The 116,677-nt window shown below is 36.2% G+C and overlaps 5 protein-coding genes across 8 annotated transcripts; 3 read left to right on the forward strand and 2 right to left on the reverse strand.

Annotated features, from left to right (window-relative positions):
- The first annotated feature begins 2,552 nt into the window (after positions 1 to 2,552).
- On the forward strand, positions 2,553 to 16,375 carry LOC136813060 (histone-lysine N-methyltransferase PRDM9-like). Of its 2 annotated transcripts, XM_067069578.1 has the most exons (9): positions 2,553 to 2,730; positions 9,616 to 9,789; positions 10,517 to 10,647; positions 11,435 to 11,556; positions 11,878 to 11,964; positions 12,277 to 12,476; positions 13,170 to 13,331; positions 13,943 to 14,039; positions 14,426 to 16,375. In XM_067069578.1, the coding sequence occupies exons 1-9, from the start codon at positions 2,623 to 2,625 to the stop codon at positions 15,850 to 15,852; spliced, it is 2,508 nt and encodes an 835-aa protein (XP_066925679.1). In that variant the 5' UTR covers positions 2,553 to 2,622; the 3' UTR covers positions 15,853 to 16,375. The 2 variants fall into 2 exon arrangements, with proteins under 2 accessions (XP_066925679.1, XP_066925680.1); XM_067069579.1 differs by lacking the exon at positions 9,616 to 9,789 and having other exon boundaries at positions 14,426 to 16,047.
- Positions 16,376 to 32,800: 16,425 nt separating this feature from the next.
- On the reverse strand, positions 32,801 to 35,195 carry LOC136813061 (endonuclease domain-containing 1 protein-like). Its single transcript, XM_067069580.1, has 2 exons — positions 35,137 to 35,195; positions 32,801 to 34,076 (listed from the first exon to the last, which is right to left on the reverse strand). Exon 2 carries the CDS (start codon positions 34,062 to 34,064, stop codon positions 33,072 to 33,074), a length of 993 nt encoding a protein of 330 aa, XP_066925681.1. The 5' UTR covers positions 34,065 to 34,076; positions 35,137 to 35,195; the 3' UTR covers positions 32,801 to 33,071.
- Positions 35,196 to 38,465: 3,270 nt separating this feature from the next.
- On the forward strand, positions 38,466 to 68,303 carry LOC136813062 (uncharacterized). 3 transcript variants are annotated; one of them, XM_067069583.1, is made up of 14 exons: positions 38,466 to 38,611; positions 39,263 to 39,514; positions 42,185 to 42,227; positions 43,268 to 43,309; positions 60,956 to 61,037; positions 61,652 to 61,755; positions 61,969 to 62,064; positions 62,620 to 62,697; positions 63,002 to 63,053; positions 64,333 to 64,810; positions 65,044 to 65,179; positions 65,707 to 65,799; positions 66,189 to 66,300; positions 66,422 to 68,303. In XM_067069583.1, exons 1-10 carry the CDS (start codon positions 38,514 to 38,516, stop codon positions 64,470 to 64,472), a joined length of 987 nt encoding a protein of 328 aa, XP_066925684.1. In that variant the 5' UTR covers positions 38,466 to 38,513; the 3' UTR covers positions 64,473 to 64,810; positions 65,044 to 65,179; positions 65,707 to 65,799; positions 66,189 to 66,300; positions 66,422 to 68,303. The 3 variants fall into 3 exon arrangements, with proteins under 3 accessions (XP_066925684.1, XP_066925682.1, XP_066925685.1); XM_067069581.1 differs by lacking the exons at positions 38,466 to 38,611; positions 39,263 to 39,514; positions 42,185 to 42,227; positions 43,268 to 43,309 and adding an exon at positions 48,671 to 49,521; XM_067069584.1 differs by lacking the exons at positions 38,466 to 38,611; positions 39,263 to 39,514; positions 42,185 to 42,227; positions 43,268 to 43,309 and adding an exon at positions 60,015 to 60,497.
- A 1,330-nt stretch (positions 68,304 to 69,633) lies between these two features.
- Positions 69,634 to 80,648, reverse strand: LOC136813063 (endophilin-A3-like). The gene is made up of 11 exons (XM_067069585.1): positions 80,575 to 80,648; positions 79,951 to 80,019; positions 79,572 to 79,644; positions 79,195 to 79,338; positions 78,652 to 78,713; positions 78,321 to 78,392; positions 78,055 to 78,121; positions 73,935 to 74,026; positions 73,147 to 73,250; positions 72,368 to 72,603; positions 69,634 to 71,130 (listed from the first exon to the last, which is right to left on the reverse strand). Exons 1-11 carry the CDS (start codon positions 80,617 to 80,619, stop codon positions 70,988 to 70,990), a joined length of 1,107 nt encoding a protein of 368 aa, XP_066925686.1. The 5' UTR covers positions 80,620 to 80,648; the 3' UTR covers positions 69,634 to 70,987.
- A 13,428-nt stretch (positions 80,649 to 94,076) lies between these two features.
- On the forward strand, positions 94,077 to 112,038 carry LOC136813064 (NCK-interacting protein with SH3 domain-like). The gene is made up of 13 exons (XM_067069586.1): positions 94,077 to 94,324; positions 94,815 to 94,924; positions 95,079 to 95,317; positions 95,931 to 96,017; positions 97,390 to 97,470; positions 98,505 to 98,778; positions 99,458 to 99,584; positions 105,439 to 105,653; positions 105,883 to 106,141; positions 106,913 to 107,036; positions 108,074 to 108,166; positions 108,516 to 108,688; positions 111,521 to 112,038. Exons 1-13 carry the CDS (start codon positions 94,157 to 94,159, stop codon positions 111,704 to 111,706), a joined length of 2,136 nt encoding a protein of 711 aa, XP_066925687.1. The 5' UTR covers positions 94,077 to 94,156; the 3' UTR covers positions 111,707 to 112,038.
- Positions 112,039 to 116,677: the final 4,639 nt, after the last annotated feature.

Raw genomic sequence — 116,677 nt, forward strand, 5'->3', positions numbered from 1 at the left:
AGCTTTACAGTGCAGAGAAAATTCAATCAACTTTGAGTAAACTTTGGCGAAAAATCTACCCTTACTGTGCGTTTTCTAGAAGTTTTTTGACCATTTATAGACAAATATGGTCTGATGTTCCAAATTTTAACAGTGCACTTTTTCTCATCTTTGTTCATTTATTTCGACCATTACAGTGCACTTGGGAAGCTTGGAAAAGGGACCCTTAAGGGCCGCACGTACGGTAGGTTGTTTAACTTGAGTGCCTCCCCCCCCCCCCCGGGACAAAATTTTCATTGTATTGAGCCAATTGAATAAGTTAACAAAGAGTTAATAAATTTTGGAAAGGAAGTTGTTTCATTGTTTTATTTCTTCATTTTTATCAAAAATGGTTCTTTAGTCTATTTACGTATAATATGTCACGTGCCAAAAATTTCAATGGATTTAGAAAAACCTGTTTAACATGTATTTTTGTTTTCGTTTATTTAGCTTATCAACATTTGTACGGAAGTTCTTTGGAGATAGAGAGCTCTCCAACAAAGTTTGCAAATCGAAATTTTCTTTGGTTGCACGTTGCACATGGGCATGTCCTTAGTGTGGATTTCATAAAATCTTTCTTTTGTGTGTATGTGCTGTGGATTTTGTCTGTCGTATTTTAGATTTTTATTTTAAATGTGGCTTGGTTACATTTGGGCAAGTTTTTTTTCTAGTTTAGTTTTGTGGGCCTAAGATAATTGTTTTGTTTTCTTGGTCATAAGCCAGAGATGATTAGCTACCACTCTTCTCTTATTAAAACAATGAGGCTGAAAATGCTAAAAATTAAGAACAATTTTAGATTCCATTAGCCTGGAATGGCTTCATGGTTGAATTTCTAACCAATTAAGGGTCAAAATAGTATAGACCAGGGGTTTTTAAAGCTTAAAACACCTCAATTTTGTCATAAATATATATGAAGAAATAAGAATCTCTGTCCAACTATATTCATTTCTAATCTTCAACCTTTCCTTGGTAAGAAAAAGTTAAGCCTAAGATTCGCATCACATTTTAAATCTTGCACATTCTTTATTTTCTCACGTGGTATATTTCCGAAATGTGGCCCAAAATTCCGAAATCTACGGGTCCAAATAACAAAATTTCTTGAACCTTTGAGGGAGCCAATTGTTGATTTATGGTTTTTGTACCCCTGTGAGAGACTTTCGAGGGTGTAAAAAGGGGCACTTTATGGTCCAACACCCATTTTGCCCAAATAAAAATGGTATGGTAGAACCACACCCAATTTTACTCCCTCCAGCTACAGATAATGTTAAATTGAGTTTTTTTTTGGTTTGTATTAGCTCAACAAAGCATTAAACATGTTCTGTATCTTTGGTGAAGTTGATCTATCGTCACTTTGAAAAAAGTCTGGAATCTAAAGGGGGGCGTACGGGGCTCGCAAAATTTTTTCTAGCGATTTAACCTTCTTCATTTTGCTTTGGTTAAAACTGCCGTTTTGTGGGGGTCCTAAAAAGGGGTAGGATACAATCGCCCTGTCCCCTATAGCATTACTACATTTTGAGGATATTTTAGTTGCAGCTTAGCAAGTACATTGCAATTCACCAGCAACTCTTAATGTTTTTCAATTAATCTCGTCCATTTTTAATTGTCCTTCCGACTGCCGGTAATTTTTGTTGGCGTTGGGAACCTGTTTTTCTTTTTTTGAAAAATTGCACATTGAAAGTACATTAGAGTCTCCATAACTCAACCATACAGGGGGGGACACAAATTTGTTCAAGTTAAGGAAATTTCGAGTTATAAAGCAAGGTTTACGAGGCATTGTTAACTGAAGGGACCAGAAAACTTATTCGAGTTAGACATTCAAATTATAGAGGTTCGAGTTAAAGAGATTCCGCTGTTTATACATTTTGAGATGGTACTCATTGAAGAACTGAACTATGACCTTTTTTGCTTCACAGTCGAAAGCTGAACTCACAGTGGGATGAAATTTCGGTAGTAGGAAGTAGACGATGCTATCGTCCGTCAGAGGGATAGTAAACGCGAGAAAAAAATATATATGCGCAGAGTTTACAGCCATCACGGTGGTTTACGGGAAAAAATAGTGGCGGTAGAGTTTGGAACAAGCAAACACCTCCGCCATAGACTGGCACGCCAGTCGGGCTAGAACGGTATCACGCGTTAAAGGTGAGAGAAAGAAGAAATTTTGTCGGTGGCAAGGGCAGCCTCTCACCAAGTTTTTCTCGTTTACCTACGCAGCTCCTATTCTAGCAAACGACCGCCGCCTTTATGTTCCCACCCTCTGACATGATTAATCAACAGACTAGTTTGCTAGTCTACCTCCGCCAGTGCTTTGAAATAAGGTAGAAGATTTCCAACACTATACTAATGTCCTCCAGTATGTCGAAGATTCTTAGAATGGAGGAGATAATATTTTAGTGTAGTTTTGCAATTTTTCTCACTGGGGAGAGGGAGGCGTTCCTTTTAACCTACCGGATTGTCGTGCAGGGACGTCTAAATAACCGAAAATTAATGAATCGCAATTTTTATGACGTTGTCGTTTTTTATTTTTCCCTAGGTAAAAAATAATATGACAAAAATATTTATAACATAAAAACACGATACATATCAATTATTTCCTTACGAAACAAAATGGATGCTCGAGAAATAGTTCTTCCTCCAAACACCCAATCAAGTGCAGCTGGTAACGCCCATCGTCCATGGCCCGCCAAACACCACCCTGGACCACATGAAGGACAGGTATGCTAATGGTTTTACCCCTGTATCGTTAGAAATAAGTAATTCCAGTATCATTTATGCAATATGAGGTATGTTCACTTTACGCTGATAGGGGTCCCACTTTCTCTGACTCCAGAAGAATGTTTTGGGGCTCTGAATTTTTTACTACACTTTTTTTATGGGAACAATTTTATAAAAATAATTTAAGAATGCTGAGCTCAGAATTACTCAATTTCAAGTAGTTTAGGGGTCAATTTTGTAAAAATTGTTAAAACGGGGTTTTTCGACCCAATGAACTACCTTCATGAGGTTGTAACCTTCGATAAAGGGACTTTAAGGGGAAATAACTATATAGCTGGAATCAGCAGGGTCATCTCTGTGCAAAATCCAACCTTGATAGACCTATTTCCATCAGTAGATGATTACGTGTCATGCGCAGAGTAATGGAGATTTGCTCGATGATTAGCTAAAAACATGCATAGACGGTCAAAGACATGCTGATTTAAAGTAAACTCAGTTTTCAGCAACTAAAGGCCAACGAGATCGAGACACATTTTATTCTGGCGTTATATGGACTTTGAAACAATGTGCCAGCCTAGTCTTGGCTAATCTCAGATTAGCGAAAGAGCAGATTCGATTACGCCGCCCTTGCACGTATTCCCTCTAAAGGCCATATCGCAGAGCATAGAGTAGAGTGTGGTATGGGTGAATTAGTGATATGTTATGAGGTTAAAGTTCCGCTAAATTTGAAACGATCGGAAACTTTACACTTTTGTTTTTATGAAATCAGCATTACTAGGAATCTATACATTGAACCTTTTTGTTTGACCTTTTTGTCTTTACCATCGCATATATGAAAATCTCTATACGCTTCGTTTCATAAGAACAATTTTATAAAAACACGAAACTGAAAATCAGCAAAAGCCTAAGAACAAATTAAGAACAATCCTGAGCCTCAGACTTCAGAAATTACTAAGAAAGTACTGGTTTTAACATATTTAAACCGATTATGGGCCAGAAGATTAGATTCGTGATAAAACTTCAAGAATAAAAGTATCACCGATGACACATTCATAGCATTTGCGCCAAGCTAGATTCTCTAAACGACTAAGTTTGGTTAACGACTAACAGACTGGTTCTTATAAAAAAGCGTGTATTTCATGATGATTTCGAGGTAGCTTTTTTCGCTGCATTATTATCTACTTATGGTGTAAATTCTGTCCCATATTTACTTTACAATTCGTACGTTTTTGAAATGGTCGCTTAGATGCACTGACGAAGATAATCATTATTTATTATCTTCACTCTATAGTTTTCTGTCACGACGTCTCAATAGGCTTTGTTTTTAATTTAACTATATCGGGAGAAAGACTCAACAGTGTTCAACGAAGGTATTCAGTTTTGCTTGGGGATCGAACCCCCGGGGGGTACTAGGTTTACTGGATGACGGGGGGGGGTGCCGCCTGGCTTTCGACTCTTGAACCCTTAGTGGAACTTAAAAGAAAGGAAAAGTTGAAAATTTTGTGAATTTCAGGGTTCCTTATTGGAACTAATTTGTCCAAATTTAGATGTTTTTAGGGGCAAAAAATTTAAAATAGTTTTCCTACCATTATTGGGACTGAGATTTAATTTTCTGCTTTTTCCATCCCTTACACCGGGACTGCCAGGCTCCAAAAAGGCACTCTTAAGGGCGGTACATATACCTTTACTTGCCTAAGTACCCCTCCTCCTAGGTTCGAACCGATTGGTAGTACTTAGCTAATTTATACCAGAGTATATGTAGCATAGTACCGAAATGAATTTTGAAATTTCCATTTCCAGATATCGGGTCTGCTCATAGACAATCACTTAGCCACAAAGAGGTACGGTGGTGTTCTACCCATTAAGTTTAAAGCCTGAAGGGCTAGAGTGCAATCTCTAATCCTTCCCAGGTAAGAAAAAGTGAAACCACTTATTTCCCATCCGGAACGCGCCTAGAACACGCCGCTACCATGACGACGAATTGTATCTAGCGGTTCCTTTGTTTTTGGGGATTGCATTTTTTGAAATCTAGCGATAGATTTTACTTTCAATCCGGCGTTTGTGGTAAAAACCACGCGTTGGGCGTGGCTTTACTTCTCATTCAGGATTCTTGCCCTTCGGGCTTGGAAGTCAATGGTTCTACACCCTCAGCTTCTTTATTACCTTTATCTTTTTCATTATCATTAGCGAATTTTTCGCAAAATTTAAAAAGCTATATTAATTCGCTGAAGTTACCATTCTCGAAGGAAAATATTGCTTAATGACCTTACCTTAGTCGTATCTTCTCTCTCCGAAAAGCAACATGTACCTTATCGGGGAAAGTTTTCGTCGGGGAAAATATTCGTCACTTGTTGGTAGTGGTAAACGCATTAAGGCTGGGGAAAATTTTCGTCGGTGAAAAATATTCGTCACTTGGCCAAAATTTCGTCACTTTTCCCCGACGAAGTTTTCCCCGATAAGGTACTCAATTTCGTTTAAAAGGAAAACTTAATCTATATTTTCAATTCCGCTAATTGAGTAGTCGCTATTTAAAATCACATTCTTAGATTGAATCAGGCTCTACGTCCGTTACTGCTGTACATTCTAAAATGATAATTAATTAATCATTGATGATGCTCGGCTTGCAATGACGTGCTTGTCACTTTTCCAGGAAACATTGCTAGACGTTCTTTCAAAAACAAAATAATGCTCTTTTGCAACTTTCTAATTCCGTTTCTTAATATAAATCCGTGTGATTAATCATCAATCAATTAATTATGTCGTTAAATTTTAATTACACATCTAAATGTCTCTTAGTCTGAATCGCAGACTTCTACAAAACCCCAGGTAGTATAAGGAGCACGAACAGTAGCGGCCTGGCTTAATGTTTTTGGTGGTGCAAACTAACAAATTGGCGCCCCTGGTATTTTTGTCCTTATTTGCACCCTCTACCATTAAGTGAAAATATTAAACTGTAAGAGCAGTGACTGGTTGAAAGTAACGCGCGGAATCTCCGAGTTAACAAACTTTTATTTATACGAAGGTGGTGGTAATGATAACTTGATATCTATTTCCTTGTTATTTCCTAATTTTCCTTTACTCTCCATTAAAAATCAATGGCTGAAAGAGGCCCCAAAAATTCGAAAGTTGGGAGGAATAAGAATTCTTTGTAATTTAGGCGCGGCAGGCAAAAAAATTTGGTGCAAGAAAGGTCAAACAGCTTAAAAGACATTCTAAAAAGGAGAAAGTTAGTCCGCATAAGACCACAAAAACCACAGCGAGCAGTTTCGATCAATCAATGCTGATAGTAGTTTTGAAAAAATTCGTAAAATAAAAAAAAATTTACATTGCACTTATAGAAGGCGTGTCAAAGAGCGCCAAATCGCCCAACCAAACATCAAAAAAAATTTTGGCGCCCCCTTGAAAAGCTTTTTTGGCGCCCCTCTCAGGTCTTTCTGGGTGGTGCACTGCACACCCTGCACCCCCTGCCAGGCCGCCACTGAGCACGAATCCGTTAGTGGATGCAAGCAGCCCAAATCTCTCTCTGGGTGACTCATCTTCGCCCAACGGATTAAAATTTCGAAAAAGTTTCGAATTAGAGAGTCTTTAGTGCTATTTCGAAACTGGAATATAGAATCTCTATAGCTCGAACACGCATGGGGAACACATTGTTCGAGTTTTAAGGAAATTCGAGTTATGAAGTAAGGTTTATCATGAACTTAAACCATTATAATCTAAAGGAACGAGAAAAATCGTTCGAGTTAGTTCAACGTTCATCTAACGTTATATGGGCGTTGTGAACGTTAGATGAACGTTGAAAAAACGTTATGTGCCAGCTGGGAGGATCATTTTAAGAACCTGCGTATCTGCAGTTTAAAAAAAATGTTTAATTTATTTCTCTAGCCCGCAGAACTAAAATGATGAGAACATTCTCAATTATTATTGATGTTCTTATAAAAGAACATATTGATGTTCTTATAAAAGAAATTGTGCAACGCCCATCATTATAAACATAAGTTTGGGGAAATTCCCAATCGATTAAGAAACCATTTCAATAAAACAATGGATCATTTATGATACTACCTATTTTCTTAATTGCAAAAGTATTTTACGATGCTATAATTACAAATGCGGTTTTTCAATTTCTTGCTCTTTCTATGAGAACATGTCATTAAAAAGTGATTCATTATTAATGACTTTCCAGAAACCGAGAGGAAGTTTATTAATAAGCATGCAGAAGGAGTGTTTTTCTTCCGTTTTGTTTTCCAATTATGGAAGTTGCCTGCTCTCCACCTTGTTATATGAATGCACGCCAAAGCAAATAATGAAGCAATTATTCTTTTTCGTTTCTTGCGGCTTTCTATTCTTTGCATGGTCGATTGATTCAGATAATAAGCCCTGGAATTACTCCAATTAATGATGCTCGTTTACTCTTAGAATTGTTTTGATTTGATGCGTTGCCAATGCATTCATTGCTTAATTGCTTTCGGCTAAAGATTGCCGACAATGTCTAAAATTAGATATGTCTGCGCGCTGTGGCTTGTGCAGATGTATGTATTCGTATCTAAGAGGTTTAAAAACTACGCGCTTTTATAAAAATGGTGTAAATCCATTTCATCATAGATATTCTTAACTTTTTTGGGAAAATCATCCTAAAATATTCTTACAGCATTCTAAGGTTGCTTAGGTTAGGATTCTAATTCAGACTAGATTTAACATTTAGTACATACGTCTCAAGCATAAAATGGCATTTTTGTGAAAGGGGGTACTTGGGGGTATGTAATTGAAAATGCTCTAAAAATGGCATTCTTAGCTTGAGCAGCGAAATTCCCAACCATCAGTATTTTGGATAAATTTTCATACCTTCATTTGCTTAAATTTCATAAATTTCAGCCATTCTAATGTTCTAAATTTTTAACAAAAAAGGGTATTTTAGAGGGGGTTGGTCCCGGGGGGTACTACCCTTGCTGACCTCCGTGGGTGTGCCGCTGAGGTCCGAAAAATGTACCCTACTTGGGACTCACTTTTGCAAAAAAAAAAGTGACCCTGAATAGGACTGAATTTCAAAAACCTTCTCGAATTTTTCCTCTTTTTTCCAAATTTTTCGTCAAAAAGGTACCATACGAGGGGCGTTTTTGCAACCCTACGTGGGACTCATTGAGGTGAAAAAAGGTCCCCTGGCCAGCGGCATATCCCCGTACCTACTTTTGCTCAAGTACCGGAAAGTCGGTAGACTCCGTCTAAGCTGAACCAAATAATGGTAAAGTCAAAAATAGAATATTGCAGCGAAATTTGATATCGTTAAAGTATCATGGGAGTAAAGTCATTTGAAACCCTTGTTGTGGATAAATCGCACACATAGCAAAGAAACCTGATCCTCATTTGTTTATCCCACTTCAAATTTCATCCATTTAAGAGACTGTTAAATAGCTATATGACGTTACAAAATATATCAGTTTTCAATATTTTCCTTCGCTATATATATATACGTTTCTTTTTTTATAAGAACAAACTATATAAGAACATAAGGCTTCGATGGCCAAAATATTAATAACACGTTAAGAACATTTTAAGGCTTTGTTTGTGGACTCAAAAACACTCGTTTTCTTAGGAAATGGGTAAAAATGGTCACAAAATGGTGAAAAATTTTAAGAGTATTTTTAGGCTTAAAACTAAAAAAGTTAAGAACATCCCAAGAGGCTTCAAAAATTTTGGTCCTATAAGAAAAGGTGTACTGTGTGTTTTTTTTTCTCATACGCCCCCTCCTAATCATTTACAAATTATGATGACTCATCATCATTTTATTCGTTGTTTATTTCAACAGGTTGATCAAGTTTCAAAACCAAGTTCCCACTTATCGCTCTTCATCACTGAGAGCCTTTTCTGAATGCTTCATAAGAAATGTAATCAGATTTTACAAGGTTTACGAGGTGGCGGGTACGTTAAAGCCAAAATTGACCCTGTGACAGACTGATTTCGAAAATGAACGCTGCAGATCTCTGTACTACACGTTTTTTTTATAAGAACATCCAAAATTTTTGAAGCCTTGGGATGTTCTAAACTTTTGAGATTTAAGCCTTAAAAATGTTCTTAACATGTTCTTATTTTCAAAATTTTGTGGGTATTTTGTCTGTTTTCTTAAGAAATCGGGTGTTTTGGAGTCTGTGAAGCCTTAAAATGTTCTTAACTTGCTCTTAACATTTTGGCCATCGTAGCCTTATGTTCTTATATAGTTTGTTCTTATAAAAAACGTGTATGCTTTTATCTTTCCTTTTTCGTTTGTTTACACATTTTCATCATCATTCAGCATGTTTTCGAATACACATTTTTTATTATTGAATTGTGTAAATTCATTTCATCGTGGACATTCTCAATTTTTTTTGGGAAAATCGTTCCGAAATATTCTTACAGCATTCTTAGGTTAGGATCCTAATTCAGACTACAGTAAATTCTCTAATTAACGGACACTCTAAAAGGCGGACACCTCTGATTAGCGGACAATTTCATTTTCCCCGGCCGTTTCCAAGTCAAATACTCAAAAGTTTCTAAAAGGCGGACACTTCTAATTAGTGGACACTAAACCCTTTCCCCGATGGTGTCCGCTAATTAGAGGTTGGATTCCACTGTAGATTTAACATTTAATGCAAGCGTCTCAAGCATAAATGGCATTTTTATGAAAGGAGTGAATCTTACTTGGGGGTAATTGACAGTTTAAAAATAGGTTATTATACTCTAAAAATATCATTCTTCGCTTGAGTAGCAAAATTCCATGACGGTGATATTCTTAGCATATTCTTAATTTTTTGGCCATTTTCATCATGGACATTCCTATAAAAGTGTATTCTTATAAAAAAAGCGTGTACCTTTATCAGGAATTTTCATAAATCTTTCTATTTTTCTATTCAGATTCCTATTCCGCCAGGATCGCTTCCCGCCACTAGCAAGCCGCCAATGCCTAATCCACCCGCTGGTGCTGTACCTACCCATACCGCCCATTGGAATAGTGGTGGACATCCTTCCAGAGAGGGTGCTTCATCGACATCTGATCGAGCGGCTGATATCATGCTTTTGAAACAAGAAGTATGTTACACGTTATTTTTATTTTAAGAACAACACACAATCATGGTCGTAATATTTGAGAAAAAAGGGAAATCCACCGGGAAGTTTTGAAACCACAATCGATTTGTAAGTGCTCTAAAGTAGGTTGGAAGGGTAGAGTTTTAACTCTGAGTTTTAACATGAGACTTAAGATCTGAGGATCCAAAAGTTCAATAATGGTCCAATAAGGCTCATAATATAGCCTGCAGGCCTATAAACCCGAGCCAAATTGAAATATCCGATTAAATCTGAGAGATGGTCCGAAATCGCCTTTCTCGCCCGAACTCCAAATTTCAAAAAACGCGGAAATAAGCTGAATTCTCAATAGATTTCGACCATGATTGTAAATAAGAACATAAGGCTTCGGTGGTCAAAATATTAAGAACAAGCTAAGAACATTTTAAAGTTTTGGGGACTATAAAACTCAAACTCAAAAAAATGAAAATAAGAGCATGTTAAGAACATTTTAGGCTTCGAACTCAAAAAGTTAAGGACATCCGAAGGCTTCAAAAATTGTGGATGTTCTTATAGCAAAAAAAAACTTGTAGTGCCTGCTTTTATTATCGCCTCGCATTATTCAACCTTTCTTTTTGTTTTTGACCAAAATGGAAATTAAATGACATCAAAATTTTTGAACTAGTATGGTTTGGCGGGGTGATAGTGTCTTTTTTAATTTATAACTCACTATAATAATTCCATTCTTTTATAGGCGTCACCTCGTTTTCAACCCTACCGCCATCATCACGCTACACCTCCAGGCGGCCCGCCCACATCAACAACGGGTGGTCACAATGTACGTCCTAAAAAGTTCCCTAAATTTACAGCGAAAGATATTGAACGGTAAGAACAAGAGTTAACTCTTAAAATTTCTGTTCTTAGTTTATTACTACCTGGAACTAATTTTCGCAGGAATTAATTCTAGCGTTTTTTGGCAAAACCGCGAAATACATTTTTTCCGATTTTATAGAAAAATTTGAAAAATCCCTAGGAAAATGAAAGAAATTTGTCCAAAAAAGGGCAAAAACGCGAAAATTAAAACCCGCGAAATTCAATTTTTCCAATTTCATTTTTCGACCGCGAATTTATAACATGCATTAAGCAAACGTATTTTCCCACATTCCCCTAAGAAGTACTTTCGGGCATATTATGCAGTTTGACCGATTTAATCATCTCTTTTTCACCATTCCTACCAAAAATCTACAAATTTGGGACTTTTCGGCGAGATACTTAAACTGTCTGTGTTTTCATCACCTTTAAAACTGACAATCAACTTCCTGCAAATAGCTGAGAAACTTAACACATTCAGTTTCCAGCCTTTTTCAGAAATCAAAGATGTGACCTCTTGGAATTTCATTCAATGTATGACTTTCAGAGGCTCCTATGGCCTTAAATTTACTTCAAATACCTTCAAACTGTACACCGATTGTCGCAGAATTTCACGTAGATTCCAATGAAAAAAAACAAAAAAGACCCCTGAAGGATGCTTGCTTTTTTTTCAATTTGGAAAAATACATAACAATTACGAATAAATAATATAAACAAAACGAACGGAAAGAAATGTATAGCCCCCCTACAAGGCACTAAATGATATCGCCATGAGTAAAATTTCTCTTTTTTAATGACACAGGTATTTGTATGGTCGCCAAGAGATGAAAATTGTCAACATTGAAGAGACGAAAGAAAAGCAAACTGCTTGTGGTCCAAAAGAAAACGGAGTAAAATCTGAAGACAAAAATAAACCTGCAAAATGTAAGAAAGTTTTACTACAAAAATACATGTTTATAAGCATACAAGCTCAGTTTTGGGTACCTAAACAATGGCTCTATTGTTTGAGAACAATAGAATACTAAGCATAATACGATCCTGATAGGGATAGGGACAGACACTCGCTTATATAAAAAAAACTTTACAGATTTGCAATGAAAAATGATGACGTTGTTATTTTTTCTAATGTTTAATGTGTCATTTTATCGGTCAAAATTTCACAAATAATTTTAATAATTTTTAATTTCTCAATAGGATAGAATTCAAAACACTTATCTTCATTTTCTGCATTTTTCTTTTACAAAGGGTGTGATTTATGTCAAGAAATTCGTTTTGGAGAATGCCCTGAACATGGTCCTTTGACTGCTCAAAGAGATTCTATCAATCTTCAAGGTAATATTTCATTCTGTGTAGGATTTTTTTCACAAGGGAAACAAATAAGATCTTTTTCCAACGTTTGTGCGAGCTCGTACGACTTGTGCGATATTTCTTATTTATATTTATCTGTCAACAGAACAGACCCGTTGTCTACGGAAATTTTCAAAATTAATTTCCTTACTACGCTACGTTGTACGTGAAATACACTCTGGTACATCCATAACTCGAACAATTTTCCCATGCGTGGTCGAGTTATGGAGACTCCACTTAGTAATTATTTCAGTAAAATTAATATTCTCAACATTCACAAACCATCACGCTTTTCAGGACCGAAATCGTACGCCATCTCGACATTTCCCGACGAAGTTGGTCTTTGCGTCTCCACAATCCCAATGTCAGGTTATGGTGTCTTTGCTAGGCTATTTATCCCGCTCGGCACATGGATCGGACCATACGAAGGAAAGAAAATCTCTGTAGATGATGGCATGAAGATGGTCGGAAAAGGAGAAGGAAATTTCTTGTGGGAGGTAATATATACTGGTTATACTAGTTTAAAATTTTTATATACTAATACTTTTGTTTTCTACAAGACAGATTTTACATATCTTCACTATATTTTATTTGACTGACTTATTGACTGAAAAGCTCTATAGTTCTTGTTGAAGTTAGGTTGATAAATTGCACCTTAACTTCCATTTAATCAGAATGCTTAGATATCCTGTGTTTTCTACGGAGGGTCGGTTAATTCTAGATTTGTCTAGATCATGACTGACTGAGAACGATTGCTAACACTCTTAACCTGCTCTTTCCGTCATCGACCTTGCGGGTCAGAACCGAAAGTCTTTCAACAATTTCTGTCACTCTCCCGTCCTCAGAAGTGTATCGAGGGTTTTAGGTATCAGACCATTGTTCCTTGCTATCTCATCATTGTTCGTGTTGTCAAAGTGATGCATACGCACTGAACCTATCCAATAGGACAGAATCAAGACAATTTTTTGAGTAAAAAGTCCCGAGTTTCTTAGGCCTTGCGTTTTAAGAAATGCCGTGGCTCCTTAGAGTAAACATTCTTTAGCACCGTTTTAAAGCGTGGTTTTGAATGTTTTGGCTGAACAACCAGGTCAGATCGTCATATGCGCATATCCCTTTAGAGCAGAATGTGGTGTGCGCAAAAATTAAAAATTTGTCAGAAATATATATTATAACTCCTTTTCTACTTTTAGATTCACGAGAACGGCCGCTTATCCGCATTTTTGGACGCGAGTGACGAAAAGACCTCATCGTGGATGCGATTTATACAATGTGCTCGACACAAAGGAGAACAAAATCTTTTCGTCTTTCAATATTATGGAAGCATTTATTATCGAGCTTTCAAAGACATCACGGTATGGGTTTACTTCGTTAAGTGCTCACTTTCTGAGACTTTTATTTGTATGTGAAGAAATTCAAAGTATTTCTGCCCAACTATATTCACTCAGAAGATTTGTCTGGCAGAGCAGCATATGCACTTCGTCCTTATAAGAACTCGTCAGCACTGCATACTGCACCCTTGCTAGGCAGATCGAATTATGTACCATCTCGCACCATAAAGTAATTGTGGCACAGACTAAAAGTCACACACATAGTCACACAGTTGACTCTTTAATTCGAACCTCTATAACATGAATTTTCTTTCATTCGAATGAAACATTAGCCCACTCAGACCACCTAGAAAGTTGTGTAAAATGATGTCTATAATTCGAATCTTTATCCAATTTGCTTTTAAATAAGAGTGATATCCTTTGCTTATTCTCCAATCTTAATTTACAGGCTTTTTTATATTGAATTGACACGTGTGTGGAGCAAGATTGGTCAGAGAGAGGGAAAAAAATATATTTTGTTTATATCAGCACAATATAACAATAGGCAGACAATGTCCTGATATGAAATATGTGCCTGCTATAAAACGGGAACACTTATGTGAAAATATAGCCTTTAATCTCTTTTTTTATATTAGGTTGGTGAGGAGCTCTTGGCTTGGTATGACGATAAATACCCTCAATATTGTGGTATCCCTTACGAAATGTCGGACTTTGCATCTTACCTTACAGAGAGTAAGTCTCGTGGCTTTAAATTCATATTAAGATTGTTCTTAATTTTGTTCTTAGGTCGTGGTCAAATGGTTCCGTCCCCGTCCCCGTCGCCCTCCTCCTCCCTGGATTTCTACAAACATAGGCCCAGTTGTTTGGGGGAGCTGAAATTTAGCAATTTGATAGGGTTCCCAACCAATTCATTGGGCTTGCTTAGCTGATCTGAAAGAGACTCTTGGGGCCTGTTTCCTAGTATTTTTCAAAATAAATACTGCAGAAATTTTTATTTCCAGATTTTAGGAATGATAAGAGACGTGACGATTTGTTGAATTTAGTAAAATGATCTCGCTAGCCATTGTTTTTCTGCTAAATTACGGATTTAATTGTCTTTTATGTATATCTTTTTATAGCTGGACAAATACCGCCAGGAGACGGTCCACCAAAGGGTGGAAACCCTGCTGAGTTTGACCGTCACCATCCTCCATTGAGTGAAGAAGGATACCCGCCACACAACCCACATCACTACCACCACCCTAGAAGTGGAGGTTCCCATCTAATTCAAGGGCCTGGTAGCAAACCAAAGACAGGCGGTGATAAGCATCGGAGTGAAGTCAGTAAGCATCCACCTAAGCATGGTCCTAAAGAATACCCACACGCTCTCGCGCAGCCACCCACCTTAAGTCAAGCACCGCATGGAACTGATTCCCGTTTTATAACATCTGCAAGTGGAAAAGCGCCACCAAAGCAACACCCACATATGTCGCTGGCCCGTTTTTCACCGCGCCCCGGAAGTGCCTCATTTCGACGTACGGAGCATGCACACAATTCAATGCTACGCTCTATGAGTGAAGATGATCTACGCCACAAACCGCCCAAACATCACGAGGGCGCCCGCCCTCACGGCGCCCGTCATCGGCCTCATTTCGATCGAGAACACCACGAGCACCACCCGCCTGAGCATATGATCCCACACGGCGCCCCACCTCATTTTATGGTTCACCAAGGTGGTCCGCATGGTACGCCACAACCTCATACCTCACCTGTCACCAACTACTCGCCTCTCCGTCCTGTCATGTCCATCACACCGCTCGATCGATCAAAAGGTTCGCGCGATGATCTGAACAAACTCCAAGGGGCAGGTGGTCACCCTGAAAAGGGGTTTTATGAGAAACATTCATCAGAGTATATTTTAGAACATGAACGTATGTTACACCTACACGATCAAGCACTTCACGGCGAACGTGGCCCCAAAAACGGGCGTATGCCGCCCTATGGAGGGCAGGATTCAGGTCCCGAGATGCGTCACATTGGTCGAAAATTTACTCATAAACAATCTTTTGATAGTCCAATGGTTGGCGAGGGCGTTGAAAAGCACCTTCATTATCCGCCCAATACATGTACACGGTGTCAAATTACCATCCCTGATCCGAGGGAATTTCATGAACACATGATGAGTCATCGCGAGAGAGATGGTAACCCATCTATGAGCGAGCGACCGCCATTTTGGTGTGGTTTATGTGCTCGATCTTTTTCAAGTGCCACAAGTCTTAAAAATCACATGAAAATGCATGATAAAGGTCAACCTCCTCCGGGTTCACCTGTAACTGTAGCTAAGAATATGCCAACTGGTGTCCCTCTCCCACCCGGTGGGAGCACGCTATCATCTGGTGGCATGCCACCTCCCCAAGGTGGGGAGCTACTACCTCCAGTCCATGCTACAAAAGATCTAAATGCTACAAAACCGACAGACTGTATGAAGTGTGGAAAGACCTTTACGAAATCGTCAGACTTTGCTAAACATTTAGCAACACCAGGAGAATGCGTCCCTCATACTTGACAAAGGCCCTATTTACATTTAGATTTTTGAAATATGACCCATTCATACTGCTATTTCTATAGGTTTTTGATGTTTAGATATATTTTTTATTCATAGTTATTGAGTTAGTTTCTTTTGATAAAGTTCTTGACTATTTTCTGATAATTATTTTTGTACTATATTATTATGTTTTAGGCGTGACTAAATGATTTATTGTTCTCTACAGGCCCGGTCGACCCTGTTTCTTTCAAAACTGATATCTACTGTTACTGATTCTAAACGTCACAATTTTTTAGATCTTGACCTTCCGAACCCTAGATTTTAAGAAATTTATTTTTAGTATACCGACCGACTGACTGACCGACCTTCTTCTTCCCGACACATGCATTGTCAACACACGCATTACATTTTACCACAATTTCTTTACTTTTTTTTTATTTCATATTTTACTTTAGTTTTTTTAGATTTATTATTTTCCTTTGACTTTAACCGTTGTTGTTAATAAGCGATGGTAATCATGGTGGTATCCATGACGTAATGTTTCATACGAAAGCATTCTAATTAGATGTCTGCGGTCGTAGCATGAAGGTAGAGCATCGAGCTACGGTGCACAAGGTTGTGGGTTCGAACTCCTGCTGGGCCATACCAAAGATTCCCGAAATGGTACTTGATGCCTATCTGCTTGATGTTCAGCAACTAAAGTTAAAGAGACGGATCAAGGGTGAGTGGAGAAATCCAGGGAGAAGGATTAACACCCTTCCCTACCTTTGGGTAGATAGCTAGAGAAAAGGTAGCTTTCAGGTCGTCCTCGACTGGGGTCCCAAACTTACTTAAGTTAAAAGGTCTAATGGTGCACCACGATTGTATTGGCCATTAATCATTTGTTCATTATTTACTTATGCCAAAAGTTTGCTTAACATTCAAATCAATCTGACTGGTCAAATCTTTAAATTGTTATGCAATAGAAAAGCCAAGTTGACCAATCAGTGCTCAGAAGTATGATGTCAATGTTGAGCAAACTTTTAGAAAGATTAGCCGTATGTACGGTATAAAGTTAGAGCCCGTTTCAATCTTATCTGATATTCTAATGGCGGCCGCTCACGCTAAAGCTCTGAAGGAGCGGGCCAATTTCCGAGCCAATTTCTAAGCTAATTTTCCCGACCTTCAAAGATTTAGCGTGTTGGATGAAAATTTCTACATCTGGGTGCTCGATAAGTCTCAATCGCTCTTACGGGTGGTCTCGTATAAAACATTACGCAATGATGATTATCATGCATTACATATGAGATACGATACGGTGGCTTGCGTGAAAACGTCGTGTTTATGCATCATAATTTTTGTATTTTTCTACATTTATATATATTTTTGGACACTTTCTCATTATATGAAAACGGATTTATTTTTTGTAAATATTGGTAAGAGACAAAAGGGTTTCTTTTATTTTGTTGACTATACTATACTGTTACTTTAAGTTATGTTTTTGATTTTTCGGGCTATTTCCAGTTTGAATCGCAGAATCGCATTTACGGCTAATTTCAAAATTCATTGTCGTAGAGGGTCTGTTGTCATTGTCTTTTCTCTTTTTTTTTACGCAGTAACGTCTATTTTTTTTATGTTCGGAGTCTAGGTTTTTGGGTTCTAAACATTCCATTTTTTGGCGTAACCTAACTTTAAACTTTCGAAGCTAATGCAGAAGCGAAAAAAACGAATCTGCGTCAATACACTTGAAAGGTTTTAGCGAGCACCTCCCCAAAAACCTGGATATTTTGTAGAAAAAACGCGGGTGACGTCCAGTATAGGCTAGAAAGGTTTCCGATTTTCGAAAATTATCAAACCAAGAAATAGAATGAAAAATCCTGTTTTTGGAAAACTGCTTGCTAAGAATCGGATAAACATGTACAAAGTTTCTACTTTTACCTGGAAGTAGAGGGCTATAGAAGAACAAATTCGATTACCCCAAATACACGTTGTTTTTTTTTTATAAGGAACACGTTTATAAGGAACTCGAGGCTGAAATTTGTCCAAAAAATAAGGAATTGTTTAGGAACTGCTCAGGCTGAGAATAAGAAAACAAGTTTTAAAGAACAGTAAGAGATGGTTATCCAAACTTAGCAGCTATGTAAATAAGGAACTTTGAGGCTGAAATTCTCTGTAAAAATAAGCAACTCCAGGCTCAGAGCAAAGTTAAGGTTCCTTATCAAAAAATAAATGTGTATTCCCCACATTTCATACTTTAACCCTTTATGCGAGGAGTTCACCAAAAACTGGATTTCTTTATCTCTTTATTTCTTTTCTTTTAAGAAACCTTTTCCGAAATCTTAAAGTTGATTTCTTTTTTAACGATCCTTTCTTTAATTTATAGTTCCAAGCCCAGTCTATATGGGATTTTCAAGGAAGTTCTCGTTGATAACACTACTGACTAACCGACCGACCGACCGTCTGCGACTGCGACTGCCATTGTCACTGATTGAAATCTTTACGTAATATAACGCATAGTTTGGTCAAACTCCTCTTCTCGGAAAAGACATGCAAAGTACGAGTACGACCATTGAGTTTGGAGCCCCGAAGAGGCTAGAGAGGAATCTTTAACTTTTCTCAAGCAAGAAAAAGTGAAGCCTTGAGATTTCCCACACATTTAGAAATTTAGTCTGAAAACCGTCACGCGTTTAAGATGGGAAATAAGTGGCTTCATTTCCCATCCATGAGTTTCAAATCTAGCCCCTTCGGGGCTTTGAAATCAATGAGTACAACAGGGCAAGATTTATAGGAAAGAAAATCTGCCCTTGGGTTTCGTTCAGGATGGTAACCATCGATTTATAAAGCCCGAAGGGCTAGATGTCGTGCTTTAAGCCATTGCAGGCAAAAATAAGTGAATATCGGAAAAAAGATTGTTGCTATTGTTTTCGAAAACCTGCAAATCTTCTGATTGGTCAAGCGCTAAAATTCTTTTACAATGTCACGTGACCTAGGTAGGCACACTTTTCAGCAAAAGCGCACCATCTAGCCATTTGGGCAATTTATAAATCTAATGATGATGATAACGAATCAAGGTCAAGTATCAATGAAAATTAATGAAATAAAGCTTTTTCGCTTTGTATTTTTCGCAGGAAAAAAGTAATAAAGAAAGAAATAAAATGATGAAAGTTTAAAAAAAACGAAAAGAACGCAAGAAGTCTTGTAAGTTGGCTGTTCGAGTTTGGATGAAAAAGAAATTTTAAGAAATGATTGCTCATCAAAAGTCAACTATAATAACGGCAAGAAAATGTAAGATGACATTGACAAATTTCTTCGGTGAGTTAATAAATTGTTATTTTAACTTTTTAAAATGTTTTTTTTTTTTGAGAATATACCAAAGGCGTAGGTTTGTCGGACCCGGGACACTGTTTGGAAATTTCCTCAAAAACCACAAGTGAATATCTAGGCAAAATGGAAATAGTTACAGTTTCAAGACGCTATATTTGTAAACGTGTTCATTCACTCAGCCTGTAATACAATGCAAACGGCCTTACGACGGCCCTAGACTGGTTCCATCCTCTAACAAATTCGTGCTTCTTATAGTGTTTCCGTCGCATGAGAAAATATTAGCGAGTTTATGTATTTGCTCTTGTGACTGAAGTAATTTGAAATAACCCGCACTTCTGATCCCCAAAATCGAGGACGATAAAAGTGCTGATTTACCGTCGTCCTCAGCTGGTCAGGATCTAGAACAAATTAGAACCTTACCGTCTATGTCACAGAAAATCACACATACATAAACTCAGTATTGGACGGTGTAAACGAAAATGCCTTCACTACTTGCATGACCCGATCAAACATTCCCCGAAGTAGCACGTTCACATGCTTTGATCGATTAGGAGCCGTCGAACCAATGCTGGTGGAATGAGCGAGCGCGAGGAATGATTCTGTAAAGATTCGTTTTAACCCGCTTTATATATTTGTGAAAATGTAAGAATCACTCAAAGGCTGGGCTGAGAGGAATGCTATTGATTTCAATTCCCTATTGATTTTTTCTTAGTTATTCCTGGACACTAGTCAGGGTGAACATTTTTCACGAAAATGGTTGAAAGATGTTAGAAAAAAATAAAACATTTCACTCGGAAAAAGACTTACGACGGGTTAAAATCGCTAGCGAAAATCAAAACGCTGCAGAGAAAGGCATTCTAAAGCTCTGAATACACATTTGGTTATCATTATAAAGATATTTCACAATAACTTCCCGATTTTTGTAGTTACTAATGCCATTACATGAGTAGGAATTCTCTATTTGTGGTTTTAGCTGTTCTCTCGACACCTTATACTGCTCTCGTCTGGTGGTAAAAATATCTGTCTGGAGTAGGGTGGCACTTTCTCTGAGGTGGTCCTCCCTATATCTTAGATTAAAAGATTGGAAAAATTTGTGGTGGGTTATATGCTATATGTACAGAATTGATTTATACAAGGAAGGGAGTAGTCGTTTGAATAGGGAAACCCTGGTTAGAGACGATGTTATCGTCCGTTACAGTAATAGTAAAGGCGGGAAAATATGGCGGTATGGCGTTATGGCGGGAGAGTTTCGAAGACTGGCAAACTCTACCGACTGTAGTAAACTCTTTTCGGCAAAAAGCCTGTTTGCGAATTTTCTTCGGCTTTGGGCTTATTTCTTAGATAGTGATTTGTTTTAGACTATAACATAGTCTAAATTTTGGTTTGATGTTTTTGTGGCTAAGCTCTTTAGCATTTTGAACAAATCGGCAATTGATACACATTTAACATTTTTTTTGCCGATCCATTGTTACAGCGCCTACTGTATTATCTGATATTCCGATGGTGTATTGGCGGCCGCCCACGCTAAAGCTCTGAAGGAGCGGGCCAATATCACCATCGGAGACCTATAGTAGTCATCGTTTGATGTACCGCATCACAGTCGTGTCTAGCTGTCTACACTTTTTGCTTGACCATCGGTTGCACCCGACTGAATTTAGCATGAAAATCTCTGCTGCCTGAGAAACCTTACAAAAAATGAAAAATGGTAACCCAAAGGTTCCAGATGTTAAAATTTTCCCGACCTTCAGAGCTTTAGCGTGTCGGAAGAAAATTTCTACATCGAGTACCAGATAACCTACTGTAGTGCCCGGGGGTACTAGGGTTGCGAGATGATGGGGTGTACCGCCCGACTTTTGACCCTCGCACCCTTAGTGGGACTAAAAAAGAGGAAGAATTGGTATATTTTATGAATTTTGCGACCCTCATTGGGACTAATTTGACCAAATTTCGATATTTTTAGGGAGTGAGATTTAATTTTCTGATTTTTCCAACCCTTAGTGGGACATTGGAGGTCCAGAAAAGGTATCCTTAAGGGCGGCACATACCCGTACCCTCCTTTTGCCTAAGTAAGGCCGGCTGTAGTGGATTATAGTAACGTGTCCAGCATTCTTCGCGTGAGGTTTTTGGACCTACCCCGGTGGGGTGGAGGTCCTATAAATTAACTTGCGTTCGTTCGTTCGTTCGTTCGTTCGTTCGTTTCGTTCGTCGTTCGTTCGTTTCGTTCGTTCGTTTCGTTCGTTCGTTCGTTCGTTCGTTCGTTCGTTCGTTCGTTTCGTTCGTTCGTTCGTTCGTTCGTTCGTTCGTTCGTTCGTTCGTTCGTTCGTTCGTTCGTTCGTTCGTTCGTTCGTTCGTTCGTTCGTTCGTTCGTTCGTTCGTTCGTTCGTTCGTTCGTTCGTTCGTTCGTTCGTTCGTTCGTTCGTTCGTTCGTTCGTTCGTTCGTTCGTTCGTTCGTTCGTTCGTTCGTTCGTTCGTTCGTTCGTTCGTTCGTTCGTTCGTTCGTTCGTTCGTTCGTTCGTTCGTTCGTTCGTTCGTTCGTTCGTTCGTTCGTTCGTTCGTTCGTTCGTTCGTTCGTTCGTTCGTTCGTTCGTTCGTTCGTTCGTTCGTTCGTTCGTTCGTTCGTTCGTTCGTTCGTTCGTTCGTTCGTTCGTTCGTTCGTTCGTTCGTTCGTTCGTTCGTTCGTTTTTTCATCAGGATCTTTTTATTTTTGGTCCAAAAATGGTGGTGGCCAAAATGTGACGGACCCCGATTTTCGAAAAAAAAATTTCTTTGGCAAATTGGGCCAAAAAACGGCTAAAAAATGGGTTTTTTGGACTTTGTGAAAAATTGGATCATCAATTTTTTCTGATTTTTTGCATGAAAGTAGGGTACCATCATAGGTAAAAGATGACTCAAGCAGACTTTTGCAAAAAAAATTGTTGGCTCAAAAAGCGCATGTTTATCTATAAGAATCACTATTAATAAGCATACATCAATGTTCTTAGTCAAATTACTCAATTTTTCTATGAGATAGATGTTTTTTTTGCTCATTAGGGCTTACTTTTGATAAATATTAGTGTTTAGAAATGAAATTTTGGCTGCTTGGCGTTTCTTCATAGAAAAACTGGCCAAATTCGATATTTTTTATAAGCACATTATCAATTACTTAGGTATTGCCTTTTTTCGAGATTGGCTCTTTCATTCTTTATGAATTTTTGCACAAAGATACATAACTATAAGCCCTCGAATGTGACGGAGCCCGATTTTCGAAAAAAATGTTTTTGGGCAAATTTGGGCCAAAAAACAGCTAAAAAACGGGTTTTTTGGACTTTGTGAAATATTTTGGGTCATTGTTTTTTTCTGATTTTTTGCATGAAAGTAGGTAAAAGATGTCTCAAGCAGATTTTTGTAAAAAACGAATTTTTCAGCTCAAAAAACGCATCTTTATCTATAAGAATCACTATTAATATCAAGCATACATCAATGTTCTTAGCCAAATAACTTAATTTTTTTGATGAGATAGATGTTTTTTTTTGCTCACGAAGTCTTGAATATGAAAGAATATGAAAGAGCATGAAATTTTGTTTTCTAAACGTTTTTTTTATAAGAAACAAACGACTAGTATTAATAGATTGTCACTGTTTATAATAATAATAATAATGCTATATAAGTTCGCAGGCCACCGTGCGAGCACATGGGCCTCTATGAACCGTTCTTTGTTCGGTTTACAATTTTCTTAAGATAGAGTTTTTTTCTAGGGCTCCCCCTGACTTTGAATTTATAGCTTGCATCCTTTAGTGACGTGTTCATTTCTTGGGCTTTCATACACCACTCTTTGATTGTCTTCCTTTCTTTTTGCGTAAGATCTTCTGTCACACGGAAGGGCAATTTTTCTCCTTTAGTGATTGCTCTTAACACTGTATTTTTGTCTTCTTCGTTTGCAAATCGAACTTTTATTGGTCGATAGCGTTTTTCATCTTCCTTTTCCTTCGAAAATTTTCCGATTCTATTAGTTTCTTCAATCTTTATATTTATAGGCTAGTGAAAATACGAAATCTGATTGGTTGAAACTCACTAGCCTGTTAAATTTTCGTTCGTCGTCGTGATTTTACCGATTTACTTAACCTCACTAGTATCTTAAACAAAATAGAAGCTCTAAGGCAAATAATGGAACTCTATATTTCCAATATTTTGTCCGGTTACGTCGTTGAAAATGGAGTTGACGTTCTATGACGTTTATATTAAAGGCTTTGTTTTTAAATAAGAGTAATACCGTTTGCTTACTCATCAATTTTGATTTGCAAGCTTTTTCACATTGGTTTGACACCGATGTGAGGCAAGATTGTTCAGAAAAAGGAAAACAAAAACATTTTTTTTGCTTCTATCAGCATAATATAACAAAAGGCACACTACTGTACTGATATGAAATATGTGTCTGATATGAAACGAGAACACTTATGCAAAAATAAAACCTTTAACCCTTTGAGTGCCAGGGTCCTTTTTTCTAAGTTTTTTTTTTAAAATTGCTAGTTCAAACTTTAAGGGCTTATATCTTCTGATCTAGAATGAATTAGAAGCTCGTATATAGCTCGTTGGATAGCTTAGAGTCTCCTCTTTCTTTTGGGCGCCTTCGGCGCCGCCCGATTTAGGAAGGGCGTGGTGGGCGGCGGCCAAGGGGGGGGGGGGGGTAGGTTAGGGAATTAAAGCAGTCAGGCCCGCTGCGCGGACCTGACTGAACTGATGGAAAGGTGCCCAGTGGAAAAACTTCAAATCGATTCACTAGAAGACAGAATAAAGTAAAAAACAGGGCCAAATTTGGAGGTTCTTGGATCACTCGTTGACCAAAAATAGTCAAAAAAACGGTCAGAATCTCAAAAAAGTGAATTTTTGTCAATTTTTTGCATTTTTTTTGACTTTTTGCTTAAAATCTCGCTGGAAAGACTCACTTTTGAATTTTTTTTTGCTTGACCATAAAGGACAATCTAATTCCTACGAGTTCGACCAAAAATAACGATTTCTAAATCAAAAACTGGGCATTACAGAGGGCTTCGCCCTCCTATATAGCCCATGTCGTATATATACGACATCGGCACTTAAAGGGTTAAACAAAGTGAAAAAAAAAATTTGAAAATGTGATTTTTTGGTGTTTTTCAGCATTTTTGAGTGATTTTAGGCCAAAAATTGAGAAATTTAAGAAAAAAAATAATTTTTGCAATTTTTCTTTAACCCTTTGAGTGCCAGGGTCCTTTTTTCTAAGTTTTTTTTTTTAAAATTGCTAGTTCAAACTTTAAGGGCTTATATCTTCTGATCTAGAATGAATTAGAAGCTCGTATATAGCTCGTTGGATAGCTTAGAGTCTCCTCTTTCTTTTGGGCGCCTTCGGCGCCGCCCGATTTAGGAAGGGCGTGGTGGGCGGCGGCCAAGGGGGGGGGTAGGTTAGGGAATTAAAGCAGTCAGGCCCGCTGCGCGGACCTGACTGAACTGATGGAAAGGTGCCCAGTGGAAAAACTTCAAATCGATTCACTAGAAGACAGAATAAAGTAAAACAGGGCCAAATTTGGAGGTTCTTGGATCACTCGTTGACCAAAAATAGTCAAAAAACGGTCAGAATCTCAAAAAAGTGAATTTTTGTCAATTTTTTGCATTTTTTTTGACTTTTTGCTTAAAATCTCGCTGGAAAGACTCACTTTTGAATTTTTTTTTGCTTGACCATAAAGGACAATCTAATTCCTACGAGTTCGACCAAAAATAACGATTTCTAAATCAAACTGGGCATTACAGGAGGGCTTCGCCCTCCTATATAGCCCATGTCGTATATATACGACATCGGCACTTAAAGGGTTAACGTAAAGAGCCTAGCGCAGGCGTAATTCGGCGACCGTTTTGTCATATCAATGTTTTAAATATCTGAATAATTTAAAGCAAAATATTGATATATGAAATTCTGTTACTAAAGAAAATCAAAATCAGATTGAAAAGAATTATATAGAAAGAGAAGAAAAATCAAAAATTAAAAATAAATTATTGATGGCTTTAGGTTCAATAGCTGTTCGAAAAGCTGAAAGTTTGTTTCTAGAACTGAGTTACCTATCATACTAAATATTAGCTGTATAAGTTCACCTACCTGAGCTGCATGCAACAGTGTTGCAATTTTTCCTTCCCAGCTGGCACACAACGTTGTTTCAACGTCCATCTAATGTTCCCAACGTCCATATAACGTTAGATGGATGTTGAAACAACGTTGGCACACAACTGGGTTCTATAGATGAAAATTCGTCCAGTTCACTTTTTACTGAAATTTGCGTAACAATTGTAAGCCTTGGAATAACGAAATTTTTTAAACTCTTTTCTAAAATTTTAAACTTTCCACCAAGTTTTACGTAAGGTGGTTGCAGCGGAGGCTCAAGATTGGATTCGAAAAATCTTTCCGCAAATGTATCGTCTCGGTTTGCCGTCGTAACTGCAATCATGTTCCAAATCGTTTCAATCCTTCCCCAAAAGGGTATATCAATAAACTCCAATTAAGTGGTGTTGAGGGAGACTGGTGAGGGGGAGGAAGATCTTCCAAAAGTGGTATTAGCCCCCCCCTCAGAGGGTATCGGATTCCACAATTTCCCGCCATTTGTTTCCCCGATTTCCGTCAAACCGTCCGAAAAAGAACCGGAAAAGAACCAAAATTTTGCAACCGGAAATTTCTTTGAAATTCAAATTCCGTTCTAAAAAGGGCCATCCCGCTTCTCCGCCAACCGTGACCCCCCCCTCTATAAAGAAAATCGTTGGATATTTTCCCTCTTTCTGACCGAAAACTGCGAAAAACCAAACAAAAATTTCATAGGTTTTAGTTTTATCGGTATACTTGGTTTAAAGATTTTTTTTTTCGGATTCATATACTAAGAAAAAGAAAAAGAAAAGTTTTTTGTTCCTCATGAATACTTATAAATACTTTATTCGCTATTTATGTTTCATCCCTTTTAATAATATGTCTATCCCTCTGTGTCTTCATCGGTTAGTAGGGTTCACTCTCTTGAAATAACTGTATTGAGAATCTAACATTGTGAAAAAATGATAGTGTTTTAATAGGAAAGAAAACTGGTTGTTACTTTACTTGTGGTTTTTGTGGATATTTGAACGAAATGTAAAGATCACGTAATAAGAATTTGTTGATTATGATTGACCGGTGAATTTCTACATCCTTGTTTCACAGCCCCGTTGGAACCTCTTCCACAGTGGGGAGTGTAATTGGAATGCAAATTTTTCTATTGAATTTTAAATGATGAAATCAAGGTCAATTTCCCAGTGGGGCTGAAAATGTAGGTTATTTGGGGGTTATTTCTCCAACCGTCGACGAAATGTTTGCCAAATTTTCCAGTGGGCTGTGACACGGGGGTAAATTCCTGGAATATTCAAGTATTGAGACTGCGTAGCATTCTTAGTTGTAGTAAAACAATCAGTGTAAAGGATCGCTGTAAGTATGTTTTTTAGACTGATGATCATCAAATGGTTTGAGATTTTAGGCAACAGAAATTCATGGCGGTCCTGAGTAAAGACCTTTTGGTCTCAACTCTTTTCAAATTCGAGATTCGACAATTTGAAATCTCTGAAAATGGATTCTTACTATGCTTGTCTTGTTGAAGGAAAAACTTTGAACATTTATTTCTTGACTTGAAAAAAAGCAGAGAAAAAAGTTTTAGAGGTACAGGAACGTCATTGTCTCCGCTGCTGATTATATTTAGATAGACTTTATTACTCAGGGAATTTGCCCTGGAAAAAATTTCTTGCTGGGCCAGATAAATTTGATAAAAAAAGTGAATTAAAAATTTAATTTTATTCATTGTTTGACGTTTCGGTGTCTTCTTTGCACCATGATCACAAGTTAGTAAAAAAAATTCAAAACGAATTTCAATTTACAACATTCAAAAAAAAATGACAAAATTAAAAAATTACTACCAGGTAATTACAAGTTGTTAAATTTCACAAAGGAACCCATACATCCTAAAAGAGCTCAAGGGGGAATGAAGAGACATGTTCATTCAAGTCCGGTTTGAGGTCCCTTGAGTTCCCTTATGATCATTCCATCAAAAAGGTGAACGACCGAATCCTGATTTCTACCTTCAGTGGTAACCCAAAAACGGTTATTATCAGCTGCTATTCACCTCACAATCATGCTTCGATTGAGGAAGTTGAAACTTTTTACGAGCAATTGAGCAATGTGATATCAACCGTACCTCCTCACAGCAACCTCATCATTGGCGGAGATTTCAATGCACGGATAACTGGCAAATTCTCCTATCATCAAGTTGCCAACCGAAATGGTGAATTGATGGAAGAATTCCTACAACAACACAACCTTCTAGCAGGCAACACACTGTTCCAGAAACCGGAGCGAAAACTATGGACGTGGAGACATCCAGCCGGTCACTTGGCCCAAATCGACTTCATCTTATACCGAAAACGTTGGAGAAACAGCTTCCGTGACTGTCAAGCTCATACATCATCCGTGACTATTGGTGGTGATCACAATATCGTTTCAGCTAAAATTAGACTGAGTCTTCGTGCCCCTAAATCTGCACCATCGAAAAGTCTTTTTTGGAAAGCACTGAGATACGATAACGAACTTGTGGTCGCAGTAGATAATTCCATCTCTTCAAAGTTCAACGATTTACCTATCGCCCAAAAATCTTATTCATCATTCGTCTCTATTTGTAACGATGTTGGAAAAGAGAAATTACCTACTCACCAAAAAAAAGCAATTCCCCTACCGTTGATCACAAAGACATGGTATCAGCACGCACAAACACCCTTCGAGCTTCAGTGCAGTATGTACAACACCATCAGAATATACAACGCCAGACGTATGTTCGACTAGAAGACGAAAAAATTAATCAAACTCTTACTGAAGTTGAAAAAGGGAACCAAAACAGCTCCCGTGAAGCTTGGAATTTGATAAAAGAACTGTCTGGGAAAAAGAGATCAATTACATTTATTCAAGGAGAAGATCGCCTTAAAGTATGGAAAGATCACTTTCAAAACCTCCTCTCTGTGAATAGAAACAATGATTCGGATGATTTTACAGCAGTCAAGCAGTTCGAAATCAACCCAGATATTAAAACTGGTGAATTTTCTGAGGACGAGATTACGACAGCTCTTAAAGAAATGAAATCTGATAAAGCTCCAGGTCTAGATGGATTGACCTTAGATGTCTGGAAGCTACCTAACTCGCAGAAATATCTCAGGCAATTCTGCATTAAAACCTTCAACGGAGTACGCCCAGATGAATGGGGAATATCCGGAATCGTCCCAGTTCCCAAAAAGGGCGATCTTACTCAATGCACAAACTATCGTGGTATAAGCTTGAGCCAAATTGCATCAAAGGTCTACAACCGACTCATTCTTAACAGAATTCGTCCAACAATCGACACCTTGCTGAGACCAAACCAAAACGGCTTCCGCCCTGGTAGATCAACTTCCTCACATCTTCTAGCACTGAGAAGAATAACGGAAGTGTTGCAAAATCACAAAAAAGGAGCCATCATCACCTTCATTGATTTTAAAAAGGCATTTGATTCCATCGATAGGAAAAAGATGCTAAAAATCTTGGCTTCGTATATGTAATTCCACCCGAGATAGTATCTGCAATCAAAGTTATGTATGAAAACACGTCAGCCCTCGTCATAACACCAGAAGGTAACACTGATATCTTCGAGATAGATGCAGGAGTCCTGCAAGGTGATCCCCTGGCTCCCTTCCTCTTTATTGTTTGTCTTGACTACGCACTCCGAACAACTATAGGTCCAACCGATGGCTTAACATTGAAGAGAAGGAGAAGCCGCAGAACCCCTCCTGAACTTCTACCAGAACTCGCTTTTGCCGACGATATTGCCCTCATGGAGGATACCATTAACAAAGCTGAGGCATTTCTCCACAAAGTCGAGATCGCCAACCAGACTATCGGTCTTTTTCTGAATGCTGGGAAGACTGGGAAGACAAAGGTTATGCACATCAACCCATCATCAAACAACACCATTCATTCATTGAACGGAGACGTCATAGAAAAGGTTGATGATTTCGTCTACCTTGGTGGTTACACAAACACCACACGCGAAATCAACACGCGTATTGCCAAAGCTTGGGGAGCCCTTAACTCACTTACAAGGGTTTGGTGCTCGTGTATCAAGTCTTTGACAAAGATACGTCTGTTCAAATCTACGGTTGAGTCAATATTGCTATACGGATGTGAATCTTGGGCCATGACAAAAGCCCTGATCAAGAAAATTGATGGGACATACACCCGAATGTTGAGAAGAGTAAAAAACGTCTCCTGGAGAGCACACCTGACCAATGAACAACTTTATGGTCAAATTCCCAAGTTATCAAATATCATCAAAAGAAGGTGTCTAGCACTTGCTGGTCACGTCTTTCGACATAATGAACCCTCGGGTTCACTGTTATTCTGGACGCCTGAAGAATCTAGAAGAAGAGGATGCCCAAACATTACTCTAAAGGACGTCATCCAATCTGACACTGGACTCAATCCAAACGAGTTAAAAACAGTCATGGCAGACAGGCACATCTTGAAAACAAATTTCGTCATGTCACCGAATTGAAGAATCGGATGCACCTATGTATGTATGTATGATCAGCGTTTCTTTTATATAAAGCTCTTCATCGATCCGATAATTACTATTATGTAAAACTTTCATATTATCTATGGAAAAATCATGATTTTCAGTCATTATGTGAGTTGTAACTTCCTTCTTTGGAACAGTCATGACAACGGTCTCATCTTGTACAGAGTTCATCTTCTTAACAAAACTATCTGCTAACGACTTCAAAAGTTTTTCAGGAAACTTGTTCTTTAAAAGGTTCCCTTTTATCACATCCCAATCTTTCTTGAAAAGTTCTTCATTAGAGCAGATTTTCCAGGCTCTATTAAGAAGATTCCTGACTAAATTGAGTTTGTACTTTCTAGGGGTGAAACTGTGCCAATTAGTGTAAAGGCCAGTGTGGGTAGGTTTGTAATATGTGCTTGTGGCAAATTTCCCTCCTAGCCAGGGTCGGATACAGGAGGTAGGCTATCTTATTCATGAAGAGTAATTAGTTTCCATATAAGGTAATACAATAATAAAGTGCACTCTCCTCCATTGGTTATAGCCTCCCTCTGTATCCGAGCCTGCTAGCTTCATGATTTTTACATCTAGAAAGGGAAAACTCTCATCAGTCGGTGACTCTTCCTCTTTCGTGAATATAATGTTCGTGTGTTTCTTGTTTGCACATTTGTTTAATTTCAAAGATAAAATACCTTTAAGGTTTCGAGTTTGGATTGTGTATGGAATGCACTGCACAAACTGCAATTCTTTCTACGTGGGTAAGACCAAAAGACACGTTGCCACCAGATACAAAGAACATTGTAACCCCGAGAAACCCTCCGCGGTTACAACTCACATAATGACTGAAAATCATGATTTTTCCATAGATAATATGAAAGTTTTACATAATAGTAATTATCGGATCGATGAAGAGCTTTATATAAAAGAAACGCTGATCATAAGGGACCTCAAATCCTCAAACCGGACTTGAATGAGCATGTCTCTTCATTCCCCCTTGAGCTCTTTTAGGATGTATGGGTTCCTTTGTGAAATTTAACAACTTGTAATTACCTGGTAGTAATTTTTTAATTTTGTCATTTTTTTTGAATTTGCCCTGGATTTTCCATTTGAGATTTTTTCATCTTTTGGAAATTTGTCGCTTGTCATTAAGCATTGCTTAATAATTTGTAATATTTGAGATTATAAAAGGTATTAAAGGAATTTAGAGGTAAGAATTAGTTCTTTCGAATGTGCTGACAGAGCATGACAAAAATTTTCCAAGAATGATTGATACCTTTGTATTTTTGTATTCGTTCTGTTTGGTATTATGATAGCTGTGTCATAAATTTAATACTGTAATGGGGCTTAGTAGTTTTGTATTTCAATAAGGTGACATCATAAATATCATTTGATTCCAAGTGGAGTAAAATAAAGTTTTGGAACGTTTTATTTGTTTCAATTATTTCTTGGATTTGTTTTTTGGTTTGTCACTTTGGTCTTTCTATCCTTTAAGTTTAAAGGTTTTGTCTTTTGATAAGGCTGATATCGTTTGCTTACTCATCAATTTTAATCTACAAGCTTTTTCACATTGGATTGACAAGAATGTGGAGCAAAATTGGTCAGAAAGAGGAAAAGAAAAACATTCTTTTGCTTATATCAGCATAATACAACAATAGACAGACATTGTCCCGACATGAAATATGTGCCTGGTATGAAACGGGAACACTTGTGTAAAAGTAAAACCTTTTTAAGGAGTTAAGTTTTAAATCAATTCTTCACCCCCATTTGATATTTTAAGTCCGATATTTTAATGATTCAGACTTACATAACATAAGTTTCGATTGCATATGATGAAAATTCAATGTTTAAAGGGGAAAAGTGACAAATTTTAATTCAAAATAAGGAATGAATACACCTTGGAAACATTTAGAGGTTGCCATAGTTAATAGCCTTCAGAATGAAGAATTTCTGTTTTTTATTGGAAATGTTGAAAAGTTAAGAGAAGAATACAGTGGACATCTCTAATTAGCGAACACCATCGGGAAGTAGGGTTAGTGTCCACTAATTAGAAGTGTCCGCCTTTAGAAACTTTTCAATTGAATAAGGTATTATTAAGGGGTTAAGTATGTAAAATTTCGGTCCGAAGTGCTTTTCTAAAAACACTAGGACAGGAAGGAACAAGAGAATGATTATTCAAATGCAACAACAATTTAGTTTTTATGAATCATAGTGGTCTTGAGTTGCTTGAGGCCCCGGCAATTTATCATTTTTATGACGTAAGCAAATTCACCGACTGTTTAAAGGGAGCGCTCCAAACTTCTATAAGCAATTTTTTCAATGAATCTTTGAAGTATTTAAGAAATTGTTAATTTAGATAAATCAATCCTCTCTAATTTTTAAAAGTCTTTGACCAGTGTGACCGCTTATTAGAGTGGAAAAAGTAGGGTTTTGGCCATTTCATGCAAACAACCTCGCCCACTAATTGGAGGGTCTGCTAATTGAGTGTCCGCCTTTTAGAAACTTTTTTATGAGGATTTGACTAGGGAATGGCCGGGGAAAATAGAATTTTCCTCTAATCAGAGGTTTCCGTTTCTATAGCGTAGGCAAAAATAGGTGTCGGCTATGAGTCGGGTTTTTGCCTTCCACAAGTCTCTCTAAGGGCTTCAAAAGTAACAAAAAATAAAAAAAGACCTTCATGGATTTTTCGAAAATTCACTCTGTTAGGGTACTGTTAGGGTCATATTTTCGCCGTTTTTTATCTTTCTAGTTTTTCGGCAAAAATTTGGTCTTTCTAAGGGTCGGTTTCAGAGATCCAGCACGCACATACCCAAATTACCAAAATTATTCAACCCTAATATCCCCCTTTGTGCTCTGGTTTCACCCTTGCTTTCTGGTTAGCGCTAAAAATGAGTCTTCATCAATTTCCAAACACCTATTTTATTCTGCATTCAAAAATGAACTAAAATTACAAATGTTGTCTGATTTCTAAATAATAAAGGAGAATTTTTAGTGTAGAAAATGAAAACAAACTTTGAACATTCCTTGTCTCTGTGACCAGGTAGAGTCCACTATTTAAAAAACTATTATATTCTGTTTTGTTTTCATTCTCACCTGAAAAATCAAATTGACTCATGCATAGTCCACTCAAAATTTTCTAATCTATCAAAAGGGGGATTGGATTCGAATCAAAGAAGAAAAAATGACGTCAAATTTCTGGAGTCATTTTATTGAGAGTTGCTCACAAATAACATTGAACATTTTGAATCCCCAGTAAAACCCCAGATCCAATCTTAAACCGGCGTCCGAAATATCCTTGCACCGCTAAAGTTGGCAGGTCTATTCAAAGGAAAAAAATTCAAAAATTTATAGTAATGTTCAATATCGTCCACGAAATTTTCTGTTCCCGTTCAATTTCCTATTCATTGTGTTAACATAGATGAGACCATCCTCTGCGCCACACCCATCCTCGAAAAACCAGACATCCTGAGCCCCATTCTTCTTGTTCCCAGGCCATTCCTTATTCAACAAATCTTGCAATTCAAACAAATCAACGGCTCGAGTACCCTGTAGACGTGTATCCCGTACATTATACCCGTAAAACCCAAACGAGAACTTCTTTTGACGTACAGGATCAGTACAGCATACGGCCGTAAAACTCATCTTCGGGATTGTAACGTTACGACCGATTACATCTGACGGGTGATCTGACGGTATTGCGCCGGTAATGAAATAAGCTTCCGCATTCACGTATTTTTTAACGTAAGGTAACGTGCGTTGCTCCTGGTTACCGAAACAATATTTTGCCATAATTTCTTTTACAGCAGATTCAGCTTTATTCCATGAACCGCTGTTAAATTTATCATACTGGGGTACTATGTTAGTGAGAGAAAAAGTGGCAATTCTTTCCCGACCATCGTGGTAAGCGTTTGGGTTCAAATGTCCTCTTGTGAGGAAATTAATTTTCCCATAGGCTTTGTAATCTTGATCCGAAGCCTGCGTTTTGAACTCATATAGCCTGTTAACAGATCTCGAAGTCACCATATCATCGCCTAGTGTTTTGTTCTCCAGCTGTGGTTCGACCATCCATTTCGGTCGCTTCTGGGACGCGCCGATCTCTAATGTATAAGCTGAGTAAACAGGTATTTTAAGTTTCGTGTCATACAATGTAGCGTAAAATAACTTACGTGTGTTTATGCTTTCTTTTGTTTGGCAAATTCGACGGTAGCTAGGTTTTTGTATAAACTTAGGTTCGATTCCCCGATAAAAATGATCGGTGCAGTAAGGTTCTGATTCGAAACTTTGGACGACTTTGGAGAACACGATTTCATCTTTGATGATCATTGAAATCAAAATCATTGATATCAACATCTTGATTCCAATCTGTAAAAATGAAATCAGAAATTCAATAAAAAAAGCTTAATAGGCCTTTTCATGAATTATTTTGAATACAACGACTGCCTCGTTTTGAAACCATTACCAAGGTGATTCAATTCCTTGAGTCATCAAGTGTTACTTTTATAAAATAAGTAGACTTCTGGGAATCAGTTACCATAGCAATATATTGAAAACGAGGTGAGCGTTGCTCGTTACATAATTTATGAATTTACAAAAAGGAAACTTCGAAATTCTCCGAAAAGAATCTGATACTCCGCGCGTATTCACTCTCAAGGCCATGACTCCGTAAGAGAATCTGCCCAGGATTGTTTTTTAATCTTTTCCTTACATATTTGGGATAAATATTAAATGAGCTTTTAAGGCAAAAGAAACGGACCAAAATCAAACGTCAATCATATACATAAACAAAATACACATAAAACAAATTGCTTATTTTTTGGCTGAACAACCAAGTATCAGATCGCCACGTTTGCCACATCCCTTTTAAATGAATGATTTGTTATGAGATTAGACGATCCTATCGTCTACACAAGATCACACAAGATCACTAAAAAAGGGAATAGTTTAGGAGATGCGTGATAAATTCGGGTGGAGTAAGCAGTGGTGGAGATGTTTACAGTGTTGTTCCAAACTCTACCGCCACTTTTTCCCCGTAAACCGCCCTGACGCCCTAACTCTCTCCTGTGTCCTCTAAGCGGACGATAGCATCATCTCTTATGAGATTAGTTTAACCCGAGAGAACTCTTTAAATGTTGAAAAGAGGAAGTATTAACAGTCTAAATATTCGAGTAATGATAAAACATGTTTATTTGTCAGGTTTCCTAGCTAAAGACCAAAATTTAATTTATCCCCAAGGTCACATAATTTTGTTTGAACGTGCAAAACGACAACGCCCTGGGTGTTGAAGTTTACACGTTTTCACTTTTTAGATTTTAATAATTTTATAAGTAAGAACCAACTAATTCTTGTTGAGGCTTAGATATTCTTTTTTCACAATATCTTGAAAAACCTTAAAAGATAAAAAACCTTTACACCCTTTACATACCTTGAGAATGCAGAAAGAATGCCAAAGAAATGAAAACGAGTACGACTTTTGCTTCTGATCACAAAACTTTTGCTTATGTCACACTAGCATAAGGGGATGGCCTTATTAAGACGTTTTCAACAAATTTTGGATGACCTCAGCATATTATTTTGTGGGTTTCTATTGGTTAATCATCTAATTGACCACCTTATAATCATAATAATTGGTTGAACCCGTCACATATTTATGACGTAATCTTTCATACATAGCACCCTCCTCGATCTGATTAAATAAGCGAAAATCTACTTTTCCTGAACAGAGCCGTTCATTTGAGGCAGGTGCACAGATTTAAAACCTTTAGTATTCCCACTGCTCACCAAAATTAGTTTTTTCCTAAATTAGTTCTCATAAGTTTTTCTATACTGGAGCTTCCATTGTTGCTTGTAAAATTATCTTATTTAGATTTAGAATATCTTTCAACGCCCATCCCAGTCCTTAAAATAATAGATAAATACGGTGGGGTTACCTAGGCAACAGGAGGGTACAGGTATGTGCCGCCCTTATTGGTACCTTATCTTTTTAGATTTATTTTAGTCCATTTTGCTAAGAAATCCGGTGTTTTAGAGTCTGCATAGCCTTATGTTCTCAATTTGTTCTTAAAATTTTGACTATCGAACTTAATGCTCCTATATATAGTTTGTTCTTATATGTAGAATTTGTGTAGGCGAGATGGCTTGACAAAAAGTCAGGTACTAGGTTACCATTTTATCCAAGCCTTGGCTTACTTGACTTAAGTTCTCTTTATCCAAGTTTGAAGAAATTAAAACCTCTTTGGAATTGTTATATAACATAAAAATTTCAGAAAAGTTTTACTGCCCATTTTCGTGCCACTTCTTTTACATGACTTGCTGGTTTAGATATTCTAAATTTTCAATTTCATTTCAATTCTTGATCTTTTTCAAAAAGTCAAAAGTTTTAGCGTTGTATGAAAGCGATAAACGGGTCAAGGTACCATTTTTCACCTCTATGAGTCTCAAGTAGGGTCGCCAAAACACCAAAATGGAAAATTTAGTCCCTCATAGAGTATTTTTTTGGGGGAATTTGGGATTTAAATTAGGATTCAATTACCAGAACTACTCCATTACGTCCTATCTTCTCTCCATTTTTTGTAAGATTTGCAATTATCTGGGCCCAGTGTCCCGGCCTAGTGTATTCTAATTCTAAAATCTTATAAAAAAGTTATAAAATTTTAACTAAAAGGTATTACTCAAGATTTCATTTCACAATTGTTATTATTTTGAATATAATCAATAATGCATTGCAATCGCAATGACAAAAAAATGCATTACGAAATAAATTAAAAATGCAGTCATGAAAAATTTATGAATAACTTTACACATCATCTTCGCAACCCCTCTTCTGCTATTTTCCAAATTTTAACGTTGGAACTAAATTTATACGGAAGGGAATGCTTCCACATAGCAATGGTGAAATATTGTATGTAGAGATAGTAGTTTGAGTAAAGAAAACGAATTTTAAATTAATTTCATACTCGTCAAGTTTCGTGTCATCCAGCATGGCAATAGACGATATCGCGTTTAGATAAATGCAATGCATTCTGGTTTCTCGGGGACTCTCAAAGGAATTATAATGTCGATTATATAATGATCTGGAATAGATTATAATTCCCTTGAGGGTCCCCGAGAAACCAGAATGCATTGCATTTATCTAAACGCGATATCGTCTATTATCAGTAATTTACTGTAAATGTCTCTATAAAAATAGAGTAGAGGATAGAAGCCTAATGCTCTTTTATTGTTTGCTCTTATGAAAAAACGTGTATCAGCTAAAAGGAGTTTTTCAAGAGAGATACACTAAGACGTCAATGTTGGAGAATGATTTACACTTTGAGCAATCTAATGCTTTGTTTTCATTTTAACTTTCAACATATTTAAGAACAATAATAGAAAAAAGAATTGTCTGAAAAGTTCTCCCAAAAGTTGGTTTTGGATAATTGCCTATTTTGAAAAAAAGTTTTCTTGTCCCAAACTTGTTATAGACGAAAATGGCTTACATTGTTATAGTTTTATTCATATCACAGAAAGTAAGTCTAGATAAGGAGAGGGTTGCGGGAAGCTTTGTAAGCTACCTTACTTGAAATACCGGCTAAAATCGCCTGTGAATGGGGTAGGGGGGGGGTCGATTTGGATTGGATTTAATATTCAGCGGTGCTTGCCCTGGTTTTAGCAATGCCGACATAATGAGTCTTCTTTTTTGCGATGAAAGAGTTTGTATTTTTCTTGGTCATCATGAATCCTGGCTGGTTGAATACTAATGGTAAATCAGCGAATTTGCCCTTTCTTCGAATTGGCGGACTAAATGTTTGAATATCTATCTTTTTGATATCCTCATTCGATCAAGATATAGACAAATGAAGTTTTAACATTCTACGCTTCTGAAAAAAAAACAGTAATTCGGGGAATATTGGCGAGTTTATGTATTTGCACTTTTGAGGACGTTAAAGTGACTGAAAAGCGATTTGGAATAACCCGCAATTCTGACCCGCAAAATCGGGAACGCTAAAAGTGCTGGGTTTACTGTCATCCTCAGTGATATAAAACAAACTAGAAGCTTACCATCTCCGAGCCTGAACCTTTCATGTCAAAAAAGTCCCGAAAACACTGAAAACACTTTTACCTGAAACACCTTTTCTGAACCTTTCATGGTTTTCTGGGTGTTTTTGGCAAAAACATTTTACCAGAAACACCTTACCTCTCGAGGTGGTGTGTTTCCAGCATTTCCTGTGTTCCTGGTATTTCCATAAATCAACTCTCAATTTTCTCCACTAAACTCAGGCAAAAATGCCATTTCCCAGAAACACCACCATTTTGTGAACCATTCAGTCTTTTTCCTGGTGTTCCTGGTGTTTTTCAAGACGATTTTGAAGCTCTTGCAGTGTCCTGACTGAACCAATCAGATAAAAATCGGGTTAAAAATCGGGCTAGAAAATTGGAAAAAAAAACGGGGAAATGGGACTTTTCGATACCGTTTCAGCCAGTCGGGACTTGTTTTATAGCAGTCGCTTTCGACAGGACATTTGGTGTTTATGGTGTTTTTAAAAATTGAACCTTTCATGCTGGAAAGTGTTTTCTGCAAACCAGGTAAGCAAGGTGTTTTTAAAAACATGAATGGTTCAGGCTCTCCGCCACAGAAAAAAATAGATACATAAACTTTTTTCCCAGTGCTTTTGATTTCTTTGAAATGACGTCAATATTTGTATCGCGAAAACGTTGCATTGCTCTAAATTCCAAACATGAACAAAACTGAAAAGTTTTTCATGTGAGATAAGGAATGGCGTTCTAAAGAGTAAAATATGTACGGAAACTTTGAGGAACGCCATGGATTCAAATGAAAGTAAAAATATCGATGACGACGTAGAGAATCAAAGCACGGAAAGAATTGAATTTGAAACTTTAGGACCATTAGCATCGTCGAGGTAAATGATCGATTTTCCATGAGGTACTGTAGCAAGATCATTTTAGTAGCGAGTTTGCGTTTTTTCAGTGGCGGAAGCGGTTAGTTTTTTCACTTGTTTAGATCTTGACCGACTCTTGATGACTCACTGAGGAGTCATTTCTCAAAAAGAAAGATTCACAAACTTAGAAAAGTTTTATTCCTTTCCGATTTTCCTACATTTGGAAGAGATAATTATCCGATATTCCGATTGCGAATTGACGGCTGCCAACGCTTAAGCACTATAAAGTTTTCCTGACACATCGATGGCAAATTGACGACCACACCTTTAAAAGAGCGGGTCAATTTCCCATGGGAGAGAAATGATAGTCGGTCTTCGATGTGGCCGCATCTCCAGTCGGATTTAACTCTCCTTGTTTGTAGAACCTAAAAAATATTTTGGATGGACCCGCCATACACAATAGCAGCAAGGGCTGAGGCTAACTTTTTGAGTTTTAAGCCTAAAAATATTCTTAACATGTTCTTATTTTTGCCATTTTGTTTTAAAGTCCGCAAAGCTTTAGAGTGATCTTCACTTGTTCTTAACATTTTGGCCATGGCTTTATGTTCTTTATGTAGTTTGTTCTTACAAAAAAGCGTTTATTCTAGATAATTTTTTTATTTGAATTTTCAGCAAAAAACGAAAACAAAAAAACGGAAAAACCCGCAAACACTCTTTGGCTTTATGGAATTCTACATCACATAAACAAGCAGTCAGAAATCGAAGTCTTTCTCTTGATTCTAAAAGGTTACAAGAAGCATGGACCGAGATTAATGGACGATTACGTAATAATCTAGAAACAGATCTGACAATGTCAGTCAATCCCTACAATAAAAAACGGCCCGGAATAACACAAGTTAGTCATCGAACATCACTACTGGCAGGGTAAGTCTTTTTTAGTAGAATTATATCATTAGAGTTGGCTCTCCCTGAAAAAAATTGAATATGGGGATGGAGGATATAATAGTTTTTTGGAAATTTACCCCGTGGACATTGTGAATTTTGACCCCCGGACAACGGATCTCACCCACCCCGGACAAACATCAGTTGTCCCCCCCGGACATTCAAAATCATCCCTAATCAGCAAACTTGCCCCTAAAACAAGGCAAATTTTGCAGATTTTTCACTACCTCCGGACAAAAAATCTAATATATCTAGTCAACGCAAACCATGGTCGCGTCTCCTTAATTTTTCGCCGATCAACTTTCCATACCAAGGCGAGGCCGTGAAAAGAATGACAATGTGAAAACCCTAAATATTGATTCCTACACGATCTTACGTAAAAAATTCTACTGTTTTGCTGGTGGGAAAGTAAAAAAAAATCACAAATACCTTGGCTTGGAAAATAGTTAGCCAAAGTATTTGAAATGTTTTGCACCAAGGACTATAGACTAATTATAGACGGAATCTACAAGCTAATTATCTCACCATCTGATCATAGTGAATTTTTAATGCCCTTCATCCCTGCAATCTCTTACCCAGAGCCGCTTGCACCATTGTTTTGATAGAACTGCATGTGCTATTATGATCATAAAACAGCGAACTAAGGGACTGGGTTCGAGTTTTTCATCCTGCCGCTTATCATTTTAAGAAACCAAAAAATATAGAGAGAAATATAGAGATTTGACCTTTAAAAGAAAGGTTGTCCCCTATCTTTAAATATAATAGTTTTGACAGGTACACGTTTTTATAAGAACATTTGTGAACATTTAAGAGGGCTTAAGAAAGATTTTTGAAGTCTTCGGATGTTCTTAATTTTTTTGAGTTTTAAGCCTAAAAATGTTTTTATTTTCACTATTTTGGAAGTTTTTTTTTCCATACTCTCCTAAAACAATCGGGTCCACAAGCCTTAAAATGTTCTTAACTTGTTTTTGATATTTTGGCCTCGTATTCCTATAAAACTTTTCTTATAAAAAACGTGTAGTTTAATAGAAGAAATTCCCTGTAATAATCTGTAAGACAAATCTTCTAAACTGAAGAGAAATAATGTTGTGCCGATGACGTGAGAAAACTGGCTTAAAATTTTGAATTTTCGTCTGTTGAATAATGTTATGTGAGAGAATTATGACTTCTTGACAGCTTTTGCAAAATATATATGGTATGTAAAAGCTATAGACATATCAACCCTTAAAGCGTGTGATGAGACTGGAAGAAATTATATTAATATGTCTGAAATCGTTGTATTGATGGACATTTGATTTCAATCATCCCTGGTAAACTCTACCTAGTCTTTTCACGCTTTAAGGAATTGATAATGAATTGGTTGCAATGTTTTTTTATTCCAGAGAAGGTTTTTACATTGTATTGGGCTTTTCCAGAAATACTCTGTACCCTTTTTTATTGAGGAGGTGTGACGTCCAGGGTGGTGTGGAAAATAAAAAAACCAGAGGGGTCAGTAGAATGAGGTGAAAAATCCAGGTTGGTCAGTAAGATGAGGTTAAAAATCGCAGGGTTGTCATTAAACCAGGTCAAAAATCCAAGTTGTCCAAAAATTGAGCAATAAAAGTCCAAGGGGGTCCTTAAAAATTGAAAAAGAAAATTGAAAAAAAAATCAGGGTTTTTATCTTTTCCAGCAAAAAGACCTCCTCAGGTTTAAAGATTTGTCGGTCCAAACGTCCAAACAAGGTCCATTTAACGACCGTAACATCGTAATAACGTTAGATGAACGTTAGATCAACGTTACGTGCCAGTTGAAGATAGTTTCGGTCAAATGCTTATAGAGGTCATTCATATTTTGTTAAGTTACACGATTTCTACCATTATGGAAGTAAACGTCTGAATCTGTAGAGGCGATCCTTCACGCAAATCGCAAACGTTTGCTTCTATAATGGTGAAAAATGCGTAACTAAACAAAATATGATACACCTCTATAGCGATTTTAAACACGAAACGAATTTTCATTCTATTATAGGGGGAGCTTCTTTTTATCGTCTTTCCCTCGGACTTGGAACCCTCTTAGTATCACCAGGGATGGTATTACACGCTCATCAATAGATCTTTTAAACGAATTTAACCAAAAACTTTCTATAACTTCATGTCCAAGACAAATACTATAAGGAAAAAATGTTATACCTTTTTTGGAGATGTTAGTAAACGATACCTAGGTATTCGAAGATTGTTATTTATTGATAAAGTTGCGTAAACCTTTTTTGATATTTTGCGGTAGTATTGCTGATAACAGGATAACGTATTTTCAACCGTGATGTGTGTTGTAGTTATGTTCTTGATAAAATGAGCTTTAAATGGTTAAGAGATGCATTGTTTTGCCAAAAGGGGGACTGGTTTTGAAGAACACGTTTTTTTTTATAAACGTGTATGTTACAGATCCATCGACGATAGCCACTTTTAAAATAATTATTCTTCTCTAGTAAAAAACAATACAAAAAAATCTTATAAATTACAACATCCATCCCCTCCTGCTTGAATGTCAACAATAGCTATTTTGGAAAGTTGTTCAGATAGCAGTATGCTTGGAATAGATCTCATCTATTCGTCTCTACAACAACATCAGCTTTCGGACAGGAGTAATTTATCGGACACCTCATTTCTTTTCAGCGGAAAACAAAGGAAAACAAGAAACGGAATTAAAGAACAGTTTGTAAGTTTTTATTTCATTTGATTTTGGTCAAATTTTGGACTAATTTTCGGACTAGTTTTAACAGCCTTTATTCCGTGCTAGTATCCTTCTAGGCTCTGATATGTTTCGATGTATGGGAGATCTTTATATTTTATTAAATTTGAACTAAAATTTGAATGGCTAAGGGCCCGGGGCCCGGGGGAAGGATACTTAAGCAAGTGAAAGGTATGGGTATGTGTCTCTTTGGAACCTGGTCCCTGTAAGGTTTGGAAGAATCAGAAAATTAAACCCCAGTCCCATTAAGAGTCGGAAGATTAGGGAAAATTCCATACTTTTGCCCCTAAAACATCGAAATTTGTTCTAATTAGTCCCAATAAGGGCCGTAAAATTCACAAAATTCCTCTATTTTAGTCCCGCTAAGGGTCCAAGGGTCAAAAGCCGATCCTGTAAATCTAGGGGTTAATACAATCATTAACTTTCCAAACCTCTGTAAGAAAATTGAAAAATTGAAACAGGAAATTGTCAGACGGGAATTTTGTACACGATTAGCATCCCCTATATCAAAATATATCAGAGGGGATATGCGCAGCCTAACGTTGTTTCCGTATTCTATGGAAATCTCGTCTTGTGGATAAAATCTGACTTATTGAATGTTATACGTAGCCAAGAACCCGAGTAGGGGGTACTATAGGGTTGGAGAATGTCTGGACATGTACAGACCGGCCGCAAACCTACCGTTAAAGGTTTTCTAGAAATTTCCTAACCTTAGAGCCTTAGAGTGTTTGCTTTGTAACCCTAGTCATTCTTCATTCATTGGCCAGCTTTTATGTATTCGAGATAAATCGAAAAAGATGGTATAAAACAAAGTTTATAATTTGCTCGACAACGGTTTTCGCAGGTAGGCAATAGAACAGGTCGTCTGTTTAGGTGAGCAAAGGCAGAGCCGTACATCAACTATTGACTTTGTTTTGCGTCGACTTCACTTACCGTCGCCCTCGATATCCTCCGATACAAAAACTCGCTATTCTATCAAAATTATTCTTTTTATTTCTACTTTACAGACCATACTATCATCATCACAGAACAAGAAAAAGTTTCTAAAGGTAAAATCTCTTTCTTTGTTTATGTTTTCTTAGTTAGCGTATGGTCTTTGCTGGTCGTTGTTAACATGCGTTCGTTTTTAAGCATTAAAACTGAATACAGTTTGAGTCTCTTTTAACTCGAACCTCTATAACTCCAATGTCTCCTTAACTCGAACAAGTTTTATGGTCCCTTCTGTTAACAATGTCTCATGAACCTTACTCTACAACTCGAAATTTCCTAACTCGAACAAATTTGTGTTCCCCGTGCTAGTTCGAGTTATCATACACCTATCAACCCTTAAAGCGTGAGGAAGCTAAGTTCGAGTTAACCCGGAAGGAATGACGTCATAATGTCTTGACATGCATTGACATCCAAATTACAGGCAAAGAATTTTGACGTCATCTCCTTGAAAATTTATTACCACACCCCTCAAAGGCCGATCGGAGCGATTGATAGTTGTAATTATACGTCACTTATGATATATGTAATGTATTACCTACTCTGTACCAGAGTGTATCTCACGTTTGTCGCTTCGCCTCTACGGCAATGAATTTTGAAATTAGCTGTAGATACTGAGTCTTTGTACAGACAATTTATTACCAAACCCCTCAAAAATCGACTGCATCGTTGAGTGTTATTGTCATTACATCATATATTCAAAATATGGCTGGTCAATACCTCACTAGCAACATTCGCGGCTGTTAGTATTTAGCTGTTATTCAGCTCTGTGATGTAACATCAGGAGAAATTGTAATGCTACATTGAATAAAAGATTTTCACCGCTAAAAAAACGCAACTTGACGAATAGTGAAAAAACATTTTTTTATTTTTACATTTCTTACCCAATGGATCCAGTAAAAAAGATATTAAAAATGGTTTCATGCATCTGCTCAAGTAATAAATGGTGCCAAAACCTCTAACTTGAATTCCCTTGGCTCGGACCCATCCTTTGCTAAACTTTCTTATGTGGTGCATTGTTGAGGAACTAAAGGTTTTGAAGATGGGAATTATTGCAGTTCGCTGAGAAAACATTGCTTAAATCCTAAATTTATTATTCATGAAATAAACACCTTTTCGACCGTAGCCGTAAATTGCCAATTTTACCACCCTGAAATCTTTATTTCGCACCTATAGACAATAGAAACAGGTGTAAAAAAGGATTGGATCGAGTTTAGGGGGATAATTAAATAATAAACTTTTCTGTCTATTCACTCATTGGATTTTTCTATTTCTCGATATCTTTTCAGTATTTGGATAACTCCTATTTTAGCTTAAAGTATTCATTATAGTTTATTCAGTTTATGGGCTGAGCTTTGACATTATCTGAAGCCTTGATTAGCGGGTCTCAGCGAAGAATGTCAAAACAATTTTGACACAAATGAATACTGCTTATGATACACTAGGATATATCAATATTTTAAACGATAATTTGAATATTACATTTTGCTTCGAGGTCAGACAACCGAAATTGAACCTTTTCCAATCTCTCTGTAAAACTTCTTTGCGTCCATTTTGAAAACTTTGTTCTGTCTAAAAAATTTGTTTCGTTTGTCAAATCGGCGAAGTCTTTGTCAGACAATACGACAATTCAGTAAGCAACCTTTTCAAAGTTTCAAGTATGTATGAAAAGATTTTGGAGCTCGATAGATGGGTTTTTGTAATTTCCCAGCTGGCACACAACGTTGTTTCAACGTTTATTTAACGTTCATAACGTCCATATAACGTTAGATGAACGTTGAAACAACGTTGTGTGCCAGCTGGGTTGGAAGAATAGGGGAAGGGAAATTCTACAGACCTTCTGCAGCCGGTGAGACCTTCGCCCCACTGGAAAATTTGGTCAAAATTTTGTCCCGGTGTGGAAAAACACCCTACAATTTCAGCCCCACTGGGATATTAACTTTCATTTCATTCTCAATTAAAATCAAATATAAAAGATTTGCACTCCAAAAGTGTCCAAAACTTTCATCCCGGCCGCCCGCTGAGAAAAAAAAATTCCACTGGGGCTGTGAGACAGGGGTTGTGAATGAAAATAGATATTCCGATGAGATTGCTTCCTTGGATGTTTCTGGATTCTAATTAGCCTTGTTGCCCTTAGTTTTGTTTTCAAGAACTGGTGAAAATCTGATGTTTGTATTAAAAACACGGGTCGCGCGAAACATCCATTTGAACATTTATAAAAGAAGCTTAAAGTAAAGAAAAAAGAAACGAAAGTGGAAACAGCTTGGTCGGTAAAAATATGGTGTGATTTTTCTATTTTATAAAATATTCTCCAATAGCAACAGACTTTTTATTTAATTTCATTATCTCGAATATTAATATTCGCTTTCTATTGTTTATTTGTCATAAATTATAAAGATTATGTAATAATTTACATAATTTATGTTTTTGTTTGAAGATGGTCTGATATTTTGTTTCGGTGGTTCGATTCTTAAAACATTCGTGTAAAACCCCCGTCTTTTGTAAGTATTTAACAGAACTTCTAGCCGAAGCTATGTTGCATTTCAGGGGGTAGAATAGCCAATTTAAATTCCAATAGCCTGATTATCTTACATTGATCGAATTCCTTGAAAACGGAATAATTTATGCGAAAAATGAGCAATAAACTAATTCCATCAGTGTACTTATGTTCTTTTCTTTTCTTCATGTTGTGAAAAGAAAAGATTTTAAAGAAATTTTTCAAAATCTTTCTACTGATATTTTTAAAGTTGAGAATTTTTGGAAGCATTATAATTCTGTATGTTTTAAAAACACAGCGTTAAACAGCAGCTAGATAAGTACTTTTAGCTTATTATATGGTGTGGTTGGAGGGTTTTTAGATAACGTTTTTGAACGTTTATAATTTTATGATGTGAGATACTTGAGATATTCTATCTTTGACATTTTATACTTTTTTGAAAATCAAAAAAGTGTTTAGTTAGTAGGTGAAGTTGTTCATGGTATGATTGATACGATACATATTTTCTGGTTCAAAAAATGACATGATCTTTTTCATAGATCGATGTCGTTTTTAATGACCCTGCACCGCGTGTATGCTGTGACCTTCCGGTGTATGGAGATTAGAAGCATACACGCTTTTTTTATAAGAACGTCGAAAATTCGAAGCCTTTGGATTTTCATAACTTTGTGGGCTTAGCCCTAAAAATGTTCTTAAAATGTTCTTATTTTCACCCATTTTGTGAGTATTTTTTCCCATTTTACTATGAGTTTTGTGTGAGCGCGAAACCTTAAAATGTTCTTAACTAGCTTCTTAAAACTTTGGTCATCGAAGCCTTTATATTCTTATAGCTTGTTCTTATAAAAGAAAAATGTTTAGTCAGTTGCGGATCTAGTTGCTTGAAAATATTATGACGGAGGAGATAATTTTTTTATCCATATTTTCTTAAAATTGTTCTAAACTATTAACCTTGAAGCATTGTATCTTAATATGCTTTGTTCTTATAAAAAAGGCCATGATCTCTTTCGTGAATTTTCGACGATTTTCGATCCTATCGGATTCACTGCTTGTGTTCTAAATTTTTGATCTTGAAGCATTGTGTTCTTATATACGAAAGAAGCCGGCGAGGCGACCTTTTTTCCGATGTGTTCTGAGAGTATGTTTCAGCTAGAAATTTTGATCTCATCAGATCTTCGAAAATTAATCAGCTAGAAATGATGATGTGTTCTAACGAGACAGGAGTGTATCAAGGTCATCTAACGTGTTCTTGTTGTCTAGGTAACCCTAGAAAGCTTTAGAACACATCTTTTAAGGAGACAGGGGTATGATCAAGAGAAAATTGATGTAATCTTCTGTAGTAACCCTAGAAATTTTCAGAACACATCTTTCGTGGAGAAAAATAAATATCTTATAAGTTTATTTTGGCAAACTGTTTTTCTAGATTTTACAACACATCAAACCATAAAGTAGTGATATGTTTAGGGAGACAAATAGTGTGATAAAGGTTTCCTAGAAATCAGAACACATCATTTGCATTTGTATGAAAAATTGAAAGGTCATAACATTTGGTCTCCTAAAAGATAAGAACACATACACGTTTTTTCTTTTATTAGAACCCAGTTTATAAGAACATTGAGGCTGAAATTCGTCGAAAAATTAAGAACATCGTAAGAACATGCCCAGCCTCAGATTGGAAAAAAATGACAAGAAACTACAAATTTTTCCTCTTTTCAAGCAGATTTTAAACAAACTTAGGAATGGATTTTCTAAATCGAGAGTCAAATATTGTCCAAATTTTACCAATTTTAAGTGCTCTTTATTTTGCATGATATTGTCGATTTAGAGTAGTCTGAAAATTTAAGAACGCATCTAAGAACATTTCAGGCTGAAAATTGCTAAAAAAATAAGCACATCCAGGCTCAGCCAAATTGTAGGTGTTCTAATAAAAAAAAAAACGTGTATTTCTAAAAAATCTCTCCGCCTGCTGTTTCTTTATATACTTTGTTCTTATAAAAAAGGGCAATCAACAATCTCCTTCCTGAATTTTTGACCCTCTTGGCTACAGCGCTTAGTACGGACATATTGAAAAAAAAACTCTATGATGATAAATTTGTCGTTAATGTCTTTTTCGCTATTATTCGTCATAATCAAAAGTGGGGCGATCTTGATTTATAATGAGCATGTAACATCTAAACCATGTTACATCATGGTGGGTGGTGTTTGATGTTATGCTTTCATTCTAACAGGGAAGTAGTGTTGAGATAAGCTATCGTGCTATTGATTTAGTATTTTTCATTTGATTGATTTGGTATCTGAAGAAATGTTTAAGAGTTATAGTTGGCACTCTCTAATTGGATTTTCAAGGAGAATTTGATTTTGTATGAAAAAATGAAAGGTTTGATTTTTTGATTTTCATCGAATTTACGATAACTTATCGAATAATAGAGCGTCGTTTATTTATGAGAGTTTCTTGTCGACGGTAGCTTTCAATATCGTCGAATAATGGAGCGTATCGATTAGTACTGTAGAACACCGAGTTAGAGAGCGTCATCTGTATATGAAGAAATGTTTTAAGAGCTGTGTTGGTTTTGTTGATTGTTTTACCTGGTAACCAGTAAGCCAAATTTCGAGTGGTTTTTTGTGTAGAAAATGCCGTGAAATTTAAAATTTGCGAAACTCAACAAAGACGACTTTACTAAGTCTACTTTATACCTTTATGAATCGGTGAGCGTTTTAGCCAAAAATTTTTCTTTCGCTTGAAACTTGAGTTAAAGGCTAGCATACATTAGTCTACAATTGGGAGTGACCCAGTTGGCAAACAACATTATATCAACGTTATAGAGACGTTAGGGATGTCAAATGGACGTCAAAATCACGTGATGATTCACTATATTTAGAGACTGATGAAAGGAATGAGTTTTTTTAATTTTCATTTCCACAATAATTTTAATCTTCATTTTTTAAAAATAGTTGACTGATAAAATAATTGAGAAAAGATCTAACTCGGTCACCTAACTGGTTTGTGTATTTGTATTTGGTGCCATACAAATGAGGCCGAAAGACATTGTACCCAGTGCCAGGGGAATGGACTTGGATTTGCACGGATTGCAACAACTACGAAGGAAATCAGACAGTGACTTGTGGTGTAAATATTGCGGACGCTGTAGTGACAACCTCAATATTCAAAATGGTAGCTTCTCATCGAAGAAAGAAAAAGTTTTCAAAATTCGTAAACATAGCTCACTGGATGGATCTAAGGACTCGCATCATGGTTCAGTGGATAGTTTTCTCGGCACGCTCACAGAAACGCCATGCAAGGGCGTTGACACCCTCACGAAAAGTTTAGATTCGAGTAAAGACTCAATAAAGAAAAGTAAAAATCCTTTTAAAAGGACTTCATTGGGAAGCTTGAACAGTTCGGACCGAAGTTCTAAAAAGAAAACTACAAAAAGTCATAAAAGAGCTTTTTCCGATACAGTGGCAGAACGAAATCATGCCGATTTTACAAATAATCTCTATACCAATGATCAGATTATGAAAACTAAAGATAATATTTTGACAGCAGGAGTTAAAACTCGACCTAACTCGGCATGCAATTGCAGAAATGGTGTTATACTTATCGATCAAGAGTCGCAGCAAGAAGGCTTATCGAATGTGAAATTGTCGGACGAAAAGTTAGCTCAAGAACTATCACACGAACAAAAACATAAAATGCAATTGAAGAAGACATTGAGCTTGGACGGGAATTTAATGTTATTGAAGCGAGGCATGAAGCTACTATGGAAACTCCCAAAAGCGGTAAGTTTGTGCTTTATACTTCCAGTTACTTCACGCTCAAAAATGTTGGAGTTTTTTGGTGTATTTTACAATGGAGTTTTAAACAGCCCTGTCTCACAGTGTTCCAAGCTCCAAACTCCAGTGGGATGATTTTGGAGTACAATTTTTAGGGTGTTTTTCCCGCCGGGGACGAAATTTTGGCCTGTGTCTGTGACGCAGGGGTTCTTAACATTTTATCAAGCTGAAAGATCTCAGATTGAAAGTTTTGGTAAAAGGTGTGTGGAAATGTATACTATCGATACAATGCAATGCTTATCTAGGTATTAAAAACATTTGCGGTCTATACTTAACTATGTAGAAAAATATATAAATAGCGATAAATTTCTAGGCTTATCGAACGAGAATACCATTATGTAATAACTAGTATGATGTAATCTCTGCGCCTAAACATTATATGTGACGTAACAACTTTGCCGCCATTATTGGTGGCAAAAAATTTGGCCCGCTAACTGGACTTCTGTATTAATCTTTTGTTATTTTTTCCGGGGTTTCTTGCTTGGAAAAAATTGAAGAACGTAAATATTTTGCCACCAATAATGGTGGCCAAATGTTTTGATTCAGGTTGTCAATCAACGAAAAGATTACATTATGAATATCAAGAATATATGGATCAATTTGAGTGTTCTGCTTAGCATCGGCACCTTTCAATGATGTCTTTTTCATCCACTTCACCAACAGTGGGACATTGTCATCGATGTTTTAAGCTTACATAATTATAACCAACGTTTTAGCTAGATTTATGAAACCCGGTTATACTTCTTTTGATAAGCTTCTTAAAAAAGTAAAAAATTAATTTCTTAAATATGCGGGTCGTCACAAATTGATAAGCGTTTTAAATTTTACAGTAGTGAGTCATTTGTCAGCTGGATAAAAAATTTCAACAGGAAAGCCAAAACTCAGGTTATAACGAGGTCATAATGTTCTCAGGTCACATCTTATATATACTTGGCTGGCGGTGGCGTGATACGCCTTGTTTGAGTGGCGGATACAGACAGATTGCTACAGTGGTAGTAGCAAATAGTACCATCCAGACTAATGAAATATCTTTTGTTTTATTATAGTGAGCTCTTTATTAGAAAGATATCAGAGAAAATAGAATCGAAAGAAGCCACAATGTAGTAAAATTGTCATTTCTTTTGAGAAGGAAAGAGGTTCTTTAAGCTTTGGTTTACACAGCCATGTCTGTTCTAATTTAGAATCAAAGTAGGCAGAAGGTTGGCTGTCTAACGTCAATGCATTGCCCTCTTTTAGCGTCAATGCAATGTCTTCTTTTAATCTTTTCCAGGCAAAGATTTTAATTGCCAACTTTCTTTCCCACCTTTTTACCTACTTTAACAATTAGAAAAGGCAGGGTAAAAAGTCGGCCTTCCAAATTAGAGCTTAGTTTTAGAATCCCTAGCTATCGGTTACGCATTTAACGTTTAACGTAAAGCGGGTCACAGTTACACAGTCAATAAAGTCGGACTTACAGCGTTACATAACAATTCTTATTAGTAAAAAATTTGAGCCCTCAACCAATTAAAACCGTTATCTAAGAACAACGTTAAGATTGTCTAATCCACAACGAAAGAAAAAATTTGTGGAATTGTCTTTATATAATTGATTGATCCATACGGCTCTATCTTACACGCACTTCGGTAGATATCTAACTAGTATACATTTACCTTGCCAAATTCTCCCAATAAAAAACGATACTGTTAAAACAGAATTTTGTGCCTATTACACCCTTGTTTCACAGCCCCGGTGGACCTTTTTCCACATAGCGGGGATTTAAGAATGACTATCGAAATCCCAATGGGGATTGTTTTGTTGATTCTATTGTTTCAAGCTAAAAAAATCCAGCGAGTGGGGATGGATGGCTGTGGAGTGCAATTGAATTTCAAAATGGTAATGAAATCAAAGTCGATTGGGACTGAGAGTAAAAGGTTAATTTTCCAGTTGGGTGGGGTGCCAACGGGTCTGTGACACAGGGTTGTATTTTTAGATGTGCTCTGTACTTTGGTCTTATAATGACATTTTTCTTGTTAACAAGCATATGTTTCGGTGTATTATAAGAACAAGATCATAGTTAGATCTCGTCGTGTTTCTTATGAAAAAATTGGATTTCATCTTTGATAATTCTGATTTGATTAAAAGTTTTTAAATTGCTTGTATTGCTTGCTTTTATTAATGCAATGATGAGGAGTATGTATTTGTTGTTAAAACTATTTGTCTGGAAGCTTTGATATGATTGTATACCACAGTTTGCAGTCATAGTGTTTTGATTAATACTACGAACAAGAAAAACCGCATCTTAAGTAGTAGTAATAGAGTTTTGAAGTGCGTGTACAGAAAAAAGTTAGTAAAGTATTTTCGTGGAAATATAAAGATAGCTGTCGGTTGGTGTCTCACTTTCTTTATGAATTTTGTTTTTGTTTTTTTTTCTTCGAAGAATTATCTAACCAGATCTAAAGCTAGTTCCGGGGGGGGGGGTGGTGGGGTACTAGGGTTGCGAGCTGATGGGTATGTGCCGCCCTACTTTCGACCCTCGGACCCTTAATGGGACTCAAAAGGAGAAATAATTCGAGAATTTAGCGATTTTTACGACCCTTATTGGAACTACTTTGACCAAATTTTGATCTTTTAAAAAATTAAAACTTTTCCTATTTTTCTGACCCTTTAGTGGGGCTGAAATTCAATTTTCTGCTTTTTCTAACCCTCACGGAGGCTTTAAGGTCCCGAAAAAGGCTTCCACATACCTGAGCTAGTTTTGGACATTTCTTTGGTTCTCAAGGAGGGGGAGGGCAATATATTAATATCATTGATAAAGTCTTGAACGCGTATAAAAGACCTTGGTTTTAGTTAAATTTTATAAATCTTATACTAAATATAATAATAAACGTTTGACGGATATCCGAGTGCTGTTTCCTGCTAATCGCCGTCACTTTTTGACAAATTTCAAAGCTACACCACCACAGAGTCAATTTTATTTTGAAAATATTATTTTAAAAACACGCATGCTTGTGCTCTCTTCATTTTTCAGTGATGGCATTTTTAAACGGTTTACTGTAATCTGATTGTTAAAAGAAATTTAAGATTTTAAGTTGAAATAATTTTATGAGATTTTTGCGACTTTTTTTTCTATTAGAACGTTAGAATTTACTCTGCTACTATTTATATATTATAAACGTTATTATAGAAATGTCACCATCAATTCCTTTGCAGAGCAAATTCTTTCAGCGTCGGAACGTACAGGTCCTCCTAAAGCGACTGCGCAGCAGTTTTTTTCTTTGAATTCTACTTTTTAAAACATAACTTTTTTATAGATTATGTGTGTTTTTCGCATTAATGTACTAAAAACTGTTAATACATCGTTTGATAAAAAAATGTTTTCTGATTTCTTGATATATTTATCGAACGATATTTTGATAAAAATCATTTCTATGGTTTGAGATGTTATATTGTGGAATGAGATGATGTTACAAGTATTTCTTTTACTATTACCTATTTTAACAATATTGCCTTGCTTAGAGTGTAGTTCAGTTTTGATGTCTGTGGCTAAATCACTATTTAATTAATTGATGCTCTTTTGAATGAAGTGATGTACAGGGTGTCCCTAATAAAAGTATCGAGTTTGAACATGCGATTGAGTAGAAAGTTTTAAGTGTGTATTCACAAAATTGTATTTTAAGCTCTCCCTCTTTTTTCTTTGTCATTACGTAACAATATGTGATGGAGAACGTTCTTATATTTTAGCGATAACACACACAAACTTTTTTACTCAATCGCATGTTCAAACTCGATACTTTTATTAGGGACACCCTGTAGAGTTTAATGAGGACAGACATTTATCATCTATCATTTATAAGAATACGGAAGTTTCAGTATTTCGTACGTCGTTCCACACACGGTCTTAGAGTTTTCGTTTTCCTGTACGCGATCCCCCAGCAACACAATAGGACAAAAAGACTTGTTCGAGTCACTGCTGATTTGACATTTATAACGATAATGTGCACAATTATCCGTTATTTACTTAGTTTCTTTATAGATTCTTATAAATGAATCATGTTGCTTTTGGTAAGAGCTTTACTGAGAAAAGTTAATTGACAAATTCCTTATCGTACGATATTTGCATGCTCCCACACACTACAGTATATGTCTTCGTTGAAGTTATAGATTATAGTTTGGATACAAAGGACAATTTGATGAACCTTCAGTGAAACAGGGGTGTAAATTATTTTGTTTTAATTTGCTGGGTTTTTCTCTTGATACTTGGCTCGTACACGACGGTTATTAAATGAACGTAAAATGAACGTTGGAACAACCTTGTCCGTCAGCAGCTAGGCAAGGTTTTATTTTGGGTGTTTGTACGATCTTAGGGAAATCTGGGGAGACAGGGATGTAAATTTCTTCAAACACTCACTGGTGTAAAACATAACCGTCGGTAACCGTCCATTTTATAACGTTTAATGAACCTTTAGACAACGTATTGTTCTGGAATTGAAAATGATCATTGTGGGTGGATGAGATGGAATTGACAGAGCAAGGGTGGGAAGGGAGACTCGCCCCATACCCCTCCTCTTCACAACAAATGTTGAAAAAACAACTTCACAGTGAAGAATGTTAAATTTTTAATGTTCTGTCAAAAGCTTATTCCTTTTTTCTCTTCATTCTATATTTTGGTTGTCTAAATATTATGATTTTTTTTCCATTTTCGATTTTTTCCAATCTTCAAATTTTCATTTTGTATTTTTTGACAGTAATTTTTTTTGTACGGGGGTAAGAAGAAGTAGATGATGTTTCTTGGATAACAGTACTGTATATTGTATAATGAAGATTAGGTCTTCTTTCTATATAATGACTTTTTATGATAATGATCTCTTAAATTTCTTCGAAAAAGGGGTCGTCGATAAAAACAGGCGAGGGAGAAAACATTGAAGTCATTTTACAAGATGGTGTTTGTGTAATGTTTGTGATTTCTTAAATGAATATCTTGATCGAAAAAATTCTAGATATTTTATTACTCAATACGACAATAAATATTTAGTCTCAACCTTCAAAATCTATGAAAATTGTCTCTTCGGTATTTACATTTTTTTCTGAGAGAGATGTCGGAACTAAATCTGCTGCTTTGCAAACTGTTGTTTGAATTAGAGACGTAAAAAATTGTTGGTCGTTCCTCATTTTTTGCTAAGTTTCCAATTTCTTGTTCAATCAATTTTTGTCGATCATATTCTTGTTTAGTTTTAGAATTTTTTGAAATTCAAAGAATCTTTGCTTTATGAGATACCTCGGTATTGCAGTCCTGGTTGGACCTACTTAGTCAATTGAAATATGGGCCGAAACATCGTCCGTTTGAGCTATACACAATTTTTCAGTTTTAAGCCTAAAAATTTTATTTTCATCAATTTGTGAGTATTTTTGTTCAGTTTCCTAAGAAAAGTGACTATTTTGAGTCTGAAAAGTCTTAAATGCTCCTAACTTATTCTTATAATATTTGGGCAATCAAAGCCTCATGTTCTTATAATAGTTTGTGCTTATAAAAGAAAATTTTACTTGAGAATCTTTGAAAATACAAATCATCTCGTAAATCTTATAATGGTTTCAAAGCTAAATAATTTTTTTTGTGGAAAGTGTAACAGCAGAGAGTTTCCCGTGGAAACTGAAAAAAGGAAGAAGCTCACACAGTCTTTTTTTGTTGAAAATCTTCTTTTTTTGGATTTTTGAAATCAAAAATAAAAATTATTTGGAAATAATTATTCTATTTTTAGGGATAGTTCTTCATTTTTATGGAAAAATATTCTTTATTTTTTGAGAATTCCGTTAATGTTGTTCGTGTTTCTCTTGGTAGGAACTGCTGTGAGGTCTCTCTTTTCCCTTTGTCAACTCTCTCCACTTTTTATCATAAGAAATGAGGGAATGCCTGTTCTGACCCTCATGGGACCGTAAAACAACGTTCATGTAAGGCAGCTTTATGTTGCTATCATCTCTATTACCAGGGCGAAAAGTGTACAGGGGTCGACTAAAATACAAACGCATTTTCTTTGGATCACTGTCAAAGACTATAACAAAAATTGCTAAAATCCATATTTTGTGACCGAATAGCATGTTTGAAACCGAAATACTGTCACTTTTTTTCAAACACCCTACGTACCTCCCATCATCACTAAGGGAACCTAGGGAAAATTTAAATCTAGATTATAAAGATCCGCTACCTATCTTTCTTGCTTACGTAAAGGCGAGGGCGGTAGACCCTACGCCCGACTGTGTTAAATTCAGAACCCGTAATCTAAGACCATGTTCACACGATACGGTTCCGTTTTGCTCCGGTATAATTTTTGTTACGGATCAAGCGTGTTCATATCGGTTTCGGAACGTTTCGGAGTAAGAAAGCCGAGCAGTTCCGTTAGGATGAAAATAGTGGGGCGAAACCGTTTCGATCTGTTTTGCTTTGTAACGTCTTCTTTTTTGACGTTTCGAATTTTGACGTTCACACTTGTTTCGGAATCGTTTCGGAATGGAACGGAACGGATCTGTAACGTTTGAACATAGTTTAAAACTGCTTTGTACCAAACCTCTCCTTTTTAAGAGATTTAGGCCATGCTCTTATAAAAAATAATCGATGAAACACAATTTTTGGACCACCGTGTTTGGATAATAAAGGGTTACTGGAAACCTACTGTGACTCAAGAAGCAAACACAATCAAATTTTCATGAACCCAAACATTTTCTATATTTTCCCTTTTTTTAAATGTTTTTAGGGAACCTTCTAAGTTCGGGAATATAGCCGTAACCATACTTTCAAGTTGACGTTAAAGAATTGTTGTTTTTTTGGGTCTTTTTTTGGCGTATTACTTTTTTCAAGAATTTATGATTTGGCTTTTTCGAGTGACTGAAAATCAAGCTCTGCGAATTCAGTTGTAATCTTTTAGGGGTCGGAAATAGAAAGGATTTTGTAGTCCGTTTTCCTTTTCCTCATTTTAAGTCAAACTTTCTAATTCGTCTCAAACGAGAACTTGTTTTCATATTTTTCAACATTTTCATTTCTGTAATTCGATTAAAGATTTTAACACTAAAGTTATTTTTTATAAGTCTTCAAAAAGTTATCACTTTTATCGTGCTTTTCCAAATTTTTTTCGTAATTTCCTCTTTAATTTTTTTTCCTTTTTCCCCTCTTTTCCTCTTTTTCTCTAACTTTAAGATATTTTACTTTTCTACTAGTACAGTTAACATATATTACAACAATCTTGAATTTTTTTGTTGGGTTCAAAGAGGGTGCATAACTTTATATGTACGGTCACTCAGTCGTGGGACTCTCTGATTAGTGTAATTGTACACGCTTTTTTTTATAAGAATGGTGTAAATCCATTTCATCATGGATATCCTTAACTATTTTGGGAAAATCATCCTAAAATATTCTTACAGCGTGCTTAGGTTAGGGTTTTAATTCAGACTAGATTTAACATTTAGTACATACGTCTCAAGCATAAAATGGCATTTTTGTAAAAGGAGTGATACTTACTTGGGGTAAATGATAATTTATAATTGAAAATGCTCTAAAAATGGCATTATTAGCCTGAGTAGAAAAATTCCATGATGGTGATATTCTTAGCATTATTCTTTTAATTTTTTGGCCATTCTCATCGTGGACATTCTTATAAAGTGTATTCTTATAAAAAAAAGCATGTAGTCGAGTCTCTATAACTTGAGCACAGACGAGGAACACAAATTTGTTCGAGATGAGGATTTTTCGAGTTATGGAGTAAGGTTTATAAAGCTTTGTTAACTGAAGGGACAAGAAAACTTGTTCCAGTTTAGAAGATATTCGAGTTGTAGAGGTTCGAGGTTTGTGTACATCAAAGGTAACCTAAACCCTTGCGGGGATTTGACCGGGCAGTATTTTCCAACGTGCCGCTGGAGTTTGAAAAGTGGACCCTGTCAGATATTAAATAATTGATAAAAATTTAGTTCCCTGTCAAAGCGAAAATTTTTCTAATTTCCACCCTGACCAAAAATGACCAAAAGTCGACCCTGTCGAATACATAAACCCTGTTAGATATCTTCAGAGCCTAAAACAGGGACCCGGGGGGGGAGTACTTAGGCAAAAATGGATGATGGGTATGTGGGGACGGTAAGGGTCGGTTTTTCACCTTTCAAAGTCTCTCTAAGGGTCGGAAAAATTATTTTATTATGAAAAAATTGTAATAAAGCCTCTCTAAGGGTATGACTTTTTTCAAAAATCGAAAAAAAAATTCAAAAAGTCTCTCTAAAGGTCACCTTTTCAGCAAAAATCAGTCTCTCTAAGGGTCGGTTTTCGGAGGTCACGTCCGCACATACCCCTCATTCGCCAACCCTAGTACCCCCCCCCCCCCCCCGGGACAGGGACCCTGACCAGCAGCACGTCCCTGTACCCAATTTTGTCTAAGTGACCCCCCGGGGATTTGACCCATATCTGATTTCAGAATATAGTGTCAGAGAGATTACTATCGATTTTTTTCAAAGATTTCTTCATCTCGAATATCTATTTCATAATTGTTGAAAGCTTTGCCGCCATGTTCTGAACGAAAGTTTCAAAATATTCATTTATTTTTTTTCTAGATTAAAGGGATAAAGATTGAAATCAAGGGATTTTTTCGATCATTCGCTGATAAAAACTGTTATGAAATTTATATTTTTCTGTTTTAATTTGGGACAAATAATGAATTTTTATGAATTTTCGCCTGAGATTTTTCAATTTTCAATTTAATAAATTAAAATCCAAAAGGGCTTATGATTGAAAATAAAACCAAACGAGACATTCATGCGACATTCAAGGCTAAAAATTTTCAAAAATATTAAAGAAATGTATTTGAAAATATTGGAAAGTCTTAAAAATCTTTGCATTATAAGCTCCGCAATTCTGCCGAAGAGAAAATCTTCGACGTCAAAATGTCTTAGATAACGATCGCTCTCTAGATTACAAAAACTTTCAAAAGATCGAAACTGATATCTTCTGGTATCAAACTCGTGCGTGAAAAAAACTTTACAATATTGTAGATTTTGTAGATAACCTTAAAGTCTTATTTTTATGTTTTTTTTTGTGAACTGGACATTCTGCAATACTAAAATTGTTCCGTTCTTAGATCTTGGGACTAGCAATCATTTTCGTATGCATATAGACTTTAATTTGAGCTTGACAAATCTCCTTTTTCAATTCTAAAACTTATCTAATTCGAATAATTGGTTCCTTGAATCTTGGGTAAATAAAAGGTTCGAATTTGCGATTTTGTTTTATCGTAAAAACATAGTATAGAACTGTCAAAATGACAAGCCAAGGATTAATTAATTGAAATTGGACTCCTTTTTCGTCAAGTTATCAAAAATTTTAAGTAAATTCTGTTTTATATAAGAAACATGAAAGCTCCTAGAAAGACGTTGAAAGCAAGTGTTTAGCTGGACAGACCTTAGGTGATTAGCAATGAACTTCGCGCTTGCAGGTGCTTAAAATATCCTCGTTCCTCTAAAAGTTTAGAATTCAGAGACGTTCTTATAAGAAAAGTATCTAAACGTGAAGAAAGGAATTATAAAAAAATATGTGGATCCGTTTCGTGTTCATGAGGTGATCCTACTCTACTCATAGACTTAGATGTCTGTTAAGTGATGATCATAGTGGATTTCCAATGGAATAATAGTGGTGTGATCTTATTTCACGTCTAAACGAGTATATTCCTTTGCAAAGTTTTAATTGAGTTTAGAAAAAGGGTGTTGAAACTAAAATCGAAATTTGAATTTTGGTTCGGGCCTTTCATTACCATGTCGCTATCCGGTGGTGTTGTATTTCCGTTTTTAAAGAAGTAGCGTTTTGTCAATTTTTAAAAGTTCATTTCGGAAGAAACGGCGCCTTCTGGTCCGAAGTGTACGATACAAACATTCTGGGCCTTCATTCCGCTTTGGTTTCTCGTTTTTTTATGTATACAATTGACTCTCGCTAGTTCGAGCTCGAACGGGAAATCTTATTTTGTTCGAATTACAGAGAGATTCGAATTATAGAATTGACGGGGACTGACAATTGCTTCGAATTATAGATAGATTCGAATGATGCAAGTTCGAATAAGCGAAAGTCTACTTTATCTCTATTACGGAAGATCAGTTTATATTCTTGATATGGGCAAGTCATTTTTGCCAATGGAAGTACCCAGAATGGCCAGAATTCTACCACCGTCAGTTATTAAAAATAGAAACACGGTGTTCAAAATCCGACTGTTTGTTCGGGTGCTTCCGCTAGACAAAATAACGTCATCTTGACTTAAGCATAACAATGGCGGATATTATACGGGGTGTTCAAAATTTATCATTCATTCTTTTCGCTCACCACACTCCTTAAGGAAATTAAGACTCCCCGTCATAAATTTTGTTTGAACCGCCCTCGAATCCGCCACTGTCGGTGGTACTAGCTTTGTACGGTAGGTTATGTTGGGAAGTTTCTTGTCAATGGCGTATTAAAATAAGAAACACTGTGTCATGATTTCACTTTTTATGATTTGATTTTCATTTACAGATGACTAAAGGTAGAAAAAATCGAAAAAAATAGAAAGCCAAAAATACTCTTAACCTTATTTTAAGAGCAATAGGTTAAGAGAAAGAACGGGCGGAGAAGTAGATTAGAAACCTCCACTCAGCTCTTCAAATAAATGAGATACAGCAAGGGTTCAGTTGGGACGTCAGTTACTAACGCCTATAGGAGGGGCGTATCTCTTGACGAGAAAAATATGCCGCCCATCACGCCCAGTACTGTAGAACGCCTGTTAACAACGGACTTGCAAGACTTAGAAATTCGTTCCTACCGTTATAATAACAACAACAATAATAATGGGCGTGTCAAACTACGCCATTCTCAATCTTTGACGCTAGAGCGGCACCGATATGTCAGCCGTAAACGGTTGTTACGTCGTATGTCGCAATCGTTTATGCCAAGCTGTGTAAGTTGTATTTGGGTATTCATGATATTTATTACGCAATGGTTTCATTGTTGAATCTAAGCTAGAGAAAAATTGTTTAAAATTTGCCACTCCTGGAAAAACCGAAATATTCCCGAAGGAACCATTACGTAATGAATATCATGAATACTAATTTGGGCTTGATTGATAGGTTTCTGATCAATTTGTTTTCATAAACTATTCCAAGCTCCGTAACTGTAACTGTTTTTTTTATCTCAGGGGAATCTTATTTGCTCGAATTACAGAGATTCGAATGAAAGAAAGTATTTCAAGAGAGTTTCTACTTGACGAGACTGGAAACAAGTTCAAATTATAGAACATTCGAATAACTGAAGTTCGAATAAGCGAGAACTTACTGACATAATGTATATTCAATAAAATAACCCTGCATCATCACCTTCTCTTATCTCTAATTATCCCAATTTTTCCGATTTTTTTAGGTGCTCGTACCGAATCGGAATCCAATAGAAGATCTTTATAAATTGTTTCCTCAACTTCCACCCGGCGAGAAACCCTTAAATGGTGAGTGTTTCATCTCAATGTACCCGCAAGTCATGAAGTAGTACTCCTTTTTTTGGAATATTACTACAGTTTTCGGAGTTTGTTGACCTTCAGGGGTAATTCACTTGAAAAAAGGTGTACGATACTTTTTGACTTTTTGAGTTTTCATTTGACTTTTCATTTGACTTTTTTTTGACTTTTTACAAACTTTCATTTCGACTTTATCCTGACAAAAATGTCCACCGTCATTGGCGCCCAAAATTTTCCACCCTTTCCAAAAACGCCCATCGTCCATAAGTTTTGCTCCACCCATCCGCCAATTCAAGAAACTTTTGACTTTTTTTTTGACTTTATTTTTGACTTTTTTTTGTGGTGTACGATAATTTTTCGAGCGATTTACCCCTCGGTTGACCTTCTGCCCAATCCCTAAGTTTGTTCGAGATACCAAAACCCGTATGTGTTTGATGAAAACTTGACGAAAATAAGACTTTTCAATTACCATAGTAATATCTTGAAAACGAGGTAAGCCTTGCTCGTGACGTAATTTTTAAGTAAAGGTCTATCGACGGTATTTTAATTCTCATCATACGGAAAAGTTTATTAATATATAAAAATTCTAAAATCTCTTGTTTCAGATTTTTCGTGCGCTTTATACAAAGATATTCTACTGCAAGGGAAAATGATCATATGTTCATCGTGTATATGTTTTCATTCCAACATCTTTGGTTATGAGACGAGGGTAAGAAATCCCTTCATCTGATTGGCTAACGACGATTGTTTGTAGAAAGGCCGATTGTTAAGAAATCCCTTCATCTGATTGGCTAACGACGATTGTTTGTAGAAAGGCCATTCCATTCATTCAAGAATTTCGTTATTGGTGAATATCATAAATATAACGTCTAAACAGACCTTAAGTGCTTCTATTCTACTCTTTCATTTTCTTCATTTACAGGTTATCATCCATTTCAAGAACGTGGTGGCCATCAAACGTGAACGAACTGCTTTTGTTGTACCCAATGCTATATCCGTACGGACTGTCAAAAAACGAGTAAGTGTTTTTTTTTCACGGTAAAACACGATTTGAACCAATCTCGTCATTGTGTACCGCAGGCTTTATTTACGTCAAAGCTGGATGCCAAAGAATATCCTACTTTTGACAGCTGATGCGAGTCCCTTTCTCAGGTCCTATTCAGCATACATAGTCGATAATACACAGGGGGCGTTGTTCTTTATCAATGGTGAGTTGTGTATCCCTTGTTTTCTACATCCTGACTAACTGGGGACGACGTTTATTGAGTGCTTTCATGGTGTTCATTTTGTGGGTCAAAACTGCGGGTTTGTTTTAAATCGTCTCAATTGCTCTTCCGTCCGCTATAGCACTATTGGAATTAACATAGGATCAATCAAGAAGCAACCATCTTAACTTAATGCTTAGATGTATATATTAGACAGGGGCACGCTTTTCGTTTAGAAAGTACCAAAGGATAAAGAAGCTACCCCTAACAAGGTACAAAAAAACAGACTCCAACTATTGGTGTCCGCTAAAACAAAAATCTTATAAAATTTATACTGCTGTTATTGTTTTTTTTTCATTTTATTTCAGTATCTCTTCTGTTCTTTCTTATCACGCGAAACTTCCTTCAAATTGTTGTCGAGAATCTGGAAGCAAGCAGTACATATGGTAAGGAAAAGACTCTATTACTGATAATGAGAACATGGGAGGCGTACGAGACTTCGGTAATTGTGGAAATCCATCGTTTAACTTTAGACTTTTGGTAATCTTGCAAAATCTATAAGATTCAAAACTTTGGAAAAATGGCTCGAAAACTATAGGAAAAATAAAACACATTTACAAGTATTTCGGAAAACCAGAACCTTCGTAAGCCCCGCTTCCCCCTACTTTAATTCCCAACCGAATTTTAAAACTTAGTGGCAGGGGCTTACTCATTTTACTTAATTTTATTTTTTTTATTTTTATATTCTAGGAGCCTGATGAAAATGACAACAGCCCTACAGATCCAATCAAGATAAGACCTGGTAAGTTCATTTTTAAAACACATCCTCGTTTAATTTTAAAAGCTTTGAGTCCTCCTTACTTTGAGCATTCAATATTACAATACAACTTTTTGACCGTAGCTGCCAATTGCCGTATGGGCATTTTTTTACCACCCTAAAACCGTCCCAGTCTTTCTTTTGTACCTAAAATCAATAGAAGTAAAAGTGTAAAAAAGGATTGGATCGAGTTTAAGGTGGTAAATTAAATAATAAAGTGGCACACGCCTGACCGCGCGACTACGGCCGAAAAGGTTTATTATTCTTTCCTTTAAAGAAAGCTTTAATAAAGAGCCTCTCTATAGATTATGCTATAGTCTAAGACGAATCACTATCTAAGAAAAAAGCCCAAAGGCGAAGAAAATTCATAAGCGGCTTTTTTTGCCGAAAAGAGTAGAGTAGAGTTTGTCAGTCCAACGATGTAAAAATAATAGATAACCAACTTGCCTTGATTCTCAAAAAACATCCGTGTTACGGTTGTAAAAATATTAATGACATTTTGCATCGTAAAAAGTGCAATTAGATAAAAACTTGCTTCATTTGCAACCTTCTATTGGACAGAATCGATCACGTGATGTATATTTTTCCAAAATTTGGATTAGCAAAAGTGTATTTTCTTATAGGCAGCCTCACAGAAGGAATTTTTTAATTATATATTATTGTTCTATAAACATTCATCTGTTTATTTTGTATCAGGCAACCTTCATGCACTTTTCATTCGTGAGATATCGTACTTCAAATCACACATATATTTTTCAGATAACAGCATTTTATGAGCGTTTATTTATCCAGATGAAGATTAAGTGGTATCAGGCCGATCCGTAGTCAATTTGTCTAAAGATTGGTACCTTTATCTTTTGAAAACAATTCCAAAATTTGCAGTAAATAACAATTCAAATTTTCTATCAATTCAGTGGATGTCAAAAAGTGTGTCAAAATCTAGCTAAAAGCATAACACGCACTGCACACAGAGCTTTTTAAAGGAGTGCTCATTTCAATAGGAAAACAATGGTTGTTCTCTTGGGAGAAGTGCCTTCTAGAGGAAGTTGGTTATCTATTATTTTTACATCGTTGGTCAGTCTTTCTTCGAAAATCTCCAACCCATTTATTTTCCGTCTGCTTCCATAGCAGCTGTAAATTCTGCGTGTACTATATTTTCCCGCCTTTACTATCACTGTAACGGACGATAACATCGTCTTAGCATCTCTATTGTAGATTAAGAGTTAATCAAATTTATTATCATTCAAAATTTTATTTTTTTCAGGTGGTGCGAAAGAGGCATCTGACGATCTTCTGAATTTTAGTTCTTCTTCTTCTTTTGGCTCATCTTTCCCACGCCCAACCGCCCTTCCTGACCGCGCATTCATCACCGCCCTCTTTAGGTGGATTGGGTGTTTCCAATAATGATGGCATGTTCTGTTCTCCTCGATCCGATCTAGAAGATTGTGTTTTCACTGTTGCTGACATGGGTGGTGATTCCGATTGCTCAACAGAATCTTGTGACTCGATTCTAGATCGTATCAACGAGAGTACCTTAAACAATACAACGAACTGCAGCCATATAAGGCGTGTTAAATCAACTAGTAATTTATCTGAGGTAGCCGCACTTGGTCATAAATTTTGTTTTAAAAATTTGGAGCGAATTCGAAATGATTATAACAGTAAGCGTCATCGTTACCATGAGCAACATAATGGACCCATAATGGCGTCAAAAACGAAAAACAACGAAACTTGTAAAAATCGTAAGTAAAATATTTTTCAAGTTGATCAAATTTTGTCTAGATTTTAAATATCTGGTTCAATTAGAATTTTATGAATGGTATCCTAATTAATATATTTAGAAGTTTTTAAAATAGGTCGAAATTCGATATCAAACAATTATACTTGGATTTAAAATATATTTTCGAAAATATTTTCGAAATTGTATGTCTTATTTGTTGCGTAAACTTCAATCAAAATAATTCCCTTGTTTCAGCTAAAGAAATCCTTTGCACGATATCAAGCAAGTTTAAAGAATATGGGAACATCTTATCAACTAGACTGTGGCATCTAACTTCTTTTGTAAATAGCCTGCGCACACATCATCCGTTTCTACTTCTTATTTCTATATTGTAAGTTCTTTACCGGCTTTTTATGATTAATCTTTGTTTTCTTTGTCCACGATTACGTCCAAGATTATTAGCGAGTTTATGTATGGGTATCCTTCTGAGACGGAGACGGTTAGTTTCTAATTTATCTAAATCCTGACTGACTAAGGACGACGGCAAATCAGCACTTTTACTAGCCAATTATAGGATTAGACCAATCAGATTCCTTTCAATTTTTTATATATAAAGGATTAGATTTCTTGATATCATTCTGTCTGAATTCACGTTTTTTTTTAAAAGCAAACTATATAAAACTTAGGCTTCGATGACCAGAATATTAAGAAAAAGTTAAGAACATTTAAGGATTTTCTAGACTCTAAAACACCCAATGTCTTAGGAAATTGCAAAGATACTCAAAAAATGGTAAAATTAAGAATATCTTAAGAAAATTTTTAAGTTTAAAACTCAGAAAGTTAAGAGTATCTAAAGGCTTCAAAAATTTTAGATGTTGTAGTGTAGTTTTTTCATATATTCTTTCTCTTTTTTTACAGAGTTCTTTTGTTATCCATTTTTACCTTCAATTTGTTGCTTCGAATCAACTTCATATCGGATTCGATCCAAGTCAAAAATGAAAATCAAAAAGTGTAAGTTCAGTATTTTTAATGTGTCAAAATGATCACAGAACCCTTCTAAACAAGATTTATCTCTCATCTAACAAGGTTCTCTCATTGGTTTAGTCATAGTCCAAAGCAGCCGGCGAGGCGATCTTTTCAAGGGTATAATAGCATGCTCTTGTTGGCTAGTAACCCTTGAAAGCTTCAAAACACATTTTTCGTAGGGGAAAAGATCTATATAAAAAGTCATTTGTCTTTCCGAAATATAACGAAAACTTTTTCGAAACGAAGAGAGATGTTGTCGTCTGCTTCCTCTTTATTAAAGATTTGAAGAAAAAAAATTACCCAAAGACACTGTAATAATTCTCCTTCTTACTTCTACAATGTTATAAAGAGGTCTATTTTCATTTTGCTTTTAGAACGGACAATTTACGACTGAAGAATTTGTTCGAATTCAAAGAAGGAATCCATTCTGCAAATGTGGAAAGAATGAGATCGATATTATCTGTCAACCTGGAAACAGTTAGTGAGGTGAGTTCAACTTTGAATTTTAAAGTCTACCTTAAGGGAAGAAATTTTGGCGAGAAGAAAACTTATCAAACCTTGCAGTCTCCTGGTATAAAAATGATCTTTTTTTTTTGTTAACCCTCAGGTTCAAAAGACGTTACGAGAGTTACGCGATAAACTTAAATCCAACGATGATTGAGTTCGTAATAACACACTAGATTATTACATGGATTTGGAACTGGTTGCCTTTTTTTACATTTTTTTGTTCTTTTTTTTCTATTTTGCTCATATTGTTTTGGGAAAGAAGTTTTAGCGGTTCCAGCCAATTCATGAATGTTCATGACGTAATTTTTTATACGGAAACACACGAAAAACACCGGGCGTTTGCCGCCAGTTTCTTAAATTCAAAACTAGTGGCAAACGTTCGGTGTTTTTCGTGTGTTTCCATATAAAAGATTACGTCACGAATATCAAGAGTTGAACGACCGTCTTTGAGGTCGATTATAATGCTGAAGTTTTTAAAAAGTATTCTTTATTTGAGCTTTGAAAGGCACCATAAAATCTCTTTCCCTAATCGTAAATCTGAATGGTCTTTCAAACCTTCAATGGAATTGATAGAATACAGGTTGGCTGGTCCAACCTGGTACATTTAAAATTAGTTTTTCCAAGAACTGTGAGATCTCCGGATAGCTGGTCTATTTGAATTGTAATTGAATATTACTTTAGGCGTAGAAACATTCTCTAGCAGAAACTTTCGCGATTTTCGCGAATTTTGGCCCTTTTCGCGAAAGTAAATGTCTCTAAAAATTCTAGGAAGGGCCATTCGCGAACGTTTATGTTCGCGAAAAATTCTTGACAAAATAGAAAATCTATAAAACTTCAAACTTTGAATAAAATGTAACTTTTATGGCACTTTTTAGCCTGCTAAAAGACTAACAAGTCAAAGGACAAATGTTTCAAGCCAACCCAAGAAGTATTTGTGTCTCTAAGCCATTTTTTCATGTGAAAATTCTCAATTTTACGTCTTGATTCGCGAAAGTTCATGCTCGCGAAAAATATTTTTCCGTTAAATTTTTTTCATTAAATTCAAAGTGAATTTCGCGATTTTTCGTCCTCGCGAAAGTTTCTGCTCGCGAAAGTTTCTGCTCGCGAAAGTTTGTACGCCTAAAGTAAGTCAAATCTGTCTGAGTCAAGGATTTACTGAAATATCTATAAAATGTTAAGTTTTAAAAATATCTTAGAGTATTCTCTACATATACCAACATTGCTTAGAAGGACTATGTATGTATATTCTAAAAGAATGTTAGTTGCACTTTATAATTTTGCTGGACAAAAAAAAATACAAAATTTTATTTGAATTTTGTTTTCTTGTGAGATGTGAGATGAAATTAAAGTATTATATTGAGAAATTAAAGATTTACAAATTTTTTAGATAATTCTATTATATAATGTTGTTATTTACAATATTTACAATTTTTTGGAATATAATTTATAAGTTTAGTATGATCTATCATAATTCTGTTTAGTTCGATATCAATAAAATTTATCAACCCGCCTTTGAAGCCTGGGTTCGAGTTGCTCAGCTGGAGTTTTTTCAAGATATTCCACTGATTGGTCATTTGAAGTGATAGAGATGACGCGTTCTTTAGAAAAAGTAACAAAATTGTTTTATTACTGGTTAACGACCAACCAAATCAAATAGAGCTTATAAAAAACTCCAGCTTGTCCCGAATTTTTAGGAGAGTTGAATCAATTTTCTCTGGGCAATAAATCAGTAATTATGTAACTTCTTTTTCTTCTTGTATTTAATTGTTGAATCCCAGAGAAAACATAATATTGATCATCTTTTGACCGTTTTCATACGAATTTGGTCTATTTGATAAATTCCTCAAATATCCTCTGTACATAGGTGTTTAATAATGTTTATAGAAATTAGTTCGTGTTTTCTTTCTGTTTTTTTTTCCTCATTTTTATGGATAATGTATATTATTATTTTTTATGGAGAATAGATTTCTTCGAAAACCTTACCACAACAGAAAAGATAAAAAAATCTAACGGAAAAATGAGTCGAGTTTACGCAGTCAACTCCCCCTCTGATTCGAAACCTTTGTTATCCGAATGTTTATTCTCACACCCCTGTCTCACAGCCCCGGTGAAACGTTTTTCTTCAGTGGGTGCAAAAATCCTATTGAAATCCCAAATGGGATAGAAATTATATTGTTCCAGAGTTAAAAAATCCAGTAGGAATGATTTTGGAGTGCAACTTTTGCAATTTTTAAACATGGAATTTCGAATGGGGACGAAATTAAGGGGTGTGGGCGAACATTTCCAGGGGGTAGTCCTAGAAGTATTTACAGGGGGTCTAAGGATTAAACTTTTTCGAGTGGCAGAAAGGTTATTCTAAAAATTCTAGTGGGTAAATGACTAATTTTAATTCGTCCACCGTCACTTTAAGGTATAGAGCAAATTTTTCAAGGGTTTCTAGCAAGTTTTGCCATTTTCCATGGAGTATCCACATATCTTGAAGAATCTTCTTTTGGCTTAAAAAGGTTCGTCCACCCCTGCCCCTGTATGGAAATTAAATGAAACAACCCAATTGAGATTTTCTTTAATGTCAGAAATTTTCGCGTTCTGAGAATTTCGTAAGTCAGATTGTTCGCAAAATTCCCAAGAAAAAAAGACTTTCTTTAATCTTCCCTAATCAGCCGAAAACATTAAGAGGGATTAAATTTGGCGAATCAAGGGCGTGTCAACAAAAAAAAGACGCTTTCTTTTTTTTTGAAAAATATTTTCTTCAAAGAAACAGATAAACAACGTAAGCAAAACAAAAAAGACAATGCAATCACGAGCAACAATAAAAGAAAACAACAACAAAATATTACAAACTATTTCATAATCATCATAATGTCAGACGTTCAAACATCCGAAAATCAATGATCTTTACGGAGTTATCTTGAAATTATATCAAGTCATACTAAATAAACCTTTTCATAAATTACGTCACGAACATCACTTGCCTCGTTTTGAAACTATTGCCATGGTGATCAACTCCCAGCGAATTTTATTAAAACTACTTTCTATTCATGAAATAATCATGTAATATCTCGAGGGACATAATCACTATGATAATTGTTTAAATACGAGGCAAGTGATGTTTGTGACGTACCTTATCGAGGAAAACTTCGTCGGGGAAAAGTGACGAAATTTTGGCCAAGTGACGAAAATTTTCCCCGATAAGGTAATTTATGAAATGAATTATCCAACCATTTCCTCGTCGAAAACACCGAAAACAGTACGGACTGTCGAGTTTTCACAACTCAAAATACCAAGAGGGATGAAGACTAACTGACAAGATGATTTCCTAATAACAATGATTTTTAAATTTCTAAATTGATGACAAACGAAAAAAAAAGCAAGAATAAACAACTTATCAAATCTATATAAAATTATTATATACTTTTCCACTTGCAAACTTCCCCTAAAGCAAAAATGACAAATTTCCCAAATTAAAGTTATCTATCTGCAGAATTTAATGTGGCGGTTGAAATTATTTGGGGTTGCACTGTATTTGTGGTACGGAACGTTTCAGACCATGTTTATACGTCACTGTTCCGTTTCGCTACGGTATGATTTTCGTTACAGATTGAGTTTGTTCATATTGGTTTCGGAACGTTTCGGTGCAAGAACGGAAAAGTTCCGTTTTGATGCAAGAAAACGGAGCAGTTCCGCTCCGATGAAAAAAATGGAGCGAAACTGTTTCGATCTGTTTTGCTTTGTAACGTCTTCTTTTTTGACGTTTCGAATTTTAACGTTCACACTTGTTTCGAAGCCGTTTCGTTTCGGAACAGCACGGAACCGTAACGTCTGAACATGGTCTCCAGTTCGGAAAAATAGTACCTTCTTGAGACCTTGTTTTAGGACTTGCACATCCCAAACTAAAAAATGGCGAGCTGGGAGATCTTTCCAAAGCGTAACGAGTAATCAGAAATAAAAAGAATACACAAATGAAGCTGACGTTCAAAAAAAATATAATATATAATATGTACCAATTTCCTTTACTATTGAGCTGACAAAGTCTTGGTCAACATGAATCAAATTCTACCTTAAAAATGCTATTATAATAATTCGAATCGACAAAAATATGATTTCGATATTGACTCCACCTTCCTAACATCTAAACAATTATTTAGTACAAAGACCCAAAGAAGGCTAAGGCTCTAAAATAAAAACTATTCATTTCTCGAGAAAATTTGAAAAGAAAAATTCAAAAAAAAAATTCTCTTATCACTTTTTAAACGCTTAAAGATTGCCAATAAATACACGAATAAACTTCTAATGGAATGCCGTTTATTCCCTTTTCTCCTAATCAAAAAATATTAAATTTAAATTTTCAAATTATCCAACTAATTAGCAATTAACAAAAAAAATACCTAAATACATCACAGATCTAAAAAAAAACAGCGTAAAATGTAAATACTTGACGTATCTAAATTTTTGGCAGGATGTAGATTACCGAGTTTATACCTGAGTTTGTCTTCATCCTGACTGACTGAGGACGACGGTAAATCAGCACTTTTGCGGGTCAGAACTACGGGTTTTTCAGAATCCCTTCGGTTACTCCGCCGTCCTCACAACTACAAATACATAAACTCGCTATTATCTACACTTTTTTCAGATCAGTGACATAAAAGCATACAAACCTCCCTCTCTCTTACAACGGTACCACGATTTCGACGTAATTTTCCGGGAAGTAACCAGAATGCCCATTAAATCTACCTTCAAGCCAATTCTCATCAATTCGTCCAGTTAATTCGATCATATCACCTTCGTTGAAAGGCAATTCACCCTCATTTTCTATTTAAAAGAAAATATAATACTTTAAGATTCTTTAAGTGTATCTAAAGTGACCTGTTCTACTGACCCAGAGAGGTTCTTGCAGCGGAAGGTCTTCATTTTTCAATCTTATTCTCAGTCCAATTTTCAAATTTAAGATCAAGCGACAGTTAGTCTAACAAAAATGTATAACATGCTATATTTTTGTTGGATAAAATAGGCAGAATTCATACTTTGTACATAGTACTTTAGGCGTACAAACTTTCAGAAGCAGAAAAATTACGCGATTTTCGCGAATTTCAGCCCCTTAAGGGCTCTGACCATAGTCCAAAAATTGATTTTGGTATTTGCACATAAAAGTTATATTTCAGGTTCCTTAACACTTTTAACAAAGAATTGTCTTTATAAATTACTTTTTAATCGAATCCCTTAAGAGTAATTAAGAATTTAATTGCAAAAATGACGTTATGAACTTTAAAAAGATGTTAATAATATGTCGCATCACCCTTTTTTACAAAAAGTGCTTAGTTTTAATGGGTAATTAACTTTTTTGTTACAAAATTTCTTTACACTGTCCGCAAAGAATTGAACTATTTTAAATTTTGCGGAAATTTTTCTGAAAAGATGTGTCAAAAGTTATGACTGTTTTTTTAAGCAAAATCCAGATGAAAAATTGATGAAAAACCACTATTTTGAAGATTTCGAGGCAAAGAAGCATTTACAAAGGTTTTCCGCAAAAATTCTTATTGTTCGGTAAAAGATACACCATCTACAACGAAAAATCTTTCAAAATGTTTTTTCTTCGCCTTAACTAAGCTCTTCAAAGTTGAAATACTCTTCCTCGTAAAAGTCTTCATTTTCTTCTTCATCGATTTTTTTCAATGCAATTTTTGAATTTTCAGGTTCAGGAATAGTTTTTCTAACAGAAAATGTATAACATGCCATAGTTTTGTTGGTTACATCAGTCAGAAAACACATTTTAAACACGGCAATTATGAAAATTTCACTATGGTCAGAGCCCTTAAGCCATTCTCATACCTTGATTCGCGAAGGTTTATCCTCTCAAAAAAGACTTTTTCGTGAAACTCGAAAAGAAAATGCGATTCTCAACCTCACGAAAGTTTGTACGCCTAAAGTGTGTGAAAAATTTCACTACGGTCAAACCCCTTAAAAGTGTCATTGGAGGTTTTGAAAATCTTGAATTGTTAAATTTTGAATGGAAAAAAGTCGAAGTAAAATAAACGAACGATCCACTCACCTGGCTCGAAATCATAAATTGCACGAGCACTGGGAACTTTGGAGGGTGGAGGTGGAACCGCCAATACGGGCGGGGCTACATCACGGGCGGGCGCAACAGGTGCCGAAATAGAGGCGGATGCCGCACTACCGTCAGCCTCAAGTACTTCAAACTCAGTACTTCCTGTACTGAACTTGGAGACAGGGCGGGAAATAAAGCTACGTTCAGCGCGTGGTCGGCTGGCTGCTTCATTCAACCTAAAGAAGAGAATAAAATTATTTTAGCATTTGTTGAATTTGTTTTAATTTTCTGGTGAACCAGTTAGATGCAAAATCGTTGAGTTTGAAGCCCCGAAGTGGCAAGAGGGGACACTCTTGAATGAGAAATGAAGCCACTTATTCCCTATTCAAAACCACTGACCTTTATATACCCTGGACCAAGTTTCCCAATCCTGGTAAAGCAAAATCTTTGATCAGAGTTTTTTTGAAAAGTGGTACCCTAATGGTGGCACTACTCGTGATCGGAGTTTTTTGAAAAGTGGTACCCTAATGGCGGCACTACTCGATAGTGGTGTAAATGCATCGAGAGCGCTAGGCCTACTTTTCCTCAAATTCTTTTGATGATATAACGGCGTTAGACATTAATTTTTAACACTGCCATGGCTTCTTCTCGGGTACCAATTCCAAAAAAACTCCAATCTTAAAATAAAATCTATCGTCCACTTTTTCTTGCTTTATAAAGGTTCAAGATTCCTGTCTAGCTTTTAAACTCAATGTGCAAAATGCCATGATTTTACTTACTTTTCACCGAGTTCAGCACAGACTCGTTCCATGACTTCAGCACATTGTTTGTGGTACTCAGCAACAGCCTCCGTGAATGAATGTAATTGACCCACGTGCTCAACCTGGTGAAAAATATATTTGAATGGAAATGTACATTATTACACTTTTAGTAGGGGGCCAAGCCTTGGGTTCCGTGACATCTTTTCTACGACCTAGCCATTTTTAGTCTATTCAAAGGAACAGTATATTACAAGATATTTTTGAGAGGGAGGATACGGATTAGGCCCGGGAAAACTTTTTATGACCAAAATAGTGACGCCATAGGCAAAACTGCAAGGGAAATAAGGGCTAGAGAAATAGCTGATTTTCAAAACTCAAAATAAACGAAAATGATTGATACCATCTGAAAGACCATGAAATTCTGAGCAGAAAAAAGTATTACAACAACTCTCTGACTAAAAGACACAAAGAAATACAGCCGCCTGAAGTTCAAAAACATACCGACTTCAGTACGATCAAAAGACAAGATCTGACGTCAAATAGCAGTAGAGCTGACAGTTAGTTGGTCTTAAAGCGGCTGTATTTCTTTTTAGCCGTTTTTTGGCCCAAATTTGCCCAAAATTTTTTTTTTCGAAAATCGGGCCCCGTCACATTCGAGGGTTTTTAGTTACACATCTTTGGGCAAAAAATCAGAAAAAACTAATGAGCCAATCACGAGGAAAGCTAATAGTAATAATGAACGAACGAACGTTAATTTATAGGACCTCCACCCCACCGGGGTAGGTCCAAAAACATCAAATACATACATCACTCTCCATAAAGTTCATCATGCTGTTATAACTTAGGTTCTTCGATTCATCGAATTTCTCTTCAGCCATTTGCAATTCTTCCTCTGGTACTGTTCATAAAAAGGAGAGAAAAGAAGTGTAAGTTCCCAAGCTTTTTGTTTAAGGTTTGGTTGGAAATTGAAAAAAATAGTTATACAAATTTGGAGCCTAGACTGAAATCTCGTCAATAGGTTTTGAGTAAAACCCCAAACAATTATGGAATTTGGATAAGATGAATTATAATGCATAATAAGAAAATCGCTAGTGACGAATAAAAATGGGAACTTCGATTAATAAACAAACTGTCAAGGGCTACATTCACTACACAATGTCAGGCAATATATTGAGAAAATGTTACTTAGTGTCGGCAATATATTGAAAAGATGTTACTTAGTGTCGGAAATATATTGAAAAGATGTTACTTAGTGTCGGCAATATATTGAAAAGATGTCGAAAAGATTTCCACGGTATAATGCCAGCTCAACTTGCAATATTCCAACAATATAAGGGAATTTTACAGAAAGAAATTCCTTTTTATAACGAAACCTGTTGTTCACTTTTTACATTATGGTCCGCAAAACATATTGTCGAATATTGTTCACCAATATATTGTGTAGTATAAGTAGCCCCTTGCTCAAAACTATCATATTATTCAAGATTTATAAACACCACTGCAATAGCTTATATATAAATCTTGGTAAAAATTGCAGTGTTGCATAAGGGAAATTAGTAAGGTTCAGTAAATTAAAGATCATTAAAATGTTTTAGAAATGCATATGTCATATTAGACGAGTGAATAAAATTTCAGTATATGTAAAATATGAAAAAGTGTTTATGTTATGTATCAGCAAAAATAAGAAATTTAAAATATTAGGTGTATGTATTAATGAATGAAAGAATAAATGAATGGTAAATGAAAGTGTGCTTATGTGTTAGGTTAGAAAAAATATTAGGTGTATAAGGTATGAATGAATGAATAAATTTATGTGTGCCATCAGCAAAAAAAAGAAATATTAGGTGAATGTATTAATGAAAGAATGAATGAAATTTAGTAAATGAAAGTGTACTTATGTGTTAAGTTAGAAAAAATATTAGATGTATAAGGTATGAATGAATAAATGAATTTATGTGTGCCATCAGCAAAAAAAAGAAATATTAGGTGTATGTATTAATGAAAGAATGAATGAAATTTAGTAAATGAAAGTGTACTTATGTGTTAGGTTAGAAAAAATATTAGGTGTATAAGGTATGAATGAATGAATGAATTTATGTGTGCCATCAGCAAAAAAAAGAAATATTAGGTGTATGTATTAATAAAAGAATGAATGAAATTTAGTAAATGAAAGTGTACTTATGTGTTAGCTTAGAAAAAATATTAGGTGTATAAGGTATGAATGAATGAATGAATTTATGTGTGCCATCAGCAAAAAAAAAGAAATATTAGGTGTATGTATTAATGAAAGAATGAATGAAATTTAGTAAATGAAAGTATACTTATGTGTTAGGTTAGAAAAAATATTAGGTGTATAAGGTATGAATGAATGAATAAATTTATGTGTGCCATCAGCAAAAAAAAGAAATATTAGGTGAATGTATTAATGAAAGAATGAATGAAATTTAGTAAATGAAAGTGTACTTATGTGTTAAGTTAGAAAAAATATTAGGTGTATAAGGTATGAATGAATAAATGAATTTATGTGTGCCATCAGCAAAAAAAAAGAAATATTAGGTGTATGTATTAATGAAAGAATGAATGAAATTTAGTAAATGAAAGTGTACTTATGTGTTATGTTAGAAAAAATATTAGGTGTATAAGGTATGAATGAATGAATGAATTTATGTGTGCCATCAGCAAAAAAAAAGAAATATTTAGGTGTATGTATTATGAAAGAATGAATGACTGAAATTTAGTAAATGAAAGTGTACTTATGTGTTTATGTTAGAAAAAATATTAGGTGTATAAGGTATGAATGCAATGAATGAATTTATGTGTGCCATCAGCAAAAAAAAAAAAAAATATTAGGTGTATGTATTAATGAAAGAATGAATGAAATTTAGTAAATGAAAGTATACTTATGTGTTAGGTTAGAAAAAATATTAGGTGTATAAGGTATGAATGAATGAATAAATTTATGTGTGCCATCAGCAAAAAAAAGAAATATTAGGTGAATGTATTAATGAAAGAATGAATGAAATTTAGTAAATGAAAGTGTACTTATGTGTTAGGTTAGAAAAAATATTAGGTGTATAAGGTATGAATGAATAAATGAATTTATGTGTGCCATCAGCAAAAAAAAGAAATATTAGGTGTATGTATTAATGAAAGAATGAATGAAATTTAGTAAATGAAAGTATACTTATGTGTTAGGTTAGAAAAAATATTAGGTGTATAAGGTATGAATGAATGAATAAATTTATGTGTGCCATCAGCAAAAAAAAGAAATATTAGGTGAATGTATTAATGAAAGAATGAATGAAATTTAGTAAATGAAAGTGTACTTATGTGTTAGGTTAGAAAAAATATTAGGTGTATAAGGTATGAATGAATAAATGAATTTATGTGTGGCATCAGCAAAAAAAAGAAATATTAGGTGTATGTATTAATGAAAGAATGAATGAAATTTAGTAAATGAAAGTGTACTTATGTGTTAGGTTAGAAAAAATATTAGGTGTATAAGGTATGAATGAATGAATGAATTTATGTGTGCCATCAGCAAAAAAAAGAAATATTAGGTGTATGTATTAATGAAAGAATGAATGAAATTTAGTAAATGAAAGTATACTTATGTGTTAGGTTAGAAAAAATATTAGGTGTATAAGGTATGAATGAATGAATAAATTTATGTGTGCCATCAGCAAAAAAAAGAAATATTAGGTGTGTGTATTAATGAAAGAATAAATGAAATTTAGTAAATGAAAGTATACTTATGTGTTAGGTTAGAAAAAATATTAGGTGTATAAGGTATGAATGAATGAATGAATTTATGTGTGCCATCAGCAAAAAAAAAGAAATATTAGGTGTATGTATTAATGAAAGAATGAATGAAATTTAGTAAATGAAAGTATACTTATGTGTTAGGTTAGAAAAAAACATTAGGTGTATAAGGTATGAATGAATGAATGAATGAAATTTAGTAAATGAGAGGGTGCTTATGTGTGAGGCTAGAAAAATATTAGGTGCATAAGGTATAAATGAATGAATCAGTTAATAATGTCTAGCCAGCATCTGAAAAAAAGTGAGGGTCTCACTTTAAGAGAATGAATTTGAAGGGTGAGGCTGTTATTTTCTTTAGAATCTATACGATTTGAAATATAAAAAAGAATAATTTCAAGATTCTTGCACAAAACTTCACCTAGAAGACATGTAAAATGCAATTAGTCAAAATGTTATACCAAGACATGAGTAATTTTTTGAATTCAAATCTTATGAATTAATTGCATGAAATTTTGTGGAGGTAAAAATGTAGTAGTTTCTCTGGTACTTACAATCAAGATTCTTAGTAGTTGAATTTTAGTTGTAAATTCGAAAAGTTAGTTCTTTTAAATCAATTTTAGTTAATTTTTGGTTTTATTTTTGGTTAAAAATACAATTATATATATTTTTTTAGTTTTAGTTTAGTTTTTTTAGTAAAATTGAATAAAATATCTACCTCCTCCTACACGATTGGAAAGTAAATTTTGTATTGTAATTCATCAGGATGAAGGATTGAAAAGAAGAAAAAAGGAGAAGAAAATGCATTGAGTTCAAAAATCAAATTATTTGAGTTCAATATTTTAGAAAGCAGTATGAACACTACAGGAACTGTGCTTCGTAATGTATATTTAAATGTCGAATTGTTTAGCCCTATTAAGAAAAAGCTAATTGAATTGGTAGTTTTTTAAAACTGTGTTTGTTGCAAAATAAAACATATGAATGAAATAGTTTCTCTGTGCTTTGAACTTTGGATACAAATAATGTCTTCACTTTCCCATCCTTTATCCGAAGTGTATAGTGAAAACGTTCAGCTTTAGTGTACAGTACCGTAGCTACATCAAAGTCAATTTATGAAAAAAAGGATAAAAGTATAATTTAGGGCAAAAAATTGATTTAGATACTGACCTTTTGCACCTTTTCCTTTCTTGTAGTCAAAATCTAACCGCCTACTTTCCAACTTTTTACGGTGATGCTGAAAGAACAGAAGATTGAAAATGATATTTCTATCATTCGTCATTATTCTGATGATGTCAAGAATATCCCTAATAGTGGAGATTATCAGTAATTTTGGCCTTTGAATATTGTTTTTAAATGTTACGAATAAAACAAAAAAGCTTAAAGATTTGGATTAAAAAATATTTAGAAAAGAAGTTATAAAATTGATAGAATACTTGAATTTCTTTCAAATCTTTTTGTTGAATTTGAAACAGCGGATCCAAAAAGTTTTGTTTGACGCTATATTCCTAAAAGAAAGAAAAGATGATGGTTAGCTTAATTCATCCTGGTATCTACCTGAACAAAAACTGGTTTCCTTGGTTTAATGTTATTTCAAGCCTGTTGAGAATAACCCAGCATTACATTCAATTAGTTCTTATATTTGGAAAAATATTTAAAAGCACTGATACCTTGGTAAAATGATATTAGTCATTGAAATCAAACATTTAATTCCCATTTAAAATCTTAATAATTTTACAAGACAGAAAGACCAATTCAATTTCTTACCATGGTATCTTTGAACTCAGAAATTTGATTGAAAGCTTCACCCAAGTCTGTGAGAGCCGAACCTAGAAGTTTTGTAATTTAAATAAGTAACACTAACATGTAAGATAAAAACATAAAATAGCTGTTTCAAAATTACTAAAATCCAAACCTACTCCAATATAGTTGAACAATAATCTTAAAAATATGCTTGAAGAATCCGAGTTTGCTAACTCGAAAAAAGGTTTTGTGACAAAAGAGAGAAAGTTAGCTAACTCAAAAAACTTTATAATTTATACTCAAAAATCCTTTTTTGAAAATGAAAAGTCGAGATTGAGTCGAATGATGTCATAATTTGCACTTTTATGACGTCATCATTTAGCTAACTCGAAGTTTCTAACTCGAAGATTTGTAACTCAAAGATTCCGGGCCTCAGGAAAATGAAAGAAATTGGCTGATTTGCAAAATTTTGTCCATGCTAAAAATTAAGATACTCAATTCGTGGTACACCACGGTAATAAGGTACTCAATTTCCTAAAGTTATAACAAAAACAAAACATAACATACAGTATGGCGAGCCGTCATCCAAAGAAGCACCTGCCCTTGTGAATACATCCCCTAAGTTGAATTCAGGCTGTGGGTACCTAACATTCCGTTGTTGTCCTTTTGCCTTCTGAATGGCGCCTTGCATAGCTAGTCTGGTTCTTGCATCTAGAAATGTTTAGAAGAGTTTACTTAACTCAACCATTTATTTTTTTTCAGGTTTTCCTGATAAATGCCTCATATTCAATTCCAAGGTCCAGCTTGGCCATATTCTAGGTTTTAGTGAACTGAGAACTGAGTGAAATGAGAATGCTGGCATATTGGAGTATCAATATCAAATAATTTTAAAATCTTTTATTGGAAGGGTAGAGGTTTTCTACTGTTGGTCCAGGCTTTCTTACTTGGATTAGGTTGCAAATATTCCTTGACTTTTGCCTGGAAATCTCCAATCCCTTGTGTCACAATATCAACTTTCTAAAAAAGAAAGAATGGTTACAATGAGAAGGAATGGCCATGATTGTACTTAAGAATGATAAAAAATTTCTTAGTCTGAATTTCATATTAATTTAAAAATGTTACTTCTAATTTTTTGATTGAAATGACATCTGAGCAAGAAACCTTTCTTTTCAAAAAGCTGTAAAACATATTATCAAAAAGATCATTGTAAAAAATACGAGTGGCTTATAGAGGCTCTTGTGTCTTCACGGTGGCCTGTAACCCTGCAAACCTTATATTATTATTTTTTATATTATATTATAATAGTAAATTTTCAATCAATACCCTTTCCAATTCCACATATTCTTCGTCTAGTTGAGATCCTTTGTTGCCTGCAACCTTTTCACTCAAAAACTATAAAAAATTGGAAAAAGTTCTTCAAGCTGTGGATTTGAAAAATTGTACAACCTGGTTATGATAATTTTTTACTTCTAACCTCACAAAGATATTTTGTTGAGATAAAATTACAATTTGATAAAATAAAACTTAATAACTCAAACTAATTTTTCAATTTCACAAAAAGTCAATTATTATAGGCAAAATTACAAATTGCTCAAATAATAGGGGTGGCTTGATATTTCCATAAGTATAATTGAAATGATGGACTTGGTCATAGTGGGCAACACCCACTAAGGTATGCCATAGCTGGCCATAGAACAGAAAATTTTCGTCTAATAGAATTTTTATCATATTTTATTTTAAATTTGTTTTTATTATTTAAGATTTTTGTAAAATTTCTAGCTTCCATTATAATCAGGATATCATTTTTTGTTGAGCTATGCCGATGAAGTCAGGAAAGATGACAAAAATTTCTACAGTTAGGAAGTTGCTTCATTTTTTAGTTCTGCAAATTTGCTGGTTACATTTTACATTTTCTATGGTATGCTATTATAATTGAAAAATACCCACCTGACTGGTTTTGTTAAATTGTTTCTTGAATCCATAAAAAGACATTTTGGTTTTGGTTTTTATTTTTCTGTATACTAAAATAGATTGAATTAACACAAATTAAAAGTTAAGTTCTTTATCCAGGCTAAATTAAAATCTTTCAATATCAACTTCAACAGTAATAAAATGTAGAAAACCGTAAAACTGAACAGAACCATCAGTACCTAAGTCTAGCCTATTTTTGTATCAAGCCCTCCTTAAAAATGGCACCCCCTTCTTTTAGCTCAACCGGTGTTTGTAAAGTCCGGTGCGTCAACAAGGAATTAATTTAACTCTATGTTTAGAATTTTCTACCCAGCCATGCTGTTAAAACACGCATCCTGTTACTAAGACCTTTGATTGAAATCGAATGCAAAACCAAAATATTATAGCACAATCTGCCTTGCGCTTAATATCGATAAAGTGAAAGGAAGCCTAGACTGAATCACTCTTTAAAGATGACATGGTCATGATTTCCTTTGTCAAATTGACAAAACTTATTGTAGTCCAGCCTCAATTGGAAAAAAATATCCCATTGGAAAAAAATATCTCATCTATCCAATACCGTCAACTGTTTTAACTTGGGACTATCTGACAAAACATGGGACTGCGATTCTGCCACCATTTCACCAAACTACCAAAGTCATTTGATTTGAGTTATCAATGAATGGCGTTTTAAAAAATACATGATTTCTCTTTCGCACTGAGTAGGCTTTAAGGCAAGTTAGTTAGTTAGTCCAGTTTTAGATGCAAGTTACCCGACTTCACGGTAACTCATATCGTGCATTCTAATTGGTCGGAGAAAACGAAAGTGGCTTTTGCACGTGAATTGCACTTGTAATTGGGCCATTCCAGAATTTGGGTGAATTGCACCAAATCCGTATCATGGGTTTGTAAACAAGACAAACTGTCTTCAAATTGCCATAGAAGTAGATGTGTTAGGTATTAGAACTTGAGTTGTTTTGTATATGGTACTGTGGCAGAAGGTATCAGTCAGGACTAAAGTCATTTTTGATACTTTATTTCGTCTTTGAAATATTAGCAAAAATCTGTGACAGACGGGACGTCCAGTCCGACACGCATAATATGCCTGTCTTCTATCCCCTTAATTTTATATTACTGTAGACTTTCTAGATTCTTGTCAATTTTATGAAAGAGTGTCATTCTATAATGGAAGTATATGATTTGAAAACTTTAAGCTATTTTCTTGAACCAAACTTGAGTTATAACTGAAAATGTGTGACGAACAGAACACTATTTTTTTGTTTTCAAAGGTAAGTTCAACACAAGATGCTTATTTGTTCAAGAACTGTATGTTCTGTCTGAGGATGCATTTTTGTATTTTGAGTATTCTCCTATCAAGATGTGACCAAATAGTGCAGAAAACTGTACTGTAAAAATTTTGATTGAGTTTTTCCTCTAAGAAGCTTTGAACACCAAATTTTGCTCTGAAAACAAAAAAATTGTGTCCTGTCCGTCACACATTTTCAGTTATAACTCAAGTTTATTACTATTAATATTATTACAGAGATCAACAAGTTAGGCTCACAGTGGGCCTCTATCTGATCTTATTCAAACTCTTCTTGTGTTGTATTTCAAGCCATAGGTTTTCCATGCATCGTAAAGCTTTTCTTTGAATGACTTGATGGAATCTGCTGAAACAACATCACTTGGTAGCTTGTTCCAAATTGGTACACACCTGTAGTAAAAGGATTTGGTTTGTGGTCCGTTGAAGCCGCCATTCGCAAAGTTTGTCTATTCAGTTTGTCCGGTAATGTTGCTTTATCATAAAAGTGGAGATTTTGTAGACCTTGACCATATCACAGAACTGTCTTCAAAATTCCAGTGTTGGTAGATCAAGCATTTTAAGTCTTTCCCTATACGAAAGGTTGCGACACGTTTGGACAAGTCTTGTTGCGCGTCTTTGCACCCCCTCAAGCAAATTGACGTGTTTGCGTTGTGTTGGTGACCAAACTGACTGTGCATACTCGAGATGAGGTCGGACAAAGGTTGAGTATAGCGTACGGGGGATCTCTGGAGTTAAGCTGATGAAACCTCGCTTGATGACCCCAAGCATAGAGTTAGCCTTGTTGACTTGCTTGACTATATGTTGTTCAAATGATAGTTCAGCATCAATCAGTATACCATAGAGTGCAGAGGGGTTGAAGCCCCCCCTGAAGGTTCAGCCCCCTTGAGATTTAGCCCGGCTAGGTATTAAAAACAAAACACATAGTTTTTGCCATCCAAGCTGCCAGGCAACTGCAACTCCGCAGCTAGCCATTCCAGGGTCAAATTGAAACTATTTTGGTGGCAATCAAACCTAATTCATCTTGTAGAGCTTCAAAAAAGAAAAAAAATGAGGGGTCATACACCTCCTAATGATAAGCAGTTCCAGAGATATTGAGATTTTGGTTCCGCTAAAATAGCATCTTTTTAGACATTTGAGGTTGACAATCTAGCCCAGAAATGGCATATAAAATGGCACCGAAATATACACTTTATGATTGTTTTCCAATTTCAAAATCCAATAAAAAAAATCCAGATATCTTCATTTTGACTGCAGACTTTTATCAAATTCTTTTTGTAATGGCTTGTTAATAACACTTCAAGGAAGAAATGAAAAGACACTTTTTTGAAAAAGAAGACATTGCATTGCAAAAAACAATAAAAAGTTATAAAGCGGAAGTTAAAATTGCTGAACCTACCTATCTTTGTAATCAAAGCGCTGCGGAGGAAAAATTCCTCATGGCATATAAATAACTGTTTTAGGCTAAAAAAGGGTCAAAATTTTCAGTGGTACCAGTCTCTAATTCTAGTCCTCATTTTCAGGCTGAAAATGCTTGCCAAAGTACGAAAAGTAAAAAATAATGACTTCAATGAAAGAATTGATTTCAGAGAGTAGCACCATTGGATTTCTCAGGTATTTTATACTGATAAATATGGAAAGTTTCACTGTCTGAACATTTTTTCCTCCGCAGCTGTTTGAAATCAAAGATGAGTGGTGAATTTTTTTGTGTCCCGCAGATCTAATTTTTCTAAAAATGGCCTTAGTTGGAACAAATTTTTAGACAAAAGTGTAGAATATTACACCTGCATATTATATATGGTTGGAAAGCTAAAAGAAAGCTCTAACAGTTACATCAAAATGCCTCGAAAATGTCAATATGAAAATTGCATAATCAGAGAACGTATGTCTCGCTCGTTATAAAAAGGCCGAGACAAACTTTCAATAATTGGATTCTAACATCGAGTTAAGTCTCTTTTGTTAAGTCACCAGGGGGTAAGGCGGCAATCACAAATATCTTCATTTCGCGTCCTCGTTGGGTCGAAAAAGTGAGTCGGTCGGTCGGTCGTAAAAATTTTTGGGTTTTCTTAAAATTGGACCCAGTGAATTTCTTCTTCTCGTCCGACCTTAATCATCCATTTTCGGAGTGTATTCTTGAAGGAAACTGCCAGCCAGCAGCCAAAACGACCGCGCGTTACAGGTGGTTTCAAATTATGACCTTTGAACGCTGTAATGATAAACAAAGTCAAAATGCCGCGAATGCGCTAGAAATCGCTTGCAAAAAATTGGCAATGTAATAAAATTTTTGAACGAAGGAATCGTCATCGACAGAAAAAGTCCGACAAATTTACCGACTCACCGACTCAATTACTCAATTCTACTCAATTTTCGAGAGTCGGTGTCGGGCGACGCGAAACGAAGATATTTGTGATTGCCGCCTAAATAAAACAGACCTTGATACATTTATCGTTCGTTTCAACTTGACGATTCGTTTAAAACTCAGCCTCCTAAATATTTGGGGTAGGTAAAATATGTGTAGCTACAAAGAAATTCATACTTTTCCAACCCGGCGAATCTTTAAAAAAGAAGCGAACAATAAAATATAATTACCCTTTTAAAATAAACCTCTTCGGTGGCGAGTGTAGTCTACTCTGACGTAATTGTAAAATTTATGTGATGGGAGTTTGACATAGTATAAATGTAATGTTGTTTGGGGAATTATGAAGTTCTCTGGAATTTCGATTGCATTTATTCAGGGTTGATTTTTTATGACTTCTAATTGCTAATGGTACTTTTTCTAGCGAGTTTGATTATCACACTTATGTCATTTTTTTTTTTCGCATCCTTTTCGTGATTACTTTTATTTATATTTTTAAAGACAGGCTAAGACAGGCTGACAGGTAAGAAGGCATATTGATGTAACTGTCTAAATTACTCAAAAATAATTAATTTTATAGCTCAACTACACAAAGAACAATTGCTTGTCAAAGTTGGACCTAAAATTTAAGATTTTCATGTAGAGCGTCAAATAAAAAAAAAGCAAACCCGGAATGGCTAGCGGAGCGGATAGAGGAATGCCATCGCTATATATTTAGCCTGTTAGCTATATCTATTTGAAAAAAAGTGGCATCTTAGCTACTTTGTGTAAATGTAACATAACTTACCAATACCATGTACAATCAATACAATCATGCTACTATCTACGGAGCGTCATCAAATTCACATATAAAACGTTCATCATCTTATGTCTCAAAATGTCAAAAGTCCAGAACATGAAAATTCGTGATTGTTTTGAAATCGCTACACCTTCGAGTACCATCTTTTATTACTCTTTGATGACGTCATAACAAAACGAGGCTAATTATTAACATCCGCCCAACTCTGGGCGGTTACCGAAATGATTGTGAATTTTGTCCTCCGAATAATAAACCCTAAACGACTGGTAATTAAGACTTGAAATCGAAAGTGAACTTTTTCAAGTCCTCCAGAAAAAAAGACGTGGCCAGGGTGGCCAGCCAGGTAGACTAGTAAACCACGTCGTTGTATTTCGCTGCAGATTAAACTTGCAATGGGATCTATTTCTATATATGTTCACTGAATACAATCTTTCCAATCCACTCTCCCGCGGCAATTTCTATTTTTTATAAGAACTTTTTATTATAAGCACTATTCCCGCGTTGCTGTGTCCAAGGAAAGACAGACGCTTGCTAGTCTACCAGCCAGGTGGCTGCGCTGCAGCCTGAAAGCAAAGCAAGTGTAGCAGCAGTCACGACACTGGCATTATACTGGAAGTCACTGGAAATTATCAAAGGAACAGTTATTCAATGTTATTAATCTTTCTATTTTTATTGAATTTTTTACTAAGATAATCTATCTAATTTAATTAGTCAGAAAGTGACAGAAAGTGAAAGTCTGCCGTAAACTATCTTTGCTTTCTGATTTGAATGATGGCACTGCGATCTCTACTTTTTCCCCCATCAGAATTAGTAAAGGCAAAAAGTAGTTGAGCTCCAGCTCCTGGACTAAATTTAATGGGCAGTTCCAGGAAAAAAACCATTATCCCCCGTGTGGTGTACACAACCTGTACCTAATTAATTATCATTACCCTTTGTTTCTTTTCTTCTTCTTTATTGTCTTTTTTTCTTCAATTTTTTGACCTACCTCCGGGTACCCCGGTGGAGGTCCTATGAATTAACCGTTGTCTGTTCGTTCGTCCGTCCGTCCGTTCGTCTGTTACCAGCTTTTTTCGAGATTGGCTCATTAGTTTTTTCTGATTTTTGGCACAAAGATACAAAATGGCAATGCCCAAAATGTGACGGATCCCGATTTTCGAAAAAATATATATTTGGGCAAATTTGGGCCAAAAACTGCCTAAAAATAGGGTTTTTGGACTTNGCAAACATAGTAAGTATAAGCAGACTGTGCCTTTAATTGGCTGTAAAAAAAATATGCGTCGGTAGAAATTTCTTCAACTTTCAACAATGATAGAACACACACCTATTTAAAAAAAATTAACTAGCGCATCTGTTGCTCGTGTTTAAAACGTTAACAATTTTGTAATAAAAAATTATGTTTGGTATAAGAACGACCCACGGCATGGCCCGAACATGTTCGGGCCTCTTGATAAATACTTTTTAAGATGGCCCGCGCGGGCCCGCGCAGTTTTGGACCATGTTCGGGCCAGATTTTCGAAAACATGCTACGATCGCGCACATGTAATTTCAGGACCCAATATGGGTCCATTTGTTTCTTACCTCAAAACTTCCATTTTTGCCATCTTTTCCCCAAATGCCACCATCGTGTGAAACAAATGGAAACCGTGTTAAAAATGTAAAAGTCTACCATTTTGCGAACTCTTAGTTACGTCAATAATGGCCGCATAAATTATGTCGGAAATATAAACAAACTAACAAGAAAACGAAAGTGAAACGCATCGTAATTATGCATTCGATTACTGCCGCCATTTACAATAACATTCTTCCACTTTTGACCCAGAATGCAGAAACAAATGCGAATTTCTTTTTGCTTGGAAAAGCTTGGCAAACTTCCACTTTTGACACAAAGAACACAAATGATCAATGTAAATTAAGGTGGTAAAAATGTAAGTATTCTTTAACACTTTTGAACACATCTTCATGAAACAATTAATGGGAAAAAGGTGGCATAAGTGGCATAAGTGGCATAAATGGTGCTGAAACAAATGGACCCTATTTTCAATTCCTTATTTTAGCAAACAAATTTAAAAATCTTTATTCAAATATATACCGTAAGTTGGTCTAATGTCGACATCCGTCTTCTAATTTCGACACCCTTCTTTAGAGATAGGAACAATAGAAACTGAGGAAGGTCAGAATCGCTGATTGACTTTGATTAGCGCGATGAGAGGAAAAATCTTTAGTCTATCAGTGATTTCGACCCTCTTATTTCCTATCTATAAAGAAGGATGTTGAAATTAGAAGACGGATGGCGACATTAAGACTAACTTACGGTATTGTTCAAATATAAAAGTTAATCATCTATTTTCCAATTAAGTTAGGAAAATTATTAAAAAGAATGATTTGAATCTTACATAATATGGTCTTCTTTTTATTCTTTATCCCGTTCCCTTTTCTTGTGGTCTTCTCCTATTCGAAGCAGAATTTTTCTGGATCTTTTTTTGTACTGTTATACAACGTTGTGAATCAAACTGGTATTTGGAACTTTGAATTTGTCTAATGAAAATATTTAACAATGGATGATGATAAACCAGAGGAAAGGTAAATAAAATTGAATTCTACTATTCCTATGATGTTCCTTTAAAGACATGGCCCAAACATGGTCCGAACAAAATGTTCGGGCCGATTCAATAATACTTTTTTGTGGCCCGAGCATGGTCCGAACAGGCCCGAACATGTGGGTCGTGTATAAGAAGCAATTAATGCTTTTGGTTCAATTGGTTCAGTGTATCAAATCTCTCAGTTTAGTTGACACTTTGGTATCTTCATTGTGTCACAGCGATAGGTTTGTTTTTGGACCTACCTCCGGGTGCCCCGGTGGAGGTCCTATGAATTAACCTCTGTCTGTTCGTCCGTCCGTCCGTCCGTCCGTCCGTTCGTCTGTTACCAGCTTTTCTCGAGACTGGCTCATTAGTTTTTTCTGATTTTTTGCAAAAAGATGCAAAATGGCAATGGCCAAAATGTGCCGGAGCCCGATTTTCAAAAAAAAATCATTTCCGGCCGAAAATGCCGGAAATATGCCGGAAAAACCGGTTTTTTGGCATTTTCTCAAGATTTCATCATTAGTTTTTTCTGATTTTTTGCACAAAGATGCGTATTATAGCAATGCCCAAAACTTGGTAGAATCCGATTTTTGAGAAAAAATCTTTTCCGGTCGAAAATGCCGGAAATATGCCGGAAATCGCCGTTTTTGCAGATTTTCATCGGACTTTTTCCTTATATTTCGTTGTTTTTTCACACAAAAAGATTATCAATAGCAATGTCCACATTCAAGCATGATTCAATTGTCAATAAAACTGATTTTTGAAGCCGGAACTTTCTATTTATTTTTTCCCTACAACCCTTCCCTCTCCCCCTACCATCAATCAATGATGAATTTCTTGTATTATGCATTTTCGCTAAACGCTATCATTTCTGACTGATTTTTTTTCATTTTTCTCCTTGCATTGCTATCTAACTTTCATCATCAGGTAGGTCCATTTAGCATCTAGCTTGTTATTTTAGTTTGTCCATATCGGATTTAGGCAGGGCTGTCGGATTTAGAACCACTCACGGTATGTTTGTACATTGACAAGTAAATCCCTGACTGAGAGAAGTTTATATCGAAATCTGCAACAAAAACAAAAGTGGTCTCTTCTGGTCTCTTCTACTAATGCTTCCCAGCGCTCCTTCTCAGCTGCTTATCAAATTTCCACCAGTGAGTGACCCATTTCAAACGACCCTTCTTTTTTGGCACCCGTGGCATCTCAGTGCCTTGTTTACCTTTGATTACCTTTGATGTGTTTCAGCAAATTCTCTGCTCACTCAACCCGTGGGGTCCGGTGTTTGACCATTTCAACAATTGAATTTGAGTCAGCCATCCTGTAAGGGAGATAGGCAGGGAGCAGTGGCTGGTCGGGAACATCTTGCAGAAATTGATCAAGTTGTTTTTTGAAGGAATTTTTGGAACATTTGGTCATGTCACGTATAGTCTTGGACCGGTGTCTGAAAGGCAGCTCTTCCAAATGTTCTTGTTCGTTGTATTCACTGGTTTGAGGTGGCATTTTCTTCCCAGGCGTTGGTTTGTATATGAATAAATACCGCCTTCCCCTTCACCATAGTTAAAATTTGGCACCAGTTGTTCGATTATACACCATGTATATATAATTTGGTATCTTTCGCGTCTTCTCTCGAGACTGTACATGTTGAGGTGTTTGAGCTTCTCCCAATAATTCAAATTGGGTGGAAGTTGGATCCCTTTTATAAAGGATTTTTGCAGATACTCCAGTTCTTGCATCAGGGATCGCTTTGTAGGAGACCATAGCTGGGAGCAGTATTCCAGATGTTGAAGTACCAATGTCTTCCAAAGAGTGATCATTACTGATTTATCTCTGGACTTGAAGGTTCTGTATATCCAGGCACTTATACCCTTGACTCTGTCAGTGATCGTTTGAATGTGCATTTCATATGACAGGTTGTTTGATAGCAGGATACCCAGGTCTTTCACAGCACTTTTTATTTCGATTGGCTGCTGTACATCTGATTTGTAGACTGAGTGTATTTTCAGTTGTTCATTTTTTCCGTATGCAATGTGTTCAAACTTTTTTCCATTGAGCTCCATATTGTTGATGGATGTCCAGTCATAGACAACGTCTAGATCATCTTGAAGGAGACTCACATCTGCAGCGCAAGATATTGCCTTCATAAGTCTTGTGTCGTCAGCAAAAGATGAGAGGATGGAATGTTTAATCTTTTCGTTTATGTCACTAATCATTACCAGAAACAAGAGGGGGCCCAGAACTGAGCCTTGTGGAACTCCGCTTGTAACTTTCGCTTCATCTGATAGGAACGTGTTTATGGAAACTTTTTGGTATCTCTCAGTAAGGAAGGATTGTATCCAGTTCCATAGTTGTCCTTTGATTCCATTGATTTTTAGCTTGTGTAGCAAGATGTGATGGTCCACCTTGTCAAAGGCCTTGCTGAAGTCAAGGTAGATTACATCAACATTTTCATTGTTTTGTAGGTGAGATATCAGTCTTTCTACATGAGCCAATAGTTGACTCAAGCAAGATCGCCCTGGTCTGAAACCATGTTGTGTTGGATTGTATAGGTTGTTTTCTTCAAGGTGGATTTGCAATTTCTCTCTGACTATTTTCTCAAATATTTTAGTGGTAATTGATGTCAGCGCAACAGGTCGATAATTCTCTGGTAAACCTTGATCTCCTTTCTTGAATATTGGTGTAATGTGGCTTGTTTTGAGAATTTCAGGTGTGATTCCTTTGTCAAAGTTGTTTTGCCATATCATCTTAAGTGGCTTAGAAAGTGATTTCTTGCACATTTTGAAAAACTTTGCTGGCAAGCCATCTGGTCCGGCTGACGAGTTGGCTGGAATAGTGTCAATTTGTTGGATGAAATCATCTTCTGTGAAAGTAATGTGCTCAAGGGTTGAGGAGTCTTTTGTCTCATTTGAATTCAGAAAACTGTAGTCTGTTTTGGGAGTGGTAAATACTGAACAGTATTGCTTTTGTAAGATGTTTGCCATCTCTTGTGAGTCAGTTGTTAATTTGTTGGTGGTTGGATTTTTCAGTGGGCCAACTTTAGGTTTAGTTTTTGTGAATCTTTTTGCATAGGAGTAGAAGTATTTAGGATTGCTTTTGATTTTGAGTGAGGCATCCAGCTCTGCTTTATCGCGTTCATTTTTGTGGGATTGCTGTAGCATCAGTTCAATGTCAATTAGTTTCTGATTTGTTTTATTGGTTTTGAAATTCTTTTTGGAGAGTCTTTTACGTTTTCTCATAAGAATACGACGATCTCTTGGAATCTTTGAAAATTTTTTTGGAGGTTTTCTCTTTGGCAAATGCTTTTTCACAATCAGAAGACATTTTTCAAGGAAGTTGGCATATTGACGATTTGGGTCATATAGATTTGTGTCCAGTTCTTGAGACCAATTAATCTCTGTTAATTCTTTGTTAATAATTTCCCAGTCAATTTTATCACTTTGGAAGTTGTAGAGGTCAAATTTGCTTATTAAGTTACGTTCTTCAGTTTCTCCGAATTGATTATCAAAATTCAGATGTGTTGTAACATCTACAACAAGATGATCTGAATAAATAGTAGGTGAGCATGTGTAATTAAATACAGTGTCTGTGTTGTTTGTGAATAGAAAGTCTAAAATATTACCATCACGGTGTGTTGATTTGTGTATCAGTTGATTAATGTGCAAGTCTGCTTTAAAAACATTTAAAACGTCCAGAAGCTGTTTATTGCAATTTTGTGTTGGGGTTGAAGTCTCATCATTAAGAGGTGTGTGTGGTATGTTAAAATCCCCAAGGATGTATGTGTCAGGTGTACAATCAGTAATACTATCAATTTTTGCTATCATTGCAGAAAGGAGTTCTTGTAATTCAGGTGCTTCAGATTTGTGGTCTGGATTGTTGGGTTGTCTGTAGATAACACAGAGAAGAATATTAAATTTTTTTGATAAAAGCATCAATGCTTCATTTACTCCGTTCGAGAATTCGAAAATGGGCTCGAAGAATGGTGCAATGTCATTACGCACATAAAATGCAACGCCTCCGCTTGCTCTGCCATATTTCGATTTTACTCTGTCTCTGTTTTTCTTAAAAAAAGTGTAATTTTCAATCTCAAGTTCTCCTTTTTTGTGATTGTCCGTTAACCAGGTTTCGGTTAAGCCTAAAAACAGTTGTTTTGAGCTGTTTGTAAGATCTTTGAGGTAGGGTACAGATGAAGGTTTTGTTTGTGGGCAAAGTCCTTGTATATTGACAAACGAAAACATATTCAGTGTAGGTTTAGAAGTAGTTTTGGTAGTCGGGTCAGCATCAGTAAGGGCAGTGACTGTCCCAGTAGATTCCTTGGAAATGTTGGTTCCATTGTGGGGTGCTGGGGTGGTAGATGATGTAGGGGATGTTGACGATTGAGTGTTTGTTGAGGTTGATGTGACAAATCGTGGTTCCTGAATTGTATTTGTTGGTTTTGGTTGCTGAAACAATTGTTCACAAGAGAGATTATTTCTGTGCGAAAGTTGTCCAGGATTGCGAGAAAATCCTGAGGTTCATCATTACGATTGTTTTGCTTTTTCTGATATCGTTTGGTTCCCTTAACATGCGTGAATTTGCAGTCAAGATTAAAGCATTCCCCTCTTGTAATAGATGATGAGCACATCCTCGGGTGGAAGCTTTGGCACTTGGTACCTAGGTTGCAGCCTCTTGGTTGTTTGTTGCCATATTTGAGCAATTTTGTACAAGCTCTAGGATGGATAAATTGACAGTCTCGGCCTTTCAGTCCATATTTACATTTTCCTTTTATGTAGAAGCGACATATTTGATCATTTGTCTTTGATTTGGTCTGAGATCTTGATCCAGGATATTGGGCGTGATCGTTGTTGCTGTTGTTCAAGTTGATTTCATTTGGTGGCCCGCCAGCTGTTTGGTTTATTATGTTGGAAGTATCGTCTTCTGTCATTGGTGCATTGATCTCATCGTCCTCATCTACTACACTCCAAGTAGATTTGTCCTGGGATTCAGTTGATCTTGGTGTTTTGTTTGGTGGATTCGGTGTGTTACTATCATGGGTGAAAGACACAGTGTTATCTTGGCAGGATTGACACAGGAAGATCATGCCTGGAATTTTGAAAAGTGTATCGCGTATTGCCTCGTTATGATCAACTAGGTTCATATCTTTCAAAAGATTCAGGTAGCACTCTCGGTGTACTTCTTGACCACATGATGCACACTGGAGAAAGGGTTCATCATTGAGTTTGATAACATAGGACATGTTGCAGATCTGGCATACATCTGGAAAAAAGCTTTTGACTTTGAGGCAAAGCTTTTGGACAAGTTCATTCTTGTTAGCAGATTCAACTTCCTGCTTTGACAGGAAGTTAAGTGTGTCGTGAATTGTGTCTTTTTTGAAACTTTTGGTCAGTGTAGCGATAATGGATTTTGTAGGTTTCTCTGGATTGTACAATTGAAGACAAGATTTGATCTGGGGATCCGGTGCTTGAAGTGATAGTTCTGTTACTATTCGTTTCCAAATCTGTACGTCTTCATTTGGTTTCCCTTCTGGTTCAATTTCATCCGTTGGTATGAAACCTTGTATGACGCATATTTCATATATTTGTGATCCGTGGCTTAGGTTTTTTTCTCATAGTCAATTTACTGAAGAAAGCAGAAATTTGATGCGAGAGTTAGATTGTCAACGAAGTGCCATAAAAAATCTCTTTTATAAGCCTATATTATTTCCGTTGTGAACAGGTCCGAAAATTTTGAAAAATTACCTTTGGCGCCTTTGATCCCGATTTCTAAAAAGAGAAAAAGAGAAACTGTTTATGAAGTTATATTTTTCTTAAAGCTCTATCCTTCCCTGAAAAAAAGTTTTTTACAGAATTAAAGAAGCTTCTTTAGTTGTTGAGATATTTGGGGTTTTGTATAGGAAGGTAAAAATTGTTTGCAAATCTGACGTCAATTCAATTTTTCCGCGTTGGACCACCTGTCCTCCAGAAGTTAAAAACATTAACACCGGAAATATCACCGAACAAAAGGTTTCCAGTGTGGCTGAGGGATACAGTATACAGTAGTTACATACTCTCAGGTGCCTAATAAACGTGGGGGTTGGAGTTTTTTCAGAATTTTAATAAACATGGGGGTCTTAATAAGCTTGGAAGTTGGAAATTTGATAATTTTTCAAAATTACCCCTAATTATTGAAAGCAAGAAGATGCACATCTTTTGAGTGTATGTAAAGGAAAGTGTAGTGTAAAGACGCAACTTTAAAGTTGTCCAATGAAAAATACTTGATCATAAGAAATTTCTGAATTTTAATAAACGGTGGGGTCCCAATAAGGTCCATGGGGTTGGAAAATTTTTGAGAAATTAATAAGTGTGGGGGGGACGTTTGTTAGGCACATGAGAGTACTAATATTTAGTAACCACCATATACATATACTATAAGGGAGGCTGAAACTAATTATGATTTTCTCTTCTTTTAGATTTCAATTGATTTGTTTGATTGATTGATTAATTTAATAATTTCCAGCTAAGAGATAATTAAAAAAAAGCTCTTTAAAAATGTATAAATCAATATGTGCATATCAAAGCAATAATGATGGTGTATTATCTTTTCCCATTGGGAAAGTCTTCAATTTGATTGAACAGTTGGATGAACATTGGTGGTCCATGCAAGATGAGTTTGGAAATAGTGGACTTATACCAGCATCTTATCTTGAAGTTAACAAGGTCTGAAAAATGAATATTGGATTTTTTATCCCAATTTCAAATTTTTAGTTTAAATGATTATCTTCTCATTGGTTAACAATGTTGCAACCTTTACAAGGTTTTGTATACTTTCCAAGGGAACTAATTTTCGCTGGAACTAGTACTTCAGTGGAATTTACTTTTTGTGGTGCAAAGGGTACTTTACTACCCATTTTTTGCCGAAGTTCCTTCATAATTTTGAGTTATTTGAGTATATATTGATAAAAATCGCATTTTGCAGAACTAATTTTCGCAGTAGACACCCAAAAACGCGAAATTAGATCACACAAAAAATTTCCTTTAAGTTAATTTTTACAGTAAACTTACACCGTGTGTAACATTCAAACTTCTGCAAACAATTTATTGCAACAACCATGTTTTATATTTGATGACTATAATAACAATATGAATATTATCAGTAATATTTTTTTTACAAATTATATCAGTGTTTTTTTACTTCACTGATTTTTAGATCACTAAAAATGATGTTTTGAAATCAATCAAGAAATCAGTAGACTGTATCAAAACAATTGCGCAAAGTCATCATCGGAAATTAAATGAAACGGAACGAAGAAATGTAGTGTAAGATTTTTTTTTTAAAGCTTCATTAAAAAACGTAATCTATTATATTTCCTTTTATAGGTTAGAAAACCATGACACAATTGACAAACAAAACCCACTTTATTTTAAAACACAAAATCATACAATATTATAATTTAAAGCATTTTTTAAACAGAAAACTTAACGAGGCATATGAAGATATCTCAAAAGGAGACAGTCTTTGGACCAATGCTCCCTTGTCACCTAATGCACAAAGTGCCATACCAAATCAACCAAAAAGGCAAGCACCAAAAGCTCCTATCTCACCAACTTCCCCAACTTCACCGACACACAGTGAAAGTTTTGCATCCACGTCCAGCACCAAAAAACGCAGCAAATCAACCAAAAGATATTCTGCACCACCCCCACCTTCTGGTAAGATTTCAGGTTTCTTGATCATGAATGTTTTTTAAAAGATATAATCCCTGATATCATTTTACTTTGTTTTGGGTTTATATTAATTGCACTTTTTCAGGGCTCCGAATGCGGTCTAGGTCCCCCCAACAAACTTAGGTCCCCCCTAAGATTTAGGTCCCCCCTAAGATTTAGGTCCCCCCTAAGTTTAAGGTCCCCCTAAGTTTAAGGTCCCCCCAGCCCTTCAGATTCCCCCACTTTTTTAGCCCCCGCCCTTGAGTTTCAAAAATCTCCTACCCACTTTTAGGTCGATTTTAGATTTACACCGCCCCCCAAATATAAGTGGGGGAGGGGAGCCATGAAATTTTTGTAAAATTTCATTTTGAATAATAATAATGTTTTGTTTTTCATCTGTTATATTCTCGGCTTCAGCTGACATGATTTTATAATTTCACACTGCAATAGTCTTTTTTGAATTCTAAAATATATTTTACCCAATCAGGGCATATTTATAAAAGAATAATTCCCACTCTTGTTAACCTTTTTCAAATTTCACTAGAAACAAAAACCACATAGAAAAGATCATTCAGGGCAAATTATATATAGAATGATTCTCATCTTTTGTTAACCTTAGAAACAAAAACCAGTTCGAAAAGATCACCACAATCTCCACGTTCACCAGTAGCTTCAAGTCAAACGTATAACATTCAAATATCACAGGGTATAGTATTATATTGAAAAAAGTTTATTAGAATTTACATAATTTTTTTTATATATGTAACCTGACCTTGTTGAACGACCCTCTCTGTTAATTATTTTTTTAAATTTTCCACTTGGGATATTATGTCAAAACCCTCCCTTATTACAGAGGGATTAAAAAAAAAATGCACCCCTAGAATTTTTGACGTAACTTTTTTTCAATTTATCATATCACCATGAAATCATCAACACCAATACCCTAGTGGATTTGAGGCCTGCATGTGAGATTTGAGGCTTATAGCTCAGATATTTCTTAAAATATGACAGTTTGAAGAAAAAGTACAATTTTCATAAATGTTTGTTGTCCTTTCTTTTCTGACGTCAAAAAAGAAAATACCATTCTTGTGATTGGAGCATAATAGTGCTATAGGGATGCCCTGAAAGGATTCACAATGACAGAGAGGTACTGTAAGGCTATATATTTAAGTAATTCTAGGAAAAATCAAGATTTTTGGCCAAAAAGACCAAATTTTATACTCTAGCAGAAGTGGTTAGAAACACCTTAATAGTCACACCAATCCTCTCTTTTAGTAGGGGCCACTATGTCGCGAAAAAACTTCCCGTGTGCAACAGGTTGTGCAAAGGGATTTTATGATTGAATATTGTTCCTTGAATGTAGAAGATCAAAATTTGAGAGGTCGGGCCGGGTGTGAACACCTGTTGCCATGGAAACTGACGTCATTGGTTACTATGGCAACCAAAATAAAAAGTCGTCAAAATTGAAAATCTTTTGTTCCATTCGAAAGAATTAAAGTGAACCATAACATCAAATCAAAAAGTTAAAGAAGATTTGGTCCTTTTTAACGGTTTTTCTCACATATAGCCTTTTATATGCAATCATCTGCAATGCATCTAGATTTATTTTTTCTCGGCGTCACACCAATCCTCTCTTTTAGTAGGGGCCACTATGTCGCGAAAAAGCTTCCCGTGTGCAACAGGTTGTGCAAAGGGATTTTATGATTGAATAATGTTTAACGGTATTTCATATTCAACTGAAATTCTCCATTTTTGACGTGAACCTGAAACTACTAATTTCCCTTCAAACTTCTTATTCTTCATAAATATTTAAGCTATAACATTCAAATTTCACACATAGACTTTGAAGTTACTAAGGAAAAAGGGTGTGAAACTTCAAAGCGATAGGGTGAATAAAAATAAAGTTACGTCAACAAATCTAGGGGTGCGGTTTTTTTTTGTAAGCCCACCCTTTTCTAAATTTCCGCCTCATTCTCCTGTTTTTTCCAGTCTAGTAAGCATTCAAGAGTAATGTAAGTAGAGTTTTCATTTTCAATTTGAATAAAAAAAAACGCTGTAAATTTCATTTCTTTCCACAGGAGATGCAGTATTACCAGATGCAAAGAATATAATGTCACCATTGAGAAGTCTAACATTGAAAGACAAAGAAAATGATGAAGGTATTCAACAATTATTCATTAAACCTACCTTTTTTACGGACGGACAGCAATTTGTAATATTAAAAATATTACTAAAAATATAGAAACTGCCATGCCCATCATTAGTTGAAGAGTACCAACTACAAACAAAGTGTTTTCAAAAAATTGACGAAATCATGAAAACCATAATGGTCTAAATAAAAGAAAGGTTAAAATGATAAATAAATAGTTCAGTCGTAATACTAAGTATGTATGTACACATGAAAAACTATTTTTCGATGCCAACCAGATTCTAAGAAATTTTTGTATTTTAACTGTCAGTAGAATTTGCTTATAAACTATTATATAATTGCTATTGCACCACCATTTTAATGGCTTTAACATTGCGAGACATTATAAAAAATTATACCTGTTGACTAGATCATTTTTAAAGTATTCATCTTTGTTATCTTGATATCAGTAAATTGATATGGAGTGAAACAAAGTCAACAGACTAGCAGTTTTTGTGAAAATATGTTTTGATTAAAAATAACTTCTTCAAAACGAACAAAATCTCTCAGTTTTTATTTGAAATCTTTTCCTTTGCGGCCTATGGATTACTTACTGGCCTAGTAATGGAGAGATGTGATCAAAAATGTTACATCACAGGACGATCAATTCGTGCATTGCTCATTCAGATCGCATTTGTAATTACAGTTGACGCTCTGTAAAGGTCCAAAAAAAAGTTTCCATAACCTTCAAATTTTGACGTGGAGTGCTCTAATTGTGCTATCAACTTTAAATTTTGTATGAATAAACTTTAACTTATATCAGGGCACTCTTGATATTGAAACAAAAACTGATATTTTGTAGAGTTGTTAGGTTTTCTAAAAAATAGGTAAAAATTGACTGGTTCAAAAATGTTAGAACTGTGACAATGACGTAGATACACCCCTTATTCGATGAAAATCCGATCCCCTTGAAAATCGAACAAGAGAGAGTGTCAACTTCTAAAACTGTAACATGGAATGTGTAAATAAATAAGTAAAGAAATTTCTTTCTTTCTTTGTTCAAAGGTTCATCAACTAAAGTGACATCGATGCAAGGTACAAATCTCACAATTACAAGAACAGAAAATGTTATGGATGAAGATGACCAAAGAAGTTTGTCAAACATATCCCTCGATTCTGCGTCGACTGGTTCGTTCGTTTCAGGGACCACCGCCACTACGAGAACAGGGTTTTCGGATGTAGCCGATAGACCTTGTGCTATAGCAGGGCATTCAGGAATCAGAGGTTTTGAAGTGTCGGAAGCATTTGGTCAAGATTTGGTTGACAAAGTAAGAGGGAGGTACGAGAGTTTTTTTTATTCGAAAAAAATATGATTAGATACGAGGGTTTTAGATTGTTTTTCGTAAAAAAGAATGATTGGTTACGAAGGTTTTAAGATTGTTTTTCGTCAAAAATATGATCGGTTGCGAGAGTTTTTGATTATTTTTTCGTAAAAAATGTGATTAAAAGATAAAGAAGCATTTTTCTCCCCATTAAAATTCATTCAAAGGTTAGTGTTTTTATCTGATTTGATTGGTATTACTCGATTCTAAATGCTTTGTTTTCAAACAAACATTATAAAACTCTGCAAAACTCTATTTTACTTTTGCCAAAACCATGGTTTGGCTTCCATATCATCATTTGGGTCTGTTACTCTCAATATTAAATTTCATTTTTGTTACATAGAATAATTGCAAACTCGAATTCTTCTACATGGAATTTGAACAGCTTTAAAATACAGTTAACGCTCTCTAACTCGATTGGACTTCCATTGAGTAAGCAGGGAGCGTATTTGATACTAGAACGTCGTTTATGAGAGCTCCAATACCATCGAATAATTGAGGGTATCGAAAAATAGAATGCCGAATTAAAGAGCGTCAAATGTATTGGAAAGATGGTCCGGGAACTATATAACTTTTAATGTAACTTAACTCAAGTAAAGAAACTCTCTCATAATTCTCTTCTTCCACATTAAATAGGTGTAAAATCAGTTTCAACAAATCATTGGCAGCTGTTCGTTGTGTGTTGCAGAGCATTGGGAATGAAGTGCCAGACCTGTTTGAATTCACCAAAAGCATTGAAAGACACATACAAGACGAACGCTTAGTAAGTCAGTTACATGTTGTTTTACAAACATTGCATACATTTATAAGCATATTAGAATCTATCATATGCTAAGCATTAGCGTGAGACTTGACGGATTTTAGGAATTTCCTTAAAATTTTGCTTAGGATAATAAGCATCCTTCAGCCTTGTCGATCTCTCGATCTAAGCATGTCCGAGCCAGTTTTGGGATTTTTGTGTGCCTATAAAATAATATACCACTTTGATTATCCACTGGAAATTATTATTTGTCAACGCTGTCTTTTTCGGGGAAAAAGAGTTTGGTATAGCAATTCTACATTTTTGATATTTTTTTGTCTTGAGAAAAGTGAATTTTTCGTCCTGCTATCTGCGTTTGAAGATGGAATTGACTAATTTAGGCGATCAAACATTCGCAAGCAGAAAGTTTCGCGAGGCCGAAATATCACGAAATTTGCGATATGAATTCTGCGAATCGAAGGAAAATTGTTTGAAGACATAATTTGAAAAAAAAATGGGGACAAATACTTCTTGAATTGGATTGAAACTTTTGTCTTTTTCATTTTGTAAAAGCGACACAAGCCAGTATCATATCATATATATTAAGTCTCTTTATTATAGGTCTAGTCTAAAAATATAGAACAAGATCGTTACACATGCACACTACTTGTACATGGGTCAAATGAAATATCTCTTAAAAAAAAAACTGCTGTGAAACCGATATGCGGTTAGTCTGTGTAACTGTAAGAAAATAAAATATGTATGGCCGTCATGGCGACTAGTCCTCCTCAGCAAATCGTACTGGGGCTCTCCGTGGTCTCGTTGACCTACGAACAAAATCGTGTCTAATTGGGTGAACGTCCTCGTGTTGTGGGGCAGGGTTGGCGACTTCACCATCTCGTTGGAGGAGCACTTGTTGTGGTGGAGTTGGTTCCTCGAAGTCCCATTGCTTCTGCGTGTTTCTGTTGTCCTCATCGGCGTGTTGTTGTTGTTGTTGTCGTTGATTATCAGGTTTCTTGTAGATTTTCCATTTCTGCGCGTCTCTTGTGATGGTTCGATCTGGTCGTGATGCTGTGATTTGGTGTCCATTGATTGAGATGACTTCATATGGCGATGGGTCGAAGGGTGGTTTGGATTTGGTGCTCTTTTGTTTCAGGAGAACAGTGTCCCCAAGCTGGATGTTGTGATGCTTGACATATGGCTTGTTGTCTTTGTAGTGGGATTGTTTCATCTTCTGCGCGATCTCCTTTTCTCTTGCTTCGGCGATGTCTTTTCTGCTGGCTGTTTCATCTTGCTGTGGTAGACGTGAGTGGAATTTTCTGCCAAACAGGAGCTCTGCCGGTGCCTTTCCAGTTGTTGGGTGTGGTGTGGCGCGGTACATCTGTAGAGTCTTGTTCAGCTCTGCTTTGGGATCATTCTTTTCGACGATGGCTGTGTGCCAGACTTTCTTGCAAATTTTCATGAAGGCTTCCGCAAGGCCATTTGCTTCCGGATCATCCGCGCTGAGCGTTGGTTCGTGACGAATACCTGCCCACTTGAAATATTCTTGGAGTTGGTGGTGCTCTTTTCCATTGAAAGGTGGGCCTTGTCCGTTTTCAACCGTTTGCAATAACCGTGTCTTGTGAATATGTCATCAAACGCCTGGATGTTGTGTTCTGATCCTGTCCCTTTTACCACTGCTACTTCTGGATATCTTGACAGTTCGTCTATCACCACCAGTAGGTATATGCCGTCTGCTGTTGGTCCCCAGTGGTCGGCTGAAAGTTTCTGCCAAGGTTCCTCCGGAGGTGTGGAAGGTGTGTTGGGGTCGCGATGCTTCGTCTCTGTTGAGGCTTGGCATGCCAGGCATCTTTGCACCGCGTCTTGTATGGCCTTGTCCATCAATGGGAACCACAATCTTGACCGCATGTATCGTTTCATCCTTCGTGTGCTATGCCATGAGATTCAATCGGAGGTTGCGTTGTCCTGGTTGCATGGGCGTGTCTGGGACATAGATTTGACTCCCTCTCATGATGACGCCATTTTCGACCAATAGTTCTTTGTAAATTCTGTTGTTGACTTCTGATCCAGATGGCGGCTCTGATCTGCCTTTTGAGATGTCTTCTATGAGTTGTTGGTAGTGTGGATCACTTTGAGCAGCCTGTCTGATGGTGTCGATGTCAATCGCCGGTGTTGTGTTGTTGAGGTTGATTTTCCGTACTAGAATGGTTGTTCCAATATCGAAGCCTAGATCGTCTTGTTCCATTTCTGTGAGGTGGGATATCGGGTTCGGGTGTCTGCTGCCATAGTCGCATGGCATTTCTTTCCCCTTCAGGTAGCGGAGATTGAATTGGAGATCTTGAACCCGGTCTCTGTGGTTGCTGATTTTGCGGGATGCTGGTTTCTGTCGATTGTTGTAGATTGGAATGAGAGGTTCATGGTCTGTCCATGCTGTGAATTGACTTCCGACAACGTAGTAGCGAAATTGCTCCATTGCGAAACAGAGACCAAGACTTTCTCTTTCAATTGGGCTGTATCGTTGTTCAACATCGGTTAGAGCTCTGCTGTTGTGGTCTATCGGAACCCACATACCTTCTCCCCTCTCCTGGTAGATGCTTGCTTGGATTCCTACCTCTGATGAGTCCGACACCACATGAGTCTTTTCATTGGGATCGTACGCTTGTAGAGTCGCTGGATCGTCCAGGATTTGCATCAGCGTCTGGTATGCAGTTTCCTCTTCTTCCTGCCAGCGGAATTTCTCCCCCTTTTTCAACAATTTGCGAAGCGGTGCGGTAGTGTCTTCATATGTTGTGTGTAGTTTGTTGTCGAATGTGAACTTCGCATTGTACTGGCAAGCCATCAACAAAGAGCGAACATCCTCTGTGTTCTCAGGTCTGCCACCGTCTTTGATGTTTTGAATCTTCTTTGGGTCCGCTGTCACGCCATTGGAATGGAACGTCCGACCAAACCATTTGATTCTTGTCTGTCCGAACGTCGATTTGGACGGTTTGAGGATTGTGCCATTCTCTTTACAACGATCCAGGAATGCTGCGAGGTTTCTGTAATGTTCCTTATAGTCTCTTCCGTAGACTAGGATGTTGTCATGCAATGTAGTGACGCCTTGGAGGCCAGCAAATGCTTTCCGTATCTCGTTGTGGAAGACGCCGCTTGAGGCTGTGGGTCCGAAATACAGCCTCTCCATTCTGTGAAGGCCCTCGTGTGTTTGAAAGATGCTCTTGTCTTTGGATCTTTGTCTAGCTGAAGTTGATGGTAACCCCAGCCCATGTCCATTTCACTGAAAATCTTCGCTTCCTTCAGGTCGTGGCGGATCTCCTGTGGTGTTTGGACGTGGAATCGAGTGCGCTTCATCCCCGCATTGCGTGGTGTGTTGTCTATGTTCATCCTGATTTGACCATTGCTTTTATCTGTTATCACCACGTTCATCACGCAGTCATAGCTTTCTCGTGGGTCCACATCCGTTATCACTCCCTGTGTTCTCAGAAATTCAAGGAGTTTACTGACTTCGCCTTGATAGTGGATTGGAACGTTGCGAAATGGTGGTTGCTTTGGCTCGAATTCTTCTTCATAGTCGAGGTGGATGGGCTTCGTTCTGATGCATCCAATTTTGTTGTCGTCGAAGACTAGACCTCGGTATCCGTCGACGAGTTTCATTATCTTTTCGATCTCTGTTGGGTCTGCTTCGTTGCTGTCAGGACGTGTTTCGACTTGTATCCCAAGGTTATCTCTGATGAGTTGGGGAATCCTCTTGATTGCACTTGTGTCTTGTGTTCGTGGGCTCTTTCCTTCCTTGTTGAAGGTGACGAATCCTAGGTGTTCTGCGTCGTTGTCTCCGAGTAGCGGTTCTGGCTGAAAACCGTCCACAACATATACTTTGCTATTGATCTTGCTTCCTTTGGCGTTCTCGATCACAGTGTGAACCATTCCGGTGATGTTGAGATTGTTTGAAGATCCCCATGCCCTGAGTATGATGTCCGGCTCTTCCAGGGGTCCCATGGCGTTGCTGTAGTGTTCAGGTGTGATGATGGTGTGCTGGCTACCTGTGTCTGCGAAGAGGGTGTGTTTTGTGCCGCCTATCTTGACATCGACCCATTTGTCTGCTGGCTTAGTCACCTTCTTTATGGCAGTGAGTGTAGTAGGTTCTTGGTTCGAGTCATTTCGCTTCAATGTTGTAAAGTAATCTGCGTTGATTCTTTTGACCGTCTTCTTTCCAGGACAGATTGGAGTTCTGGCAAAATGGTTCTTCCCACCACATGTGAAGCATTCTTTGCCATTTGCTGGGCATCTCCCTGACTGATGGCTGGAGTTGCATCGGTTACAAGATCCTTTGTGTCTGTTGCTATACTTTCCTGCCTTTTTGAGCTTCATTACTTTCAGGGTTTCAATCATCTCGTCTATCTCATCTTGTGTCATATTATCTTGATTCATTTCGTGTCGAACACGTTTGACATGTGTTGTCTTGTCCAGGCTGTGGGCGTCGTCTCGGCCTGCTTCTCGTGCTTGGCCCCATCTGGAAAGTTTCTCTAGGTTTGGATCCTCCGCAAGCGCCTTCTCTCTCAGGCTGACATCATTCATGCCGAATATGGCAGCATCCTTTATAGCTTCCTCTGTGGTGTACGGTTTCTTGTCAAAGTTCAGGGACTTGGCCTTCTTTTCAAGATCTAGAAGGAAGTCACCCCACGTTCGTGTTCCTTGTTTGGTCCCCAGAAGCTGGTGCATGGCCATTGTTCGATTGACCATACGTCTCAGATAGTAACGTAGCCGTTCAATAGTCTGCATGTAGGTGGGTGCAGCTTCTGCATTTGCTTCTGCACCTTCCCCATTTGCTTGTGCACCTTCTTCGTTTGCTCGGGCTCCTGTGTTGAGGTGTGATCTCTCTGCACGAATCAACTCAACCATCTCTGGTCCTCCCCAAGTTTTCAGGAGGATGATCTTTTCTTTGTCTTCTGTTACACCAATGTAGTCCATCCTGTTTTCTGCATCATCAAGCCATTCGTTAAATAGAATGAGCTTCTGCATTTTGTCAGTGCCTAGGCCGCATTGTCGTATCGGCCCAAGTGCGGATGGATCATTCTTTGGTGGTGCTGCAGCTGCCGCAGCAGGAGCTGCTTGCTGTAGCTGACCGCCAGTGATAGCTGCCATAAGTGTCTGGAATTGTTCAGGACTGAAATTCATCTTGAACTGCGTTGTTCGTATTAGACAGGAAAAGGAAAGGTCTTACCTACAACGACCAGGGCACACCTGGTGTGATGAAAGTTTCAGTAAAACTATGACGTGTCTTTCTTCTTTTCCTTGATCACGTGTATGTGAAGTCGTCTCCCGTGCTATGTTGGCAGCGTCTTGATTCAGTGATTGATCAGTCAAATAGAGTATGGTAATAAAGTAAGGAATAGTCTTACCTCGAAGGTCCAGGGCAAACCTGGTATGACTGAGCTTTTGGTAAGACGTCCAAGTCTTTCTTCTGGATCAAGTCTGTCAGTGTGTTGTGTCTGCGTCCAGTTTCAGCTAGTGGTCTTGTGTGTATCACCATATGTATCTTGTTTCAATAGTCTCTTCGTTGCCAGTGTAAAAGCAACACAAGCCAGTATCATATCATATATATTAAGTCTCTTTATTATAGGTCTAGTCTAAAAATATAGAACAAGATCGTTACACATTTGATAAATCTTACATTTTATTTGGACAGAAGTTTTACAGATTTTCTATTTTGTCAAGAATATTTTACTTGCAAAAATTGCAAAAATTGCGAATGTTTGTATCGCTAGTGCAGCAACCAAGGTTTATTACAATTACAGTATACCACAGTGCCACAAATGCTATCAGAACGCCACTTACATTTCGTCCATAATTTTACCATGTGTATGGTATTACCTGATTTTAGAATGTCTACAAAGGATCACTGGCAGCGGAAGACGCGCAACGTCTATTCAGCGTCCTGGACCAACTTTCAGAACACAAGGAAGATTCTCAACAAAGGAATTGGGCCGTGCACGAGGACTTCACTGAAATCAAATCGCTTCTCGAAGAAGTCGTTAAAGTTATCGATGAAATCGATCCGAGTTTATCCAAAACTATTTTGAAAGAAGATGAATACAGGTAAGGTTTTTTATATATACATTGAATTCAAAGAACATTTTTTTCTTCGGGTAGTCTTTCAACTGCAAAATTTTGTAGCTCGTTTGAATTCAGTTAAATTCTCCCTTTGAAGATTATGATTGAATCTGATTGAGTGCAAGAGTTTTAAACATTATTTTTTCGAAAAAAGTATGATTGGTTGCATGAGTTTTGAATTTTTTTTTTGAATTCTTTTTTCTAAATTTGATAGATACATAAACGATCTGATCATTCTATACCAAATGGAGCATCGCCCAAAACTACGGATCGCTTTGTTACACGTTTTCGGGTGCTTCTGCCAACTCGGTGCGGACTTTGTATCAACGTTGCTATGTTCAGTATTACCGACGGAGTTGGCGCAAGACTTGATGCAAGATCAATCCGACATGACGAAATTTTTAACGACGTCGCTGATGTTGACGATGATTTTTTCGACAGGTGAACCAGTGCCCTACCATCATTATGTTCAGGTAATTTTCTTTTTCGAAACGAGGCCCGCAATACCTTTAATCAGTGTGTGTCGCAACATCTTCGGTTTATAAATATCAAATTTTATTTAAGAATTCCAACTTGGATCTAAAATTTAGCGGTTCTACCCCTGTATGAAATAAAAAACCTTTCAACCTTTCAAAATTTCACTAGATAGGCTACTACTCCCGCTTCAATGAATTGGGGATATTAACCATGCTAATGAGTTAAACTGTGGAAAAGTGTTATATGTAGTGTCGTGGAACGAACGCAGAATGCAGAAAGCCTCCTGGTCACGTCAGGTAGCGAACTCTCATGAACAAGTCTCTGTAACTCGAACTTTTCATAACTCAAACTAAGTTCAACGTTATCTAGTTTGTACATGTTTTTTTTAAGCATAACGCTTATAAGCATATGAAGGCTCAGATTTGCAGATAACATAAGCATATACGACAGCCTGTAATATGTTTCATGTGGTCAATTTTTTCTGTTTAAAAAGGTTTGGAAGTGGTCAAGTAAAAAAAGCCATTCCGTGACTAGCCATATCCCTCTGCTCCCGAAATCTGAAAGCCATTTGAATCAAATGTTTACTAAATTTCCGAGAATTTTACAAAAAATGGCCTGATATAAGCATTATAATTCATAAGCATATGATAAGCATGGGCTATGTTTTGATGCTTTGAAAGATTAAGCATGCACGAGCCTGACCAAGGGGCTGACACTTGCTTATAACAAAAAGAAACATGTATGAAGACTCATTCAAATATTTTTAGTTCAACGACGATTTTGTGGAGTTTGTACTGAACACGATTGAAGAACCACCGGACAACGATATCGATGATCAAGTTTCGGACACTCTCATTGGAATGTTACTCTCCTTTAATCAACATTTCAAAGGTACAACGATCTAAGTATTATTTTTCCTTTTCTTTTGCTTCCTACTCTCGGGTACCTAATAGCCGGGGGGGTTGGAATAAGCGGGGGGGTTGGAAAAAATCTCAAAACTTAATAAGCGGGGGGGTTGGAATAAAAATGTCCTGGGTGGAAAACTTTTGAAAAGGAGGCTAATACAGCTGAATTAGGACAAAAAAAGGGAACTTTCAAAAAAATTTTCCCAAAAATTAATAAGCGGGGGGGTTGGAATAAGAATGTCCTGGGTGGAAAATTTTCGAAAAATTAATTAGCGGGGGGGACGGCTATTAAGTACCCGAGAGTACTTTGCTGATAATTAATACTGCAAAATTATATTATTAGCTGATGGAATTAGCTTAAAAAGGCCCTAACGCAGCTGATTGGAACAAAAGGTTTCTTTTGGGTCCAAGAACCATAATTTGGGCAACACCTCTCCAAAACCTCTGAAAAAGGTATTACCCCAACCTCAAATCTCTTATCAACAACCTAAATTTGTAGAATCTCCAGACCCCAACCGAAAATCCAGGAGCACTCAAGATTCTAGTTAAAAGTCCATTTTAGCTGAGTCAGCGAAACTTTAAACCCAAATTTTCAGGTTGTACTTTTCAAGGCCCATTCTTTGAGCCTGGTTTGAAAAGGTCAATCTTATTGAGTAGTTGATGACGTCACAGGGAAAATATGGCAAATTTTGGCTCAATTCGGACCATTTTAAGGGGTCTAAATTGTCTCAAAAAAATCTGTTCAAAAAATCTTGTTTGCAGATGTTGAAAAATTGACGTCACCATATTATAATGCCTCAAAAGGGCCCAAAAATTTTCGAATCAAATGTGGTTATTTTTGTGGTTCTTTGATCCATAATGAACCTCTGTGGTAAATTTCTACCGGACTTTCATCTTAGGGTTGCTTTACACGTCATTAATCTTGTCGGTGGTAGAAGATAATTTGTTACAAAAGAAAACGACTTCTCCAATTTTCACTTTATTTGTACGTATAATTTTAAAACCTCAATCTTTTTCTTTCAGCGCCTCGTTCCAGTACGCTGATACAGGTTTTAAGAAATCGGACAGTCTTTCGGACACTGACTGAGAAAATTCTACTCCTGTTAAATCGTGAAAGTAAGTTTGCACTGTTTCTGCATGGAACGTTAGCATATTTCAACGATAGCATTATTATTCTTATATCGTGCCAACATGTATACATTGACTTAAATTTGATAGTGAACTACTATACTGAAGTTTGAAAAGAGATCTCATGACTTTCGCATGACCAGTACAACTGCTCTACCGACTGAGCTATCCAGTCCACACTGGAAGCACCTTCGGGAAGTAATTCACTCCACAGTTTTCAACTTCTTCAACTCTTTTTATGTTTGCAAAACTTTGGGGCAGCTTGTAGAACTAAAAAATTAACCTACGGAGCTGAAATTTTTAGTGATTCAGTATTTTCATTTTACTTTTTTTACAGCTGATCCCTGTGCGATGTTTGATTTCATCGACCCTTGTCCAGATTCTGTTCTCAAATTCCTCATCGACGTCTTTAGCGCTAAAGAAACATCAGAAATGTTCTTCACTAACGATTTATACGTTCTCTTTGACATCATCTTGAGACAGCTGGTTAATCGAGAAGAGAAGGATAAGGTAAGCGAGACCAAAATGTGGTCTTTTCTTATTCCTTAGTGTTTGATAAACAGAAGAGTCAAAGGTAGAATCGAATTTGAAACTGTGAGTAACTAGGGCAAAGGTGACTAAAATTGTGAGCTATTTCGTGATTAAAACCACGCGAGATGTTTAAAGAAAACGCCAATAAATCCATAAATTTTTTAATCAATATACCTTAAGTGGATAAATTTTGGCGGGGATTAAATTTGGCGAATTTGGCGAATTGTGCCAAAATTCGCCAAATTAAATCCTCGCCAAAATTTCCAAATTCGGCAATTCGCTAAATTAAATCCCCGCCAAATTTAACAAAAAGAGAATTATGTCAAAAATCACAACTTTTTAGTATATTTTGAGTAATTTTCACCCATTTCAGTGTGACAAAATTTCCAATTCGCCAAATTAAATCCCCGCTAAATTTTACGAAATTGATCTATCGCCAAATTAAATCCCCGCCAAAAATCGTATTTTGGCCAATCGCCAAATTAAATCCACGCCAAAATTTATCCACTTAAGTGGGATAAAGTGGATCATCTGACGCGCAAATGTGTGGTCGAAGTTCGGGAAGCGAGGCAGCAATCCATGCAATGAGACGAATGTATTCAAACGACTCAACTGAAGCAGTCATCCTCGTGGACGCAGCCAATGCCTTCAACAACATTAATAGAGAAGCGCTGATCCACAACATAAAGTATGCTTGCCCCGAAATCGCAACATACGTTTCGAATTGCTACGCGAATCCTGCAAGACTCTTCGTCATTGGTGGTCTTGAAATATCATCTCAAGAAGGCACAACTCAAGGCGACCCGCTTGGTATGGCTATCTACGCTTTGGGTGTAACGCCGATGTTGAACATCATTCTGTTTCGTATTAACAATCAGCACAATCGAATGGTTGCCTTCGCTGACGATATCACAGCAGCTGGAACTTTGGAAGCGTTAAAGCAATGGTGGGATCACCTTCTCGAAATCGGTCCGTCGTATGGCTACTTTCCTCAACCGACCAAGTCATGGCTGATCGTCAAATCTGATCAACTTGACCAAGCACGTCAAACCTTTGCTGGAACTCAGATCAAGATCACATCAGAAGGCGAACGACATCTTGGTGCAGTGATTGGCACTGATGAAAATAAAAGTCAGTACATCAAAAGGAGATCGACGACTGGACGCAAGAAATCAACCTTCTAGCTGAAATTGCAGCAACGTATCCTCAAGCTGCTTACTCAGCCTACGTTAGCAGTTACCAACACAAGCTGACATACTTCCTTCGCACCATCCCATCAATCAGCGACGAACTGAAGAGAGTTGATGAAGCAGTTCGACACAGACTCATCCCATCCTTGACTGGTGGACGAATCATCAATGATCATGAACGAGTCATGTTATCCTTGCCACCACGTCTCGGTGGCATGGGACTGAAGATCTTCTCCGAAGAATCAACTAACGACCATCACGATTCGATGAGTGCAACTGTTGTACTACAAAACCTGATACTACAATCAGAAGCAGATGCACCAGAATCGAAAAGCAAGTCTCGCCTGCACAACGAACGTCAACAACGAAATCAGGTGAAGCTACGAGCTTTCCTGGACGAATCCGATGACGAAACCAAACGGATGATGGAGACACTAAACCAAAAAGGTGTATCAAATTGGTTGACGGTCATCCCAACGAACGAACGAGGATTTGAGCTAACGAAGCAAGAATTTTGGGACGCCATAAGAATCCGTTACAACTGGCCACTTGATCGAATGTTGTTACCATTTTTTTAACCTCGTGAATTACACCCTTCTTGTGGGAAATATGCCATCAATTTGCGCGTGCGGGTCCTCGTTTGACCTAGCACACGCGCTCTCGTGCAAGAAAGGTGGATTTGTGTCATTGAGGCACAATGATGTTAGAGACATTACGTCTAAACTTCTGGAGGAAGTTTGTCATGACGTAAGAACAGAGCCCATTCTCAATGAACTCAATAATGAAGACCTGCCGAGGCAGGCAAATGTGTCACGCGAAGCAAGACTGGACATAAGCGCTCTCAGTTTTTGGACTGCTGGCCAAAGAGCATTTTTTGACGTGAGGGTTTTCAACCCGTTCGCTCGAAGGTACAGCAAAACAAAAATTGAGAACTGTTTATTGTCAAATGAGAAAGAAAAGAAGAAACAATATTGTAATCGCGTTCTTCAAGCTGAGAATGGGACATTTTCACCGTTAGTTTTTGCAGCAAACGGGGCTATGGGACGAGAGTGTACAATGTTTTACAAACGTCTCGCAGAAATGATTTCGGATAAGAGACATGATACACTCTCAAAAGTCACGAGTAACATAAGAACTGTTATATGCTTCTAACTTTTAAGATCGACGGTGAGATGCATTCGTGGATCAAGAGGTAGAGTGCGACTCCCTCAAGATGAAATTTAAATAATAATAGTAAGCTACTAATAACTCAATTAGTATAGTAAGATAAAATTATAAATAGAACAAAACAGTTTGGGTAACGACCCAGGAAAATTTAATTGTATATATCTATCTTCTTTTGTGTTTAGTTAAAATAATTATCATAATATATCTTAGTTTTTTTATTAGCGCCTCTCTGATGCCAGTTAACATTTACAAGTTGCTTGTTTGACATTATCGAGTTTTTATCAAAATTCTTTCGCGGATAAGGCCTTTCCAAATTTCTATTGGGACTTAATTTCGCGGCTTCCATATCTGCGATATTTACTCCCTGCGCAAAATTCATCCCATCAAAGTGATTTGATTTATTAATTCGACAACCAATAAGAGGCGTTGATTTTCATTTCTTTCTTTCTTTCAGGTCAGAACGGAATATTTATCTTTGTTTCACAGCATTCTAAATACAACAGATTACTCTCAACATAAAAGACATTCGTCCGAATTTAAACGTCGGCTGTCCGAAATATTATCAAATGCAGAAAACGAAAGTGATGTTGACATTTATATCGTGAGGGAAATTTTAAAACGATTTGGATCTGTTTTTTGATTGGCACGAAATTTTAATAATTAGGCTTTTCCAGAAAATAATTTGAATATGGGGGGAGGAGGATATAACATGTTTTGGAAATCTACCCCCCCCCCCGGACAAGCATTTAGTTGCCCCTGAACACTCAAAATCACCCTCAAACAGAGCAGAATTACCCCCCTGGACAAGGCAAATTTTGTAGATTTTTCATTACCCCCAGACACTATATCCTCCGATCCCCATGTACGAACACGTTCTGGAAGAGCTCATTGAAAGATAATCTTTTTGAATTTGGTAATGTTAAGTTAACATCTGAAGACTGTGGCGAATGTACTACAGTGGAATCTCTTTAACTCGAACCTCTTTTATGGTCACTTCAGTTAACAATACCTTATAAACCTTTATAACTCGAACAAATTTGTGTTCCCCGTGCGTGTTTTAGTTATGGACACTCCACCGTATTTACCATTGAAAGTTTCCCAACTGCTCTCCTGAGTGCTTTTGGATAAATACACAGGCTGCATAATTTAAGTCTGAAGACAAAACACGCTTTTACTCGAAAACTTTATGTGCTTATTACAGGACATTTATTTCTGATTGGTTTGAATTTATTGAGACTAATAAAGTTATCAGCTGTAAGTTGTAAAGCAAATATGGGAATAAAATCACATTAACTTTTTCGAGTAATCACATGTTTTGACTGCATTGATATAATTTTGCAACCCGTGTATTTGATTGAATTAATTGGTCAGTGCTTAGGAATGTGATTGGGGAAAATAATGTCATTATCTTGATGAGTTATGAGAAAGTGATTTGAAGTATTGTCCACAAATTATGCCGGTCTGGTTTTTTACCTGGTATAGAAAATAAAAATCCTTACTGAAGAATAGCTGTACTGTATCCGAGCAAGTACAAAACGTTGTTTCGACGTTTGTCTAATGTTCACAAAGTCCTTGTAACGTTAGGTGAACATTGAAAAATGTTATGTACCAGCTGGGTTTAGTTTGTGCCATAATACATCCATAGTTTGCGTCAAAAAAAATTCAGTGCTTTTATAAACGACTCTTTAATTCGTAAAATTCAATGTAGTCCGGGAGCCAAACCTTAAAAATGGCATTTTGCTTAACACAAGATTCTACAGAATAAACTATATATTTTTGGAATCCTTAACTATCCTAGTTTAAGAAATGGTCGGTCCCCAAAACTAACTCCTGGTCAATTTTTCATACTGGGCCCAAATTTAGGGGGTACTTTTTACCCTTTATAAGGATTTGTTAAGGAAAATATCTTTCCATGTATGATATAATTTGCTATATCTCATGAATAAATTGACCAATTGCTTTGAAACTTTGCCAAAAGTTTCAAGATAGATTGGTGATCATCATTGGCAAAAAGGTTTTGCGAAAAATTGTTTTTGGGGGTTTACCTGAGGGAAAATATGGGTATTTTCACTGAATTTTGACACTTTATAAGACCGGGACCTACCAAAACAACTTTTAATGAGGCACAAACTTTTTGTTATGATAAAATTTGACGCGATACACCAGAAAAATTTCTTGGCAACTGTATTAGGTATCATTTTCGACGCTTCAGGGGGTAAAAATGCCCATTTTATTGAATTTTCACATTTATAATTTGTGCAATTTTCACTGCTTATCTCGCTTAAAATATCTTCGAAAATAGTTTTAACTTGATCTTTGTGTAATATACGCTAGAAAATTACAATGTTGACTTGAAACTCTCACATACAGTGTGCAGTTGGAGAAACCAGGGGGTAAAATTGCCAATTTTAAACGATTTTCATCGTTTTTATTGATTTTTGGGCCCATTTGACCCATAGAACAGTATTAAGGTGTACAAAGTTGATTTCTAACTACTGGAAAAATGGATATTTTTGGTAGGCAATAAAGGAAAGCAATTTGTGGTTTTTAATGTCCGTCATCAGGGTTACAGGTGGTAAATCAGGGGGTAAATATGTCAATTTCTATTTCGCAGTCGCCTGAGTTTGGATGTTTTTCTTGAGAAGGTTCCTCAAAAACCTAAATTTTTTGGATGGAAACCAGCTCTAACAAACTTTAAATTGCCATTCAATCATTTCTTAGTCCTTTTGAATGCAGCTGCACAACATTTCGATGCTTTTAACTGAAGTTATGACTGTACTCTAGGAGCTGAGTTGTGTCCCGTATGCACATTGGCGTATACCTTAATCGTAGAAATTTTAGCGAGACTAATTTTTGCGTTTTAGCGAGTTTTCCCTATTTTCGCTAAAATAAGTCTCGCTAAAACACACCGAATCGACAGATCGCTAAAATTTATCCGCGCTAAATTTCTGGTTATATGCCTTGATACATTTTTATCAATAGGAAGGGTTTCAGTGCATAGAAATGCTAGAAAACGAACTCAGTCAATAATGTAACACGAGTGTTCGCTAAAATTTATCCACGCGAAATTTATTGAAATCGTGATTCGCTAAAATAAATCCAAAAAAAATCAAGATTTTCCTGACTCGCTAATATACGCTAAAATTAGTCTCGCTAAAATTTCTACGATTAAAGTAGTCATATTTTCTTTTGATCATGAAAGTATAGTCCTTGAGGAGTCAGAAAACGTGTGTGGCGTTATTTGGGTCAGGCTCAAATTTCCATAATGGCGGATTTTAGATTTTCAACCCTTTTTAGCCCTCTTGCTTGAAAAAAAAATTATTTTTGACTTCAAACATAGACATATTATATACCAATCGATCACAAATTTTATGCTGATTAAGAAAAAGGTCAAAACAATAGTCTGAAAATTTCGCTATCTAAAGATATGAAGCACTTTCGATTTTGATTTTTTAAATGATTACTTTTGGTTCCAAATTTGCGTGGCTGTAACATTTGATTGGCTTACTTGATTTACTTGAAATTTTCCGAGGGTCTTGTCTACCTTCCAAATAATAAAATTCAGGAAAAATATTTTTTCTACATGAATTTAGAAATCCATAATGGCGGATTCAAAATTTTCTTTCGTCACATGGGGTCCTAGGCTCTGCTAGCCTAAGAAAAATATTTTTTGATCTTAAAACCATGTATATTATATACCAATCGATCAATAATTTTATGCTGGTTGAGAAAAAGGTCAGAACCATAGTCTGAAAATATCGCTATAAAGAGATACGAGGTACTTTCGTTTTCTAAGTTTTGAAAACGAAAGTACTTCATAGCTCAAGATAGAAAAATTTTCAGACCATAATATTCACCTTTTTCTCAACCAGCATAAAATTATTGATCGATTGGTATATAATATACATGGTTTTAAGATCAAAAAATATTTTCTTAACCTAGCAGAGCCTAGGACCCCATGTGACAAAAGAAAATTTTGAATCCGCCATTATGGATTTCTAAATTCATGTAGAAAAAATATTTTTCCTGAACTTTATTATTTGGAAGGTAGACAAGACCCTCGGAAAATTTCAAGTAAATCAAGTAAGCCAATCAAATGTTACAGCCACGCAAATTTGGAACCAAAAGTAATAATTTTAAAAAATCGAAATCGAAAGTGCTTCATATCTTTAGATAGCGACATTTTCAGACCATGATTCTGACCTTTTTCTTAATCAGCATAAAATTTGTGATCGATTGGTATATAATATGTCTATGTTTGAAGTCAAAAATAATTTTTTTTTCAAGCAAGAGGGCTAAAAAGGGTTGAAAATCTAAAATCCGCCATTATGGAAATTTGAGCCTGACCCAAATAACGCCACACACGTTTTCTGACTCTTCAAGGACTATACTTTCATGATCAAAAGAAAATATGACTATACGCCAATGTGCATACGGGACACAACTCAGCTCCTAGAGTACTGCATAGTTACAGTGACTTATTATCTGGAGTCTGGTATTTGATAAATAATTCCTAGAAGGCGTAGAAATAAAAGTGATATTTTGCGGGTTAAGGGGGATACGGCCTGCCTGACGAAGCCAAATCATCTTCGATGAAAGTAGAACTTGATGTCCTCTATAAGGTCATGCTTTGAGGTGACTTCTCATTTTTTCCGCCATTTTACTTTCCTTTTAACAGTAGCTTTCCGCAAAATAAGAAGTTCTACTTAAAAACCGGCAGTAGTGACCGTTTCGGGAAGTAAAAGCTGATAAAATTACGGTAAATCACTGTAACTATGCAGCCATAACTTCAGTTAAAAGCATCGAAATGTTGTGTAGTTGTCTTTATAAGGACTAAAGAAATGATTGAATGGCAATTTAACGTTTGTTAGAGCTGGCTTCCATACTAGAAATTTAGGTTTTTGAGGAAGCTTCTCAAAAGAAAAAAATCCAAACTCAAGCAACTTCGAAATAGAAATTGATATATAACCCCTTGATTTGCCACCTGTATAACTGATGCCAGATAATGAAAACCACAGATTGCTTTCCTCTATTGTCTATCAGAAAGTATCAATGTTTCCAGTAGTTAGAAATCAAATTTCGTACACCTTGATACCGGTTCAATGAGCCCAAAAGTCAATAAAAGTCCACTAAAATGGGCAATTTTACCCCCTGGTTTGTCCAGTTGCACTCTGAACGTGATAGTTTCAAGTTAGAATTGTAATTTTCCAGTGTATATCACTTTAAAATCAAATTAAAACTATTTTTAAAAACATTTTAGGCGAGATAAGCAGTGAAAATTGCTCAAATTATGTGAAAATTCAATAAAATGGGCATTTTTACCCCCCTGAAGCGTCGAAAATAATACTAAATACAGTTGGCAAGAAATTTTTTTTTAAATGTCAAAATTCAGTGAAAATACCCAAATTTTCCCTATTTTCCCCCAATTAAACCCCCAAAAATAATTTTTCGGAAAACCTTTTTGCCAATGATGATCACCAATCTATCTTGAAACTTTTGGCAAAGTTTCAAAGCAATTGGTCAATTTATTCATGAAATATAGCAAATTATATCATACATGGAAATATATTTTCCTTAACAAATCCTTATAAAGGGTAAAAAGTACCCCCTA

This window comes from Clytia hemisphaerica, unplaced genomic scaffold, assembly GCF_902728285.1.
Source record: "Clytia hemisphaerica strain Z4C2 unplaced genomic scaffold, Clytia hemisphaerica genome assembly, whole genome shotgun sequence".
NCBI classification, from domain to species: domain Eukaryota; kingdom Metazoa; phylum Cnidaria; class Hydrozoa; order Leptothecata; family Clytiidae; genus Clytia; species Clytia hemisphaerica.

Bases quoted from the DNA above. Each gene is read 5' to 3' on its own strand.
- LOC136813060 (XM_067069578.1), top strand. From the start codon at position 2,623: ATGGATGCTCGAGAAATAGTTCTTCCTCCAAACACCCAATCAAGTGCA. The intron at 2,731-9,615 runs GTATGCTAATGG...TTTTCTATTCAG, and splicing joins CTGGACCACATGAAGGACAG to ATTCCTATTCCGCCAGGATC. The intron at 10,648-11,434 runs GTAAGAACAAGA...TTAATGACACAG, and splicing joins ACAGCGAAAGATATTGAACG to GTATTTGTATGGTCGCCAAG.
- LOC136813061 (XM_067069580.1), bottom strand. From the start codon at position 34,064: ATGTTGATATCAATGATTTTGATTTCAATGATCATCAAAGATGAAATC.
- LOC136813062 (XM_067069581.1), top strand. From the start codon at position 48,772: ATGAGGCCGAAAGACATTGTACCCAGTGCCAGGGGAATGGACTTGGAT. The intron at 62,065-62,619 runs GTAAGTGTTTTT...ATTTTATTTCAG, and splicing joins TACGGACTGTCAAAAAACGA to TATCTCTTCTGTTCTTTCTT. The intron at 62,698-63,001 runs GTAAGGAAAAGA...TTTATATTCTAG, and splicing joins GGAAGCAAGCAGTACATATG to GAGCCTGATGAAAATGACAA.
- LOC136813063 (XM_067069585.1), bottom strand. From the start codon at position 80,619: ATGTCTTTTTATGGATTCAAGAAACAATTTAACAAAACCAGTCAG. The intron at 72,604-73,146 runs GTAAGTAAAATC...TCTCTTCTTTAG, and splicing joins TGTGCTGAACTCGGTGAAAA to GTTGAATGAAGCAGCCAGCC. The intron at 71,131-72,367 runs GTGAGTGGATCG...TCTTTTAAATAG, and splicing joins AATTTATGATTTCGAGCCAG to AAAATGAGGGTGAATTGCCT.
- LOC136813064 (XM_067069586.1), top strand. From the start codon at position 94,157: ATGTATAAATCAATATGTGCATATCAAAGCAATAATGATGGTGTATTA. The intron at 108,167-108,515 runs GTAAGTTTGCAC...CTTTTTTTACAG, and splicing joins ACTCCTGTTAAATCGTGAAA to CTGATCCCTGTGCGATGTTT. The intron at 108,689-111,520 runs GTAAGCGAGACC...TCTTTCTTTCAG, and splicing joins ATCGAGAAGAGAAGGATAAG to GTCAGAACGGAATATTTATC.